Below are 144,179 nucleotides of genomic sequence, written 5' to 3'. Positions count from 1 at the left end.
TTTCTAATAGATTCCAGCATTTTGCCTGCTGTTGATGTGAGGCTAACGGTCTGTAGTTCCCTGTTTTCTCTCTCCCATCTTTCTGAAATAGTGGGGTTACATTTGCCACCTTCCAATCTCAGGAACCATTCCACAACCTATAGAATTTTGGAAGATTACCACCAGTGCATCTACTAATTCTACAGTCACCTCTTTCAACACCCTGGGCTGTAGCTCATCAGGTCCAGGGGATTTGTCACCTTTCAGCCCCATTAATTTCTCCGGAACTACTTTTTTTAATCTAATACTAATTTCTTTCACTTCCTCATTCTCGTTGGCCTCTTGCTTTTCTAGTATTCCTGGGAGGTTTTTTGTATCTTCCTCTGTGACGACAGACACAAGTTTCTCTGCTATTTATTATTCCCTGTTTATAAATTCTCCTGTCTCAGACTAAATGTCCCTTTAAAACCCAAAACTCATTCAGGTCTCTTGACATCAGCATCAGACAGAGGTGTGGAGCTGTCAGCAAGGATTTTGTTTAGGGAGAATGAAGACACCTCTCATGATATCACAACATTCCAGTGTGTTTTACAGCCAATTAAGTGTTTTTTGAAGAGTTGAAGCGTTGTCACTGTTGTAATGTAGGAGATGCAGCTCCCAATTTTTGCACAGCAAGATCCCACAACTATAAGCTAAAAAACCAAATAATCTGTTTTAAGTGTTATTTGGGTGATAAGTAGTGACCTCAGGACACTGAGGAGAGCTCAGTTTCATATGGTGGTGGGTGTGGCATCTTTTTTGTCCACCTGATAGGAAAGATTGGGTCTCTATGACACTTCTGAAAAAGACACCTCCACCAGTGCAGCACTCCCTCAGTACTGACCCTCTGACAGTGCAGCACTCCCTCAGTACTGACCCTCCGACAGTGCAGCACTCCCTCAGTACTGACCCTCCGACAGTGCAGCACTCCCTCAGTACTGACCCTCCGACAGTGCAGCACTCCCTCAGTACTGACCCTCCGACAGTGCAGCATTCCCTCGGTACTGACCCTCCAACAGTGCAGCACTTCCTCAGTACTGACCCTCCGACAGTGCAACACTCCCTCAGCACTGACCCTCCAACAGTGCAGCACTCCCTCAGCACTGACCCTCCAACAGTGCAGCACTCCCTCAGTACTGACCCTCCAACAGTGCAGCACTCCCCAGTACTGACTCTCCAACAGTGCAGCATTCCCTCAGTACTGACCCTCCAACAGTGCAGCACTCCCTCAGTACTGACCCTCCAACAGTGCAGCACTCCCTCAGTACTGACTCTCCAACAGTGCAGCACTCCCTCAGTACTGACCCTCTAACAGTGCAGCACTCCCTCAGTACTGACCCTCCAACAGTGCAGCACTTATTCAGTACTGACCCTCCAACAGTGCAGCACTCCCTCAGTACTGACCCTCCGACAGTGCAGCACTCCCTCAGTACTGACTTTCTGACTGTGCAGCACTCCCTCAGTACTGACCCTCCGACAGTGCAGCACTCCTTCAGTACTGGCCCTCCGACAGTGCAGCACTCCCTCAGTACTGACCCTCCGACAGTGCAGCACTCCCTCAGTACTGACCCTCCGACAGTGCAGCACTCCTTCAGTACTGACCCTCCGACAGTGCAGCACTCCCTCAGTACTGACTTTCTGACTGTGCAGCACTCCCTCAGTACTGACCCTCCGACAGGGTAGTGCCCCCTCATCACTGCCTCACCAACAATGCAGCGATGCCTCATTACTGCCCCTCCAACAGTGTCCCTTCCAATAGTGCAGCACCCCCTCAGTACTGCCCCTCTGCAGTGCAGCATTGCCTCAGGACTGCGTTGTGACCATTAGTCTGGATTATAGACTCAACTATCTGGAACCACAGGAGAAAGTTCTGTATCAACTTCCGATACATTTCGTTAACAAGTGAATGGAAGGGAAGGACATAACTTGGTCTCATCACTAAAGATATGAGTTGTTACCTTTGTAACACTAGACTCTTAATAATGGGTGAAAATATCTTGAGGTTGTGCATTTACTTGCAAAGCGAATGGTGCTTCAGTCATTTCACAATGGGCAGAGAGAATGAGAAGAATGGGGAAAGTGCTGTCGGCAGCAAAGCAAACAGATTTAATTATAAATTGTCCTAATGTTATTCGAGTCTGTGCTAATGCAGTTTGGATCTTTTTCCATCCTTGCACAGGGTTGCGATTTGTAATGGCTTCACCACCACCCCCCATATGAAATTTTAAATGTACCTGGACCATTTCATTTGGAGATTAGCTTCTCATCAATTAGTCCAGATTTCATCACCAACTCACATTGATTATTAGTCATTCATTCTCTCAAAAGGCACATCGATATTTCAGTATTGGCTATCTGTCATTTTTGCCTCTCACGCTGCTGAATTAGTTGGGCTACATTGTTTTTATTTAAAGAAATGTGTTCAGTGTTGTGATCTTTCACAGCCAGCAATGAGCTACTTTACTCCTCTCAAAGTGCTGACTCACACTGGAGTATGGTTCCATGTATAATTGCTACTCTCAGTGTAATGGCCTGAGGAGTGTGAGTCCAGACAGCAGGTATTTATGGGAGTCTCGCAGCTCAATCCTGACCTTACCCGACCTGAGAGAGGCAGCTGCCTGCTTTCCGGGAGATCTCAGTCCTCACCCGTGCCCGCGATGATGTCATCGCCCGCCCACTTCCCGCTCTCCCACCCCGGCAGCGTGAGCTTTTCAGCGTGAGTTTCACACTGGTAGAGGCCATTAATTGGCCAGCCAGTGTGAAATCGCAGAGTTAGTTGATCGTGGCGAGCGGTCCATTTCCCAGCCAAACGCGGGCCCGCCAAAGGTAAAACTCAGGCCAATGATTGCGCCTTCACAGGGAACCTGTTGACTCTTTACAACAATCTTCATGGTCACTGTTAATCACCACATTTTATTAAAACTAAATTCAAAACCTCAAATTATCACGGTGGGATTTAAACCGGACAATTCAAAACCAGGACTTTTCCTTTGTTTTGTTGAATGCAGCCCAACTAATTCAACAGCCTGAGAGGCAAGAATGACAGGTAGCCAGTATTGAAATATCGATGTGCCATTACCTGCAAAGTGTTGCACAGCAGGAACACTGTCTGATTATTCCCCGGCTCCCGAATTCCCAAGCAGCGATCAGCAAACCGGATAAACAAGGAAAAGTCCTGGTCTTGAATTGTCCGGTTTAAATCCCACCGTGATAATTTGAGGTTTTGAATTTAGTTTTAATAAAATGTGGTGATTAACAGTGACCATGAAGATTGTTGTAAAGAGTTAACAGGTTCCCTGTGAAGGTGCAATCATTGGTCTGAGTTTTACCTTTGGCGGGCACGCGTTTGGCTGGGAAATGGACCGCCCGCCACGATCAGCCCCCACTCTGCGATTTCACACTGGCTGTCTGGCCAATGAATGGCCTCTACCGGCGTGAAACACACGCTGAAACGCTCACGCTGCCTGGGTGAGAGAGCGGGAAGAGGGCGGGCGATGATATCATCGCGGGCAGGGTGAGCACTGCGAGAGAGAGAGCTCCCGGAAAGCAGGCAGCTGCCTCTCTCCCAGAGAGCTGCAAACCTTCAAATGATTAAATAAAGGTTTAAAAATCTACAAAAAAATGCCCATGCATCACAATCAAGCAACTGAAAATATATCTCATAAAAAATGCCGTCCACAGATATTTATTTTTATTTTATTTCATCCCGCCCTTGGATGAGGTTTGATGAAAAATGTAAAGGCCGCCTGGCCGATTCGCCCGTCCGCCAACTGTAAGGTTAGACAGGCCATGAAAAATCAGAGACCATTGTACCATTAATGGGTATGTTCAAATCAGAAATCGATAGGTTTCTAGGCAGTGAAGACATCAAGCGGTTCAGAGATAGTATGGGAAAATGGCATTGGGGTAGAAGATCAGCCTTGATCTAGTTGAATGGCAGAGCAGGCTCGAGGAGCCGAATGGCCTACTCCTGCTCCTATTTCCCAAATTATTAATGTCCTTTAAGGAAGGAAAGATGCTTTCCTTAACCTAGTCTGGCCTATCAGTGACTCCAGTGCTGCACCAGCATGGTTGATTCTTAACTGCCCTCTGCAGTGGCCCAGCACACCACTCAGTTTTGTAACTGGGGAGTAACAAGGGATGGACAGGAAGTGTCAGAGTGAATGAAGAATATACTGGCTGATGGGGAAAGGAGTAAATGATGGGGAAAAAGTCAGGGCAATTGTCTGAAGAGTTATGTATAAAATCTCTCCTGTGACTGGAAAATGAAAAAACCCAAATACCGTGTTATGTTTTACTATGGGTCACGTTCTTGCGAACGGGTTGTACACTTATCTGTCAGCAGGCGAGTCGATTACAATGTAGTACAGACGCAGAGACCAATATGAAATGAAGCACATCCTATTTATTTACACAAACAACAGAGCACGCACATGATGTGCTCCTCCAGCCAGACTCTACTCGAGACTAACATTAACATGGTAGCTCGTGCTGCACAGCTATTGGGTCTTGCAGTCACGTGTCAATCTGCTCACCTCTTAAAGGTGTATTACACCTCAGATTACCACATCCCACAAACCTGTTTTGCAGTTTGCGCCAGCCAGTAGCACCCGCAGAGTCAACATCTCCCATTATGCATTGATCAACAGTCAGTGATGAGACCTCACAGCTATCGGAGTCACATGGCTTCTCACAAAATACTATCTGACAGAATTGTTTTATTTCCCATGGAGGATTTTAAATCAATCCCTCAAATGCAGAAAGCTACTGTTGCAAAGAAACTACAGGAACTGGCTGCAATGGGTTTCGCTTCTGAAGGACATGATATATTTAAGGGGAAGCTGGATAAACGTGTGAAGGAGAAAGGATTAGAAGGATATGCTGATAGTGTGAGATGAAGAGGGGATGGGTGGATGCTCATGTGGAGCATAAACACCAGCACAGACCAATTTGGCTGAATGGCCTGTGTCTGTACTGTAAATTCTATGTAAAACATGATCACTTGTGAAAGGGATTCGTGTGTGAAATGAGTTATCATGCTTATTCCCCATCACTCACACTCTGTTAGATAGATAACTTATTTACAGCTCTAATCACCTGCAGTTCACCTCCAGTAAAATGGAGATTAGGAATCTCTACAGTGTAGGACAGACCGTTCTCAGTGTAATGACGGCACATAGCATTTTGGAGAATCAATGACTGTTTTAGTTGACAAATCCAGTTGCTTCTAGTTTGGATAAAAGCAAAATACTGCGAATGCTGGAAATCTGAAACAGAAATAAAAGTTGCTGGAAAAACTCAGCAGGTCTGACAGCATCTGTGGAGAGAAAGACAGAGTTAACGTTTCGAGTCCGTATGACTCTTCATCAGAGCTAAAGAGAAGTAAAAATGTGGTGAAATATATACTGTTTAAGGTGGGGAGGGTGGGACAGGTGAAGCTGGATAGAAGGCCAGTGATAGGTGAGGACAAAGGAGAGATTGACAAAGACGTCATAAACAAAAGGTGGAAGGGGTATTGATGGTGGTGATACTGGCTAAAGGAGGTGTTAATGGTGACATTAAGAGTAGAAAGCAGGATGAGCAATTAACAGATGGGCCTAGTGGGGGTGGGGGTTGGGGGGAGGGGACGGTGTGGGAAAAAAGATTGAAATAGGCTAAAAGATGGGGATAAAACAATGAATGGAAATAAATTTTAAAAATAATAATTATAATAAAAATAGGTGGGAAAAAATATATATAAAAATTAAAAAATAAATATTTGAATAAAGGGGATCAAAAATGGGGTGGGGATGGAGGAGGGAGTTCAAGATCTAAAATTGTTGAACTCAATGTTAAGTCCGGAAGCTGTAAAGTGCCTAGTCGGAAGATGAGGTGCTGTTCCTCCAGTTTGCGTTGAGCTTCACTGGAACAATGCAGCAGGCCAAGGACGGACATGTGGGCACGAGAGCAGGATGGAGTGTTGAAATGGCAAATGACAGGGAGGTCTGGATAATGCTTGCGGACAGACCGAAGGTGTTCCACAAAGCGGTCACCCAGTCTGCGTTTGGTCTCTCCAATGTAGAGGAAACTGCATTGGGAGCAGCGAATGCAGTAGACTAAATTGAGGGAAGCGCAAGTGAAATGCTGCTTCACCTGAAAGGAGTATCTGGGCCCTTGGACGGTGAGGAGAGGGGATGTAAAGGGGCAGGTGTTGCACCTTCTGCGGTTGCATGGGAAGGTGCAGTGGGAGGGGGTTGAGGTGTTGGGAGTGATGGAGGAGTGGACCAGGGTGTCTACTCTACATTGGAGAGACCAAATGAAGACTGGGTGACCGCTTTGCAGAACACCTGCAGTCTGTCCGCAATCATGACCCAGACCTCCCTGTCGCTTGCCATTTCAACACTCCACCCTGCTCTCATGCCCACATGTCCGTCCTTGGCCTGCTGCATTGTTCCAGTGAAGCCCAACACAAACTGGAGAAACAGCACCTCATCTTCCGATTAGGCACTTTACAGCCTTCCAGACTGAACATCGAGTTCAACAACTTCAGATCATGAACTCTCTGCTCCATTCTCACCCCCTTTTTCATCTCCCTTTATTCAAATATTTATTTTTAAATTTTTATACATTTTTTTCCCACCTATTTTTATTATTATTATTTTAAAAATTTATTTCCATTCATTGTTTTATCCCCATCTTTTAGCCTATTTCGATCTTTTTCCCCACACTTTCCCCACCCCACCCCCACTAGGGCCTCTGTTACTTGCTCATCCTGCTTTCTACTCTTAATGTCACCATTAACACCTCCTTTAGCCAGTATCACCACCATCAACACCCCTTCGACCTTTTGTTTATGACATCTTTGTCAATCTCTCCTTTGACCCCACCTATCACTGGTCTTCTATCCAGCTCCACCTGTCCCACCCCCCCTTAAACAGTATATATTTCACCACATCTTTACTTCTCTTTAGTTCTGAAGAAGAGTCATACGGACTCAAAACCTTAATTCTGTCTTTCTCTCCACAGATTCTAGTTTGGATTTGGATTGAGGGAGATAGGAATTGCACAGATTTGGTGTTGGTGAAGGATAAGACATGTGAGCCTTTATTTCAACAGTGAGGGTGCTGGGAGGAGCAAGAGTGTTTGGTGTTTGGTAGAAGCAAGAGAAAAGAATGAGAACAAGAAGGTACACAACGGTAAAGTAGATTAAAGAAGCAACTCTCCTCTGAGATTGGGGGAGCTGAGGGATATTTAATTTACACAGTGGAAGTTACCTACTACCCACTGTAACACTGCTCTGTGTCTGACTGCAGCAGAAAGAATTGAATTCACTCTTGTTTCGTTTAATCTGATGGTTTGGATTAGACAGATAGAGAAGCATCAGAAAGCAGTTGTGGAAGAGCTCAGGATCAACACAATGAGCACAACGTTCCTCTCTCAACCTTGACTAGTCTGATCTTCTTGACCTATAGAATTTCCTCCTCTCTCATTAATTACCTTGATCTATGGCATTTCATTAGCACGGGAGAAAGTTATAGTCATGCACACCGTATTCAAGACAAATAAATGCTTTGCTTAATTAACCTCCTAAATGTTTTATCCCTGTTGAGTTTCAGGAATTGCATAGAATTTTTTTTAAATTTTAATTTTAGTTCTGCTTTTCAAAGAAGCTCCAACTCATTGTCTCTTTAATCAAGAGAGAGTGTCTTGAACAATCTGTCTTGAATTGCTCGTCAAGGTAACAAGCTCCATCCTGAAGAAATTCCCAATAATTATCCCTCCCCTCCTGAAGTTAACAACTTATGTCCAGGCTTGGGTTCCATATGTGTTGGATGCCCTTTAAACCATGGCCCACTCTCTGCACCTGACTGCCAACAGAGAATTCTTCCAGGAGATGCATCCCAATTGAGTCCGATCCTTTCTCACTTGATACCCACACTGCACATTCTAGCAGGAATCATGAGAATAGGAATCAGGAACAGGATCCTAGGCTCCTCATAACTTAGGGGACAATGAGGTCAATTGTAGTCCCTCTAATCACTGTTTGAAATGGACTAACTGAGCATGAACTGGGGATTGATTTGACTTTCCTTATCTATGTACATTCCTCATCCCTGATTTTAATCATTCCACCATTGGCGGCCATGCGTTCAGCTGCCAGGAGCCCTAAGCTCTGGAATTCCCTCCCTAAACCTCTCTGTCTCTCTACCTCTCTCTCCTCCTTTAAGATGCTTCAAAGAACCTACCTCTTTGACCAAGTTTTTTAACATCTGTCCTATTACCTCCTGTGTGTCTCAGTATCAAATTTTGTTTTCCACTGCTCCTGTGAAGCACCTTAGAATCTTTTTACTATGTTAAAGATGCTATACAAATGCAAGTTGTTGACGTTGTTGTAAGCTTCTGGGTGGTGGCATCAAGGAGTGAGACATTATGCAGTGATGTTCTTAATATTGATTTCAGTTCTGCTGTCACATAAAAATCTCTTGATAATGAAACAAAAAGCAATCTTCTCCGTGTTAAATTATTCTCAAGATGGCGACTGTCCCATTCCTCAGCTCAGCCTTTGTTAAATCAAAGCAGAGGGAGAGTTTTGAATAGGTGCATCAAATCCCCAAATAACTTTTCAATACTTTCCAATGATAGCTTGTCAGTACAAGGAATATTGCACATCTCAGTGGCGAGCATGAAGGAACTGTCGCATATCATGAGCAGAGTGAGATACATAAAGACTGACTGCTCATCAAAGTGGGCTTTAAACTAAATATTGGGGCTGAGAGATTACAGAAGATGTAGTAAATTAATGGGAAAGGGCAAGGCAAAAGACCAAGATAGCAATAAGGGGAAAGATAATCAGAGTGTGGCAGGAAGAGATAGACAAACTTAAGAGTGCAACGGCATATAAGGCCAGAGGTTGCAAAAACAGTAAACAGACGGAATTAAAGGCTCTTTATCTGAACGCCCATATCATTTTTAACAAAACAGATGAATTGTTAGCTCAAATAGAAATAAATATTCATGACCTGGTAGCCATTATAGAGATGTGGCTGGAAAGTGAATGAGGCTGGAACCTGAAGATTTAGGGGTCCTTGACATTTCTGAAGGACAGGAAGCTAGGAAAAGGTATTGGGGTTGCTCTGTAAATTAAGGATCACATGAATACAATAGTGAGAGATGACCTTAGTGGTAAAGATGAAGATGTACAATCAGTTTGAGCTTAAGACATCAGTTGTGGAAGTAGTTTATAAGCCCCCTAACATTAACTAGACTGTAGGACAGGGTTCACAGGAGAAAATAATGGGGACTTATAAGAAAGGTACAGCAATAATCATGGATGATTTTAAGTTACATATAGGCCGGGATTTTTCGGTCCTGCCAATGGTGGGAATTGGCGTAGGCGGGACTGGAAAATTTGGAGATCAGCCAAAAGTCTGTTGACCTTAAGCAGGAATTTCTGGGTCTGCTGCTGGCGGGACCGAAAAATCCTGCCCATAGATCAGACGAATCAGATTGGCAAAGATAGTCTGGAAGATGAGTTGATAGAATGTTTCCTGGACAATTTCTTAGAGCAGCACGTCTGGACCCAACCAGAAAGCAAGCTATTCTAGACACGGTAATGTGCAATGAGGCAGGATTAATTAATGACCTCATAGCAAAGGAACATACAGGTGGTAGTGATGATAACATGATTGAATTTTGCATTCAGTTTGAGGGAGAGAAGTGTGTGTCTAACACTCGTGTTTTTAACCAAAATAAAGGCAATTACAAGGGCATGAAGATAGAGCTGGCTAAAATGAGCTGGGAATTCAGGTTAAGGGGTAGGTGTCAGACATTTAAGGAGATATTTCACAAGACTCAGCAATGATGCATCCCAGTGAGAAAAAAGACTCTAGGCGAAGGATGCGCTACATGTTGGTAACTGAGGAAGTTAAAGATAGTATCAAATTGAAAGAAAAAGCGTGCAAATTCTGTGAGATTAGTCGTAGGCCAGAAGGTTGGGCAGCATTTAAAAACCAGCAAAGAATGACTAAAAAAGTAATGGGGAAGAAATTAGAGTATGAGAGAAAGCTAGCTAGAAATATAGAAACAAATAGTACGAGTTTCTACACGTATTTAAAAAGGAAAAGATAACTAAAGTGAATGTGGGTCCTGTAGAGAGTGAGTCTGGGGAATTAATACCGGGAAATAAGGAAATGGCGGAAGCATTGAACAGATATTTTGTGACTGTCGTCACTGTAGAAGACACAAATAACAAATCAGAAATAGTTGTAAATAAGGAGGTGAAAGAGAAGGAGAAACTTAATTGCAATCACTAGGGAAAACATGCTGGTCTATTGGACCTAAAGGCTGACAAATCCCCAGGACCTGATGGCCTGCATCCTGGGGTTTTAAAGGAATTGGCTGCAGAGATAATAGATGGGAGGCATCGGTTGCAATTATCCAAAATTCCCAAGATTCTGGAAAGGTCCCATCAGATTAGAAAATAGTGAATGTGACTTGTCTTTGGAAGAAAGGAGGGAGGCAGAAAGCAGGAAACTAAAGAGCTGTTAGCCTAACATCTGTCAAAGGGAAAATGTCAGAATTTATTATTCAGGAGGCTATAGCAGGGCACTTAGAAAATCATAATACAATCAGGCAGAGTCAACATGGTTTAGTGAAAGGGAAATCATGTTTGACTACTTTATGAGAGATTTTGAGGAGGTAGCAAGTAATGTGGATAAAGGGGAACCTGTAGATATGAACGGTGCAATTGTCGGTGATTTTTCACAGCCCGTCCAATCTCACAGTTGGTGGATGGGCCAATTGGCCGGGTGGTCTTTACATTTTTGATAAAACTTCATCCAAGGGCAGGATGTAATCTCCGTTAGGAAATAAAATAAGAAGAAATATCTGAGGACAACATTTTGATGATGTACGCTCTCAGGTGCTTGACTGTGCAGCACGGACATTTTTTGCAGCTTTTTGTGCTTTCTTACATTATTTGCAGGTCAGCAGCTCCGTGAGGCAGCTCCGTGTCTGCCTTCAGGGAGCTTGGTGGAAGCCCTCACCCGTGCCTGAGGTGACGTTGTCGCCCACTCTCTTCCCACCCCCACCCGGCAGCGCTGAGCTTTTCAGCGCACATTTCATGCTGGCTGACTGTTAATTGGCCAGCCAGTGTGAAATCGCGGTCGGGAGCCTGTTTCCCAGCTGCTCCCAGGTCCGCCGATCGCGTGTGCCCAGCGAGGGAAACATTCAGGCCATGGTATACCCGGACTTCCAAAAGTCGAATGATAAGTTGCCACATCAATGAGTGCTACACAATATAAGAGCTCATGGTGTAGGGAGTAACATATTACCAAGGATAGAGGATTGGTTAGCTAACAGGAAGCAGAAAGTAGGGATGAATGGGTCATTTATGGGTTAGCAAGTTGTAGAGTAGCACAGGGATCAATGCTGGGACCTCAACTATTTACAATCTCTATAAATGGTTTGGACAAAGGGACTGAATGTATGGTTGCTAAATTTGCTAATGACACAAAGATAGTTCGGAAAGTAAGGTTTGAGGAGGACATAGAGGGTGGAATCGTCCCAGATTTGCACTAAGTGGTAGCAGACAGGAAAAAGGACATTTTACCCGCTGGTCGCAGTGGAGGGTTTTCACGCTGTATTGTCCCAATCCCACCTCATTGGTCATGCATTCCTGGGAAGCACACAGTTTCACTGGCAGGCAGCCTCCGCTTCCCTTCTCAATTCCTCCAGCCCAGGACTGCTGCACAGAAGACAGGGCCCCAAAAGGCAAGAAGACTGCAGCCCTCCGATTCAGTGATGCATCCCTGGGACGCCCTCTGGACCCCGCTGGAGCCCGCCACAATATCCTCTCTCCCCGCTCTGGCTGCAGGAGGCCCATCAGTGTCAGCATTCGGCTTAGGTGGCAGTGGCGGTCAGTGCCAATGTTGCACAGAAGATTTGTCCATCCAGTGCAGAAAGAGGATGAATGATCTCACCTGTGCTGCCAGGGTAAGGCAACCATCTCATCGCTCTAAACTCACACACTCACAAGCCCATCACACATTCACTGGCATCTCACTCACTGCCAGCTCAAGGGACATCACCACTCACTCTCTCACACACACCCTCACATCTCCATCTGGCCTCATCTCCTCTGGAGACTGCCTCCTCAGCCCTCACCATCTTGAGGCCACTTGCACAGATTAACATGTGCCCCCCACACACTCTGGGATACCCCCCTTCCCCAGTACAGCCCTTGTCCTGCAGCCTCTTCCCTTGCCTGAGGCCACTTCTCCCCCTTCCCCAAGCAAGCACTACCACTGCAGACATTGAAAAGCCACCCCCGCCTTACAGCTGGTCTGGTAGGTAGAGACCTGCCCGTGAGCCCCCTTAAAAGTGATGTGGTGCTGTCTGTGAAGCCTGGCGCTGAGACTGTGAGAGCTGCCCGAAGCGAGGTAGACAAACAAACCTTGAAGTCCTGAGTGAAGTGCAGCTCACCAGGTGCATGTTGCTTATGCTCAGTTGTGAAACGCGTCAGTGTGCAATGATGCTGATGTGCCTGGATGATCCAGTGTGGGGGCTGATTCTGGCGAGCTGGACTTATAATGATTTATTACAATGAAGTTCCTGATATGAGGCAGAAGGGAATGCAGCCTGCCATTGACGGGCAGAGCTGATTATTGCAAACTGGTTTCATGACACCATGAAACCGATTTTTGACCTTCCTGTCATATTGTCCACTCACGTCCACCATGGAACGCTCGATGCCAGTGGGCATGGAAAATCCCGCCCAATGCAATATAGATAGGTTCAGTTAGTTGGAAAAATGTTGGGAGATGGAGTATAGTGTGGACAGATGTGAACTTGTCACTTTGACAGGAAGAATAGAAAAGCAGCATACTATTTAAATGGAGAGAGACTGCAGAACTCTGAGGTACAGAGGGATCTGGGTGTCCTGGTACATGAATCACAAAAAGTTAGTATGCAGGTACAACAGGCGATGAGGAAGGCAAATGGCATGTTGTCGTTTATTGCAAGGGGAATGGAATATAAAAGTAGGGATGTTTGCTACAGTTGCACAGGGTATTGGTGAGACCACATCTGGAGTACTGTGTACAATTTTGGTCTCCCTACTTAAGAAAGGATATAATTGCATTAGAAGTAGTTCAGAGAAGATTCACTCAACTGATTCCTGGGATGAAGAGGTTATCTTATGAGGAAAGGTTGGACATGCTTGGCCTGTATCCATTGGAGTTTAGAAAATTGAGATGTGATCTTATTGAAACAAATAAGATCCTGAGGGGGCTTGACAGGGTGGTGCAGAGAGGATGTTTCCCCCTTTGTGGGGGAGTCTAGAACTAGGGGACACAGTTTAAACATACGGAGTCTCCCATTTACAATGGAGATGAGGAGAATTTTTTTCTCTTAGAGGGTTGAAAGCCTGTGGAATTTTCCTCTCCAGAAAACAGTGGAGGCTGGTTAATTGAATATTTTTAAGACTGAGTTAGATAGATTCTTGACTGGCAAAGGAGTCAAAGGTTATAGGGGGTAGACAGGAAAGTAGAGGTCATAATCAGATCAGCCGTGATCTTATCAAATGGCAGAGCTGGCTCGAGGGGCTGAATTGGCTCCCCCTGCTTGCTTCTAATGCAATTTGTATGTTTATATGTAGCCCAAAGAAACCTGAGGCAAGCATGAGACAAACTATCTTTCTATTGTCACCCTGCCCCTGCTGACTTATCTCCCTTCCTTTCCTGACAGCTCTGTCTTGCCTTGGGTACAGATCCAGCAGGTAACTACAGCACTGCCCTGCCCCTCCCAATTAGTATCTCATCATCAACGACCACTCCTCTTGGCCAGGGACCTTGAGCTGGTTGTTTGACTCAGTCATTGGAGCTCCACACTTCATAACCTTCCTTTAGCCTTCCAGTTAAGTGGTACAGTTAGTGAAAGGGGTAGAATCTGGGCAAAACTCAACCCAGGACTTGGAAGATCAGGAACTGTGCCACCTACACTTGTATTTCAACCCTCCTCCTTACCTTTCACTCCTTTCTCACCTCCTTTCCTGAATAAATCCGGAGCTCTCTGCTGCTTCATGGTGGGTGGATTCATTCAGTGACTGTCATTGTGAAGGATTTGGGATGGAACTGATGAATGTGCCCCTTCAGCTAGTTTGTTGCTGTTTAATTGCAGTCCAGAAAACATGTTACTGTTAAACAATTGTTACAATTCCTTCTGCTGGCTTACCATCCCTCACCTTAATGAGCATAATGGACTTAACACAATTTGTGAACAGGCAGTCCTGCCTTTTATTGGCTAGCAGAGCCAATGAATGATAAGCTAATTTTAGGTGTCCTCTGTACATATTAGTACAGCCGCCAGGAGATCGTGGGCAGGCTTCTGTGATGTGAAAATAATCATGTTACTTTCAGAAGGAACTGGAAATCATTTCAGGGCAAAAAAAAAGGTCTGGTAGAGGCGAGAAGGACTGTATTGAGAGCCCAGCTGCAGCAGTGACACTGTGAGGAGCATTGAGGCACCTCTGACTGGGAAATTCCTCAGAGCTGGTGTTAACCCTGCTGGAGGATGGTGGAAATCACGCTGGGAAATTCTAGTGTTCTGTCTCTCTGTGGAGGCTACTAGAAGGGGGGGGGCCTGGAAACTTCAGCAGATCACTTGTCAATGGTTTTTAACTCAGCCACAGGATTGGCATCTGACTTTCCGTGTTTCCTGGTCAGTTGGAGCAGGCTGGCACGATGATGGTCTACAGCAATCTGCTTCAACTCCAATGTTTAAATGGAGAATGCATTCCCGAAAGGTCAGAATTAAGCTAGCAGCTGGACAAATAGAGGGTCAAAGGCTGCCCCTCAAATTTGTCTCTGAACATTTTGCTACGTGTTGTCAGAGTGCGTTCCACATGGACAGGAGGGGAACAAGCAGGTATGGCTGGTAGTGGCTGAGAGGGTCAGCAGCAGGTGTCATACCTGGAGACAGAGCTGCAAGGGCTTTAATGACTTGATCAGTGAGTGGCATGGCACATTCACACTCTCGCTCTAATTTCCCCAGCCTTATCCTGCACAGCACTCCTCACGCCAACAAACTTTACAGGTGAACCCATTTCTGTCTTTCAAGGCACCTCCTCACATCCCCCTCTGATCAGCCACCACTGACACTCACTATCATCGCATTGTAATGTCACACCCACCCCTCACAGTGACCCTCCGCAAATGTCGATCATCTCAGAACAATCCATAGTTCACACTCTTACAGGAGAACAGAACACAAAACACCAGGGAGAGACAGATGACTCTCCAGTTATGGTCAGCCTGAGACAGCACTTCATCTGCTTGGCCATTGGTGATGGGGACATGGGGCCTCCCAACAACCTGGTGACAGAATTAAATATCAGACAGACACATAGCATACATCACTCACTCATGTTGACTTGATGTCAGCAGCCACTGATAATGTGATGATCTGCACGATAATGATTGGAATGCCTCACCCTATCACTCATATCTCTCATTTCCCTCAGGTCAGAATCAGAATCACAGAATCTCACAGTGCAGAAGAGGCCCTTTGGCCCATCGAGTCTGCACCGACACGTGAGAAACACCTGACCTACCTACCTAATCCCATTTACCAGCACTTGGCCCATAGCCTTAAATGTTATGACGTGCCAAGTGCTCATCCAGGTACTTTTTAAAGGATGTGAGGCAACCCGCCTCCAAGCATCCCACAGGAAGTGGTGTCCAAAGAGGATGAAGATCCCTCAGAGGTGGTCACTCACTGTGTGGAAACACTGGCACATGACTAATGCTCACCCTCTCATCACCAGCTTGGGTACACCCACCATGGTGGGTCCTGCAAGTTAGGTGGTTGTGTTGTCACATGGTGAAGAACACACCACAAATGAGCAGGAGGAGTAGGTGGTGGAGACAGGAAAAGCTGTGGAGAGTCCCTGTCAGAGGGTGCAGGGCCCTCTAAGCTTGGCTAAGCCATGCTGCATCGGAGTAGTAGGAAAAGGAAGAGAGAGGATTTGTAGTTGCACAAAGATAATCTCCTGGGTGTTTAAAATAGTGCAAGTTGTTAGATTTCAATATTTATCAACCATAAGCTTTATTTCAAAACTCCATTGTCCCACCTTCCTTATTGCTATTCCCTGCCACCTGCCAAGTGCCCTGTGCCTTGTGAAAAATAATATAACAAGAGTGAGAGACAAGCGATGGGCGTCAGTGAGAGAGATGAATTATTGACTGTGGGATCACTTTGTGCTGGGGACTGGCTGGGGTGGGGCACACAGGATACAGAATTTACTTTTTATTCTTTGATGGTATTTGGACATCGCTGGCATGGCCCAGCATTTGTTGCCCACTCTTAATTGCTCTTGAACTGAGTGGCTTGCTTGAGAACAGTTAGGAATCAACCACATTGCTGTGGGTCTGGAGTCACATGTAGGCCAGACTGGGTAAGGGTGGCAGATTTCCTTCCCTAAAGGACATTAGTGACCCAGATGGGTTTTAACAACAATCGATGATAGTTTCATGGTCACCACATAAACATAAATTATTACATTTCACAATATTTATGAACCATAAACTTTATAACTCAGACTAGCTTTCAATTCCAGATTTTATTAATTGAATTTAAGCTCCACCAGCTCCTGTGGTGGGATTTGAATCCATGTCCTCAGATCATAGGGACAGGAGTAGGTTATTCAGCCCATTGAGCCCACTTCACCATTCAGTTAGATCATGGCATCAATCTCAAGTAGTAGCAGTAGTAGCCTGCTGTCTGGATTACTAGCCCAGGGACATTACCACCACACCATCAGTTTACCAGGTAGCTACACTGCCTCAGATTAGCTGCATCTTGCCTGAATCAGTTCTGTGTGCAAACGCCTTTCACTTAGGCAAGGAAACAGCTGTCATATCTCATTTTTTAAAAGGCTTTCTTAACTCTCCATTGTTCAACCCACTGTCCTCTCACCTGGTTGTACTTTGTGAGTTTTAGAAAGCTAAGGAAACCCATTTGCTAAGAGTTAAAGACAGAACATCCAGAACAACAAAACTTCATTCCATTGCCCTTTAACATATTGAAATGTCAGAGCCACAAGGCTTTGCTGCATATATATATATAAATATAAATGCTCACAAACAGGCTCGAGCTAAATGCTAAGGTTGGAGGGCTCTTCTCAGCTTCTCGATGCACAGACAGTTTCTGCCCATTTAACCTGCTGCCCATACAATTCTGCCATCCTAGCAGATTACAAACTCACGCCATAAATACACGTGAGGGGAGTTTCTGCCTAACCTCCCTCCAGGTAATTCTGCAACAGTGGAAAGCATTTAAGGGAAGACAGTGGTAATGTCACCAGAGCAGTAATCTGGAGGCCCAGGCTAATGCTCTGGGGACATGGGTTCCAATGGCAGCTGGTGGAATTTAAATTCAATTAATAAGATCTGCAATTGTAAAGGCTTTGCTGTGAAGCTACCATCAATTGTCATTAAAAGCCCATCTGATTAGCAAGTAAAGTTAAAGATAACCCAAATACATTAATGCTAAAAGGTTAGTTAAGGAAAAAGTGGGACCTATCATAGATGAAGATGGAAACTTGTGTTTAGATGCAGAGGCTGTGGGAAGGGTTTTGAATGGATATTTTGTCTCCGTGTTTACAAAGGAAAGGGAGGATGTAGATATAGTAGTCCAGGAGGAACACTGCGAGATATTGGATGGGATAGTCATAAAGAGAGAGGAAGAACTCGAAGGGTTGAAATCCTTGAAAGTTGATAAGTCGCCAGGGCCAGATGGATTGTTCCCGAGGCTCCTGAAGGAAGTCAGGGAGGAGATAGCAGATGCTCTGAGGATGATTTTCCAATCTTCACTAGATACAGGGGAGGTACCGGAGGACTGGAGAAATGCAAACGTAGTTCCATTGTTTAAAAAGGGATCAAAGGAAATGCCAAACAATTATAGGCCAGTTAGTCTTACATCGGTGGTGAGCAAATTAGTAGAATCAATCCTGAGAAATAGGATTAACTGTCATGTGGAAAGGCATTGCCTAGTCAGGGATGGTCAGCATGGATTTGTTAAAGGAAGGTCTTGCCTCACAAATTTGATTGAATTCTTTGAGGAATTGACACGAAGGGTTGACGAAGGTAGTGCAGTGGATGTTGTGTACATGGATTTTAGCAAGGCATTTGACAAGGTCCCACATGGCAGATTGGTCAGGAAAGTAAAAGCCAATGGGATTCAGGGTAATGTGGCAAACTGGATAAAAGGTTGGCTTTGTAACAGGAAACAAAGGGTAATGGTCGATGGACGTCCTTGCGAATGGAAAGTTGTCTCAAGTGGTGTTCCACAGGGCACGGTGTTGAGACCCTTGCTGTTTGTGTTATATATTAACGATTTGGACGTGAACGTGGGGGGCATGATTGGGAAATTTGCAGATGATACAAAGATTGGCTGAGTAGTGGATAGTGTAGAGGATAGCCATAATCTCCAAAATGATATAGATGGGTTGGTGGAGTGGGCGGTAAAGTGGCATTTTAACATAGAGAAGTGTGAGGTCATACACTTAGGAAGGTCAAACAGTTACAGGGATTACACAATAAATGGGAATATACTAAGTGTAGATGAAGTGAGAGATCTTGGTGTACAAGTACACAGGTCCCTGAAGGCAGCAGTTCAAGTAGACAAGGTTGTAAAGAAGGCATATGGAATGCTCTCCTTCACTGGCAGAGGTATAGAATATAAAAGTAAGGATATATTGTTGGAATTGCATAAAACACTGGTGAGGCCACAACTGGAGTATTATGTGCAGTTCTGGTCACTACATTACAGGAACGACATAATAGCTCTGGAGAGTGTGCAGAGGAGGTTTACAAGAATGTTGCCAGGGTTAGAAAAGTGTAGCTACGAGGAGAGATTGGATAGGTTGGGGTTATTTTCCTTAGAACAAAGAAGGCTGAGAGGTGACTTGATTGAGGTGTACAAAATTATGAGGGGAATAGATAGAGTGGACGGGATAAAATTGTTTCCCTTGGTGGAGAATTATAGAACCAGGGGACATAGATTCAAGATAAGTGGCAGAAGGTGTAGGGGGTACATGAGGAAGAATTTTTTTACGCAGAGGGTAGTGGGTGTTTGGAATTCACTGCCCAAGTTGGTGGTAGAGGCAGAAACTCTAAACTCTTTTTAAAATTACCTGGATCTGCACCTTAAGTGCTGTAAGATGCAGGGCTATGGGCCGCGTGCAGGAAGGTGGGATTAGAAAGGGCACCTGGGTGTCCTGGGGCTGGCATGGACAAGATGGGCCGAATAGCCTCCTTCTGTGCTGTAACCTTTCTATGGTTCTATGGTTCACTAATGCCCTTTAGGGAAGGAAATCTGCCATCCTTACCTGGTCTGGCCTACATGTGACTCCAGACCCACAGCAATGTGGTTAACTCTTTACTGCTCTCAAGGACAATTAGGGATGGGCAACACAGGATGGCCTTGCCAGTGATGCCCACATCCCATGGATAAATTTTTTAAAAAAGAATCCAAGATGTTTCCTGGCTGATTAAACTAGGTAGATTGTGGGTGGGACAAAAAGGCAGAGAATTAAGTCCCAGACAATACCAGTCTATATCATGCACATACTCAGATATCCCAATGTGTTTTCCAGCCAATGAATTACTACTGAATTGCAGTTACTTGACAGGCAATACACAAACATAGCAAAATCCCACAAACAGCAACTGAGAATAATAAAGGCCAGATATTTTCTGCTCGAGGATAAGGTAGAGCGTGATGACGTTGAGCGAGTGTCACCGTGCACTTGCGCAATATTTCAGTCGGCAGGCACACGCTAAACTCGGAAGCGCGCCCACCAACAATTAAGAGGGTGACTAAGCCCATTGACGGCGCAATTAACCGGGGCTTTTCACTGCCCGTCCAACGTCACGGTTAGCGGCCGGGTGAAGCGGCCAGGTGGCATTTGCACATTTCAGGAAACCTCATCCAAGGGCGGGATGAGGTTTCCATTATTAATTAAATAAAATTAAAACCTATGCACAGAATTTTTATAATGTCTATGCTCAGGTGACTGCTTGTGTTTCGCAGACACATTTTTCCGGATTTAAAAATCTTTATTTGATACTTTTGAGCTCTTCAGCTCCCTGAGGCAACTCTCTGCGTTCAGGGATCTTTCTGTGAGCGCTCCCCCAAACCCGCACTGACTCCAGCTCTCGCCCCCCACCCACCCCTCAACCCAGGCAGCGCTGATCATATCAGCTCGCGCTTCACGCTAGCTGGCCGTTAATTGGTCAGCCAATGTGAGATCGCGGTTGGGGGGCCGATCGCAGATGGTGGGCCTTCCCTGGCTGCTCCCGGGCCCGACAATTGGGCCTGCACACTGACCTAAAAATCCTGCCCGCAGAGTAGAAATATCAAACAAGGCTACGGGGAAGAGGCAGGCCAATGGCACTCGGTCATAATGCTTTTTTGGAGAGCTGGCGCAGACAAGGATTAGCAATGAAATCCTAAAGCGTTTGTATTAAATTCCTTTTCTTGCTGTGTTTAAAAGAAGCAGCAACCATTTTTTATGAGTTCAGTTTAAATAGCAGATTAAGGAATTGAACACAAAGTATTTTAAGGGCAGGGTTTTTCAGTCGGCCGGCCTGACGTGCTGATGTGTAAAATGACGCGCGGTGTTTTGTACAGCAGGCGTGTGCCGGAGTTGACTGCGTACCCGCCGATATGTAAAGAGCCTATTAAGGCCATTAATGAAGTGATTAAGATAATTGTTAACGCTGCCTGACAGGTCACCTGAGGGGACATACTTGAATACATTTTTAATCCATTTATTCATTAATTACAATAGCTATTCAATCTCCCTGAGGCAGCTCTGAGTGAAAGAGCGCTGGCCCCAACTCTTCCTCCTCCCCCCCAACCCGCACAGGTAGCGCTGAGCACTACAGCTCGCGTCTTACTCTGGGTGAGCTTTAATTGGCCCGCCCGTGTAAAATGGTGGCGTGGGCAATCGTGGGCAGTGATCAGCTCCGTGACCACCTCTACCCGCTCCAACCAAGCCCGCCCGCCACCTGAAACACTCAGGCCTAAGTTCTGTAACAGTTCGCTTTGCACAGGGTCATTTCAAGGTCTTTCTATCCATGGCTGTGTTGGAAAAAGTTTTCTTCTGACTCTTTCCTCAGGCTCATTGATATTAAACTTGCCTGTTCCTCTCTACACTCTAGGCTTGTATGAGGAAGTCTGTCAAACTCATCTCTGCCTCTCACTGATATCGGGTATTGCTCCTCCAGTGTCCTGTGCATCAGGGAGTGATTCTTGCTTCATTGACTACTCGAAAGCGTCTGCCCTTCTTCTGATCATGAGCCTCTCAGCTTGGTCACTTTACCTGCTCCCATCCTGCACACCTCCCACTCTCTCTTCAGCTGTCGAATGCTCGCTGCTGTTGACTGGCTCCTACTCTCTTCCTACTCTTCTTCCCTTCCCAGGTGCCTCCCACTCACACCCACTGGGCACCTCCCATTCCTGAGTCACCTCCCCAGTATGGATTTTCTACCAGATTAGTGGTTTGGATTTCCAATACCTTCTGTGTAATTAGTTTCATGGCAGCAGTTTGATTTCAGAACACTGGCTGGAAATCATATTGTGTTGCCAGGATGCTGTTGTGTTTGGATTGTTACTGAATACATTTGATGCCAATAAGAGTCAGTTTAGCTCAGTTAGTTAATCTCTTGCCTCAAAGGATGTGTATCAATCCTCACTCCAGAGACTTGAGCACATCATCTGGGGCTAATAACTCTGGGAATCAGGCTGTCATCTCTAAAGAATGAGATTACATCCTTTGTCAGTCAGTGACAATTGCCATACAAAATCCTGCCAGTATGAAAATTGGAAAGCATTTTTTAGAATTTGGTGAAACCTGGGCCTGAATGTTGTACCTGCCAAGTGGACCGGAGCAGAAGCGGACATGGAATCTGCTGCCGGCCACAGTTTTGTTGCAAACGCGATTTCACGCTAGCTGGCTGACCGATGAAGGTCTGCCCAGTGTGAGATGCATCTTCTCCACGGTTGGGAAGGGCCGGGCGGGGGGGCGGGGGCCTGTCAGGTGCCAGATCTAATGGTGACCTAGTGGGCACTTTAAAACTGGCAGAGGCAGCTCACTGGAGGCTGCCTGGGGAGAATCTTTGGAGTCTGTCCTGGACACCATTTCACTCGAACAATGGCCTCAGCAAAGGCTGGAGACGTCAGGCAGGGGGGCAAGTCGGATAGGCACTTGGCTCCCTGTTTCTTGGACGAGTGCCTTGTGGTCCTTGTGGAGGAGGTCGGTGCCCAGCGGGACACTCTAGGACCCAGGGATGGCAGGAGGAGCTCACCGCACATAACTGAAAGCGCCTGGGAGGAGGTGGCAGCTGAGGTCAGCAGCCACAACGTTGTGTGGCACACGTGGGTGCAGTGCCACAAAAGGTTCAAAAATCTGCTACACTCGGCAGGGGTGAGTACCGAGTTGGCATGGATCAGTGTGGGGAAGTGTTAAGGGCTGGGCCTCCCTCCATGGAGCTCAGGGGTGTTAGAGCCTGAGTGCCAAATGTCACTGACATCAGAGTCGGCCAAGGGGGTGAGCCCTCCCTGCTTGGCCTGAGTGCCCTGCGGGTCGAGGGCCACAACTCGGATGTGCCCTGCGAGGTGCCCCGGAGGGTGGGGGGCTGCAATGGCGCTGCAGGTAGAGAGTGGACTAATCAATGCTCCTCTGTCCTTTCAGGAGCAGAGAAGCTTTAACTCCAACGAAAGAACTAAGACAGGCTGAGGCCCCCCAAACCTCCTCATTCTGACCAGGTACAAAATGGATGCCTGGGAACTGGAGAGATGGCACACACCTCGGTCAGCCGGTCGTGGAGAGGCTGGGATGTCAGACGGAGGTCAGAGTGCAGAGCACAGAGGTGAGAGTTTCGGCTGTGCAACCAGTCTAGTGTAGTCTCATCATTGATGGGAGCCTCAAACCTGGAGTCCCCATTGATCATTGAAAGACGATGGCACCATGATGCAGATCTCCATTGTCTCACCAGGGTGCCTGGCACACACAGTGACAGTGTGATGACTAATGACATGTCCTTCTTCTCCCCTAGAATCGCCAGCTCGCTCATGAATGCAGGAACCTGAAGAGCTGCCCTTGATACAGAGGACCACTGGGCTTCAGATGCACCTGTGTCCCACCCCCTCTCTGAACCAGGCACCAGCGCAGATACCAGCACCTCAGGGGCATTAGATCACTGGCTAGAATGTCGGTGCACAGCGGTGAGGGCACTTCACACTCGCTTGAGGTGCAGGTGGAGGCAGAGAGTGCCCAGGACTCCGGCAGTCGGAGGACTGATAGAGACCAGGACAATGCTCAGTCGAAGGCTGATGATGAGCCTCTGGACTCGTCCATTAGGTGACAGATGCTGGATGTCCAGTGGGATGTGTGGAAGGATCTGGCAGAGATCCCTGAGAGTGTGCATGCCATGGTCTCTGTTGTGGAGGAGTCCATGCGGAGCATCAGCACTGCATTGACCCTCCCTCCCAGGCAGAGCCAGCACAGGCTTCACTAGCCAGAGGACGACCGCCAAGATCATCAAGGCCAACAGGACAGCAGAGTGAGCGGCTGCCTCCAATGCAGCTGCCAGTGAGGGGGGGTGGGGGTCAGCAACAAGATGTAGCACTCGCAAACTACGTATAAGGCACCATGAGCACAAGAGGGACTGTTTTGTTTACTTGTGTGACCGTTAACACCAGATATTGTTATGTTCATTTGATGGGAGTGCCAACGTGATATAAATTTTGCTTTTGCCTTAATGGCAAAATCTGCTTCACTTGTTTTGTAGGTGCAGGGAACGCCGGTCTGTAATGCTGGATGTGAGTGGCTCGATACTTTATTGCACAGGCACTGAGTGGCCGCCCGATGCAAATGAAAGGCTCATTTCAGAATCTGGGATGGAGGCAGCAGCCCCGGTGTGAGGTAGAAGCTGATCTTTGGCAGCCTGGCTGAAGGAGCGTTGGATCAAGGTGTCCCTGGTGTCCCTGCCTCCCTGGAGGTTACCGAGGTCTGCCTCAACACCCTCAGCATTCTCCTCACCGTGCTCCTCTTCTCACTCACTACTGGGTTCATCGTCTGTAGGTTGTGGAGTTGCCTCAAGATCCTCTCCCTCCAGTGGGTCCCCCCTTGCCAGTGCCAGGTTGTGGAGAGTGCAGCATGCAACCACTATCAGTGACACCCGCTCTGGGGGGTATTGGAGTCCTCGTCCTGAACGGTCCAGGGATCAGAAGCGCATCTTCAGAAGACCTATGCTCCTCTCTACTATCGCCCTTGTGGAGGCATGACTCATTTTGTAACGCTGCTCTGCCTCTGTTCTTGGGTGGCGGAGAGGCATCATAAGCCACCTTTTCAAAGGATAGTCCTTGTCACCCAGCAGCCATCCATCCAGCCGGGCTGGAGCACTGAAGAGCTCCGGCACCTGTGACAGTCTCAGGATGTAAGCGTCGTGGGAGCTGCCTGGGTACCTTGCACAGACTTGTAGAATCAGCATCCTGTGATCACACACTATCTACACGTTCATGGAGTGGGAGCCCTTCCTGTTGACGAAGGCACCCGGCTGACCCGCTGGCACCTTGATGGCCACATGTATACAGTCTATAGCACCCTGGACACGGGGGAAGCCAGCAATTCCTGCAAAGCCTCTGGCTCACTCAGCCTGGCTGGCCTCGTCCATGGAAATCAATAAAGGTCAGTACCCGCCTGAACAGAGCTTCTGTCACCAGCTTGTCACAACTGTGGACAGCTGATTGGGAGACTCCACACAGATCCCTCACTGACCCCTGGAACGAGCTGGAGGCATAGGAGTTGAGGGCCACTGTGACCTTCAGAGCCACTGGCATGGGGTGTCCACCTACATGGTCAGAGCTGATCTCAGGGCCAATCATCTGACAAATGGAGGTCACTGTCTCCCTGGAGAGACGGAGCCTCCTTCAGCATTGAATGGAGGACATATTGAGGTAGCTGCATTGCTGCCTGTAAACCCTGGCAGCAGGATAGTGGCGTCTTCTGCGCCCCTTCCGCCTTGAACTACCTGCTGACCCTGTGCCCCTTGTGCCTGCGCCTCTCCTCCCACAGGTCCCTCCCCTGGAAGCTGCATTGGGACACCCGGCCTCCTCTCCCTTCTGCCCCTCTCTCCCTCCTCAGAGGAGGTGCCACCAGTGGAGACACAATCCCCATTCCCAGGGTAACAGGAGGCTGTCTGATACCTGGAAGGGTCCACGCGGTCAATATCCTCTGGGGACCTTGGAGACACCAATGAGTCCTGGAATGAAGCCTGGAAATGCTAAGAACGAAGCTCAGAACAGAGATGAAGCTGCCAAGTTCAAATAAGCAACCAGCAGCAAACCATCTCCTAAACTCCTCACTATTCACACTGGCAATGCTGCTGACCCTTTTTATCCTGCCCTTGGATGAGGTTTTGTTAAAAGTGGGCTGCCCGCCTGCCTGTTTTGCCCGTGCGGCGAGCGCGAAATCACACGGGAAATGTAAAATCGGGATCAATTGCCTTTTTAATGGCCTTAAATGGCCTTTTAATTGTTGGTGGGCACGGCTCCAACACCCACGTGCACCCATCGACCTGAAGGTTGCTCGCGTGTGGGATGACATCGGGACGCTGGCCTGACATCATCTTGCACTATTTCATGTCCGTTCGTGTTGGGTTTGCGTCTGCCAGCGAGACATAAAATTCTGGCCCTGAACTTTCTAAGGATAAAGGTTAAGAGTGAGCTAGTGAGCAACACTTAAAGTTAATGGGTTGGGCCATATGTTCTGAGAGGCAGGGAACCTAACGATAGCAGGACAGGAGCTTACACTTGCCCTTAACAAGTTTAGTCACTGCTTTTATGCAGGAAAACAGTGTTACTTCTCTCGATATCCTCCCCATTCCAAGCTTGCCCCTGAAGCCTCCTCCAGCAGTGCTATGTTATTGGTTTCCTACCCATTTGTTGACATTTCAATTTTAAATTCATTTGAATGATGACATTCATTCAAGTGGAGATCCAGTGACTCCATTCAAACCAGTGATGGAATGGAGGATCTCATGGGACAACATTGATTAACAGACGAGACATTTCTGCTGAGTTATTGTGAGAGCTGCCTTGGCGCTGATTAAACTTCCCATTCCCCAGTATTTTCTGCAGAATGTCCAAAGCCATAACAGGTCCTTATCACCGATGACAGGATGTCAATCCAACTTAATGTCTTCCTTATCCAAATAGTGTAGTCCTGTAGCACCAGTGCTTATCCTGGGTTCTAATATTCTTCATCTAATTGTCCATTAATTCAATGCTTTGTCTTTGCCTATTGTGAACTTTAACTCCCCATTATTGCTCACTCAGTCTAACAGTATAACCCTCCCCCTGAGTTTTAAAGCACTCCTTAATTATGAACAAATGTTAATTTGAATTAAAACCCAATATCTAACTGCTCGGTAAAGACACTTCCTTTTACCAGATGACCTTTCGAGGGATGGTTCTCCTTCTATCGTTTTTACAATCTCTGACTCAGAAACTCAGATCACCAACGATTATTCCTATCTGAGGTTTTGCTGAAGCAGGAGGCTCCTTAGTTACCTTTTATTGAGAAAACAAGGAGAAGAATCAAAGTTCAAATGCCAGATACCACCAAAAAGATTGGAGGAAGGATGAGGTAAATTATCTAGTAGATTTCAACTTGGTTTTTAATAGCCTGTCGGTTACAGGGGGCGGGGAGGCTGAGGGAAGGGAGGCTAAGGGAGGGGAGGCTGAGGGAGGGGAGGCTGAGGGAGGGGTAGCTGAGGGAGGGGAGGATGGTTTTGAGGCTCTGAGAATGAATGGTTTTGAGTACTTTGAGCAGCTCTGGGCACCACATATTAGGAAGGGTATATTAGCCTTAGAGGAAATACAGTGAAGATTTATTAGAATGATACCTAGGGAGCAATGTTCCGGTCCCACCACCCAGCGGGAATCACTGTCCCGCCCGCCACCAGACTAAGACTCCAGAATGGAAGATTCCGCCTCTAGAATCCAAGGGTTAAGCTGTGAGGAGAGTTGAAACAACTAGGGTTGTGTTCCTGGGATTTAGAAGATTAAGGAGTGGTTTGATCAAAGTTTTCAAGATATTAAGGGGAATGGTTGAGAAGGATAGAGAGAAATTATTTCCACTGGTTAGGAGTCTAGGACTAGTGAGCATATTCTAAAAATTAGAACCTTTCAAGAGTGAAGTTAGAAAACGCTTCTACACACAAAGTGCGGTTGAGGTTCTGAACACTTTTCTGCAAAGGGCAAAGATGTTCATTCAATAGTTTTTCTGTTAGCCAAAGGTGGGGCAAGGTACACACACACATACATACATACAAACATATGAACTATGAATTAGGAGTAGGAGTAGGCCATTCAGCCCCTCGAGCCTCCTTGGCCATTTGATAAGATTATGGCTAATCTGATTGTGGTCTCAACTCTACTTTCCTGTCTACCCCCATACCCTTTGACTCCTTTGTTAGTCAAGAATCTATCTAACTCAGCCTTAACGATATTCAATGACCCAGCCTCCACATCTTTATCGGGGCAAGAGAACAAGCTAACGACCCCCAGAGAAAAAAAATGTCCTCATCTCCATCTTAAGTGGGAGATCCCTAATTTTTAAACTGTCCCCTGGTTCTCCTCCCAGCATCCACCCTGTCAAGTCCCCTCAGAATCTTATATGTTTCAATAAGATCACCTCTCATTCTAAACTCCAACTTGTCCAACCTTTCCTTATAAGGTAATTGCTTAATCCCAGGTATCAGTTGAGTGAACCTTCTCTGAACTCTTCTAATGCAATTATATCCTTTCTTAACTAAGGAGACCAAAACTGTACACAGTATTCCAGATGTGGTCTCACGAACACCCTTTACAACTGTAGCAAAACATCCCTACTTTTATATTCCATTCCCCTCGCAATAAACGACAACATTCCATTTGCCTTCCTCATCACTTGCTGCACCTACACACGAACACTTTGTGATTCATGTACCAGGCCACCCGGATCCCTCTGTACAACTGAATTCTGCAACCTTTTTCCATTTAAATGGTATACTGCTTTTCTATTCTTCCTGCCAAATTAGACAAGTTCACATTTTCGTAGATTATCTCACGTTATATGGAGTTGGGTCGCAGATCAACCATGATCTCAATGACTAGGGGAACAGGCTCAAGGGGCTGAATGGCCTCCTTCTGTTCCTACATTAGTGCGAGTAGGGGTCTATGTATTGAGTCTAAACATTGACATTAGTGAGTTTGAAGGCAGAAGGAGGAAGAACGTGAAGGCTGATGTATCTACAGCTCAGAGAGGAGAATTTAGATTATCAATGACTATAACCAGAATCAAGACAATGTTGTTCAGCCAATTTATTACCTATGGATTGTTATAAGAAGATGGGGAATCTGCAGGAGCAGCTGATACAAGAAAAGCCAAATGGCAAATACCAGTGATGGAACCTGGAACCTTGACAACTGATAATTTTCAATCTCTTGGTCACAGCATTTGCCTTGTTCTTTCCCCCATGTCTAGGGTCAGCGATCTTCCTGCCTCACTTTCTCCCCTTGTTTACAGTTAGCTAGAGTCTTTGTGAGGCTCCACCTTAGACCTTGGTACAGCCAGTTTCTGAATCAAAGGCAATGTAAGGAAATATTTCCTCTGTTTATTCTTGTGAAGTGAGTTCCCTTAAACCCACACCACGTTCACTGACTCATAACTTAGTTGCTGTACAAACTGTGGATTTCCCCATGTTCTAAAGAGTATTTAAAGAGAGAGCCAGTAATTTTATGCTGGCTTTTTTTTCTTGCCTGTATCTATCAGTTGACAGATTCTCACCAATCTGCACAGTTCCCTCACCAAGAACAATAATCTCCAATACAGCCCAGAATGCTACAGCAGTTAGATGTTATGCCCTTAAAGGAAAGGGCTAGATTAAACATGGTTCAATCTAAACAGCAGAATAATACACCATGTGTTCCATAGTATAACATATCTGTCACTGACATCCCAAGGACGATCAGTTAGTGAAAATAAACAAGCTTGCAAAGATGCTAAAATATCCATAACTCACCTCAAGTATGTTAACTAAATCAATGTAGCTAGCTTGATATTAAAACAAGTGTTTTCATGTATTACAGCAATGGCTTTGATGGGTCAATTAGTATTTTCACATTCTTGACTGTTCTTGTGCTGTTATGATGCCCAGTTATTTTGATCTCTGCTGAATTGGCTGATCACAGGTGGCAGCAGTGTAGACAGCTCGATGCCAAAAAGGCATAAGTTCCTGCTCCGGATGTGTTTCTGCTCCGGACGAGTTCCTGCTCCGGATGAGCTCCTGCTCCAGACGTGTTCCTGCTCCGGACGAGTTCCTGCTCCGGACGAGTTCCTGCTCTGGACGAGTTCCTGCTCCGGACGCGTTTCTGCTCCGGATGAGTTCCTGCTCCGGATGAGTTCCTGCTCCGGATGAGTTCCTGCTCCGGACACGTTCCTGCTCCGGATGCGTTCGTGCTCCGGATACGTTCCTGCTCCAGATGAGTTCCTGCTCCGGATACGTTCATGCTCCGGATGCGTTCGTGCTCCGGATACGTTCCTGCTCCAGATGAGTTCCTGCTCCGGATACGTTCATGCTCCGGATACGTTCCTGCTCCAGATGAGTTCCTGTTTCGGATGAGTTCCTGCTCCGGATGATTTCCTGCTCCGGACGCGTTCCTGCTCCGGATGCGTTCGTGCTCCGGATACGTTCCTGCTCCGGATGAGTTCCTGTTTCGGATGAGTTCCTGCTCCGGATGCGTTCCTGCTCCGGATGAGTTCCTGCTTCTGATGAGATCCTGCTCCGGACGCGTTCCTGCTCCGGACGCGTTCCTGCTCCGGATGAGTTCTTGCTCCGGATACATTCCTGCTCCGGACGCGTTCCTGCTCCGGATGCGTTCCTGCTCCGGATGAGTTCCTGCTCTGGATGAGTTCCTGCTCCGGATGCGTTCTTGCTCCGGATGCGTTTCTGCTCCGGATGCGTTCCTGCTCCGGATGCGTTTCTGCTCCGGATGCGTTCCTGCTCTGGATGCGTTCCTGCTCCGGATGAGTTCCTGCTCCGGATGAGTTCCTGCTCCGGATGAGTTCCTGCTCCGGATTACTATCTTTTTAGCCCAAACAGAAGATGAAGTGAGGAGGCGAAGAATAGAAGAATATCTTCTGTTCACAAAGGTCCTCTGCCTTTTCTGACTATTAGCTCCATTTTTAAAAGTATCATTAACTCTAGATTCTGCCAAGGCCCATCCTGAGTTACCCCAAGAAGATGGTGATGGGTCTCCTTCTGAGAGGGCTTGCTAGGCCACTTCAGAGGGTAGTTAAGATTTAAGCACATTGATGTAAGACTGGAATCACACATGGTCCTGGCCGGATAAGGACAGCAGATTTCCTTCATGAAAGGACATCAGTGAACCACATGGGTTTTAGCATCAATCTGATAGTTTCACGGTGACCATTACTGATACCAGGGTTTTATTCCAGATGTATTTAATTAGCTGAATTCAAACTGTCAAACTATTCAAATGCTATGATACAAACCTATGGACTAGGAACAGGAGGAGGCCACTCAGCCCTTCAAGCCTGCTCCGTCATTCAATAAGATCATGGCTGATCTGATTGTAACCTCCCGCCTATCCCCGATAACCTTTCATCCCCTTGTTTATCAAGAGTCTATCTAGTTTTGCCTTAAAAATATTCAAAATCTCTGCTTCCACTGCCTTTTGAGGAAGAGAGTTCCAAAGACTCACGACCCTCTGAGAGAGAACATTTCTCCTCATCGCTGTCTTAAATAAGCGACCCTATATTTTTAAACTGTGACCCCTGGTTCTAGGCCCTCCCAGAAGAGGAAACATCCTCTCCACATCCACCCTGTCAAGACCCCTCAGGACCTTAAAGGCTTCAATCAAGTCACCTCTTACTCTTCTAAACTCCAGTAGATACAAGCCTAGCCTGAGCAACCTTTCCTCATAAAACTCAGATTCTCTTGATTAATAGTCCAGTGACATAACCATAACTATCCCATACCCTCTGATGCTAACATTCGATGCCTGAGATTGGAGAGATTTACTGAATGCAAAATTCACCCAGAACATTTAAAACAATGAAAACAAGGATTCGGAAGCATTCTCAGGCTCTTCTTTCATGTCAGCAATATGGCCCAGACTAACGATTGGATATTGTTACTTTCCAAGACTATCTTCGGGCAAAAGTGGCCCTTTGTCTTAAACACAGAAAACTCTGGAAATACTCAGCAGGTCAGGCAGCGCCTGTGGAGAGAGAAGCAGAGTTAATGTTTCAGGTCAATGACCTTTCATCAGAACGGAGGAAAGTTTGAAGGTAATGGATTTTGAGCTAAAGGGAAGGTCTATGTTAGGATGAAGGGCAGGAGAGATTAAATGAGGAAAGGTTTTCATGGTTCAAAAGCCAATGGGAGTGATAATAGAAAAAGAAACAAAAGATATGTTTGGATGAGGTGTCAATGGCTGCTATCCAAATGCAAAATCAAGAAATAAAGAAAAACCAAACCTGCAAAAAGACACGAATCAAGATGGGGCTAGAAGTTGTGGTCTAAAATTGTTGAATTAAATGCTGAATCCAGAAGGCTGTAGAGGGTCAAGTCGAAAGATGAGAAGCTGTTCCTTGTGCTTGCATTGAGCGTCATAAAATCTTTAAAGTTATCATTTATTTCAGATTTCCAGCATCTGCAGTATTTTACTTTTGCTGACTATTACAACCCCACTTCAGGTTCTGATTCTGGGGTTTGTCTCTATTGAAATAGAACCAACGAACCACACAGGGTGTGTTTATGGTGGTTCAGTTGGTGGCACTTTCACCTCTAAGTCAGAGGTTGTGGGTTCAAGTCTCACTCCAGAGACTTGGGCTAAAATATTTAGCCTGATTCTCCAGTACAGTACTGAGGAAGTGCAGCGCTGTCAGAGGTGCCATTAAACTTGAGGCTGTCTCAAGTGGATTTTACCTGCTTTACAAAAGTGACTACACTTCAAAAGCACTTAATTGGCTTTAAAGTACTTTGGGATGTCCTGAGGTTGTGGAAAATGCTATAGAAATGCAATTTTTGCTTTTCAAATACACTCTTCCTCCAATTCAACGTAACCAGTGAGAATCTGAACCACATGTGACAATCAAAGCTTTCTGTTCAATCCTCAGCCTGCACTAAGTTATCAGGGTTCAGGTGGAGCTGTAGAAAGGGCTGCGATTCACCTCATTAGAATGAATTATCAACCTGGATTCCTGGGCATGATTGCTGCCAGTCGACAGTTGGTCATGTACAATGCTGTTTGGATAAGGGCAGTGTTGGGTTTGGCTGGAGCTTTCTCCCCCACCTCTCCCATGTGGTGACTGGCCTGTTTACTCTCCATCATTCAATACTAGCTACATGGATAATGTACTGAGGGGAAACCAGTGCAGATAAATGAGAGAGTCAAAGAAAAATCCATTAAACTCAACAGAATCCCTGTCAATAATTTCCTGGTAAATGCACCAGCCACTGCTGCATTGAACTGAATTGGGAGGTCACCCGGGTTAACTGATTTCAGTCAAGTAAAGCTATTTTAAATTGCCTAAGTGTCCCTGGTCTAAGCAGGCTTGTCTTTAAATGCCCTATTGCAGTTGAATTTCCTCAGCGCTGACACACGAGTCCCTAATTGCAGGAGTGACTGGATGGTGAGAGGGGAACCCTGGCTGATGTTACCTTGCCTTAACTCAAGGACATTGAGGTTACCTGTTTAAATCAGCTCACTTAGCACTGAGCTAAAACTGGAGCTGAAGCTTCCCAGGTAACAGTGCACAGTGTGCCAAGACACATACAACGTCAGCCCTGGGGTAAAGAATCCACATTAAACTCAGTGCCGACTCAGTACACTAACAATTCTTTTGTACACATGGATAAATATTGCGCACACAAGTATAAATGTTTCTGGAAGATTTTGAGAGCATCCTTGAAGCTAGTTTCATTGTCTGCCGAGATGATAGAATATATTTTCTTTTGATGGTTATTATGTGTAGGTGGCATTAGCTGTAAAATATTCTCTGGAATCTGGGTCAGGCTGTGTTCTATCTCCCACTGAGGCCTTGCTCTCTATCAAGCTCCTTTATTGATCCAACAGTTAATTAAAATTCCTAGCTCAATGTTTCTCAGCAATGTTCTGCCTCTCATCAATCAGGGAGCACAAATGAAGCTACAAAAACGTCTTTTTTCTGGACAGGAGGCAACTCAAATTTAGCCCTCACTCACCAGCAGCCACTTTAGCAAAAGCACCTGCATCTTTGAGGAATCTCTCATTCTTTCTCTGAATGAGACTCCGTGGGCCAGATTTTCAAAAAGCGTCTCCGTGAGTGAGGATAAGTATGGGTCAGGATTAAGGGACCTGTGTGTTCACGAGTGCAATTTGGAGTCTTCGGCGAACACGAACAATATGGTGCATGTTAATGCTCAGCTGCTGGGTACGTCAGAAACTTCCTTTCCATGTAATTTAAACCGACCTTCCCCGGACTGACCTGTGCTCATTCCAGCGTTCTGCCATCTGCCAGCAGGTCTCCTTTCACCCATGTTGACACTGGCCTGTCCTCTGGGGAGCCGCCTGCTCTCTTCAGCACATCAGCAGCAGACCTTATCATGGCTGCTGCCTGCGTTTTCCACTGGTGCTGGGCAGGCATCTCCCATCTCCTGGAGTGCTTAACGCCTCCAGGTTGGAAACTGAGCTCACCTCCTGCCCATTAAGGCCACTTACATTTAAAAATAACGTGAGAGTGACACAGCTGAGGCAAATGGTTGGGACCTGGAATTCATTGGTGTTTTGACCCTGCATTGATACTTTGGTCCTATGTGTTCCAGCCTCCTTTTTACATCCCCCGCACCCCCCATACTACACTTCAGTGCCCGAACTGTCAGCCCAGTGTATTGGTGCATTATTTAGCCATGCGGGCCAGAGGCATATGAAGGATTGGAGCCTATTGCAACTTAGGGGATGATCCCTGAAGCCTGCATCATCTGCAAATGTGTGTGGGATGATGGAGGGATTTCATCTCTGGCTTTACTCTCTCTCTCTCTCTCTTTCTCTCTCTCTCTCTTCTCTCTTTATTTCTCTCTGAGGACACACCGGCACTTAACCAGATGAGCCACAGTTCTAATAACTCCCACCTTCCCCAAAGGCAGTGTCCACCTCCTAGTGTGTGGGAGATAAGATGCACAATGAAAGGGCTTCTGAGATTCCAAGTAAAGCAGGATAGGAGAGCAAGAAAAATCATCTTAGAGAATCTAATAAAGAATAACATGAGCAGGAGGAAGAAGATTAAAAAAACAATATATTTCAACAATTTAATCACAAGCAGAGCTCTTTGTCAGTAAAACCAGCAACATAGAGACATGTAGCTCAGAAACGCAGCTTTGAAAATTTAAACTGTTTTACCTCCAGGCTGTGCCATGCCTCATATCTCCTGTCTGCCTTTGAGGAAGGGGAGAACTTGAAAGGTGAGGATTATCACATCTCCTGTGGCTGAGGAGAGTCAAGAGAGCCCCAGGGAGGGAGGAGTGTGAGACATGCTCAGTGGGTAATTGAGAACCATAGAAAACTTACAGCACAGAAGGAGGCCATTCGGTCCATCTTGTCCGTGCCAGCCTGAGGATACCCAGGGGCCCTTTCTAATCCCACCTCCCTGCACCCGGCCCATAGCCCTGCAGCTTACCGCACTTAAGGTGCAGATCCAGGTACTTTTTAAAACAGCAAGGGTCCCAACACCAAGCCCTGTGGAACACCACTTGAGACAACTTTCCATTCGCAAGGGCATCCATCGACCATTACCCTTTATTTCATGTTACAAAGCCAACCTTTTATCCAGTTTGCCACATTACCCTGAATCCCATGGGCTTTTACTTTCCTGACCAATCTGCCATGTGAGACCTTGTCAAATGCCTTGCTAAAATCCATGTACACAACATCCACTGCACTACCTTCATCAACCTTTCTTGTCACTTCCTCAAAGAATTCAATCAAATTTGTGAGGCAAGACCTTCCTTTAACAAATCCATGCTGACCATCCCTGACTAGTCCATGCCTTTCCACATGACAGTTAATCCTATCTCTCAGGATTGATTCTACTAATTTGCTCACCACCGATGTAAGACTAACTGGCCCATAATTGTTTGGCATTTCCTTTGATCCCTTTTAAAACAACGGAACTACGTTTGCATTTCTCCAGTCCTCCGGTACTTCCAAAGAAGCACTTTGGGACATCCTGAAATGCTGAAAAGATGCTGTATAAATGAAACTATTTCTTTCCTCAGTGCAGCGCTGGAACAAAATCAAGAACCCATTTCTAAAGAACCACGTTACAATTTCCTTACACAATGTGAAACCCCCCTCACCCAGTGATACTGAATTAAACAATCACAAAATGCTCCCAGGCTTTCTCCAAGAGTGAGTGTTCACACACTATTGCTGCCCTCTGGACCCTGAATTAAGGGTAATAAATACACTAGTGTTATGGCACAGCCGATGGTAAATACTGAGTTGTTCAAATCCCAAAGGGAAACTTGAAACAACTGTCACAACTTGCTTTGTAATTTGCATAAATTTTGAGATGCGCACTCTGAATTCAGTAGTAATAAGACCATCAAGTCTTATAGGTTTTTACAAAACTAGATTAAACATTTATTAATAGAAAAATTGACTTTAAATACATACATAAATCTACAAATTACTATTATGATAACTTCTAAATCCCCTAACCAATCTAACTCCCAGTTCTATTTTCGTTAAGGTAGTAAGATACATAGATTTTAAAAGACCCAGCCAAAAAAACATGATACCCTGAATAAGTCGACTTCCAAGTGAGTTTTCTTAACTTCAGTCCTTTGAAGAGAGCAGCTTAAGGCATAGATGCTGAAAGTTTTTTCACACACTTGTAAGATCTTAAAAATGCCTTTCCTTACACATAGCACTTGCTCCTTCTTTATACACATCTTTCTCTTTGAATGCAAATACCCATTGTTTCATTATGTCTTTGGACTTTATCTCCCTGATAATAAAACCGTCTCCTAGCACTAAGTTTTACCAGTAATCTTTGGGAAAAATAAACACACTGTTTCTAAACTTCACCTGGCTAGGTGACACATTTCACCCCTCCTTTGAAAACAATTCAGTCTGGTTTATTTGCAAATGAATTTAGTTGAATTAGACACCCATGTTTCTAAACTTCCCCATGTTTATCTAATCAACATTTCAAACCTAACCTCTCTTCTTAGATCAAAACACCCAGATTAGTTGCCTCTAATTCAATTAAATCTCTTGTGCACACACACACACAAACACAGACACATAGACACATCCCACTATTACTCTATTTTACAATAAATTCCAATAACATTATGAAAATTATATCTTCTTGACACTAGCTCTGCAGTAACATTTTTCAAGGTTTTATGTGACTCAACAGGATACTGAGTAAAGCTCCCTCTACACTGTCCCCAATTCCCATCTACAAATTCCTCTCTGGCTTTCCTTCTCAGCCAAACATCCTAGCTTCCATCCTCTGCTATGGTTGCCCATGTGCATTCTGTTCCCTCACCCAACCCACATCAACACCTTTAACCTCTGTCTTGTTATTTGTTTCTCCAAACCCATCTAAATGGACAGTAAATGATCAGAGATGGACAGAACAAATTGCCCTGGTCTACACTCTTTCCAGCTCTCTGCAAGCATTGGCTTCCTTAGCATCTTGTTAACTCAAGAAAAGACTAGCTTCTGACAACGACTCATTGTGAGGACATACACTTAATGTTTCAAGACATTCTCAGCTGGTCTTTGACATTGACCAGGGAGAAAACAAATGGATCCATTAGTAACAACAAATGACTGGAGAAACAATCCCTAAATTGTGTAGCATGGGCCAGTTTGGAATTACACAGACAGACAGCCCTAATGCTTTTGATTGAGGCACTCCATCAACTTTATCAGATCTGGGACTCATGAGTTTACTGTTATTGTAAAATTGCCTGGAGCACAAACATTGCAAAGTTTTACTGAGATTTTCACAAGAAATTCTATGCTGCAGACTTTAAAATTCCCTGGCAATATGATCACAGGGAACAGGCCGAATCAAACATCGGATTTGGGGTATGTCCATCTGAGGGTTCCATCAGTCCGGCTTTGGGGGACGGTCCAATTGTCAGGTGGTCTTTCTGGAAGTTTCTAACAGGGAAATGGAATCAAAAGTCAAGAACCTGCTTTTTTTCAATTTCTGTGTCATGATCTGGTGGTGGTAGTTCTTATGGATACTAAATATTTGTTATTAAAATTACTGATTATAGTTAGTAGGGTTAAATATTAATAAGTAATCATAGTAACCCTAAGATTACAATGGCTAATTAAGGCTATTAAGGTTAGTTTATAAAGTTACTTAATTAAGCAAACTTTGAAATTGTCCCCTGCCCACCAAGAGCTAGATCGTTTATATATATCAGGAAAAGCAAAGGTCCCAATACCGACCCCCTGACCCAATACCGACCCCCTGACCCAATACTGACCCCCTGACCCAATACCGACCCCCTGACCCAATACCGACCCCCTGACCCAATACCGACCCCTGGGGAATTCCACTGCAAACCTTCCTCCAACCTGAAAAATATCCATTTATCATTACTTTCTGCTTCCTATTTTTCAGTCAATATTGTATCCACATTGCTGCTGTCCCTTTTATTCCATGAGCTATAACTTTGCTCACAATTCTGTTGCGTGGCTCTGTATCAAACGCCTTTTGAAAGTCCATGTACACCACATCAACAGCATTACCCTCATCAACCCTCTCTGTTACCTCTTCAAAAAACTCCAGCAAGTTAGTTAAACACGATTTCCCCTTTAGAAATCCATGCTGGCTCTTCCTAATCAACCCATATTTTTCCATGTGACTACAAATTCTATCCCAAGTAATTATTTCTAGAAGCTTCCCCACCACTGAAGTTAAACTGACTAGTTTGTAATTGCTGGGCTCATCCTTACAACCTTTTTTGAACAAGAGTATAATGTTTGCAATTATTCCGTCCTCTGGCACCTCCCCTGAGTCTGGGGAAGACTGAAAGATTATGGCCAGTGCCCCTGCAATTTCCACTCTTACTTCCTTCAAGATCCTGGGATGTACATCATCCGGTCCCGGTGCCTTGTCAACTTTAAGTACCAACAGTTTATCCAACACTTTCTCCTTATCAATTTTGAACCCTTCTGGTGACAGAGTTTTGCCCTCTGTCACCGTGGCCTGGGTAGCACCTGCTTCCTTGGTAAAGACAGATGCAAAGTATTTATTTAATACCTCAGCCATGGCCCCTGCCTCCATATGTAAATCCCCTTTTTGGTCCCTAATTGGCCCTATTCCTCCTTTTACCACCCTCTTATTATTTATGTGCTGATATAAGACTTTCGGAGTCCCCCTTATGTTGGCTACCAGTCTTTTCTCATAATCCCTCTTTGCTTCTCTTATTTGCTTTTTCACTTCCCCCTGAACTTTCTGTATTCCATTTGGTTCTCGTTGTATTTTCTACCTGACACCTGTCATAAGCACATTTTTTCTTCTTTATCTTAATTTCTATTTCCTTTCTCATCCAGGGAGCCCTGGATTTGTTTGCCCTACCTTTCCCTTTTGAGGAAATATACCTGGACTGTGCCCGAAGTCTTTGGCCACAACGTGGCCAATCAGGTTGATTATTAACCTGTAAATCCTTCCAAATCACCTATGGCAGGTGGGAAGAGCATGAGAGTTTCCTGGTCAGCCAGAACCGTGTGGTAGCTGCAGTGCAACAGCCTCCCCACATTCAAAGACTCCAAGCGCAAGCTCTTTCCAAGGCCTGTACTCCATGGCAAGCCTCCTTCCTGCTTTGACAGACTGCTGGAGAGAGAGAATATCCACAGTCTGAAAAATGCACCTCCCCTTTAAGAGATGTTGGAATTTCTGCCTCTTCCACCCCCCGCCCTGCCCAAATGGGTGGCCTCATGACTGGGGTGCACGGTTATCCTAACAGCTCACCACGAAAGTGATACTGAGACCCGACCACCACAATGGACCGGGTCTCTGCCGGTGCTGTTGGGGCTCAGAGTGGCAGCAAGCTCAGTTCACGGGTCAGAGAGAGGATGGGTTAATGGGTTGGCCATCATGGGGACCTTTGGTTGTTTCCTCTTTGAACCCAGCGTCAGAGCTTGACAACACCTCAGTATTAAAAGAGACAGGGTCTGGCAGGGTCAGAGAAACAGGGGCACAGAGAGACAGAGAGTGAAGACATTCCTGCTCTCCAAGTGTCAGAGAGCTGATGGAGATGAGGAGAATTTCTTTCCTCTCAGAGGGTCGTTCCTCTGGAATTCTCTTCCCACAGACAACGTTGGAGGCTGGGTCATTGAATATTACTAAGTCTGAGTTAAATAAATTCGTGATCAATAAGGGAGTCAAAGGTTATGGGGGTAGACAGGAAAATGGAACTGAGGCCACAATCAGATCAGCCGCGATCTTATCAAATGGTGGAGCAGGCTCGAGGGGCTGAATGGCCTACTCCTGCTCCTAATTCATATGGTTGTATGTTCATATAACCTGGCTGTTCTGTGACTCTCATATACATCATTAAAGTCTTATCCCAAACATTTTCATTGGTCTGTAAATCAGCCAATGAGATAATGGAGCTAGTACTCAGATAGGAGAGTGATGACTGAGTGACTGAAGAAGCTTTGAAAGAAAGAGAGAGAAAGTAAGAGACAGAGAAGAAGAGAGAGGTGGAGGAACATAGGGGGGTGCTGGTACTGCACCCAGCCAAGGCTCAGGATTGCCAAGGGCCCCAGGACAGGTGAGAGGCAGGTGGGGTTGCAGGGAGAGGGAGGAGGGAGTTGACAGCAAGGCCAGGGGCACTGGCCCTCAGCAGGCACACCCCTTCACAATGCCAGGCACAGAGTGCCTTGGAAAGACATACCCCACCCCACCCCACCGCCCCCCCACTCCAGCTATCCTTCAGAGGCTTCAAGCAACCCAAGCTCCCACATGGCAAGTCCCCCCCACCCCCCGCCACCCTACCCCACCATTGCTGGGTGAACACCAGTGGTGGTGGTATGAGACCCTTAAGTGGGCAATAATTGCCATGCATGGACCTTCCTACCATGGACTTAATTGGGGAGCCCACCCACCACCCTCCCACCTGATTAAATGCCCCCTCCACTACCAAACTTGACATGGGGGAGAGCATTAAATTCCACCCATTATGACAGAGTTACAGCAAGAATCAAAGCGAGAGAGAGAAAGACTCAGAGAGTGACAGGGGTCAAGAGACACAGAGCAAGAGAGGTAGACAGACAATGAGAACGAAAGGCAGAGATAGAATAGGCAGAAAGAGTCAGAGAAAGTGATAGAGACAGAGAGAAAGAGAGAAAGTGGTAGGCATTAAGAGAAAGTGATAGAGACAGAGAGAAAGAGAGAGAGAAAGTGGTAGGCATTGAGAGAAAGTGATAGAGACAGAGAGAGAAAATGATAGAGAAACCGAGAGTGTGAGATAGAGGGCTAGAGAGAGAGAAAGTAATAGAGTGGTAGAGAGAAAGAGATAGAGAGGCAGGGAGGGAGAGGGAGAGAGTGAAAGTGATAGAGAGGCAGAGAGAGAGAAAGTGACAGAGGCAGAGAGGGAGAGAATGTGATAGAGTGGCAGAGGGTGAGAGAGAGAGATGGAGAGGCAGAGACAGAGAAAGTGATAGAGAGGCAGAGGGAGAAAGAAAGATGATAGAGAGGCAGAGGGAGAGAGAGAATGTGAAAGGGAGAGAGAAAATTTGATACACTGAAAGAGAGTGAAAGTGATAGAGAGGCAAAAGGAGAGAGAGAGAGAGAGACGGACAAAGTGGTAGAGAGGCAAAGGGAGAGAGAGAGACAGAGAAAGTGATAGACAGGCAGAGGGAGAGAGAGAATGTGAGAGAGTGAGAGAATTTGATAGAGAGACTGAGAGAGAGTGAAAGTGGTGGAGAGGCAAAAGGAGAGAGAGAGACAGACAGACAAAGTGATAGAGAGGCAAAGGGAGAGAGAGAGAGAGACAGACAGGCAAAGGGAGAGAGAGAGAGACAGAGAAAGTGATGGACAGGCAGAGTGAGAGAGAGAGAGAGAGAGTGATAGAGAGGCTGAGAGAACGAGACAGAGAGATAAAGTGATAGAGGGGCAAAGGGAGAGAGAGATGATAGAGGCTGAGTGACAGAATCAGAGAGACTGATTGAGCGGCTGAGAGAGAGAGACAGAGAGTAATAGAAAGGCTGAGAGAGAGAGTGATAGAGAAACAGTGACAGGGAGGCTGAGAGAGGGAGAGACAGGGAGAGTGATTGAGAGGCTGAGAGAGAGAGAGACAGAGAGAGTGATAGACTGAGAGAGGGTGAGTGATAGTAAGGCTGAGAGAGAGAGAGTGATAGAGAGACAGAGTGATAGAGAGGCTGGGAGACAAAGACAGAGAGAGTGATTGAGAGGCTGAGAGAGAGAGAGACAGAGAGAGTGATTGAGAGGTTGAGACAGAGAGACTGATTGAGAGGCTGAGGGAGAGAGACAGAGAGAGTGATTGAGAGGCTGAATGAGAGTGATAGGCTGAGAGAGAGAGAGAGTGATCAAGATGCTGAGAGAGTGATAGAGAGGCTGAGAGAGAGAGTGATTGAGAGGCTAAGAGAGAGAGAGAGAGTGATAGAGAGACAGAGAGAGAGTGATAGAGAGGCTGAGAGAAAGAGAAAGAGAGTGATAGAGAGGCTGAGAGAAAGAGAGAGAGAGTGATAGGCTGAGAGAAAGAGAGTGATAGAGAGACAGAGAGAGAGAACGATAGAGAGGCTGAGAGAGAGAGAGAAAGTGATAGAGAGGCTGAGAGAGAGAGAGAGAGAGTGATTGATAGAGAGGCTGAGAGAGAGAGAGTGTGTGATAGAGAGGCTGAGAGAGAGAGAGAGAGAGTGATAGAGAGGCTGAGAGAGAGAGAGAGAGAGAGTGATAGAGAGGCTGAGAGAGAGTGTGTGTGTGATAGAGAGGCTGAGAGAGTTCTTTTGTATGTTTCTCAGAGAAGCACAGGATGGCAGAATGGCATAGCTATTCCTCAGGTACAGGGCAAAGGAATGTTCCTGAGGTTAACTAGCTTCATTGCACATTAGCTGCCTCCCAGATGTAACTTTCTAAGTTAATGGGAAATAAAATTGTATTTCGGAGGGAAAAAATAGAGCAGAAAGAAATTAAAAATTAATTATCTACCTCTAGCCGAAATGTGACAATCAAAGGTCCATTTTGCTGATTGTAATTAGATGGCGCAGCTCATTCCTGTTGTTAGGGAAACCACAACAAGATATGTTTCTTATTCTTTGCTGGCAGTATTTAATGAGGCATCAATTCAATTTGGAAAACACTTAAATATGTTTATAAGTGTATACACCACCTCTCCCCCTTGATGATAACCCCCTTCCTCCCTCAAAACCTGCTCTTAGTGAGTTTATCAAGTGAGGCTGAAATCGTGAAGAAATGTGAAGCAGCCAAATGTTCCCAGATCCCAGGATGTATCAAACCCATGCGGCCTAGTCAGGGGCTCAGCAGATTTCTATTAATGGCTTCATTAAGAACACATTGAAGAAAATCAGCAGCTTAGCTTTCATTTTGGATTCCAATGGGAAAGTGAGAGACTCTAAGTGTATTTTTGGCACATTGGATCATACAGGAAGTCATCAGCCATACAGCGTTTAAATACAAGAAAATAAAAGATTATAATTTTCACAAATGCCTGATTCTGGATGCAGATCCATAATTGGTTATAAATTAGTTGAAAAAAAAAGCACGTTTTTTGAAGCACAGATGAGTTTCAAGTAAACTAAACTTAATTGAGGGTAAAAAATGATCATTACCCATCCTTTTTTAATCCTGCTGTTTTTCAAATTATGCCTCTTGCATTCACTTGCCCTTTCTGGAGTTGTTTCCACAGGTTCTCCAGCTCTCCCATCTGCAAGCTCAGAGGATGAGGGCTCTGGACTAGGGAAGTAAGGCACTCTCCTCGACCCTGCTTCTGACCACTGTCCAAAGTCCACATGTGCTGACGTTGTCTGAGACCAGGGTCCTCATTTCAGATGGCTGCCTGATGAGCAGGTGATCAGCCTTAGCTGTGATGCCCCTCGCAGTCAAACAGCCCACCAAGGATCCCAGTCTAGGCTCATATGGAGAGCAGGTTGTTATGATCTGGAATGTGCTGCCTGAAATGGCTGTGGAAGCAGATTCAATAGTAAATTTCAAAAAGGAATTGGTAAAGACTTGAAGGAAAAAAAGTATAGGCTATAGGGGAAGAGCAGGGGAATGGGACTGATTAGATAGCTCTTTCAAAGAGCCAGCACAGGCACAATAGGCCAAATGGCCTCCTTCTTTGTTGTTAAGATTTTATGATTCTTCTAATGTGAGATTAATGAACTCAGCTTTGATTGGAGTTTGAACCTGACCTTCTGCTTTAAAGATTCAAACACTAACAGCTTGTTCCTTATTGGACCAGGCGGCTCTGTATGAACAATGGAATCTTGGGGATTAAGCCAAAATTTAAAGATGCACTCCCATTAATTCTCACATAGCTCAACTTGCAGATATGAAATAATGTTTGTGATTTGATTTAGGATTCATTCACCGGTGAAATGACTGCACTATAAATTGCCCTTTCCAAACCTCCAACCGCATGAAATTCATACAAGGCAAACTAGTCAGAATGATAAAAGTATATCAAGCTGAGCTGCCTAGACTATGGCCAAATTTTCTGGGCTGGGGGAACCCCATGTGACCCATTAATCTTAGTTTCAATATCCAGCACCAGGCCATTGAGGCAAGAAACGGACTGGGTTCTATCTTACAGCTTTAATGTGATTATAACTCTCAACAGTTGAAAACTCATGAAAAATAGTGGAATGGATCAAATATAAGTGCTGTGCTAGCGGGGCTACTATCGCACTCCATAAATGTGTAATAAACACTAAAACTACTGGAGCTGAACCTTTCCATGGATTAGATGTGTCAAGTGATTTATAGAAACATCAGAAAGCTCACAGTTCCGTACTGAAGATTTTTGAAATGTTTGCATGGACCTTGCTAATTTTACAGGTATCAAAAAGACAAAATGGAACAGACTCTGCCTTGGTAAATGAGGAGCTTCATGCTGTCATGTTAATGAGAAGTTAGAAAGCTGATCCATCAGTTTATGGCTTCAAGTTTCAGTTATTATCTGTTGACGGAAAAACAGACTGATTGGAGGACCCAGCTCCTTTAAGAAGACATGTTTGCGAGAATGGGTTGCAATCCCTTGCCAGTGCCTCTCCACCATTTAGTGTAACTTAAGTTGCAACATTAACAACTTCTCCTGTATTTCAGTGAATTCGTTATGCCAGCCTCACCCATGGGAAACCAAGGAATACAGTCAGGAATTCTACTTACACTGAGATCATTTATTTTTCATCATTTCACTTTTCGTGATCCATGGCTCAAATGATTTTGGGGATGGGTGGGAAACTGATTCATGTTAATTTTTCATTTGCTAAAAGCAATTGAAAGGCTTTGACCATATAGGGGAACACCATCTAATTTGAGGGAGGAGAGATATATTCAGCAGAGCTAGAGACAGGCTATTCTGACCCCTGCTCTGGCTGCTCAGATCTTCTTTGCCAACATCCCCTGGATTTTGGAGCCAAAGACTGTCCCATCTGTACCTGTGCCTTGTCCATCAGGACAGGAGACAGCATGTGTCGAGCAGTCGTGAGTTTTCATCTGGAAAGTCTCTGGCTCTTTCATGACATGTCTACAATGCTTCAATTCTGACCCTTTAAATGTCGGAGGGTTAGCAAACAAAATTTGACACCAAGTCACATAAGGAGACATTAGAACAGATGACCAAAAGAATTGATCAAAGAGGTAGGATTTAAGGAGCATCTTAAAGTAGGAGAGATAGAGATGGAGAAGTTTAGGGAGGCAATTTCAGAGCTTCAGGGCAGTTGAAGGCATGGCCGCCAATGATGGAGTGAAAATAATCAGGGATGCTCAAGTGGCCAGAATTAGAAGAGTGCAGATATCTCGGACGTGGGACAGGAGGAGTTACAGAGATAGGTAGTAGCAGGGTCTTGGAAGGATTACAGAGATCAGTAGTAGCAGGGCCATGGAAGGATTTGAAGAGAAGGATGAGAATTTAAAAATTGATGTGCTGTTTAACTGGGAGCCAGTGTAGGTCAGCGAGTACAGAAGTGATGGGTGAACAGGACATGGGTAAAGACATATGTTAAATATTCATGATTTAATGCACTGCAGGTAAAATTATACCAGAAGTTAACTGATAGATGTGTTGCAATGTAGGAATCATAATGTATGCCTCTGTATTCACGATACAGTGTAGCATCTGTGACATTACTAGAGGGACACAGAGATAAAGTAACAGTAAAATAAATGATGACCCAGTCTGGTGAATTAAGTTGTTCTGAAGCAGACCTCAATACCATTTGGTCAGTTAGGAGGAACATATCAGCTGTGGTTCCTGTTCCTGATCACCACCCAGCAACTCCCATTGAAGAGTGTGGGATGTGTGACCATCAATGTGAGGACAGAATCAGAGCTGAACCTCTTCAAATAACTTAAATAGACAATCAGATCACAGGAAGAGTGACCCCCCTGGCCAAGCTAAGAGAGACCAGCCAGTATTCAAAGGTCTATACCCAGCCGAAGATGTGGATAAATTGTGAGTAGGAGAATTTCTGAAAATAAAGACGTGTTATGACAACTTTACCATGACATTTATTAACTGTAACAGAACAATGGGTGATCTTTAGGGAGGAGATGATTCAGGTCCAGGTGAACTACATTCCAATAGCATGGAAAGACAGTGAACCAAAGCCAAGGCTTTTTGAATGACAGGCTGAGCACAGTTTTGGTCCAATTATGTACAGTTTTAGTTTATTGTGTACAGTTTTGGTCTAATTATTTACACTTTTGGTCTCCTTACCTAAGGAAGGATATACTTGCCATAGAGGGAGTGCAATGAAGGTTCACCGGACTGATTCCTGGGATGATGGGATTGTCCTATGAGTAGAGATTGAGGAGACTGGGCCTGTATTCTCTAACGTTTTGAAGAATGAGAGGTGATTTCATTAAAACTTACAAAATTCTTACAGGACATGACGGAGTAGATGTAGGAAGGATGTTCCCTCTGGCTGGGAGCGTCTAGAACCAGGGGACACAGTGTCAGAATAAGGGGAAGGCCATTTAGGACTGAAATGAGGAGGAATTTCTTCACTCAGAGGGTTGTGAATCTTTGGAATTTTCTACCTCAGAGGGCTGTGAAGGTTCAATCATTTAGTATACTCAAGACAGAGATCGATAGATTTCTAGATTTTAAAGGTATCAAAGGATACTGGGATAGTGTGGGAAAATGGCAGTGAAGAAGAAGATCAGCCATGATCTAGTTGAATGGTGGAGCAGGCTCGAGGGGCTGAATGGCCTACTCCTGCTCCTATTTCCAATGTTCCTATAAGTGATCGACATGCCGGCTTGCCAAATTTCAATGTGCTGAATAAAAAATGATGGATAACGGGAAAATAATTCCTGCTTCAACTAGGATGTTGTGTCTAACTGTCCTTCTTTAAGGAGATATTTTGTATAATTAGAAATAAAAGAGCAAGTTTCATCCATTAGTGAGTAGGAATAGAAAGTAGTTTGGTCAGTTGGAATTCTATAAACTCAGGACTAATGAGAAGTGGAAAATGGAAATAACTGAGAAGAAATTTAAGGAAATATTTTCTCCCTCTAAAACCAGTAAAAAGATCAAAACTTTCGTTATACAAAAAGGATTTATGGTGTCATGAAACATTGTAATTCTACATAATGTTAACACAGGATATGAAGCAAAGGCGGGAAAGTGGAGTTAAGGAGCAGATCGGCCATTCTCTAATATCAGAGCAGGCTAGAGGGACTGAGTGACCAGCTCCTGTTCCTGTGGTATCACTACACAAACTTGCTGATCCACTGGGCAGCCCCATGAATATACATTTAACAAAGAACAAAAGTGTTATGAAAGTATTTTAGTTTAGGTTGAAAGTAACAAATATAATGTCAGAAATTTATTGGCTTTTTTAAAAAAACATCCTTCAGGTGCTGCTAATTGTCTATTACTCTCTTTTTCAGGCTTGTTAGTCTGATTGACGATGGAGAGGCTCCTCTTCTCTCTGCTCCTGCTCAGCATGGCTGTCAAGGCTCAGATTTGCCCAAAGCGCTGCATCTGCCAAAACCTGTCCCCTTCCCTCGCCATCCTCTGTGCCAAAACTGGGCTTCTCTTTGTGCCTCCATTTATTGACAGGAAGACCGTGGAGCTGCGTCTGACCGACAACTTCATTACCACGGTCAGGAAGAAAGACTTTGCCAACATGACAAAGCTTGTCCACCTCACGTTATCGAGGAATACAATCAGCCAGATCATGCCTCACACATTTGCTGATCTGAGAGGTCTTCGTGCTTTACACCTGGACAGTAATAGACTCACCATAGTCAGCCATGAGCAATTCAACGGTCTAATGAATCTCCGACACCTGATCCTTAGCAACAATCAGCTACATTACATTGCTGCCAGCTCTTTTGATGACTTTATAACATCTCTTGAAGATCTGGATCTCTCTTATAACAACCTAGAGAATCTGCCTTGGGAAACTATTGGCAAAATGACAAATGTCAACTCTCTCAGTCTGGACCATAACTTGATTGACTTTGTTCCAAAAGGGACGTTTTCCAACCTTCACAAGCTGGTTCGATTGGACATGACATCCAATAAACTTCATAAGTTGCCCCCTGATCCCTTGTTTCAAAGAGACAAAGTGTATGCAAAGACAAAAGGAACCCCACCATCGTCTCTTGTGCTTAGCTTTGGTGGGAACCCATTGCACTGCAACTGTGAACTACTCTGGTTGAGACGCCTTACAAGGGAAGATGACCTGGAGACTTGTGCCTCACCACCTCATTTAATGGGTAAATATTTCTGGTTCATATCTGAGGAGGACTTCACCTGTGATCCGCCACTCATCACACGACACACCTCCAAGACTTTTATCATGGAAGGTCAAAGAGCGACTTTGAAATGCAAAGCAGTTGGGGACCCAGATCCATCCATTCATTGGACTTCACCAGAAGGACGACTGATCTCTAATTCAACCAGGGCCATCACCAATGAAAATGGTACACTGCACATCCTAATCGCCACCCCTAAAGACAGCGGGACTTTCACTTGCTTTGCCTCTAATGCTGCTGGGGATGCCATGGTGGAAGTGGAGTTGATTGTCAACCCTCTCCCCCATTTTGCTAATGGTACAAATAACATCAAAGAACCAGATCCTGGTTCGTCCGACATCACCACTTCTGCCAAGTCTGGTTCTCCACCTGTTGCCAATGACACAAAAACTGTGCAGGATAAGAAGGTCATAGCGACTGACCTCACATCGTCTTCAGTACAGATCCATTGGCCCTCACAGCGAAACATCCCTGGAATCCGCATGTATCAAGTCCAGTATAACAGCTCCTCTGATGATGTGCTTGTTTACAGGTAAATAGATTACTTTTTATTTGCCCAGAAAGAAAATGTAACAAAACACCTAACAGAATTCAAGACAAACTTACAAAGGGACTATCTGGAGGCTGTAATCTGAAAAACTGTGCCAAATACTTGGAGAAAATGACCAACTACATAGTTGGAAATTGCGGATTTTTCATTAAAAGTTTTTTAATTGCACAGATTTAATGAAAGTGTTTTATAATTTAATAATTCACTCATACAGCTGCTACAGGCCAACATGAGGCAGTTTCATACATCCAACGTTGGTGATGTAAGTATTATTTCTTAATGTTAGCTCTTTTTTAGCAATGAAGTTTAACTAGCTTTTGATGCTTGTGCAAAATTCCATTGTTGCTAAACAGAGTATGAGGTGCAGTGAGCAGTATAGCTCTTGTCATTTGGACATCAGTGTGAGACTGATTCCAGCTGTATAGTGAGCCTCAAGGCATTTTACTTTAGAGTTTTGCAATGCAATGAACCAGACAACATTGTGATTTGTGGATTTGGTTCAATGACATGTGGCACCAGGTTCTGCCCTTAGTCATGAGGCTGGAGGGACATATGGAACACAGTCTCACTGCTTTCCCTGGGAGCTGAAGAAAAAACGACCATCAACAACGACTTGGATTGATATAGTGCCTTTTACGTAATAAAATGTTGCAAGGTGTTTCCCAAGAGAATTATAAAGCTACCTGAGGTAATATTAAGGCAGGTGACCAAAATCTTGGCCAAAGAGCCAGGTTTTAAGGAGTGTCTTAAAGGAAGAGAGAGAGAGGCAGAGAGGTTTAGAGAGAGAATTCCAAAGCTTGGGGCCGAGGCAACTGAAGACACGACTGCCAATGGTAGACCGATTAAAATCAAGGATGCCAAAGTGGCCAGAATTAGAGGAATGCAGGGATCTCGGAGGGTGGTGGAGCTGAAGGAGATTACGGAAATGGGGAGGGGTGAGATGATGGAGGGATTTGAAAACAAGGATGAGAATTTTAAAATTGAGGCTCTGCTTAGCCAGGAGCCAATATAGGTCATTGAGCCTGGGATTGAGGGGAATGGGACCTGGAGCAGAGTTTTAGATGGCATCAAGATTATAGAGGGTAAAACGTGGGGGGCCAGTGAGGGGTGCATTGGAACATTATGTCTGGAGGTAATAAAGACTTGGACAAGGGTTTCAGTAGCAGATGAGCTGAGGCAGAGTTGGGAAATGTTACAGAAGTGGAAACAGGTGGTCTTAGAAATGGTGCAGATATGTGGTTAGAAACTCATGTTGGGGTCAAACATGACATCAAGGTGATGGGAAATGGAAAGTATCATTACTGGGATACCATCACATATATCTTCAAGTCAAATTGGTAGGACCGAGAAGCAGGATGTCTAGAGTGCACAGCCCATTCTCCAAGGGAACTCCAACAGGATTAGCCGAGATCATTCACTACCATTGCATTGCATTGAGCAGGAGTCAGAAAGCACAAAAGGGCTACTAAGCATTGTAACCACAGATTCAGTAAATAATTCAATTCTGTTCTCCATGCAAGGTCATCATCTGGAGTGCAGTCTCTCAATGACTAATTCTTTGGTAACACAGTCATCTTATAAAAAAGCATTTCTATACTGTGCCACTCATGAACACTTTCTAACTGAAGCCGGTTTTAGCGAAGTGGTTTTCACCCCTCTTTGTGAGTGCTTTACGGAGGACATATTAAGGAAAGTGGAAAATCCTGAATAAACATTTGTAGGAAGAATGAATCCCAGCATCTATGTAAGATAGACACTCCCGAATCTACATGCTGTATCATTTCGCCCCAGGAGCAGGAAGTGTACATTTATCAGTTAGATGCTGTTTCTTAAGATCTCAAGGTACTTCTCAATATAACAGACAGCGGCCTGAATTTCACACTCGCACATTGGTGGGTTTTTTGGCAGGAGGGAGCATGAAATTGAAGGAAAGTGATTTCCTCTGGGTTCCCACCCACCCAGACCTCGCAGCAATTTTATGCTGGGGTGGACAAGGCCTCAGGCATGAAGTGGGAGGGGTGCCTCCATCAGAAGCCCCCTTTTGCCTTTGAGCTTCCCTCCCTTAGGGTCTGGTGGCCGCTGGACCTCCCTCCCCCCATCCCCTGGCCTCTCCCCCAGCACCTCAAACGCTCACTTTGCAACCCCCAGGCCTTTCCCTACCCTCCCTGTCCTAAGACCCCTTGAACTTACCTTGCTGTCCGATCCTAGGACTTAGGCTAAGGCATCTTCCTGGACATCCTCTTCAGTCTACTGCAGCTTTTGTTGCAGGGACTGGAGAGCTGCCAGCCAATCAGATTGGCCAACAGCTTTCTAAGGCGGAATTTCCTCCCAAGTGAGGGGCAGAAGTCCTGCCTGCAGCCAATTGACGCTCATTCGAATGTGAAATGCCTGAGGAGCGCTCAAATCTTAGGATGGCAGAAAGATAAACACCCACCTTCCAAAAATTCAGGCCAGTATTTACTTTTGAGACCATGTAAGAGTTTGACTTCAGCCTAGAATGTTCTTGGGTCATGGAAACTCTTTCAAGTTACCAACAGTCACAGATTGCAACTCGTTCGAGTACAATCACAGTTCTTGGTTTCCAGGAGTGGGACATGAACCCACAACCCTCTGATTCAAAGGCAAGGGTGCTATGAACTGAGCCACAGCTGACACCTCGGGGTCATGGAATCTTGCGACAACTTTGAGTGTCAAAACCTAATGACTGAGACACAAAACATCTGTGTCAGGGGCTGAGTTCAAGCAAGTCTCCCGGCTAAAACACAGCTCATTGCATCAGTGGAGATATTTACCTCGGCAGATTGAACATATTCACTAGAGTGTCCTTTAAATAAGAACTGAAGCCTTATTATAACTGTGAAAAAAGTGAAAGTTCAGCATTCTCTTTAAATGGGAAGCTCTGCAAGATTAGTTTTCATTTATTGCCTTTGTCGGATTTGAAGTAATGAGCTGTGATGTATTTGTCTGCAAAGGATCAAAGGAAAGGGAGTTGTTAATTGGTCGGCTGCTGCCTCACTAAGTGGCTCCTTCCAGTCCGAAGGAGAGGGATTGCTTGTTGGGAAAGAAAGAAGAATGGATATTCCACTTTTGAAAAATATTGGTGTGACGTGGAGCTTTGTTTGTACATTACAGAACTCCTGAGAAATGGGAACGGGCACTGAAATGGGATGAGGACAGATCAGTACTTTGAGGTAGTAATCACACAAACATAATCAGCTGGGAAGACCTCCCCCGCCCCAGTGTGATTCCAATGATTCTGATTCGTGTGCACGCTGCATTACCCACCAGTCTTTTGTCCCTCTGCCAGCGTTGGATTCCAATATGTGAACGATTGCTTAGTGGAGAAACGGAATCTCCAATAGCAGTCTGCTGGACAGCAGGAACAGTTAGTGTAGAACAGAACACCTGAGGATCTGAGACTGTTCAAAGGTCCTGAGGAGCTTCAACAACACATCCAAAAGGGAAAAGTTTGTCCAAACTTCCACATAAACAGATTAATCATCATTCTAGTGGTATTAATGGTGATACATCAGGTTAGTCAGTCAGAATCATGCTACATATATCAGTGTTAGTTGTCAGTTACCAATAGTAATTGTACCACAGTCATTTGTGGTAATTGTGTGACAAGTGTCAGTGTTAATTGGCTGTTGCATTTGTTCATAAATAGACAAAGAATGCATATTTGAATTTTTTTACGTTAAACCCAACCTATATGATCCTTTTCTGACCCTTATACCTGCCTTCTCCTCCTCCATAGTATCACCTGCATTGGTTCCTGTTACTGCTGAAATCCACACTTCATTCTCCATTTGGCTTCCTCCATCACTAAGGACGGATCTTTCAGTCAGTACTCCCTCTGAACTCTGCAATACTCTCCTCTCCCTGTATTCACAAGCCTCCTCAAAACCTATCCCTTTGACCTTGCCTTCAGTCACTTCCCTTGTCACCTGTATTTTAATGTCAACTTTCTTCCCTTGTAAGGCACCTAATTAAAGTCTGTATGAAGTTGAAAGTTGCTGCTGTTCACACCTGAAATCCATCCATTATCAGCACGAGTCAATGACCAATATTCAAACATCGGACCAGAGACACCAACAGAAACATTGAGAGAAGCAACAAGCCTGAGTTCACTACAGGGTGCCTAGCCTTTGAATTCAGCTCTGTTGCACTGCTGGTGCTGGTGTTACAGAAGTTTGGAGCTCCAAAAATAGCAGCTGGACCACCTCCAGTCACTTCTGGCATAGCACACCATGTTTGTAAGGGTTCTAGTGCAAGGGTGCCATGCATGCATACAAGAAGTAGGCAAAATAGATAGATCAACAGCATCTAACGCTGATTTGACACACAATCTGTCACTTTGGACATTGCAGGTTAACATTAATATCACCTTTCAAACACTCACCATGGAACATGTGATCAGATGCTTGAGGACCCAAACCCCCCACACCCCCTCCCCTCATCTCCACTGCACATTCCTGGTCCCTCACTGATGCAATTTCTTGGTACCATCAACAGTTTTTTAACTGAGGTGCTGAAACATGGGAATGCTTTGGAATAAAGGCAGCAGAGGTGGAGGGAGGGGGAGGAAGAGGGCTGTCAATTTAAGACCATATCTATCAAAGGTATTTCCATCTCTGCCTGAGTGAGGACCAGTGTCTGAGGTGCCTGTGTTTCATTAAGGAGGTGGTCACTGAACTGTACCACCTCCTGTAAATGGACCTACAGCTGCACAGCAGGATGAGGTTGGCAATGCCAGTGGCTGTGAAGATCTTTATCACAAGACAAAAGCAAAATACTGCAGGTGCTGGAAATCTGAAATAAAAACAGAAACTGCTGGAAATGCTCAGCAGGTCTGGCAGCGTCTGAGGAGAGAGAGAGAAATAGAGTTAACGAGCTGGCTTTTCATCTGCGCGGCAGGTAGCGGGAGTCATAAAATCTCCCTGCTTGACCCATCCACCTCAGGAGAAAGTGCCAGGAAAAATGGAATTTTCATTCTGGGATGGGGGGCTGGGGGGCAGGTGTGCAGGCTGCATTTGGGCCCGCTGACCTGGGACAGCCACAGGGGCTTCCGGGTGCTGAGCTGGGCTGTTTAAAAGGTCCTGTGGCACTTCATCCCCATTATAATGAAAAACTAAGACCTCTCACACCCCCTACACACTCTCCATGCCAAGGCATGGCACTTGCATGCCTATTCACCCATGAGATATTGCCTGGAACCAATGAATCCTAAAATGACAATAAAATTTGTTTTAAAAAAAGCTTTAAAATGTACAGTTATTCATTGATAACATTCCACTTCCTTAAAATAAAGCTAATTTTTACTACAGGCCAGTGAAAGTAACAGTCCTCCAGACCCATTGTGCTTTCTTGGCTGACAGCCCAGAAATCCATTAGTCTATTGAAACACCTGAGCTCCAGGGGAAACATTGCTTGATTGACAGCTCTGGCGGTTGTTACACAAGATAAAGAGGTTTCAAGTGCTTGTAGTTTCTGCTATAGATAATTTAAAGGGGCTGGATAATGGAACTTTTATTTATCTTTCAAAAGGTTCCCTCATGCGGATTAGAGTTCACGGCACCTCCAAGGGGCCATGAACCATGACTCTTTGTCAAGCAGGCCCAACTCCATGAAAATTGTGGAGGACTAAGAGATGCCTATGGAGCCAGCCAGGTCGGGATTGCAGGGTGAGGGCTTTACTGAAAATCAGAACCAGTGGGAATGTGGTCAGGAATCCCGGAATCGGGTCCCAGCTGCCATTTTCATCTCTCCACAGTGTCTGCCCAACTCCATGAAAATCCAACCCAACATTTCACGTTGGTGACATTTCATTAGAACTGAGGAAAGATAGAAATGAACTGACAAGTGGAAGGAGGGAGGAAGAACAGAAGGGAAGGGCTGTGGTAGGGTGGAGGGCAGGGGAGATTAAATAACAACGGTTTCATGGTGCAAAAACCAAAGAGAGTAGTAATGAGTATAGTAAAGAAACAAAAGATGTGTCCAGATGAGGCGTGAATGGCTACACAGCAGCTGTCTGAATGTAACATGAAGAGATAAAGAGAGAAACAAGAAAAAAAAACAGCAAAAAAAGAAACAAAATGGAGGCAGAGGTTATAATCTCAAATTGCTGAACTCAGCATTGAGCTCAGGAGGCTGTAGAGTGACAAGTTAAAAGATAAGATGATCTTCCTCGAGCTTGCGCTGAGCTTCACTGGAACACCGTAGCAGGCCAAGGACAGAGAGGTCAGAGTGGGAGCCTGGAGATTGTAAAAGGAAAGGAAAACTGAGGAAGGGAGTGATGCTGGGAATGAATGAGTGAGTGCAGCCGACAGTGGAATGAGTTCAAATGTCAGGACTGTGATGGAGCAAGGAGAATGATGAAGATGTGAAACAGTGAGCTGGTTTCTCAGTCTCCTCTGGGGCTGGGATTGGGGGCTGATGGGAACTAAACATAGCCTAGTTAGCCTGTGTGTTAGTCCCCCAACTCCATCCCACCTCCAGGCCAATTTTTACAGTGGAGGAATCGGAGTGGTGGTGGGGGTGTGGGGGGTAGAGGGTGGTAGCAGCAGGGCTGTTGGCCTGCAGGTGGTGGGGTGGCCTATTAGGCCTTTAAAGGCTTGTTAATGGAGGTTGACTGGGATTTTCTAGTTGGTCTCCAGTTTCCTTCAAGCAGCCTGTCTGTCGCTCCCTGCCGGTCTGGGTACAAGAGCAGCCACAGGCCGTCCTGTAGAGGGGCTCCCCCTTCCCCATCACCCCTCTCAATGGTGATCTGGTTGCAAGATACATATTTAATTTAAATTCAAAAATGTTATAAAGAGAACGCCACCATCTTGAAGCGCCCTCTCCCTTACTTACCCTCTATTGCAGCTGGCTGACCTTTTCAAGCTGAAAGGTCTCTGATTGGCCCTCCAGTATTGAGAGCCCACCCACCTTCCTCAATTGGACAGCTCACCTTTCTCCAGGCCAATGGGGCGCTCCCATGAAAATCACAAAAAGTGACTTTGCACCTGGGGTTGGATTTGTGACCAATCCAGACCTCTGTTTCCCATTCCCAGAGGGAAAGTCTTTGCCAGTGTATTTCGAGTTTAGGAAGAATATTCAGAGCAGTGTTAAATTGATCAAAAAGAGAAGACAACAAGTTTCTAGGGGTGTTTCAGCTTTTAGGATTGGAGCGGTCGGCTCGATAATCAGCAGAGGACTGAACTGGGAGTGTGGGGCCATTGAAATAGCTACAATGCATCACAGACATTTTCAACAGACAGGTACTTTCTGGTAACGCAAGTACTTAATTGACAGCTCCTAATGTAGTAATTAATTATTTTTATGATGTTTTGAAAACACCAACTTGTATTTATATAGCACCTTGGAATGTATTAAAGTGTCCCAAGGCACTTGATAGAAGCATTATCAGACAAAAATTGACACTAAATTAAATCAGGAGTAGACGGATTTTCCCATTGCTTTGATGGATAACTGCTCAGCAAACAAGACTGGTTTACAGTCTTGATGGATGCCATCTCATGTGTGACATTAGGCTAAGTCTCAACTTGCATAACCGATTGCAAATACTGCATATGAAGTCAGCATTGGCGGGATGGAAAGAGGCATTCGCTTTGTGCCGTGCTCACTTGTCCTGAAGGCTCTTGGCTCTGTTCTCCTCAAATGTCAGAATCACTTAATTATGAAGGCTTTCCCACTTGAGACTGTCCAAGGTTGTTTTTTCTCAGGTATTGGGATCCAGCTTACAAGCCCTGATTGCCTTTATACCTGATTTTGGGACATTGGGTGATATGGGTTCCTGTGTTCAGCTGGCTGTGGTGTACTGCCTTTGGTATGCAGGAATCGTCCAAGTGAAGCACACGACTGACCCAACGAAGCTGAGCTCTGATGAGCATGTTCTCGGTGCCAGGTATGCAGCAAGACCTCAGTGTTGGGGATTTTGTCCTGTGACCCAATGTTGCAAATAAATCTCAGTCAGCGAAGATGGAATGCTTCTAGTTATTGTAGGTTCTCCCAGACTTTGCAAAGAGCATGGAGTTATTTGTCTCAGAATAAAGATCAAAGGCAGTGGTTCTTACATCACTCGTTATCGGTGTGAGACTTGGACAAATAAGGAGATACCATTGCAAATAATGGATAGCTTGTTCAAGGAGGTAGATTTTAAGGAATGTCTCAAAGGAAAATAGGTAAAGAGGTGGATTGGTTTAGGGAAGCAATTTCTGAGATTAGGGCCCAGTCAGCTGAAGACAAGGCGGCTAATGGTTGGGAAGAAAAAAGAGAAACTGCTGGAAAAACTCAGCAGGTCGAGCAGCATCTGTGAAGAGAGAAACAGAGTTAACGTGTCAGGTCCGTACGATTCTTCTTCAGAACTGTAATAACTGAAGGTATCGCCTTCCCTACTGTCTATCGGGGGTCACGTAATGCTCCTGGAGGCTCTGAACAATGATCCCTAAGCGTGGGCAATCCGGGGGCTCGGGGCTTTCTGAAGTGAGTCCTGATCGAGCATGTAGCATCTGAAGCTGCCCAAAAAACAGAGTTAAGTTGTCAAGATGGAATCTGGTTGTGGGGATCAAGAGTTGTTGTCCCTTCACGAGGAAGAGAACCGCTCTTGACAGAGCTTCACAGTGCACATCCAGGCATATCGAAGATGAAGATACTTGCGTGGAGCTATGTTTGGCGGCCAGGCATTGACAGTGACATTGAAAGCATGGTCAAGCACTGTCCCCATTGTCAGCAACAACAGAAGTTGCCTGTTTCAGCTCCACTGCATCCGTGGGAGCGTCCTGGTCAACCCTGGGTTAGACTACGTATCGATTATGTCGGACCATTCTTAGGTGCCATGTTTTTGTTGATCGTAGATGCACATTCTAAATCGATACGAAGTCAAATCACCAACATCGAGTATAACTATAGAGAAGCTGCATCATTGTTTTAGCCTATATGGCCCACTGGAAATTGTCGTTTCTGCTCAGGGTACAGAGTTTCAGAGATGGGATCAGATTAAATACTAAAACAGCCCCATACCATCCCTCATCAAATGGTTTCGCTGAGAGGGCTGTGCAAACTTTCAATCCTGGTATAAAGAGGTTATCAGAAGGTACTCTAGAAACTCGACTTTCCCGCTTTCTTCTCAGTATTCATACAGCGTCTCATTTAACTACGAGTTCAACACCGTTTGAATTATTGTTGAAACGCTGCCTATGTACAAGGTTCAGTCTGGTGTTTCCAAGTTTAGAGGGGAAGGTAGAGAGGAATCGGAGTAATCAAAAATTGAATCATGATATTCACAGCAAAGCTCACACATTCATTGTAAGAGACACAGTATTCGTGCGGAATTTTGGGAGTGGACCCTGCTGGATTCCTGGAACCATTGTCTCAGACACTAGTCCCTTATCATTCCAGGTGGAAGTGGAAGACAGAATTTTTGGAAAACACGTGGATCATATTTGTGACACAGAGACTTTCCAACAACCTACTATTCTGCCTGTGCCTAACGTCAAACAATAAATCCCTGAGGTGATAGATCAACATAGAATAGACGTGCCCGATGTCTCTGTAGAGTTGCCAAACCCCGAACTGCCACTTTCTAATGATGTGTCTCGTGCTGCAGTTCCTGATCATGTTGATCCTGTGGAGGAACCTCAAGTGGTAGAGCTATGTCGCTCTAACCGAATAAGGAAAGCACTTCAGGGACTTAATCTTTAATCACCTGAAGTTGTGTGTATGTATATGCTGTTGGATATTTAGATGTCCATAAATGTAAATAGGAACTGTAAAAAACTAAAGGGAGAGGAAATGTAGTAACTGAAATATAGCCTTTCCTGCTGGCTATCAGGGGTCATGTGATGTCCTTGGAGGCTCCGACCAATGACCCCAAAGCGTTGGGAAACTGGGGGGGTTGTGGGGCTACCTGATACAAGTCCTAATTGAGCATGTAGTATCGGAAGAGCTCTTGGTAATAAAGTTCATCTGTTTCTTGTTAACACTTGTCCACTCTGTCAAGTCATCACAAAAACCCTGACTTGAAATGTTAACTCTGTCTCTGTCTCCACGATGCTACCAGGCCTGCTGAGTTTTCCCAGCATTTTCTGTTTTTATTTCAGATTTCCAGCATCTGCAGTATTCTGCTTTTAAATTATCACGGGGAAAAAGAAATTGGGAATGCACAAGAGGCCAGAATTAAAGGAACACAGAGTTCTTGGAGGATTGTAGTGCTGGAGGAAGTTACAGAAATGTGCAGCACCTGATGTGATATCTTTGGATAATGTTGACAAGGGGCTGCATATAGATCAGGAAGAGGAAGGGCCAAGAGTGCTGTACAACCGGTTTGTGAGAAAAATTATAGTTCCTGGAATATAAGGGCCAGTAGCAACATGGATATGAAATTGGCTGAGTGACAGGAAACAGAGAGTAGTGGTTAATGGATGTTTTTTAGGTTGGAGGAAGGTTTTTAGTAGAGTTTCCCAGGGGTCAATTTTGGGATCCTTGCTTTTCTTGATATATATTAATGATCTAGACCTTAGTGTACAGGGAACAATTCCAAAATTTGTGAATGATATGAAACTTGGAAGCAGTGTAAACTGTGAGGAGGATAGTGTAGAACTTCAAAAGGACATCACAAGTCAGTGGAGTGGGTGGACAGGTGGCAGATGAAGTTCAATGCTGAAAAATGTGAAGTGATTCACTTTGGCAGAAAGAACATGGAGAGCCAATGTAAAATAAAGGGTCCAACTCTAAAGGGGGTGCATAAATGCACATAAGTCATTGAAGGTGGCAGGACAGGTTGAATGCGTGGTTGATAAAGCATACAGCATTAGAAATGTGGTTGACTCTTAATTGGCCTCTGAAATGGCCCAGCATGCCACTCAGTTTCAGGGCAATTAGGGATGGGCAACAAATGCTGGTCTTGCCAGTGACACCCACACCCCATAAAAGTATAAAGTATCCTAGGCTTTATTAATAGGGGCATACAGTACAAGAGCAAGGAGTTTATGTTGAACTTATTTAAGACACTAGTTCAGCCTCAGCTGGAGTATTGCACTCAGCCTGGGCACTGCACTTTAGGAAGGATGTGAAGGCATTGGAGAGAGTGCATTCATGAGAATGTTCCAAGGATAGGAAACTTCAGTTATGAAAATAGATTGGAGAAGTTAGAGAAAGAAGACTGAAAGGAGATTTGATAGAGTTATTCAAAAATCATGAGGAGCCCAGACAGAGTAGAGAGGGAGAAACTGTTCCCACTTGGGAAAGGATCGAGAACAAAAGGGCACAGATCTAAAATAATTGACAAAAGGAGGAAAAGTGATATGAGAAAAAACACTTTCATGTAGTGAGTGGTTAAGGTCTGGAATGCACTGCCTGAGAGTGTGGTGGAGACAGGGTCAATCGAGGCATTTAAAAGGGAATTAGACTGTTATCTGGACAAGGAAGGGTTATGGGGAGAATGGCATAAGGTCAATTGCTCATTTGGTGAGCCATTGCAGACACAAAGGGCTGAATGGCCTCTTCTACACTGTAACAATTCTGTTATTCTGTGAATGTACCTTTGGCAGGCTCCAGAGGCACTGGGAGTGGGGAGGGGTGCGAGCGGGTGGAGGGGGGGGTCAATGTGTGGAGGTTCAGATGGAGGAGGAGGAGGGGAGAAGTAGGGGCAGTGGGAGAAGAGTGATCTTTGCTCCCAAGACAATCAAACTGAAAATTATTCTAACGTATGAGAAACTTCATTTATAAAAGATAAGATACTGCTTGTATTTATTTCCATATCTCACTTTTAAAAAATTAGTGACTGAATCCGGACGCTATTATAAATCGTACTTCATGAAATATACAAGATTCATTTATAAATCATTCAATGCTTCAATATATTTCTTCTTTCATCCATTCCTGTACATTTGACAGAAACTAGTTCCTCAAGTTACCAGGCTGCACTTAGTCCATTCAGCAGTTAATGTGAACAGGCTGTTAGAGTAATGAGGGGTTCACACTCCCCAAGTTGTTTGGTTTTGGGAAGTGCACTAATGAACAGGTTACATCTCTTTGCTGTGTGATATTAGACCAGCTCCAGAGGGTGATCAGAAAGCGCGTGGCAAATTCACCCACCTGCTCTCCATCAGGTGACTGCTTCTGACGGGTGCCTGTATGGGGATTGGATGAGGAGGAATGGAGGTTTGTTTCTGAAGCGTCCGCCATCAAATTTCCTCCTGATACTCACTGACAAGGTTCACAGACGAAGAGTGACCCTGTGAGAGAACTGGTGCATGGTGAGTGCTGGCCAGATCAATCTAGCGAGAGGCTGTGAAGTAGGAACTCACCTTTGGCAGTAACACAAAATGGCTGCTAAGGAATTGCTGGCTACTTACAGCCTTTCATTCACATTATGGAAAAGATAATTGGCTGGAGAGAAAAAACAACTTTCAATTCACTAACCCCTCTGGATGGAGATGAGAAAACTGGAGGGAAGCTTCTTAGAATGTTTCTTTTTGCAGCCACCTCTGGATTTACAGAAAGGATAGAATATCTGTACACTGGCTTAATCAGCAATGTTTGAAAATTGAAGAAGGAGGTTCCAAGTTCAGTGAATGACACATTGAGAAAGTTAAATAGGAGGGCCCTTTCGAGAACTCAGGACAAAATACATTTGAGATTACAGGTTGTCATATAAATAGCCCACATGGCCATCATACAGGCTGTCAGAATGCCAAACTCCCGTCACATGTAGTCATGAATGGTGGTGGATAATTAAACTGACAGCAAGAGGAAGCTTCATGAACACCCCCATCTTCAGTGATGGTGGAGGCCAGCATTTCAGTGTAAAAGACAAGGCTGAAGCATTTGCAACCATATTCAGCCAGAAGTGCTGAGCAGATGATCCATCTCAGCCTCCATCTGAGGACTCCACCATCACAGATGCCGGTCTTCAGCCAACTCAATTCATCCCATGTGATATCAAGAAATGACTGAACACATTGAATACAGCAAAGCATATAGGCCCTGAAAGCATTCTGGCTGTAGTACTGAAGACCTGTGCTCTGGAACTAGCCATGCACCTAGCCAAGCTGTTCCAGTACAGCTACAATAGTGGCACCTACCCGGCAATGTGGGAAACTGCCCAGGTATGTCCTGTCCACAAAAATCAGAAAACATCCAACCCAGCCAGTTACTGCCCCATCAGTCTACTCTCGATCAGCAGCAAAGTGATGGAGGGTATCATTGACAGTGCAATTAAATAGCACTTACCCAGCAATAACCTGCTCAGTTTGGGTTCCACCAGGGTCACGAGGCTCCAGATTTTGTAACAGCCTCGGCCCAAACATAGATGAAAGACTTGAATTCCAGAGTAAGGTGAGTATGACTGTCTTTGACCAAGTAGGATATCAAAGAGCTCTGAAGAAGAGTCATATTTGACTTGAAATGTTAACTCTGTTTGGCCCTCCACAGATGCTGCTAGACCTGCTCAGATTTTCCGGAATTTTCTGTTTTTATTTCAGTTCTCCAGCATCCAGGCTTTTGCTTTTATTTTATGACTTCAAGAAGCCCCATTAAAATCAGGCCAATGGGAATCAGCGGGTAAACCCTCCATTGGTCAGAGTCATACCGAGCACAAAATAAAATGCTTACAGTTGTTGGAGAGCAATCATCTGTCAATCAATCACCAGAACTAAACTGGACGAGCATATAAAAACTGTGGTTAAAATAACAGATCAGAGGTTGGGAATCCGGCAGAGAGTAACTTTACCTTCTGTCTCTCAAAAACCTTTCAACCATCTACAAGGCACAAGTCAGGTTGTGATGAACCTACTTACCTCAAACATTTCATCTCCAACAACAATCAAAAACCACGACGCCCATCTCAGATGAAGCAGCTCAAATACATCTCTAACATCGTAACTCTGGGACTCTGTCTCTAACACGGTAACTCTGGGTCTCTGTCTCTAACATAGTAACTCTGGGTCTCTGTCTCTAACATAGTAACTCTGTGACTCTGTCTCTAACATAGTAACTCTGGGACTCTGTCTCTAACATAGTAACTCTGGGACTCTGTCTCTAACATAGTAACTCTGGGACTCTGTCTCTAACATAGTAACTCTGGGACTCTGTCTCTAACATAGTAACTCTGGGTCTCTGTCTCTAACATAGTAACTCTGGGATTCTGTCTCTAACATAGTAACTCTGGGACTCTGTCTCTAACATAGTAACTCTGGCACTCTGTCTCTAACATAGTAACTCTGGGTCTCTGTCTCTAACATGGTAACTCTGGGACTCTGTCTCTAACATAGTAACTCTGGGTCTCTGTCTCTAACATAGTAACTCTGGGACTCTGTCTCTAACATAGTAACTCTGGGACTCTGTCTCTAACATGGTAACTCTGGGACTCTGTCTCTAACATAGTAACTCTGGCACTCTGTCTCTAACATAGTAACTCTGAGTCTCTGTCTCTAACATGGTAACTCTGGGAGTCTGTCTCTAACATAGTAACTCTGGGTCTCTGTCTCTAACATAGTAACTCTGGGACTCTGTCTCTAACATAGTAACTCTGGGACTCTGTCTCTAACATGGTAACTCTGGGTCTCTGTCTCTAACATAGTAACTCTGGGTCTCTGTCTCTAACACGGTAACTCTGGGTCTCTGTCTCTAACATGGTAACTCTGGGACTCTGTCTCTAACACGGTAACTCTGGGTCTCTGTCTCTAACATGGTAACTCTGGGACTCTGTCTCTAACATAGTAACTCTGGGTCTCTGTCTCTAACATAGTAACTCTGGGACTCTGTCTCTAACATAGTAACTCTGGGTCTCTGTCTCTAACATAGTAACTCTGGGACTCTGTCTCTAACATAGTAACTCTGGGTCTCTGTCTCTAACATAGTAACTCTGGGTCTCTGTCTCTAACATAGTAACTCTGGGACTCTGTCTCTAACATAGTAACTCTGGGACTCTGTCTCTAACATAGTAACTCTGGGTCTCTGTCTCTAACATAGTAACTCTGGGTCTCTGTCTCTAACATAGTAACTCTGGGTCTCTGTCTCTAACATAGTAACTCTGGGTCTCTGTCTCTAACATAGTAACTCTGGGTCTCTGTCTCTAACATAGTAACTCTGGGACTCTGTCTCTAACATAGTAACTCTGGGTCTCTGTCTCTAACATAGTAACTCTGGGACTCTGTCTCTAACATAGTAACTCTGGGCCTCTGTCTCTAACATAGTAACTCTGGGATTCTGTCTCTAACATAGTAACTCTGGGACTCTGTCTCTAACATAGTAACTCTGGCACTCTGTCTCTAACATAGTAACTCTGGGTCTCTGTCTCTAACATAGTAACTCTGGGTCTCTGTCTCTAACATAGTAACTCTGGGATTCTGTCTCTAACATAGTAACTCTGGGACTCTGTCTCTAACATAGTAACTCTGGGACTCTGTCTCTAACATAGTAACTCTGGGTCTCTGTCTCTAACATAGTAACTCTGGGGGTCTCTCTCTAACATAGTAACTCTGGGTCTCTGTCTCTAACATAGTAACTCTGGGTCTCTGTCTCTAACACGGTAGATCTGGGACCTTGACTCTAACGCGGTAACTCTGGGATTTTGCTCTTGCTGCAGTTATTTTGAAAATTATGCCCACGTTTATGATGCTCTTTGTAACGGGACCTAGAACAGCTTTTTCAGCTTCTATCAGCTGTATTAGTTCAGCTCTGGATTAGCTTCATCTTGAACTGATCCATTGGCCATCCTCAGAATCACTACTAACTCAACTCGATCAGATTGCTGGCTGAGATTGCCCAGAAATACTTTTCACATCTTCTCAATTTCCTGATACCCTTCACTATCAGAAACCTGCTTTTGAAGGGTAGTTACTGCTGTAATGTAGGAAACACAGAGGCCAAATTGTGCACAGCAAGCTCCCACATATAGCAATGAGGTCGATGAGCTTCTAAACAGTTTTAATGATGTTGAAGTACATATAAACATTGGCCTGGTCACCTGAGATCTTCAAATCCAAATTGGGGTGTTTCTCATGCACCTGGGTTGACAAACGGGACCTTAGTTTAATGTTTCATCTGAAAGCAATCAAAGGATACACATTCTGTAATAATGATCTGTTCTGATTTTCAGTACATGGTTCTTGCACCAAATTAATAATTGGCTGGCACAGACGGTTATTATCCCCTCCCTCTCAAAGCACAAATGAGATTAACTGATCTCTGCTGTGTCTATGTAAGCATGCTAATTAAAGGAAAACAAGCAATTAAAGGCTGTCGACGTTGCTGTAATTTCAGTTGACAAGATTCTTCTGTTTTTTTTCAAAGTCAGAAAGTCTCCCCGCCTTGTCAGCAGCAATTGAAATCTCTGAGTGACTGAACAGCTTCAAGGTAAAAATGGGCAACAAGGAGTGAGCAGGAAAAACAGTGGTTTCGAAGGGTGAAAGGCCAATCAAAGAGAGCAGGAAGGAGCGAGTTAATTAACTGGAGCTGTTTAGAAAGTGACTTCTACAAGACATGGGTACCCTGAGTGAATTAATGGCCTTAAAGTTTTAATAGGTCCATTGTGATGAACCAAATCCACCGTTTTGTTTAGGTTCTTCCCGAGTCCACACTCCAGCCTTCGTTGACAGAATGGTCTTGAGGGATCAGGAGTGGTCAACCCGCTCCCCAACCTGCCTCCCCCCAGTATCGTCCCTGCATAATCTCTCTTTATTGCTGGACACGGGATCTGTTTCATCACACTTCCACCAATCAAATGACTCGATGAGTTTCTGTCACAAACACTTTTACTGAGAATGTAGCTGGTGCAAAGCCTTTACTAGAGACAAGCTGATGAGAATCTTTCACTTTCTACTGAGTTAGGAACCTGAGCAGAATCTTCCTCACCCCGAGTTTGCCTATTACGGTGCACTTATTACCAGCATGGCAGAGATCAGCTAACTCATTATAGACCAGGTTTCAAACCTCTGACTATCCTGTTTTATAAAGTATAACCACTCACTGCAATGACTAGCAGAGCCACAAGAGCAGTATGATCAATATTAGTGATTCAGCTCCTGAACTCAATGCAGCACAGTGCTGCACTGTTGCTCTGATGACAGCTTGCAAATGAATTGAGCAGCTTCTTACCTCTATCTGGGGAGGGGGCTCAGGCTCTTGCAGATAATTAGGAACTTCAACTGTTGCTCAGTGTGATTGGAACACAGAAAACAAACCAGATGTTCAGCAGCTTTCTTCACCTACCCTCGCAAATGGGTTAGAATAAACTCACAGAACAGGACATGCATTCCAGAACAAATATCAGTGACATGGATGGTTTGAGGAGTGACAGTGGAACAGTCTCCCATCATCATTGACTTTTGTACTTGGAAAACAAATTCAACATCAACCACAGAAATGATACCCATTCGTTTTCACTCAATAAACTCACTCCCAGTGGAAACTCTACCAAAGGGATCAGGAGTTCTGGAATCAGGTTTACAGTGTTGTACTCTAACTCCATCCACTTTCCCTGCTGGGACAGTAGAACACTGAATTAAACTGGATGTACCATCCCAACCGCACCCCCCACCCCCACCCCCTCCCCTTCACATGCTCGGTGCCAGGATTGTGGTCTCACTAAATTCTCCCCTCCCCAACCCCATCCCAGATATTAGACTATTCTCCCCCACCCCAACCACCCCCCTCCCCACCCCAGAACCCAGAACTCAACGAGCTGAGTCGGGGGCAGGAATTCCTGAAGGATTCCAGGCCTGCCATTGGCTGATCTACCTGTCTGTCACCAAAATTAGGACATCTAATAAATTTGACACTATTCTGTAGTAGGATCGCTGAATACAGGATCCCAGTGGATTTTCCTTCCCCCCCCTCTGGAAACATACGAAATAGGAGCTGAAGTAGGCCATTCAGCCCCTCAAGCCTGCTCCGCCATTCAATAAGATCATGGCTGATCTTCTTGTGTTTCAATTTCCACATTCCCATTTAACCCCGATAACCTTTGATTCCCTTGCCTAACAAGAATCTATCTACCTCTGCCTTAAAAATATTCAGTGACCCCCCCATCTCCACTGCTTTCTGAGGCAGAGAGTTCCAAAGTCACACAGCCCTCAGAGAGAAAAAAATTCTCCTCATCTCTGCCTTAAAAGGGCGACCCCTAATTTTAAAACAGTGCCCCCTAGTTCTGGACTCACCCACAAGAGGAAACATCCTTTCCACGTCCACCTTGTCAAGGCCATTCAAGATCTTGTATACTTCAATCAATTCACCCCTCACTCTTCTAAACTCCAATGGAAACAAGCCCAGTCTGTCCAACCTTTCCTCATAAGACAACCCACTCATTCCAGGTATCAATCTAGTAAACCTCCTCTGAACTATCTCCAACACATTTACATCCTCTTTAAATAAGGAGACCAAAACTGCACACAGTATTCAAGATGTGGTCTCACCAATGCCCTGTATAACTGAAGCATAACATCCTTACTTTTATGTTCAATTCCTCTTGTAATAAAGAATAGCATTCCATTAGCCTTCTCGATTACTGCTGTACCTGCATACTAGCTTTTTGTGACTCATGCATGAGAACACCTAGATCCCTCTGCACCTCGGAATTCTGCAGTCATTCTCCACTTGAGTAATACTCTGCTTTTTTATCCTTCCTGCCAAAGTGAACAACTTCACATTGTCCCACATTATATTCCATCTGCCAGATTTTTGCCCACTCACTCAGCTTATCTCTATCTGTCTGCAAACTCCTTCACAACATACTTCCCTACCTATCTTTGTGTCGTCTGCAAATTTAGCTATCATGCCTTCACGTCCCTCATCTAAAACATTGATGTAAATTGTAAAAAGTTGAGGCCCCAGCACAGACCCCTGTGGGACTCCACTCGTCACATCCTGTCAATCAGACAAAAACCCATTTATGCATACTCTCTGCTTTCTGCTAACCAGCCAATCTTCTATCCATGTAAATAGGTTACCCCCTACTCCATGAGCTTTTATTTTCCGCAATAACCTTTGATGTGGCACCTTATCAAATGCCTTCTGGAAATGCAGGCTCCCCTCCTTCCATTGCACATATTACTCCTTCAAAAAACTCTAATAAATTGCTTAAACATGATTTCCCTTTCATAAAACCATGCTGACTCTTTCTGAGCTTTTCTAACTGCCCAGCTATAACCTCTTTAATGATCGACTCAAACACCTTCTCCACGACAGAGGTCAAGCTAACTGGTCTATAGTTTCCTGTTTTCTGCCTCCCTCCCTTCTTGAATAGAGGGCTTATATTTGCTACTTTACAGTCTGATGGAATGTTTCCACCTCTTTTAAGACCTTAGGATGAAGTCCATCTGGGCCGGGACACTTGAAGCACACTGTGGACTCCTCCTCTAGATCAAATCAACAAACTCAACGCAGATCAGGATGACACCAAGTCCCGGATTTCCTGACTCATCAGAGAAAGGTCTCCACATGTCACATTTACGCTCTAGGGGCATGGGTACAAGAGTCGTACCTGCCAACCACAGGAGCAGAGCATAGGTGGCCGTGGGGACAGCCAAGTGCTGAGGCTGGTTGTTTAGAAGGCCCAACATGGTTCCCTGGGACTTAACCCCAGTTGTATTAAAGGCTGTTAGGCCATCTAGATCTCACCGCTCACACACTCTCACCCCCTACCCACTCTCCATGCCAACTCATGGCCCTTCAATGCCCATGGAAGAGTCATGCCCATTCACCCGGTATAGATTATGTACAGACCCAATGAGCCATATGGTAACAGTGGTGTGTGTAGAACTGCTCAGAAAAGAAACGCTCATTCACAAATCGTCTTCTGAAAAAAAGCTGCTGTTCCTACAACCCTATAAGAGACAGGGGATGGGGAGACAGAGATGGTGGTGTAGTAGCAATGTCATTGGACTAGTAATCCAGAGGCCCAGGCTAATACTCTGGGGACGTGGGTTCAGATCCCACCATGGCAACTGGTGGAATGAATAAATCTGGAATATAAAGCTTGTCTGAGTAATGTGACCATGACCCTATCATCGATTGTTGTAAAAGTCCATCTGGTTCACTGATGACCTTTTGGGAAGAAAATCTGCTGTCCTTACCTGGTCTGGCCTACATGTGACTCCAGACCCACAGCAATGCCGTCCTTACAAGGTCTGGCAAGCCACTCAGTTCAAGGGCAATTAGGGATCGGCAACAAATGCTGACCAGTGACAGCCACATCCCATGAAAGAATAATGGAAAAAAAATGTCAATCAGACAGATCATCAAAGTGTCAACACCAGAGGCTTCAAACCCTTCACACCTCTTAGTCTTGTCTAAATAAACAAAGACCACCAAAATAACAACTTACTTTTTCCACTTCAAGCAAACTTAGCCATTCTCTCCAGTTGTCAAAATAGAGCCCCCGATTGAGACAATCATTTAATGAGTCTGGGCTCTCAGTGAAGCAGACATTATGAGTCCATCCAGAAAGAGTTCTTATACCTGTCCTCAGTGTGCATACTTGGCTGAGAGCCTAGACTCATAAACTGATTATCTCAGTAGGGGGTTCTGTTTCAACAACTGGAGAGAACTGTGGCCTTTGCTTGATTAACATCTTTAAGTGATTATAAGAAGTTATTTCTGTACTCTCTTCTATCAATGTCTCAGTGTTTATTTGGACAAGATTGAGAAGTGTGGAGTGTTTGAAGCTTCTGTGATTGATACTTTAATGGTCTGCTTCATTGTCACCTTTATAGGGTTATAGGAATAGCAGGTTGTTTTTTCAAAGAAAGATTTGTGAATAGGTGTTTTTTTCTGAGCAGTTGCACACATGCCATTGTTACTATATGGCTCGTTGTACATAGTGTATACTGTGAATGGGCATGGAATGCCATGAGTTGGCATGGGGGAGCATAAAGGGCCATGGAGGACATGGATAAGACCTTTTGAAATTACCTTTCAAAAGTTTCCCGAATCCAGACTATGGTTCATGAATCCTCCGAGTGGTTGTGAACTACAAGTCATGGAAAAGCTGGTCCAACCCCATGAAAATTGAAGAGGCCTAGGAGATGCCTATCCCCGCCATGGAACCAGCCAGGTCGGCAGCGCAGGGTTCAGGCTCACTATCTGCACCCTTATCCCATGCTGGACACCAGGAATGGGGGTGGGAACCCCAAAATTAGGTCCCAGCCACCATTTTTAAATGGCTCTGGAATAATTTGAACTCTGTGAGAATCCCGGCCAAGGACTTTAGTTTGCCATCTTCTCACACAGTTTTTTTTTTCCCTTTGGGAATTGTAAGGAGGATTAGCAGACTGATTATCAATCTGTTTGAACTGTATCATGAACCCTCCTTCTGAGCCCAACAGGTCGTGGTGTGGGACTTGAACCCAGAGCTCCTGGTTCAGAGGCCGAGGTGGGGGGTGGGGCATTACATACGAGATTACCAAGACTTCAGTATCTCAGTACTACATGATGTGGTGAATGTGTCCACTGAACAAATGGACAAAGTCCACAGTTATTCAGGTGAACATGACTATCCTAGTCAGAAATCACCAGTTTCCTCCAAGTGTATCAGCAGGATTTATTTTTAGCCAAATAAAGTACTTGGCAGAAAAGAGAACCAATCAATGCTTAAGCTTTCAAAATGCTTTGATTTCTCTGTAGTTTTAGTTTTCATTATCTAAGTCTAGAAATCATTACTCGAGCATTGAACTTATTCTTCCTGGGGTCCAGCAGGATCTGATTGTATACCTCGTTATTATGGCAACATCAAACCTGAATGTGAACACCCACAATCCCAAAAACATCATTACAAATGTGAGCTGTTAAGTGCTAGCTATTTAAAAACAAATCTAAAACCTAAAATGATCAGAACATAACCCTACTATTGAGACCTACACACCTCTAATCATTGTTCTGACAATTAAACTGGTTGGCAGTGCGGGTCTACACCTGATAATCCACTGGGCCCTCACTGTGACACATTTAGAAAACAGACCCTCTCCTCCAAGGAGGATTATTGAAATCCACCTACACTGAGGATTGCAATTGGTGGTTTTATCTTGTTGGCTTTGAGTTTGCCATCAAAAGGGCCAATCATCACCCTCAATCTTCCAGAATTCAATATATGGTTACAATCTTATTGTATTGTTCTGACTCCCTCCACCATGTGAGGTTCCCCAAAGCTGTTGATCCAGACAAGACCCCTCAATTTCTCACCGTCTGGCTGGGACACCCCCAAATTGTTATGCCACAGGTGAGGAGGGATGAGCTGGTTCCCTGTCTTTATTCAGCAACCCCCCACCCCCTGCCTCCTCTGTTGGCCACAACAAGATTTAATCTAAAAAGGATCCCTTTCACAGATAGCTTTTCCTCAGGCCCAATCGCTCTGGTTTTGAATGAACCAGTTTGATCAGACTTTCTTGAGTTAAAGGTACGAGTAAGTTTATTAACTACTAAAGACAAGAAAGGATAAAACACATGCATTTACAGTCTTACAGGTTAAAAGTAAGAATTTAGCTTGGAGTAAGTGGATATATATCCATTTATTTTATATATGTATATATAAATTGTAAACAGAACAGTCCTTGACTCGTGGGGACTGGGTGATTGAGGTTGTGGCCATTGCGATTTGAGATTCCAGTAGAATTGACTTCGGTCAGCGAATAGCTGGTTTCGAGGTTCCAGTAGAGTTGACTTCAGTAAATGAATAGCCGGTTTTGAGGTTCCAGTAGAGTTGACTTCAGTAGATGAATAGCCGGTTTTGAGGTTCCAGTAGAGTTGACTTCAGTAGATGAATAGCCGGTTTTGAGGTTCCAGTAGAGTTGACTTCAGTAGATGAATAGCCGGTTTTGAGGTTCCAGTAGAGTTGACTTCAGTAGATGAATAGCCGGTTTTGAGGTTCCAGTAGAGTTGACTTCAGTAGATGAATAGTCGGTTTCGAGGTTCCAGTAGAGTTGACTTCAGTAGCTGAATAGCCGATTTCGAGGTTCCAGTAGCATTGACTTCGGTAGACGGAAAGTCAATTTCGAGGTTCTAATAGTGTTGACTTCGGTAGAAAGAGAGATCAGGATACCTGCAAAATGACGATTTGCAGGGTACTGTGTGTGGCTGTTCCTCCTGAGACAAACCTCCAGCACTTTCTCTCTCAGAACACCCACCAACAGACAGACACCTGGACAGCTTCTCAGCTCACTTTTAACCCTTTCATTGTATATTCCAAGTGGGAAGCGAATTCACAAACTTGTCTGGGTGTTGCTCGTAGGATTTAATGATGAGATGATACTCGTCTCCCATTATGTCCTATTGTCTGTCATGGAGGGAGCAATTCTTTCTGGATGTCTTTAGAAGTACTTTGTCTGGTAACAGGGTGGGGTTTCATTACCTCTTAGGGAGTCTCTCTGCAGCATTCTAGCCAGTGGCTTGTGTGCATTTTTAGAAACTCTGGTCTTATTTTTAAAGTCCAATATTTCCGCACGTAATTCTGTGTTTTTCCTTCATTAGCATGACAGTATCTACTCTTACACAAGTTTGTTACATTTACATATTATAAACTCTGATAAATAGTTCTTCAACTGATTTGTTCTCATCCTTTAGAGTACAAATCCTACCATTCTCCTATTAGATAGGAGGCTAAAACACCTTTGGTTTAATGTCTCATCCAAAGGCAGCCTGTGAGAATGCAGCACCCCCTCGGTGCTCCACTGGAACATCCATTTAAATGTCTAACTCAGTGCACCACCCAATTCCTTAGACAACGTTACTGGGGGTTGACCTAAAGTAAGTTGGGGAATTCGAGGGGAAGTATTAGCTAGTTGAGTTCCAGAACAGAAGACACATTCACATTCAGGCCATGGCAAAATGATGATTGAGTAGAGACCTCTAAAAACTTTCAGTGCATCATTGCAAGCTCAGTCCCCACTGGACAACCAATGAAAACAGTCACCCATTGCCATGTTTCTGATCTCCTTTCTTGGGCCTTCCTTCCCTGAGTTGCTGAGGCTGCCTAAACCCAACAATTTATTTTGTATTGTGTTTATTGCCAATGACACAGAGTTAGTGTAAAAGTGTCTACATGAATTTCTAGCCAGTTTATCACAACAGTGTGAGAGTGAACTTGGTCCATGGAAAGGAAACTAACTAATCAAGAATTGTTCAGTGACTGTGACATTCCAAACCAGTGTATCAATTCAGCATCTTCGCACTACTGAGTTCAGTAATACATCAACCAATTCTCCCAATACTATCACCAGTATTCAATGCTTAAACAGGAATATCTTTCTACGAATTCGGAGATGTGCAAATTGATTTGTCACATTTGTTAAAAAATGAGTATGATTTTACAAAGCCAGTTTAACTTCTAACTGACCCAGAAAAGCAATGCAATTACACTTTGTGATGGAGTGATGGAATGCCCAGTATCATCCATAGGCCTGGAGTTTTCATATGATTTCCATCAATTAACAGGATGGTTCCTGTAGATTGGGAGGTAGCAAATGTAACCCCAGTATTTAGGAAAGGAGGGAGAGAGAAAACAGGGAATGACAGGCCCATTAGCCTGACATCAGTAGTAGGGAAAATTCTGGAATGTATTATAAAGGATGTGATAACTGGACACTTAGAAAATAATAGTAGGATTGGGCTGAGTCAATGTGGATTTATGAAAGGGCAATCATGTTTGATAAACTTGTTTGAGTTTTTTGAGGTGGTAACTGGCAGAATAGATAAGGGAGAACCAGTGGATGTGGTGTATTTGGATTTTCAGAAGGCTTTCAATAATGTTCCACACAAGAGGTTAATAAGCAAAATGAGAGCACATGGATTGAGGGCCGGTACAGAAAACAGGGAGTAGGAATAAATGGGTCATTCTCAGGTTGGCAGGATCAGGCTTTAGCCCCATCTATTCACAATCTATAGCAATGATTCGGACGTGGAAAGCAACATAATAATACCAAATTTGCTGATGACAGAAAGCAGTCCATGTCCAAATACAGCAAAACTTGGACAATATCCAGGCTTGGGCTGACAAATGACAAGTAACATTTGCGCCACACAAGTGCTAGGCAATGACCATCTCCAACAAGAGAGAATCTAACTATCGCCCCTTGACATTCAATGACATTACCATCACTGAATCCCCCACTATCAACATCCTGGGGCTAACATTGACCAGAAACTGAACTGGACTAGCCATATAAATACTGTGGCTACAAGAGCAGGTCAGAGGCTAGGAATCGTGTGACAAATAACTCATCTCCTGACTCCCCAAAGCCTGTCCACCATCTACAAGGCACAAGTCAGGAGTGTGAAGAAATATCCCCCATTTGCCTGGATGAGTGCAGCTCCCACAACACTCAAGAAGCTTGACACCATCCAGGACAAAGCAGCCCACTTGATTGGCACCACATCCACAGACATTCGTTCCCTCCACCACCGACGCACAGTAGCAGCAGTGTGTACCATCTACAAGATGCACTGCAGGAATTCATCAAGGCTCCTTCAACAGCACCTTCCAAACTCACAACCACTACCACCTAGAAGGACAAGGGCAGCAGATAGATGGGAACACCACCACCTGGAAGATCCCCTCCAAGTCACTCACCATCCTGACTTGGGAATATATCGTCGTTCCTTCACTGTCGCTGGGTCAAAATCCCAGAACTCCCTCCCTAACAGCCTGTGGGTGTACCTACACCACATGGACTGCAGTGGTTCAAGAAGGCAGCTCACCACCACCTTCTCAAGGGTAATTAGGGATGGGCAATAAATGCTGACCCAGCCAGTGAAGCCCGCATCCCGTGAATGAATGAAAAATAACTTAGCATCCTCCGCACAACTCACACTCTGCTAAGAGGCTTCAAGAGGATTTGGACAGGCTAACTGAGGGGGCAAGGACATGGCAGATGGAATATAATGTGGAAAAATGTAAAGTTACCCACTTTGCTAGGAAAAACAGAAACGCGGCGTATTTTTTAAATGGGGTGAGTTTGGAAAGTTCTGATGTCCAAAGAGAGCTGGGCAGCTTTTCACAAGTCACTGAAAGCTAACATGCAACAAGAAATTAGGAAGGCCAGGAATAAAGAAGTCTTGCTGCAGTCGTACAGAGCCTTGGTGAGATCGCACCTGGGGTATTGTGTGCAGATTTGGTCTCCTTATCTAAGGGAAGATATACATGCCATAGAGGGAGTGCAATGAAGGTTCACCAGATGGATGGTGGGATTGTCCTATGAGGAGAGATTGGGGTAACTGGGCCTGTATTCTCTAGAGTTTAGAAGATTGAGAGGTGATCTTATTGAAACTTACAAAATCCTTACAGAGCTTGACAGGGTAGATTGGCTTGATTAGCACCCATCCACCACCTTCAACATTCACTCCCTCCACCACCGACGCACAGTAGCAGCAGTGTGTACCATCTACAAGATGCACTGCAGCAACTCAGCAAAGGTCCTTCAGCAGCACTTTCCAAAGTTCGGTGGGTGCCCGCAATCGGCAGGCCCGGGAGTGGCCAGGGAACAGACCCCCGACTGAGATCAGCCCCCGGCCGCGATTTCACGCAGGCTGGGCCAATTAACGGCCACCCAGCGTGAAAGGCGCGCTGAAAGGCTCAGCGCTGCTGGGGTGGGGAGGACAGGAGGAGGGTGAGCGCTGAGGTTAGAGCAGGTGTTGGGGGAGTGCTCACGGGAAGCTCCCTGAAGGCAGAGAGGTGCCTCAGGAAGTTGAAGAATTTAAATGCCAGAAATAAAGTTTGCAAAAACCGGGAAAAAATGTCCACGCATCCGAATCAATCACCAGAACGTATACCAGGTGAAAACTCTGTGCAAACATTTTTATTTCTTTAAAATTAATATTGGAAACCTCATTCCGCGCTTGGATGAGGTTTCCTCAAAAAGGCAAAGGCCGCCTGGCAGATTCGCCCGCCAAATGTAACGTTGGACGGGCAGCGAAAAATCACAGGGATTAATACGTGAAAGGCCCTAACAGGCTCTTGCGCTCATCCACCAACCGAAATATCGAGTGCGAGTGCGCGATGACGTCAGGATGCTCGTCCGAGGTCATCATGCTCTATTTCACACTCGAGCGTGTTGGGCGCGTGCCCGCCCGCCCGCTGAGCGAAAAATGATGCCCATGGAACCACCACCTGGAAGTTCCCCTTCAAGCCTCACACCACCCCGACATCCTGAAATATATCGCCGTTCCTTCACTGTCACTGGGTCAAAATCCTGGAACTCCCTAACAGCACGGTGGGTGTACCTACACCATGTGGACTGCAGCGGTTCAAGAAGGCAGCTCACCGCCACCATCTCAAGGGGCAATTAGGGATGGGCAATAAATGCTGGCCCAGCTGGAAATGCGCACATCCCATGAAAATACATTAAAGAAATATGTAGGAAGGATGTTTCTCCTGGCTGAGGAGTCTAGAACCAGGGGACCCAGTCTCAGAATAAGGGGAAGGCCATTTAGGACTTAGATGAGGAGAATTTCTTCACTCAGAGGTTGGTGAACTTTTGGAATTCTCTACCCGACAGGGCAGTGGAGGCTCAGTCATTGAGTACGTTCATGACAGAGATGGCTCCAATTCTAGTTATTAAAAATATCGAGTTATGGGGATAGTGTGGGGAAATGGCATTGAGGTAGAAGATCATCCATGATCTAGTTGAATGGTGGAGCAGGCTCGAGGGGCTGAATGGCCTACTCCTGCTCCTATTTCCAATGCTCCTTTAACACTAAAGATCTGAGACGTTTAAGCATGAGTTGCGCCCATAATCACTTTATACCCATGTGTCCACATATTTTACACTGGTTCAAAAGTCCCTTTACCTAAAATAGCCACCCACAAAACTGGCTATACCACCAGCTCAACATGGTCAGTTAATGCCAATTGCACTTGTTCAGCAGGGAGTGGGTGAGGGGTCCATCACATTGTGCCCCAAACCCTGGGCACACAGGCACCCACAGTCAGATGATCACATGACCAGCACCCAATTGAAGCCAATGTCCAGGTCCTATTGCTCTAGCTGCTGTAATTAAGTTTACATTCCTTTTAAACCAGTCATTGGACCTGCCCTTCTGGTAAATAAGATCTTTGAAGAGTCACACACGCCTCCTGCCCTGCTGTACAAATATCGGTCACTAATGGCTGACAGCAGCAGCCTCACCCAGCATCTGAAGTCCCATTCGCCCTGTTCCATTCCCAATTGATTCCAGCTCTTGATTGCAGCAGTTAATCGATGGGAGGTTTTACCTTCAGGCTTATTCTAATGAGTGTAGGTTTTCCCTGGCAAAGCTGGTGCGGTGCCCAGCACATCTGGCCGTATTTTGCCGTCTGCATTGCCAGTGTAAATGTTACATGGAACTATAGTCTAGTCCTGACAACATAACCTGTGTCCCAAAACTGTGACCAGACTGGGGACCTGCCCCGTCTTAAATAAACTGAAAATCACAACACTTAAAGCTGATTGGATAATTTTGTTTAAACGGATTTGTTTGTTTGTTTCTTTGTTTAAACGGATCCTGATGGTGAATCTCTCTAATTATCCCAGTAATTAAATCCTCTGTTTCAGTTTGAAGTGAAATATTGCCAGGTCCTTCAATGGTCTTTCTGGAGGATAGTGATCAGTGATTCTCTTGGACCAGCAGTACCTCCGTGATTAGACTTTTCCACCTTGGAATTAAGTCACTTTGGCAGTTCATCCAGGAGCTCAATCAATAATAATTTCTCTCTGGTCTGTAGATAACATGTGCACATTTAACAAAATGCACGTGTAGCATTAAACTATATTTAGATTTGCAGCACAGTTCATCAGTTCATTTATGTTCGATCAATAACCCTTCAGGAAAGTGCAGCCCTGGAATGAAGTAACAGCTGCAGCTCAATAAAGACCCTAACAAGATTTTGTTTTTTTATTTGTAAATGACATAGAGTCATGACACCTGACAGGACCTATAAAAATGGAACTGTTTTATGGAAAAATCTATGGCTGTTAATTCTCTCTCAGAGTTGGGTAATTACTTTACAGGCACAGGCTTGTCATGTCTCAGTTTTATTGTACCTAGTGTTGGGAGACCATGTCAGACAGACTGAAATAAGTGTGCCTCCACTTTGAATGTTGCCAATCACAGGATGCCTTTAACAGGAGGCAGAGTGAGAGGGAATAGCAGAGTTTGAAGATTGGTTTACACTAGGTTGGGTGAGCTGGAGGACTAGTGGGATCAATTCTGAGAGACGGTGTGGATTTTTCATCATCCTTGAATTCATCTTGTGTTGATTGGCAGTACCTTCTTCAAGGTCTTGAGAGTTCACCAGTTTCGCCATTGAGACTGGAAATGAAATCCGCGTACCTTTATGTGAAATGAGAATCTCAATACCAGAACTCAAGCCAAGATTGAAAAGAATGGAGCAAAAAGCTGTGTTTTTTTTGGTAACTCAGGACATCTGAAAGCCATCACAATCAATGAAATATTTTTGAAGTGCGATTGCTGTTGATACATCAGCAACTGTGGCAGCCAGACTGTGTACAGCAAGATCCCACCAATAGCAGGTCAGGTGAATGACCGACCGGTGCATCTGTTTTTGTTGGTTATGTTGGGCAGGTAGAAGTGGAACCATGTGATATCAGAGATAGATGGGGGAGGATGTTGTGGTTATCAGTGTTGAACGTAGGGGAGGAGCTGAGGTGGGTAAGGAGAGAGAATAAGCCATGATCTAAGTTGGAAATGAATGTCATTTGTGGCTTCAGCCAGGACTATCTCTCCACTGTGAGCTGATCAGAAGGTGGGACTGAAGGATGTCTACCAGGGGATTTCAAGAGAGATGGGCATGAGCTTTGGAGTGAAAACATCTTTAAGGGCTTTAGAGAGGATAGGGACCAGAGGATCAGAGGCTGGGACAGGGAAGATGGCAGCTGCACGGGACTGTGCCCAGAAAAATACCAACATCATCAGCAGAGAAATAGACAGAGGGAAAAATAAATAAATCCAGCTCAAACTGACAAACAAATGAGTGAAGCAGAAAGAGAGCAATCTGCTAGAGGGACTTTGCAGAACTAACACCCAAAATTGATCAATTACCCTCATTTAAAACAGCAGAAATAAGAGATTTCTACACACATGCTAAAACAGATTTATTTAAGTATATATATATAAAGTGTTGTTTTATAAAGGGTAGTGTGATTTTACAATCTTGCAGCTCAGGAAATGACTTCTAGCCAACACTGCAGTGAGAAACAAGACCTCAGAAGAGTCAGGGATGAGAAAGGCCAATTGGTTTAATTTGGCTCATTCATCTAAAACGAACTGACTGCTCCTCCTACCCCAGTGTCCAGCTGTACACTTAATGGTCTTTGCTTGTTTCAAGTGTCGCTTGTAATACACAAGCAGGAAACTGTTCTTTACCAGTTACACATGGACAGGACTCATGTGGGATTCCGTGTACTGTTGTAACTTAGGGGCAGTTACTGATTAACAGGAGAATGCAGCCAATGCAAAAATGTTAGTGTTCTGTTCATGGATGAGAGAGGGACAGGACTATCCAACACTGGTTCTCAGGCTAGCTGGTTTTGGCAGATGGGCACCAGCTGTCCATAGGATTTATGGGTATCAAATGCCAGTTCTGCCCCCAGTTGGCTCTGGAATCGATCTGTTGATAGCTTTGCATCTTGCCCTCATTTCTAATCAGCTGCATTTTTAAAATATACCTGCACTTGTTCCATTTACCGTATTTTGGCCAATAGATAAATGAACAGATAAAACCACCCTTGGATCTCCAGAAACTTTGGCCGTGTCCTCTACATCTGGCACGTGGCTGAAACCTCACTCTCATAAAACCTTCCCCAGTTGAAAAATCCAGTGAACTACCTCTGGAGGCCAACACAATAGTGAGGAAATAGAAACCTACATCATGGAATTATCTGCTCTGGGCACACGAGATAGTGGGAGAGTGAGCAAGGACAATCAAATGCCAAAAATAGAATTATTAAGAAATGGTTACATGGCTCTTTTCCCTCCCTGCCATTTCCCAAATCATTACCCCCAGACATAAAGGAAGAGTTCAGAGAGCTTGGTTCTATTCTGCAAATGGCAGATCAGAGTTTTCACTTGGACTTACTAGACTGTGTGACTAGTCAGGGTTTAGACTTCTCATGTTTTGGCTGTGAAAGACTGGTCCGTGTCTAGACTTACTAGGCCTAGTCTGTGAAGGACATGTCAGTTAAGACTCAATGAGATGAGATCCCTTGTGACACTGCGCAGAATGCAGCTAAGCCAGTCAGACCAGGAAGGTACAAATGAGATCTTTGAGCTGTGCTGAATTACCTGTTCCCAACCCAAGGAGTAGCAACAGGATTCCTGAGATGAGGAGGAGGAAATGAAGCAAGGTTCCTGCTCCTGATTCCTGATCCAGTAGAAAAGATTTTTTGTGTGGATATTACATAGAGTTACTTAAATATAAAGCACAGGAACAGGGCATTCAACCTGTACCAGCATTCATATTCCACATGAGACCTTGCTCATCTGAAACTATCAGCACAACCCTGTACCCAATTCTGCTCATGTGTTTATCTAGCTTCCTCTTAAATGCACCTACACTATTCACCCAAACCACTCCCTGTGTTCACCAGTTCTACACACTCACCACTTTCTGTGTAAGGAAGTTTCTCCTGAATTCCCTATTGGATTTCTTCTTGGCTATCTTATATTGATGGTCTCTAGTTTTGTTCTTCCTCAGGCTCTCTAATCCTTTCATAATTTTAAAGACTTCTATTAGGTTCCCCCCCAACCTTCTCTTTGTGAGAAAAAAAGAGACCCATAGCTTCCTGATGGGTTTACACTCATATCTTTGTGCATTTTATTGCAACTTTGCCAATGCCTTCACCTCCTTTTGATAATATTGGACATGGACAGTGTTGAACATGACAGTGGGTAGCCCTCATGATAAGATAACCTGATGACTTGGGCTGCACTCATGAATCATGGACAGTTGGGTGAGGTCCAGGAAGGTCCTGTGCATTGTTAACAGAATCCAAGCCAGTTGGTGAAGTCAAAACCAAGACACAGAGCTCTTCAGTACTGAGTTTACTGACACTCTTCAGTCACATACCTCTCCTTATAACCCCCTGTGTCCCAGCTGTGCCCCACTTATGTTCTTTTGCGTATGCCAATTAAAAAACTAATTAACAAATTAACCAATTAACAACCCCTTAAAGGAGCACTTTAACAAAAAGACAAAGCTCTAAAGGAAACTTAGCAAATCAAGCTAAAATGTCACTCCCAGGGCAGTTGGTGCACTCCAGCGCCCATGGCGACCATCGGCTGCAGAAGGTCTCAAGCATACCGGCAGACACAGCGCGCTCCCTCTCCAGGGACACCCGCCTGTAAACATAGCTGTGGTAGAGGGGCAGACAGTCGGGTCAGACAACCCCCTCGACCACCCACTGCATGGACATGATGATGGCCATGATGATGATGATGATGATGAGCGGCAGCAGCAGGAGGAGGAGGAGGATGATGATGAGGATGGGGAGGAGGAGGAGGAGGAAGATGATGAGGATGAGGAGGAGGAGGAGGAAGATGATGAGGATGAGGAGGAGGAGGAAGATGATGACGATGAGGAGGAAGATGATGAGGATGAGGAGGAGGAGGAAGATGATGACGATGAGGAGGAGGAGGAAGATGATGATGATGAGGAGGAGGAGGAAGATGATGAGGATGACGATAAGGAGGAGGAGGAAGATGATGAGGATGATGATGAGGAGGAGGAGGAGGAAGATGATGAGGATGACGATGAGGAGGAGGAGGAAGATAATGACGTGATGATGAGGAGGAAGAGGAAGATGATGACGATGAGGAGGAGGAGGAAGATGATGATGATGATGATGACGATGAGGGGGAAGAGGAAGATGATGACGTGACGGTGAGGGGGAGGATGCTGCACCGATTGGTCCCCTATTTATATGTGCTGGAAGTAGTTAATTTAGCAATGCGCTTCATCTGTGTATCTCATTAATATAAACAATATAATGAACATAAATTTGCAGATGTACCTCAGCCTGAGTCCCTACCCCAGTGAGGGGAAAATGACATTCCGGGGATGATCCCGGAGAAATAACTGTACTTGTGCAGGACAAAAGAGCTTGTGGGGCACAAGTGGGGAAACCACCGGGAAAGTGAAAACAGTTATGTCCATATACCTGGTGCTGTAATGTCACAGTGGGTCAGATATTTTTTAAAAAGTAACGTGTTTTTGTGATGTTGGCATATTTACCAAACATTAATAGGAAATACAAATGCCTCTGGCCTCAAGAAAGACATCATGGCGAATTTGGCCAATGTGTTATAAAAACAGAAAATGCCAGTAAAGCTCAGCTGGTCTGGCAACATCTGTGGAGAGAGATACAGAGTTAACATTTCAAGTCTAATATGACTCTTTTTCAGTCTTTCAAGTCATATTAGACTCAAAACTTTAACTCTGTTTCTGTCCCCACAGAGGCTGTCAGAGCTGCCGAGTTTTTCCAGCATCCGCAGTATTTTGCTTGAATTTTTAACCAATGTGTGGTCAGGCGAGTGAGGCTCACGTGGCCAATAAGCATTCTCAGTAATTACCGTGTGCCTGCCGATACCACACTTTATATGGAACTTCGATGAGCTCATGATGATGTGAGGGAGATTGATACTGAAAACTCCAATAAGAAAAATACAATTGGAAATCAATGCCTTTCATTCCTGTGTGTTTTGACAAGATAATTTGTTAATATTGAACTATAATAGACACGCATGATTTTGCTCTCAGTCTCTGAGGATTTAGCACAGTGCAAACTGAAGTATTATCCAGCACAGATACCATTATAAATCTATCTCGACTTCCTATGGGAACTTCATCCAGAAAGCCAGCCGTTTTATTTGTCAGCTCTGGATGACAGGCGCTGGAATAATGGGATTGCCTTAATCTCTGCCGACGTTAGCATAAGAATTTAAGGAATAGGAATAGGAGTTGGCTATTTCCCCCCCTTGAGCCATTCAATAAGATGATGACTGATTGGATTGTGGCCTTAACTCCACTTTCCTCTCTGTCCCCCACAACCCTTGACTCCCTTGTCTATCAAAAATCTGTCTAACTCCGCCTTGCATAAATTCAATGACTCAGCCTCCACTGCTTTCTAGGGAAGAGAATTCCAAAAAGCGAGATCCTTTGAGGGAAGAAATTCCTCCTCATCTCCATCTAAAATGGGAGAACCCTTACTTTGAAACTGTGCCCCTGAGTTCTAGACTCCCCCACAAGGGGAAACATTCTTTCAGCATCTGCCCAGCTGTTAACACCCCTCAGAATCTTAAATATTCCAATAAGATGGCCTCTCTTTCTTCTAACCTTCAATGAGAACGACTTTGATCTTTCCATGTACAGAATTCAATGGGCCTGAATTTGCTGTGGCAGGACAGCTGACAGTATCTGCTGTTAGTTAGACTGGCCCTTGCGCATTTAAGTTTTTATTCCTTTGCAGAAAGTGCAAGCGGATGACGTCACAGTGTGTGGAGAGACATAAAACATGAGACCTGAATGAAGTTGTGGTCGATTTATATCAGGAGCAGTGCTGCATAATGCTCTAATTTGCATTACTTAACCAATCAGATTGAAGGATTGTGAATTGAAAAATTTAAGTTTGACATTTTTAAAATCTCTAATAATAATTAATACCTGAAGGAATGAATCTCCACATTCTTAATAGTTCATTTTCAATGGTAGCGAGGTCAATTGGAAGCAATCAACACCAATCACATTGTTAAAAGAGTACTTGCACTTGTATTGACAACACTGAACTTTCTGTGGTGAGTTTAGTCTGTTTTTACCAGGTAAATACAGCATCCTAACACTTAAACCTGAATTTAAGTTCAAGAAAAAGAAAATCTGGAATTGAAAGCTAACCTCAGTAATGGTGACCATGAAACTGTCATTGGTTGTCATAGAAACCCATCTGGTTCACTAATGCACTTTAGGGAAGGAAACCTGGCGTCCTTACCTGGTCTGGCCTACAGGTGACTCCAAACCCACAGCAATGTGGTTGGCTCTTAACTGTACTCTGAAAAATAACCTAGTAAGCCAAATAGTTCAAAGGCAATTAGGGATGGACAACAAATGCTGGCCTTGTCAGTGACACCCACATCCCATCAAAGAATAAAGAGAAAAAAAATTCTATACATTTCATTGGTGAGGGAATCAGCAAGATGCTGTCTTCACAAAGCTAATGGGGGAACAGTGCATCTCAGACCGATTTTTGGATTACCCACACATCTGCCCATTGCCTAATGTACTGCACCACTTGTGCCTAAATAACATTGAGTACCATTAGTCACTGTTATTTTGACAGCAAATTCTGAGTCAGTGCATTGCCTTGTGCTTCTCTTTGACGGGGGAATGGCGCTCTTTTGAGTATCAATGCATTCCAGACGGGGTATTTAGGTTCAGAGCTGTCTTTGCTTTAACCACACTCCAACTGCAGAGTGCTCCTTACTGCTGTAATATGGCATTTGAGTCTCTCACACTAACCATCCTGTGCCTCCTCTGGGTGAGGCTGTTCATTTGAGGGGCAATTTTGCAGACTTTGAACAGCGTTGCACCACCCAAACTCATTTCACACAAAACTATTAATCAACAGACGACCTTTATACCATCAACCAATTGGTATCAAGTTTTCAGGCATTCATTCCACTGTATCTTGACAAGTCAATTTATCAATACAAAACCATAATACAGCTGCACGATTAGATATTTGTAGCTCTTTCTCTGTGCTACTAGTACAATGTAATATGGTATATTCTCTGACACTGCCACAGTGCTGCTGTGATATCAAAATCAAGTCTTATTCCACTAAATACGTTTCTAAGGGAAGATAACAAAGCAGTAAGTACAACTGAGATTTACCATGAAGGAGATGGACATGTTGGGCCTAATCATTAACTCAAGTCAGCCGAAGGGACAGGGCAGTGATTAGAGAGGGCTTGGCCCAAGAAGAGGTTTAGCTTCAATGGATTCCAGGTTGTGCATCCTATTGAATATTAATTTCAAGCCCTTTTCAAATTTTTCTCAGCGTTACCTGCTAACTAACTCATCTTTCCTCAAGCCTTTTTCACCCGGAGCTAGGCCCTGGTTTCAGTTTTTCATCAAAAACATAATTAAAATTCAGATTGGAATGTTTCTCATCAATGCACTCGACATGTTTTAACCTGCAGGACCATGGACCAAGATCTGGAAGGTGACATTAGATGGGATAGTTTCTTTTTGATGGTACAGACTTGATGGGCTAAATGGTCTCCTTCTGAACCATCAATCTTTGTTTCCATCTTTCTACTTTTTTTCTATTCCTACAGATTGATTGAATATTTTCTTTAATAATATGAAATAACTAAAGTAAACTCCTTGGAGGAAGTTATTGGGTATGTGGGTGTGGTCAGCAGCATTAATATTAAAACAATAGACTGCTTAGATTTGTGTGTGTATTGCTGCAGATGTGTGGGTGTGAGGTTATATATGGGTGTGGACAGGTCAGGTAGCAGTGGTTAGATTGGTTTCAATGGGGTCCCAATGTTGATCTGTGTTTGGGACTCTGTTTACGAGTCTGTGGAGCTAAAATTCAACTTCATCGGGAAGACAGAACGGGCTTAGAGGATTGACCCTAGTTACACAGCCACCTGAACAATCTCTGTATTCAGCTCCAGCATGGAACTGTGCTCAGTAAGTCCTCTGAATTTCATTGCAACAATTCTTCACCACCTCTCCTTTCCTAAATGTGTCGACCAATATCAGATCCTGCCAGCATTGGCTGGCAATGCCCCCAGTGTTAGCGCTCAGGGGCAATTCGATTCAAGGCCCATGGAATGGAAAATGCTGCAGTATAAAGGTGTTTGCCTGAGATTGGGACTAAAGTGGATTCTTGGAGCAGTGTAGAGAGAGATCTATTCTGCAACTGCCTAATCTCATTTGGTGCTGTTACTAATATCCTGAAGGGGAGTGTTTTATCTCAGAAATTAACATCCCTCACATTGATGAACATTTTAAACATGAGGTGTATTTGTGAACTATAAGTGTATATATTGGGTTCTAGATATTGCCAATCTAGGTTAGCAGATGAACACTAACATTTGTGTTCATACACAGTATTAGTTTTAATGAGTAAAAGGAGCCTTACTCAATAGACAGCTAACTATATATATATCTTTTTTAAAAAAGATAATCTCTGGTATTTGTTGCAATCTATTTCGAATTCTGATAAATCTCCTTCAACAATGTGGCCCTCCCTCAGTACTGCCTCTGTGACAGTGCAGCACTCCCTCAGTACTGACACTCAAGAATGCAATACTCCCTCAATACTGACCCTCTGACAGTGCAGCGCCCCCTCAGTACTGACCCTCTGACAGTGCAGCACTCCTTCAGTACTGACCTCCTGACAGTGCAGCACTCCCTCAGTACTAGCCCTCTGACAGTGCAGACTCCTGACCCTCTGACAGTGCAGCCCTCCCGCAGTACTGACCCTCTGACAGTGCAGCGCTCCCGCAGTACTGACCCTCTGACAGTGCAGCGCTCCCGCAGTACTGACCCTCTGACAGTGCAGCGCTCCCGCAGTACTGACCCTCTGACAGTGCAGCGCTCCCGCAGTACTGACCCTCTGACAGTGCAGCGCTCCCGCAGTACTGACCCTCTGACAGTGCAGCGCTCCCGCAGTACTGACCCTCTGACAGTGCAGCGCTCCCGCAGTACTGACCCTCTGACAGTGCAGCGCTCCCTCAGTACTGACCCTCTGACAGTGCAGCGCTCCCTCAGTACTGACGCTCTGACAGTGCAGCACTCCCTCAGTACTGACCCTCTGACAGTGCAGCACTCCCTCAGTACTGACCGTCTGACAGTGCAGCACTCCCCCAGTACTGACCCTCTGACAGTGCAGCACTCCCTCAGTACTGACCCTCTGACAGTGCAGCACTGTGCTGCATGAATTGGTAGCCTAGGTTACGGGGTCAAGTCCTGCCTTGGGATCTTGAACCCATAGCCATGAGAATGCTTCCAACTGAGCCAAGCTGACATTTCTGGATGCTGGGAACATTTCTATTTTGGTAAAAAAAAATACTATCCAGCTTTTTTGTCACAATGTAATCATGATGTCATCATGATTCCTTATTAACTTCCCAGTGTAAAGTGATAGCTTGCAGTTACTTCCTCACTAACTAAATCCATTGCACTTGAACTACTAAAGGAACTTTGGAACAACCAAAACCATTCACCCAATCATGCCCCCTCCTCCCACTGTCCACAGGTAACTGAAGAATTGTCATATTGGACTCAAAACATTAGCTCTGTTTCTCTCTCCACAGATACTGCCAGATCTGCTGGGGTTTCCCAGCACTTTCTGTTCTTATTACCACAGATAACTACCTCAATCATTGACAATGAATTATTGACTTCTTCAATCATTAACAATCTCAATCAACAATGATGTTAAGATCTGATGAGGCAATGGCTTTTGTCAATGAATGTGAGAAAATACCTTCACTTGTCAAGAAAGCCTGTTTAATTGCTCCAACATTGGTGGCTGTACCTTCAGCTGCCTCGGCCCTAAGCTCTGGAATTCTCCCCCTAAACATCTCCACCTTTCTACCTCTCTCCCTCCCTTAAGACACTCCTCAAAACCTACCTCTTTGACCAAACTTTGGGTAGGTTGCCTTAATATTTTGTCACGGACAAATGTATTTATTCTTTTACTGTCTGTGATTGGTGTGTTTTGTATGTGAAGGGTGTGTGCATTTTCTTACCCTCAGAGCGTTTGTCCAATTTAAACAATTCCAGCAGCAAGCTTTTTGTGACTTCTAAAATAAAAAAGGTTATTTATTATCCCACACTTGCCCTGGAGATTGAAAAATGCAATGTCTCACTCACTCAACTCACCCGCACTATCACTCACACAAAGTTTAGAGACAGGTGAAGGTAAAAAAAGACAATATGTTTACAAAATATAATTTGTCTCAGTCTCTCTTTCATGACAGGCCTGTAGCTTCTTAGATGAGGTGATGCTATTAGCTGAAGTGTAGCTCTTGTAAGCAGTAGATGTTCAATAAGCTATGAGGCATTTTGTAGTTGAATTTCCAGGAGGTTGGTTCTCAGGTGAATTTGAAGTCAGAACAGGTTGGAGGGAGTCTTTCTCCCACTTTCAAGGTGTCGCTTTTTATTCCCTTGGCTGCTTAGTTGACTACAGCTGGTTGAATAGTTTTCTGATGGTCTTTCTGCCTCTGCAAAGCTTATTTTTGCTGTTTTAAAAGCAGGCAACAAACATAGCTTACTCACTCAGATGACCTGTTACTAGTCCAAAGTCCTTTTCCAAATAAGGTGAGTGGTCAGATCAATTAACATCCTGGAAATTTACCCAGTCTGAGTTCAGATGAGGGACCGTCATAATACAGTGGGAGGTTAAAAATAAAAATATAATGATAAAAACAAAAAACTGCGGATGCTGGAAATCCAAAACAAAAACAGAAACAGAAATACCTGGAAAAACTCAGCAGGTCTGGCAGCATCGGCGGAGGAGAGCACAGTTAACGTTTCGAGTCCTCATGACCCTTCAACAGAACTGAGATGGGAGGTCGATGGGGACCCATTCAAATTCGTCTAACACACATTCAGTTTTGACGTGTCTTTGTCCAGGGTGAACCAGAAAGACAAGTTAGCTGGAACGCTAAAGCTCTTTTGTTGACACAAAAAACAGAAAATGCTGGAAAAACTCAATGGGTCTGACAGCATTCGTGGAGAGAGAAAAACAAAGTTAATGTTTCGAGTCCGTATGACGCTTCTTCAGAGTGGTTGTTTTGAGAAAAAACTTTGTTTTTCTCTCTCCACAGAGGCTGTCAGACCTGCTGGGTTTTTCCAGCATTTTCTGTTTTTGTTTCAGATTTCCAGCATCTGCAGTATTTTGCATTTTCCTTTTGTTGATGTTCCATCCTTAACCAAAGGCTGTGTGAGTTTCCAGGCTGGCTGTGGAGGCCCATATTTAATTAGGAATTCTCTTGAGTCTCAGGACTGTCTGACAGCTTAAAATATACTGCAACATGACAATTTCCTAATGTGACTCGGTATCACAATTCATTTGTTAGCATTTCTGTGATGCACCAAGGGACATTTTGTTATGTTACAGGTGCTGTATTGATGCAAGTTGCTGCAATTGTGTTACTTGTACGCTGCAACATTTCATGGCCATGTTTGCTAATACATATTAAATTGTCTTACAGAATGATTCCATCTTCTAGCAAAACGTTCCTTGTGAAAGACTTAATTGCTGGCCGAGACTATGACCTGTGTGTCCTGGCCGTCTATGATGATGGGATGACCACCCTGACTGCTACCCGGGCTGTAGGCTGCGTACAGTTCACCACAGAGAGGGAATATACACATTGCCAATCCATGCAAACCCAGTTCCTTGGTGGGACCATGATCATCATCATTGGTGGGATCATTGTGGCCTCTGTGTTGGTCTTTATCATCATCCTTATGATCAGGTATAAAGTCTACAACAACACTGGAGAACACAAGACTAAGGTCAGTAATGTCTACTCACAGACCAATGGAAGTCAAAATGGGGCCATGCCACCATCGACCTCAAAACTGATAGAAAGCCGAGAGGAACATGTCCAGGAAACGTTGACAGATACCCCCAAAGGAACTTTGGTTGTGGCTTTAACTACAGACTACGAGAAAGTCTCTGTCACTCAAAGTCTGTCTTTTCCCACAGAGGATATGGCCCCCCATAAACGAAGGAAAACTCGGACAGGCACAGAGCTACAGAAAGAAGCCCCACTCTCTTTTAAGGAGAGCCAACGGGGAGACCAAGGTAGCACATCAACAAAACCCTCAAATTCCAAACTTGAAGATTATCTGTAAAGGAAAGATTTGATCTGTTCTACAAATTAGTGTAACTCTAGATGACCATACACAGGTAGTCGGGAAGCCTGGATGCTGGAAGTACTCAGCAGGTCAGGCAGCATGTACAGAGGGAGAAACAGAGTTAAAGTTTCAGGCAGCATATATAGAGAGAGAAACAGAGTTAGTTTCAGGCAGCATGTATAGAGAGAGAAACAGAGTTAGTTTCAGGCAGCATGTATAGAGAGAAAAACACAGTTAAAATTTTATGTCGATGATGACCTTTCAATAATGTTGCAGACTGGGGTTTGATTTACAGCTGTGAATATAACTGACCTTGGAGAAATGTCAGGTCGTTGATATCAGAAGGACCTGAAGTTCCTGCATTTTCCCATTTTTACAGATATATATTTTTGATAACTTGAAGTATGACATTTGAAAACTGTTTCATGTTCTAGATACAAACCTTTTGTAGAAATATAAAGATATATATAGAAATAATGAGGGAGAGGGAGATTTCTTTTAGCAAAATCATTTGTGTTGTGCATGAAATAAAGAACTGCAAATCTGAAATACAGCCAGAAAATTCTGGAACACTGAGTCCCATCTCAGCTACTCACCCTGTCTCTATGCCTCATAAATGTTTTAATTCCTTTCATTAAGCTTTTATCATCTTACTTTAATTTTACTTCATCCATTTAACCACCTCCAGTTTTTCATTTCAACACATTACAAGACATTGTGCCCCCTCCTGTGTATATCTGTGTGTGTATCATCGTGTGTGCATGTATGTGTATATCTGTGTGGATATGAGCGTGTATGCACATGTGTATATCTATGTGTATGAGCATGTGTTCATGTGTGTGTATATCTGCATGTGTATGAGCGTGTGTGCATGTGTGTGTATATCTGTGTGTATCAGCATGTGCATGTATATCTGTGTGCATATCTGCGTGTGTGCATATGTGTGTTTATCTGTGTGCATATCAGCATGTTTACATGTGCGTGTATATCTGTGTGCGTATGAGCGTGTGTGCATGTGTGTGTATATCTATGTGTATCAGCATGTGTGTGTATATCTGTGTGCGTATCAGCATGTGTACATGTGCGTGTATATCTGTGTGCGTATGAGTGTGTGTGCATGTGTGTGTATATCTGTGTGTGTATCAGCATGTGTGTGTATATCTGTGTGCGTATGAGCATGTGTGCATGTGTGTGTATGTCCATATCAGCATGTGTGCATATGTGTTTCTATCTGTGTGCATGAGTGTTGAGCATGTGTTTCTATCTATGTGCATGAGTGTGTGTGCATGTGTGTGTATATCTGTATGCATATGAGCATGTGCATGTGTGTATATCTGTGTGCCTATGAGCATATGTGCTTGTGTGTGTATATCTATGTGTATATCAGAGTGTGTGCATATGTGAGTATATCTGTGTGTATCAGCATGTGAGCGTGCGTGTATACATCTGTTTGTGTGTCAGTGTGTGTTCATGTGTATGTATATGGGCAGGATTCTTCGCTGCGTGGGCAGGCGTGCACCTGACCCGCTTGAAGTAAATGATGTGCAATGACGTTGGACGAGCATCCCAATGCCACCATGCATTCACACGATTTGCACATATCAGCATGTGTGTGTATATCTGTGTGTATGAGCATGTGTGCATGTGTGTGTATATCTTTGTGCATATCAGTGTGTGCGCATGTGTGTATATATATGTGTACATATCAGCATGTGTGCATGTGTGTGTTTATCTGTGTGTGTATCAGCGTGTGTACATGTGTGTGTATACCTCTGTTGTTACAACCACAGCCGATGTTATTTGCTGAGCAAGTCAAATCCCAGAGGGGAACTTGCCTTACTGTTCATAGCCTTTTTTTGTATTTGAAAACAGGGGAAAGAACTACTGATCCCAGAAGCATAGAATCCCAGTAACATCTTAAGGATTTTAAAATTAAAATATTTATTAACAAGAAAAAAAGCTTAAACACACAAGATTAAAGTTTCACAGTTAAAATAGTCTAACAAAAACATTCCCCCAAAAAACCCACGGTCAGAAAACACAAGTAAACTGCTTGGCAACAGCTCCCTTATTGATTTTTAACCATAAAATCCAGTAATATTACCCAAGGCAAAACCTGCTGTTACTTTAGTAAATGTACACCACATGACTTCTCACTCTCTTACACTCTGCTGTGGGAATCCAAAAGACAGGTTCTGAAACAGACTGCTTTCTAAAAACCAAAACTTCTCTGGCTTGAAAACTCAATGGCTGCTTCAAATGCACACCTTTCACACCTTCTCCCAACACAGATCTGTCCTCAGGATATTTCCCCAACACAGCCACACAACTCAGCTCAACTTCTTTCCATAAATATCCTTTTCCCCTTTCATCATAGATTCTATTGTCCTAAGTACCTCTTTGAACTCAACTTTTCCAATATATAAAAATCTTCCATGTTTCCCTATTACCCTCACTTTTGGCTCAAACAAAATGTAATAACCTTCCATTGTTTACTTATGAAACCTTTGTAAGTTGCAAAAGTCCCTTGTCACTTCTAAACTCCCCCTTGGAATTTAACAGCTGAAAAGTCAAGTCCTTACTTATCTCGCAATGCAAATTTCAAACCCAATCTATTTACTTGTAAATCCAACTCCACCGTAGCCCCTCATTGCAAATGCATGCGTCTTGCTCTTTATCTTTCATCACTCAGCTTCCACAGGCAAGCTGTCTTTACTAACCTCCTGTCATGAAGATATAATAATTTTCATAATGCTATTGTGATTTATTGTAAAGGTAGGTTAATAGTAGGCTAATTTCTCTGTGTGGGTGTGTGTGTGTGTGGGTGATTTAATTGAATTGAATTCAGCTGGTCTGGAACTTTTAAGTTATCAAAAGGGAAGCTAGGTTTGAAATGCTAAATACGTAAACATGACTGAAATTTTAGAATGTGAGGTGTGAGGAAAATTTGCATTTTTAGATAAATTAGAGTAGTTTGAATTTCAAAGAGGTGGTAAGATGTTACACCTAGCTAAAAGAAGCTAAACCAAACAGTGTGTTTATTTTTCCCAAAGGTTACTGATAATATGAGTACTATGAAAGATTTATATTATGAGAAAAGTAAAGTTGCAAAGATATATTGGGACTATGGAATTTACATTAAAAATGGAGAAACATGTGTAAAGGAGATAAAGTTATGTTTAAGGAGGAAGGCATTCTAAGATCTGAAACAAGTTTGAAAAGCCTCCAGCCTCTATGCATCAAGTTGCTGTCTACAGGAAATGAAGCTAAGAAAAGTCACTGTGAATATCACTGTCCAGAGTATTGTGTGCTTTGCCTGAATCTGTTTAAACTTATATTTTGTTTTATTGTTGCCTTAACGGAGGTGTAACTGGGAGCCAGATTAATTAGGGGATTTAGGAGTTATTATAGTAGTAATTTGTAGACCTATGTATGGGTTTAAAAGCTTTTCTTTCATTAATAAATGTTTAATTTAGCTTTGTAAAAAACCTCTAAGTCTCGGTGGGCTTATTAGTACTAAATTTAAGGCATGAATCTCAAAATAAAATACAAATTGCAGAACAGTTGTGGCAGCTGTTTCAAGTTTCCCTCTGGGATTTGAACAGCTCGGCATTTACCACCCACTGTGCCCTAACAAAATTGGAGGCTCGTCCAGGAATATATTTGAAATTCCTTGATTAGCTTGGGATTGGTGAATAGATAATTTTTCCCACCTTTACAAACAAGGGCCAATTAAGGTTACGAGTATGAGAGATGAGAGGCTCTTTGAATTCAGGAGTTGGGGTGAGGTTTCCCTTTAAGAGGCGAGATTGCAATATGGTTTGGCAGTTGCTAAGACTTGTCTGGGGGTTGAAGTTATAACTTTAGTTGGTTTACAAAAGGTAAATAAAGCTAAGTTAATGGAATTGGCAGAAAAGTTACAGTTAGGATTACCTGCAGGGGTGAGGAAATCAGATATAATTGAAGGTATAGAACAGCATTTGAAATCGGAAGGAATACCCGAGGTGTTTTCATTGTAATAAAGTTGGGCACATGGGCCTGGATTTTTCCTATGGCGGGTGGGCTAGGCGAGACCGAGTGGGGGTGGGCGCAGAGCTGATCGCTGCCCACGATCGGCTGCGCGCCGCCATTTTACGCGGGTGGGCCAATTAAGGCCTGCTCAGCATAACGCGCGGCCGGTATTGCTTAGCGCTACCTGTGCAGGCGGGGGAGGGGGGGGGAGGGAGAGTCGGGGCCTGCCCTCTTTCACGCGTGCACGCAAAAGAGCGCAGCAATCTCCCTGAGACATGGAGCTGCCTCGCAGAGATTGAATGTTCAATAAATGATGTGAAAATTTGCTTGAACAAGTCCGTTCATGTGACAGTGTCACACGAGTTGGGACATGTTTGTAAAGGTGGGAAAAATAATTTATTTATTTTATTAAAGCTTTAGGAAAACTCATCCCGCCCGTGGATGAGGTTTCCTGAAGAACGCAATTAATTAATTTTTTAACAGCCTTAATAGGCCCTTAGCATTTCGGCAAGTGGGCAGCCAACTCCGGCGCACGCCCACCGAATGAAATATCAAGATGACACACGATGGCATCGGGACGCACGCCTGACATCATCGAGCATCATTTTACGCATTGGCATGTCAGACCCGCCCCTGCTTGCCAACTGGAAGATTCTGCTGATGAAACCGGTGTGTTGGAGATTACAGGGAAAATCTGGTGGGATTATTGGGGTGCAGAAAAGTTCCGGAAGTAAAGTATTGAGGGTTCTGAGGTTCAGACACAAGAAAAGCCAGAGGTTTGTATACAGGTAAAACAGGAAGAATCACTGATAGGTAAAGAAGTGGGAATGTGCTCACAATCTACCTAAGGGTGTTCTGAGGAGCAGGTTGCAGAAATGTTTTAAGATTTTGTATGTGATGGAAAAGTCTTTCCATGTGTACAGGGTGGAGTAGGTAAAGATTTTAAAATTTTAAGAAACACAGGAGCTAGTCAATCCTTAATTGTTTGGGATAGTGATATTTGTTGTTCAGAGGAAGTATTACAGGAACAGGTGGTAATGAGTGGGGCTCATGGAGATGCGAAACCTATTCCCATGAGGAAGGTAAATTTAAAGAGTAAGTGGAAAACAGGTGAGGTGATTGTTGGAGTAGTGGAAAAATTGCCCATTGCAGGGGTTCAATTTATTTTAGGTAATGATATAGCTGGGTCACAGATATGGGTGATGCCTATGTTAGTTGAGCAGCCTGTAAAGGTGTTTTGCACAGAAGTATTGCAGAGAGAGAGCATCCTGGATTGTTGCCAGATTGTGTGATAACAAGACTCACAGGTTGAAACAAGAAGAACAGGAAGTTAAAAGGCAGAGAGAAAGTGTGGAAGTCCAATTAGCTGACACTGTTTTTGATAATATTGTTCAGGAGGAAGGAATGGAGGATAAAGCTGCTGGGGTATTTCGTTTTGGCAGCTATTTCAAGTTTCCCTATCGTTCCATAACACCTTCCCCCAGTTTAATTAATCATGGACACACACACGCACACACGCACATACAAACAACACAGCCTTCTTTACAGAATACCACCATATTAAAAATAACATCCATCTTAACACTGTATTAGTATGAGTGAATATGAACATATGTGCATGTGTTTGTATATCTGTGTGCATATCAGCATGTGTCCATGTGTGTGTATATCCGTGTGTGTATCAGCATGTGTCCATGTGTGTGTATCTGTGTGCATATCAGCATGTGTGTTTATATCTGTATGCGTATCAGAATCTGTGCATGTGTGTGTCTATCTGTGTGTGTATCAGTGTATGTGCATGTGTGTTTATATCTGTGTGCATATCAGCATGTGTGTTTCTGCTTGTGTGTGAGCACATATATGTGCGTGTTTTTTCCCCTCCTCTTTCCTTTTCTGTGGTGCAGATGAATGTGTCTCCTCTACAATTTATTCCTGTTCTGACAGAGACTGTGACCCATTTCTTGCTCTCTGCAAAGAAGCAATTCCCCCACTCACTCCTCCCGGCATTTCCTGGTGTTTCATTCAACATGAGTTTTCATTCCAGGGGATAGTTAACTGAAACATTCTCAGTTTCTTACCTTATTTGAAGAAGTGGCAGACTGGATGCTGGCTGACGATTTCAGTAAATGATTCTCTGTACCGGGGAAGTCTGTGTCTGTCTTGTGGGTCCAGGTGCAGGGATCTACACTGCGGCACCTATTGGAAGACTGGGATTTTCACTTTGAATGCCAACACATCAAATCATGTTTATTTAGTTTAAATTCAAAGAAAACATTTAGAATAGGAAACAGATGCCTGACTCAGAAGAGAAGAGGAGGCCTGGATTGGCTAATGAAAGAGGATAGATGAAAACAAAACTAAATATAATGGGAAACAGTTAGAAAACATTCAGGCTACCAGCTGGCAATCTTTAATCACTAGGCTGAGTTTTTAAGGTGTCAGCTCAAACAGCACATAAATTGATAAATTACCTCACATTACTGTCAGAATGTTACTAGATCACAGAGGGGTAGTTTTATTACTGTATTGGGTAACATAGTAATAAAATATAGACTTTAAAAATGAAAACAGAATGAAGTTTTAAAATGTAACTTCTGTCATTTCTGTTTTCCTTGATTCGCTTTTCCAATACTTTTCAGTTTTGACTTTAATTACTTAAAATCTCACCCATGTTTCCTTCACTCTATCCTTCTGCTGTTCATGACATAAGTGAAGTTAAGTCCGTGATTGGCTGAAAACCAATTCCAAAAGCCATTTTCTCTCTCTAATCAGGAAGCTGAACATTGAAGTTTGTCCAGGTTTTAGTGTTGACAATGCTCATGATTTGCTCGCTTGCCCCACTTCTTTCTTGGAATTGCTTTAATGGTTGCAATTCATGTGGGAGATTTCAACATGTAGACAACTACATGTTAGTTACCCACACAAATCACGAGCTTTAAAAAGCCCTTCAGTTGGTAAGCCTTGTGAATGAATCATGATTGCATTTGCCTGAGCCCACAGCATTCGGTGTGAATAAAGTGATTTACATCATAAATAGCAGCTCAAGTTGTTAACACTTTCACTGTCAACAGACTCAAATAAAAGTCCAATCCGCTGGTTACGTCAGCTTCTCCAACGTTCAGCTCATGCAGAAGGAGGCCATTTGGCCCATTGATCCTGGGCTGCCCTTTGAAAAAGCTACCTGTTGTAAGCTGTTGGGCGTAGTTCAGTAGGTCTTATTAAGTGTTTCATAGTCTTAGGTAGTTCAACAGTAAGTATTTATTAACTGCTAGAAACTATATATATTGGTACAGTAAAGGTCCAAGTTTGGAGCTGTCTTCATGCTTGCTTCTACACACGGCTCTGTCCCACACTACACTGACCGCAAGGTGGGGGTCATATATTCTCTTACATCACTGTATGGTGGTATTGTACTCAGTCCCATGTTAACCTTTAATGTGCCAGGTCCTTATACTACACCTCCCCCAAATCTTTATTCAACATATTTACAAGTTATCCCAGTTTACCCCATGATGTAATAATGTAATGATGTAATAACATCATTACTACTACCCCATCTCCCCCCTTCAAGTGTCTGAGTTTATAGATTCAGGTAATCTGGAGGCCTTATAATCCTTCCAAATCTTGTTCTCACTACTGTAGGAGGAGTGGTAGGCTGTGTCGCTGCAGGTAAACTTTGTTGAATTGGAGATTGTTCTGGCATCTGGGCGTCTTTTCATCCCCTTTTTGCGTCCTTTGGCATTGATTCGCTCTTTGTCAATCCACCAACTGCAGTGATAGATGGTGGTCGGTTTATCCTTTTCTCCTTTGGGGTGGATGAACTCTGGGTTCATCTTTATAGTGTTTTTCTCTCTGCTTCCTTCATGCAGCTCGCTGAGATGGAAGATGGCTCTTCTCGTTGTGGGTGTGACTTGGTAGTGAGCCCACCTTTGTGTTTAGTTGTGTGGTGTGCTGTCATCAATGGATGGCTGCACTCCAGTTCCAGCATTGCTTGTGGCACAGTCCTGCTGCCTGGGGATCACAGTGTCTGCTCTGTGGTCTCAGAGTTTATCTCTCCAACTGGTTCCTCTCTTGAATGTCACCCACTTGAGGTGTCACCATAACCATTTTAGTGGGTGGCTGGTCTGACCAATGAGGGGCTTTTGGCACTTGTAACGAAAGTGGACAAACCTGCTCAGCAAAGAGAGAAGACAATTCAGAGCTGAATCCCCAGTTGAGAGAATCTTTCTTGCTGGCGAACTCAGGAACTTGCGGTTCTGTATAATTTACGACAGTGATTGGTTTTAAATCTTCTACTGTTTTGAGGAGATTCAGGGCTACACAGACATTCTGTTCAAGAGAGAAAAAGATTGGTTACAGATAACGTACATCAGCTCAAAGGTTTGTTTGCTGCCATACCTTAGTGGTTCCAGAATCATGCCCATGACCAGAAGCCAGATTCCTCCGGGCCCATGGAGTGGTGAGTCTGTTGTTTGTAGCTAGAGGCCTCTCAGTCATGGTCCTTTGTCCAATAGGACCATAACACTGGCTTCCTTGCCTAACTTACACTTTGTGAGATGGCCATTAACCGAGGTGTCCGCATTCCAGAACAGAAGTCCAGGATCTTTGCCTTCACCCAAGAAACATGGTTATGTGTCCTCTTGGTGTGCAGTCTTCACCTCGCGAATCCTCTTGGGATCTTCTGTGTGTTTGATGCTTTGGCTTTGCACAGCTTCCCTAAGTGTCCTATTTGGTTACATTGAAAGCATTGGGCTGAAAGTGCTGGACATTGATCTCGCCTGTGGGTGCACTTTGCTCCGGTCAGTTAGAGTATTCTTCCCTCGGCCTGGAGTGTACCTGTTTCTGTGCTGTTTCACTAGCTGGACAGTGGGATTTACTTTGTACCATGGTTTGCTTTCTCCCCTTAATATTGATGTGTGCTGCAAAGGGATTTCAGATAGCGTGACAATCTGGATGGCTTTCTCAAGGGTTAGATCTTCCTTCGCTTGAAGCACGTCTGACAGTGTATCGTCTGCCACTCCTACAACCATTCTATCCCTGATCAGCTCAGAGTTCAGCTCACTATAATCACAGCCGACAGCCATTCTGCACAGCTCGATAATGAAGGAGTTGACAGGTTCTCCTGGCTGCCTGGCACGATTATTAAGTTTAGCCCTTTCAAAGATTTTGTTACTTCTGAAGTTAAAGTAAACATCGAATAATTTTAAAACTCCATCAAATTTTGCAGATGTTTCGGTGATTCCTTGTCTAATGATTATATCATTGGCTATTGGGCCTACCAAATAAGGCAGTGTGTTAATTTGTTCAGCTTCTGTCTGTTCATCCAGATCTGAAGCAATCATGTACCTGAGGAATCCCTTTTTCCAAAGTCCCCAATTCTGTGATTGATCTGGACTTTGGATAAGTCCAAATTGATCTGGAAGAGCAGATTCCTGATCCATGGTTAAAATTTTTAAATTGCAGACTTGGCTTTAAGAGGCTTCTGAAAATCCAAGCTGGTGCCTGAGTACCCTTCTTCACAAAGGATTCTCCTCTACTTGCCAGTTTTGGAAGGTTCCTGCAGTAATGGTGTTTGCGATCTCAACATTTGTATTTTTTCAACAATGGCTGCCTGGACCAACTGGATAGAGTCTGACCCGCTTGAACGTAACATTCGTGGATCTTGGAAGCATCGAATCCCGGCTTTTGCTGGGGTTTTAAAGTTGCCTGCTCAAGGCACGATTAATTTTTAATTCATTTTTTCCTTTTTTTGGAGCGAGCTTGGCCGCCAGGTGTTCTGGTGTCGGCTCGGGAATCGGGTTTCTTGGACTGCGATTTAAATGGCAATTTCTGATCAATGCAGTATTTAACTTTTTTTCAGGTCTTTTGTTGTCCAGTATTTTAAATTTTTAGTTCATCCCTGCTATGCCTGCTGGCTCTGCACACTCTAGGTATTGAAGTTGGACTTCCTTGGGATTCAATGGAGTCTTCTGCTACAATGAGGAATTTAATTTCTGCCTTCAGCTTCCAAGCCTTTCTTTGGCACTTTTCTCTGGTTATTTCCTTCTGCGCCTTCGCATCTTGAGCTTTTCTTCCTTCCGATTTCCAGGATTTTAATTTTCTTCTGCAGTCTCTGTGAGGTTTAAGACCATAAGACCATAAGACATAGGAGCAGAAATTAGGCCATTCGGCCCATCGAGTCCGCTCCGCCATTCAATCATGGCTGATAAGTTTCTCAACCCCATTCTCCCGCCTTCTCCCCGTAACCTTTGATCCCCTGACCAATCAAGAACCTATCTATCTCAGTCTTAAATACACTCAATGACCTGGCCTCCACAGCCTTCTGTGGCAATGAATTCCATAGATTCACCACTCTCTGGCTAAAGAAGTTTCTCCTCATCTCTGTTCTAAAAGGTTTTCCCTTTACTCTGAGGCTGTGCCCTCGGGTCCTAGTCTCTCCTACTAATGGAAACATCTTCCCCACGTCCACTCTATCCAGGCCTTTCAGTATTCTGTAAGTTTCAATCAGATCCCCCCTCATCCTTCTAAACTCCATCGAGTATAGACCCAGAGTCCTCTAACGTTCCTCATATGTTAAGCCTTTCATTCGTGGGATCGTTCCAGTTGAGATTTCAGATTCCATTCCAGATTTGAGTTGTTCCATTTGCAGCCACATGTTGTAAGATGTTGGGTGTAGCTCTGTAGGCCTTATTAAGGTATTTGTAGTCTTAGGTAGCTCAGTAGTAAATATTTATTAACCACTAGAAACTATATACATAGGTCCAACACTACACTGACCCCCTAGGGCCTGAGTTTCACCCCTGCTGGGTGCCCGCGATCAGCGAGCCCAGGAGCAAACGGGAAATGAGAGCCTGACCACGATCAGCTGCCATCCGCGATTTCACACTGGACAGCCAGCATGAAACACCTCTTCTGAATGGTCGGGAAGGGCCGAGCGGGGGTGGGGCATGTCAGGCCCAAGGTCTAATGCCGACCCGGCAGGTGTTTTAAAACCGGCAGAGGCAGCTCCCTGAAGACCGCCAGGGCAGAATCTTTGGAGTCAATCCAGAGACTGGAACAATGGCCTCAGCAGCGGCAGGTGGGGTGGGCACTCGGTCCCCCGTTTCTCAGTCGAGTGCCTTGCAGTCTTCGTAGAGGAGGTGGGTGTCAGGCAGGACGCTCTGGTACCCAGGGATGGCAGGAGGAGGCCATCGCACCTGGCCAAAAAAGCTTGGGAGGAGGTGGCAGCTGAGGTCAGCGGCCACGACATTGTGAGGTGCACATGGGTGCAGTGCCGCAAAACGTTCAATCTCCTGCCGCGCTGGGGAAGGGCGAGTACCGTGTTGGCGTGGATCAGTGTGGTGAAGGGTTAAGGGCTGGTCATTCCCGCATGGAGCTCAGGGGTGTTAGAGCCTGAGTGCCAGATCTGGCCAAGGTGGGGGCACACCGGACTGCTTGGACTGAGTGCCTTGCGGGTCGAGGGCCATGATTTGGATGTGCTCTGCCGGGTGTTCCTCAGCTGGGGTTGGCCAGGCTGCAATGGTGCTGCGGGTAGAGAGTGGACTCATCAATGCTCCTCTGTCCTTTCAGGATAAGAGGAGCCATAACCAAGCGGAGGCCTCGCTAATCATGACCAGGTTTGAAATAGACAATTTAGAGCTGGAGAGCCACCAGCCACCTTGTTCAGCCGGTCGTGGAGAGGCAGGGTCTCTGACGAAGGTCAGAGTGCAGGGCACAGAGGTGAGATTGTCACTTTGTGCAACGCTCCAGTGTAGTTTCCTCATTGATGGGAGCCTCAAACCTGGAGTCCCCATTGATCATTGAAAGACAAGGGCACCATGATGCAGATCTCCACTGTCTCACCAGGGTGCCTGGCACACACAGGGACAGTGTGATGACTTTAATTAATGACATGTCCTTGTTCTCCCTTAGATTCCCCAGCTTGCACTTGAATGCAGGACTCTGAAGAGCCACTCAGGACCACCAGGCTTCAGATGCACCTGCGTCCCACCCGCTCTCTGAACTAGGCACCAGCGCGGATACCAGCACCTCAGTAGCCATTAGATCGTGGGCTAGAATGTCAGTGCACAGTGGTGAGGGCATTTCACACTCGTTTGAGGAGCAGGCGGAGGCCCAGGATGCTGGCAGTCAGAGGACTGATGGAGACCAGGACAATGCTCGGATGAAGGCTGATGATGAGCCTCTGGAGTCGTCCATTAGGTGGCAAATGCTGGATGTCCAGCGGGATGTGTGGGAGGGTCTGGAAGAGATCCATGAGGGTCTGGGTGCCATGGTCTCCATTCTGGAGGTGTCCATGCGGAGCATGAGGACTGCTTTGACCCTCATGGCCGAGCACACTGCCTCCTCCATTGAGAGAGTGGTGACTCTCATGGAGAGGCAGCTCCAGGGACAGAATCAGGGCTTCCTGGGGTTGCGCTCGGACCTGCAGCCCTCACACAGTTACTGACCTCAGCTGGTCAGTGTCAGTGTGGGAGATGGATTGGGCACCCAGTATCCCAGCTCGGTGCCCGTCCATCAATGGTGAGCAGGGAGGTCCAGAGAGACCTCACGTTGGCGCACGAGCAGCTTGTCGCCTCCCAGGGTGATACAGATGATGGCAGCAGCTCCTCCGCTCCTCTGCCAGTGGCCGTGGCATCTGATGAGGCTGCAGTGACTGGGGAGATGCCAGGCATGGCGGCTGCTCCCAGGCGGGGCCAGCACAGGCTCCACTGGCCAGAGGACGCCCGCCAAGGTCATCAAGGCCAACAGGACAGCAGAGTCAGCGGGCTGGCTCCAATGCCGGTGCCAGCGAGGGGGTAGGGGGAGGGAGCACCAAGACGTAGCACTCAAAAGCATAAATTTAAGGCACCTTAAGCACAAAATGGTCTTTTTACGGTTGATCTTCTGTTCTGCCATGTTTTGCTAATATGTTTACTGGTGTGGACATTAACACCAGATATAGTCCTGTTCATTTGTTGTGTCAAAATGATATAAGTTTTGCTTTTGTCGTAATGGCCTGAGTCTGCTTCACCTTTATATTTTTTGGTGCAGGGTACGTCAGGAGGTGATGCTGGATGTGACTGTCCTAAACTTTATTGCACAGGCACTGAGTGGACTTTGGGTTCACAGGAAAGGGCCATTTCAGAATCTGGGATGGAGGCGGTATGAGGCGGAAGCAGATCGTTGGCAGCCTGGCTGAAGGAGCGTTGGATCAAGGCGTCCCTGGTGTCCCTGCCTCCCTGAAGGATCCAGAGGTCTGCTTCAACACCCTCAGTGTTCTCCTCACCAGCTCCTCTTCTGACTCACTACTGGATCCATCCTCTGTGGCCTGTGGAGCTGTCTCAAGATCCTCTCCCTCCAGTGGGTCTCCCCTTGCCAGTGTCAGATTGTGGAGAGTGCAGCATGCAACCACTATCAGTGACACCCGCTCTGGGAGATATGGTAGTGTTCCCCTTGGATAGTCCAGACATTGGAAGCGCATCTTCAGAAGACCTATGATCCTCTCTATCATCGCTTTTGTGGAGGTGTGGCTCTTATTATACCGCTGCTCTGCCTGTTCTTGGGTGGTTGGAGAGGTGCCATGAGCCACCTTTTCAAGGGATAGCCCTTGTCACCCAGCAGCCATCCATCCAGTCGGGCTGGAGCACTGAATAGCCTCGGCACCTGGGAGTGTCTGAGGATGTAAGCGTCATGGGAGCTGCCTGGGTACCTTGCACAGACTTGTAGAATCAGCATCCTGTGATCACACACTATCTGCACGTTCATGGAGTGGGAGCCCTTCCTGTTGACGAAGGCACCCGGCTGACCCGCTGACACCTTGATGGCCACATGTGTACAGTCTATAGCACCCTGGACACGGGGGAATCCAGCAATCGCTGCAAAGCCTCTGGCTCACTGTGTCTGACTGGCCTCATCCATACGGAAATGAATGAATGTCAGTACCCGCCTGAACAGAGCATCTGTCATCAGTTTGGCGCAACTCTGGACAGCTGATTGGGAGACTCCACACGGATCCCCAACCGAGCCCTAGAAGGAGCCGGAGGCATAGAAGTTGAGGGCCACTGTGACCTTCAGAGCCACTGGCATGGGGTGTCCACCCCCACAGTCGGAGCTGATCTCAGGACCAATCATCTGACAGATGGAGGTCACTGTCTCCCTGGAGGGACGGAGCCTCCTTCAGCATTGAATGGCGGACATATTGAGGTAGCTGCATTGCCGCCTGTAAACCCTGGCAGCAGGATAGTGGTGTTTTCTGTGGCCCCTTCCACCTTGGACTACCTGTTGGCCCTACACCCCTTGTGCCTGCGCCTCTCCTCCCACAGGTCCCTCCCCTGGAAGCTGCATTGGGACACCCGGCCTCCTCTCCCTTCTGCCCCTCTCTCCCTCCTCAGAGGAGGTGCCACCAGCGGAGACCACAATCCCCATTCCCAGGGTAATAGGAGGCTGTCTGATACCTGGAAGGGTCCACACGGTCTGAATCCTCCAGGGACCTTGGAGACACCAATGAATCCTGGAATGAAGCCTGGAAATGCTAAGAATGAAGCTCAGAACAGAGATGAAGCTGTCAAATACCAATAAGCAACCAGCAGCAAACTATCCCCTAAACTCCTCACTATTCACACTGGCAATGCTGCTGACCCTTTTTATCCTGCCCTTGGATGAGGTTTTGTTAAAAGTGGGCTGCCCGCCTGCCCATTTTGCCCATGTGACGAGTGCGAAATTGCACAGGAAATGTAAAATTGCGAAGAATTACCTTTTTAATGGCCTTAAGTGGCCTTTTAATTGTTGGTGGGCGTGGTTCCGACACTCACGTGCACCTAGTGACCTGAAGATTGCTCGCGTGTGGGATGACATTGGGACGCTCGCCCGACTTCATCTTACGCTATTTGACGTCCGTTTGGGCCAGGTGCGCGTCTGCCCGCGAGGCATAAAATTCTGCCCGCGGTGTAGGTTATGTGTTCTCTTCCGTCACTGTGTGGACGGCACTGTACTCAGTCCCACGTTAACCCTTTATGTGCCAAACCCTTATACTGCACCATCCAAATAGTCCCACTTCAATGCTTTCATCATATCCCTGCAAAACTTTCCTTTCAAACATTTATCCCATTGTTTTTCGAAAGTTACTATTGAATCTGCTTCCATCATCCTTTCAGAATTACAACTCACAAGGATTCTTTGGCCTGACATGTTCTTTTGCCAATTAACTTCAATCAGTGTCCTTTTTAGCTGCTGATCCTCAGGAAACGGTTTCTCATTGTTTACTCTAACAAAATATCTCATCATTTCAAACACCTCTGTCAAATCTCCCTTTACCCTTCTCTGCTCTAAGGAGAACAATCCCAGCTTCTCCAGTCCCTCCATCTGATTATAGTCCCTCATTCCTGGTACCATCTGCACCAACCTCCTCTGCACCACCTCCAAGCCATTAACAACCTTCCTAAAGTTTGGGACTCCAGATCGAATACACTACTCTAACTGAGGCCTAACCAGTGATTCATAAATGTTTACCTTGACTTTCCATTTGTACTTGACAAAGCCAAGTACCCTGCATGCTTTATTTTAAACAGGTTTATCAACTTGTCCTGCTACTTTCAAAGATTTGCATATATGAACCCCCAGGTAGCTCTACTCCTGAATCCCCTTCAAAAATAAACAATTTTATTTATATTGTCTCTTCTCATTCTTTCTTCCAAAATGTATCACTTCACAAATCTGATACTTTATGCCTACCATGTGTCTGTACATTTCACTAGTCTCTACGAGTCCTCCTAAAATCAATTGCTTTCCTCCTCATTATTTACAACTTTTCGGACTTTCATTTCATCTGCAAACTTTGAAATTATGCCTTGTATACCCAAGTCCAGGTCATTAGTAGGTATCAAAAAGGGCTGAAATCCTAATATTGACCTCTGGGGAACACCACCACACATTTCCCCCGGTATGAAAAACAGCTGTACATTACTACTCTCTGCTTTCTGTCCTTGAGCCAATTTTGCATCCAAACTGCTCCTTAAATTCTATAGGCTTCAATTTTGCTAACAAGTCTATTATGTGGCATTTGGTCAAATAGTTTTGAAAGTTGAAATGCATAAGAGTTTCCAAGTGAGCTGATGGTAGATGAGGTGATTGTGGAATTATTACAGAAGGGCAGATTCAGCCAGGATTCCAGCTTCATTGTTCTGCATGTCTGAGCTTGCACTGAGAGTGCCAGTTGTGTTTCTCTGCTGAGTTAGTTGACCTGACTACCCGTGGCAGTAATTGGCCTCATTGGCCTTGGCATGGGGTGGTGGGGGAGAGCATCCAGCTAAACGTCCTGTTGCTGATGACTGAGTCTCGCTGGGTATTGTAAATGTGTGGACGCTGGAGGAGGTCAGACTCGAACTCTGCAGTGACGTCAGCTGTCCACTCCTCTGATTAGTTGTAGTTAGTTGACACACTCGTCATGCATTCTCAGGCATGAGGATTGGCCACTTGGGTGAGAACAAGTCAGGAGAGCAAATGAGAGTATTGGAGATGGGAAAAAGCAGAATCCCATTAGTTCTTATAAGCCCCGAGGAACTGACCTAATTCTTTCTTTTTGAAGGAATTCACAGTGCTGCTAAATATATTCTTTTCTTAAAATGTTTTTTTGTGTGAGTCGGAACAATTATGCCCTGAAGCTTTGGTGTAGAGTCAATCCACGTGCCTGATGAAAAGGTGAGAACTATTAAGAATTAGATGGATTGAGTTTGGAAAACTCAATCTGAAACTCAAATGTCAAAACTCATACTTGAGTTCTGAACCAATTCCGCGATTCATTGGAAAGCTGTTTCCAGAGGGGGTTTAAATAAGAGTTCAGGAATAGGTTGTTTCTGTGGTTTTGAGCTAGGATTTTGAGAGGGCAGTGTAAAAATGTCTCAAATGTAAACCAGAAACTTTTTCCAAATTTTCCAATGATGTTCCAATTTCTGTCAGGGTAGTGTGAGTATATGAGGACATCACATATGAATGGAATTTACCCCTCAAAATTCATCTCTAGACATCCACCTCTCTCTGTAACACAATAATCCTTCTCTCTATTTTATAATAAAGTCACTGAAATGATTGGAAATGAAACTGTGGGTTTTTTCAAACAGAGGGGAAACCTGTAACACCCATTCTATACTTCAGCGGAAGGTTGAAAATCCACTCCAGCTTTCCAATCAAGGTCTCGTCCAATGCTTCCACTCACCTCCATGGCAACAGGAAAAGGCCATTCAGCCCTTTGAGCTGTTCTACCCTTCAGTTAGATCATGGCTGATCTTACACCCCCAAACCCAACATGCTTCTTTCATTACTTTTCCATCCCTGTTGTTGCAAGATAGAAAGCGATGACTCTTCACTCTGTCCCACACCTGCAAGACGTAACTTCAGGCCAACCTATGCCGATAATGGTTATCTCACATACCTCAACCTCTCAGCCTCGGTGTTGCCCTGCTCTCCAAACCTTTGCTGTTATTTGGGTATTTGAGTAAAAGTGGCCTCATGATGTGGAGGGACTAACTCCTAAAAGATAATAGCTAAAAGTTAATAAGGTTTTCCATGAATTTGCATTGTCAACAAAACTAGCAGCCCAATTTGGGCCATGAGTTAACCTCCTACCCTGCCCAGATCACTCCCCCTGTCCTGTCACTAATCCCACTCCAGCCCTTAGCCCCATTCCACATCCATCCCAGGTCCCATTCCACCTCTTCCTCCTTCTTCATTCACACCTTTCCCTGATATTTGTGTTTGAAGATGGTAACTGTAGTTATTAATCTGGCATTTAGGTTGGAATACGATGGCTGTGATCTGATGAGTGACAATGTAACCCTGACCCAGTAATGGTTAGAACTCTGTGGATAAAGCAATAAAAACAGAAAATGCTGGAAGTGCACAACAACAACTTGAATATCTATAGCACCTTCCAGGGACGTTGGACCCAACTCCAGTTAGCACCCGCACTCCCCGGAACAAAAATCCTGTCTTTGCTGGCACTTTCTCTTGAGGCAGGTGTGGTGAGCTGGGAAATTTCCCAACTCTTGCTACCTGCCTCTCAGATGAAAATCCAGCCTGTAGATTGCAGGCGTTTGGGGAGGGAATTTCAGAGCTTAGAACCCAGGCAGCTGAAGGCCTGGACGCCAATGTTGGGATGAAGGAAATCATGGATGCATCAAGAAGCTGGAGTTAGAGGAGTGCAGATATCTTAGAGGGTGTGGAGATGGAGGAGAGCATAGAGAAAGGGCAAGGCGTAGCTATAGATGAATTTGAAAACAAGGATGAGAATTCTAAATCAAGCTTTTGCAGAAACAAGGTCGAACGTAGGTTAGAGTGCACAGGATGATTGGTGAACAAAACTTGGTGCAAGCTAGGGTACAGGCAACAGTGTTTTGGATAAGCTGAAGCTAATGGAGAATGGAAGATGGGAGGCCAAGCAAGTGAGCATTGGAATAGTCAAGTCTGGAGGATGGTGTGATCGACTATAGCAAAGGCTGCAGAAAGGTTGAGAAGAATGGGGAGGGAATGGGCAAAGAGAGTGTTATGCCAACTATCTGAAGGAGAGAATAAAGGTCAGTATTGGATTGGAGTCTGTCAGAGGACCACATCCAAAGGTTAACCTGTCTTTCCAGCATTTATGGTTTTTAATTCTGTGCCTTTGTTCTTATTGGGTGAAAGTTGATTCAAAGTTCCGCCAACTCAGTCAACAGGAAGACAGAAATGATTTGAATTTCACCTAATTCTTGTCCGCCTAGCCTGGTATCTGCTCCTTGATATGAGCTGTTATCTGTATTTGATCAGTAGAGGGCAAATGACATCCAATTTTCAGATATCGGATTTACAATGGCAGAAAATAAACGATCTCGGATTTTACACAAGTCTTTGATAAGTCTGCTGTCTGGACAGATCACTCACAGCTTGTAATGTGACCTTATCCTTTTCTTCCACTAAATGGTTTGTCTTTATCAAATAATAACCTTGTGGGAGATTCACTTCACAGTCTAAATACAGCTTCAGAAATTTCAAGTTCAAATTTATCTCAATTCCTCTTAGTAAGAGACCCAGAGTGAGAAAGCTGCTGTTGTTGTCTCTCTGTCTCTACCTCTCGCTCTTTTTTCTCAGTTAGCCTCCTCCCTCTGTCTGAGGTTAAGCTTTCACGTGGATTCTCAGCACCACCTTCTCAAGGGCACCTAGGGATGGGCAATAAATACAGGCTCAGCCAACGATGCCCACATCCCCTGAATGAATAAAAACAAAATTAGTTGGCAAAACACCAGCCAAGATGTGCAGGAACCCAGAAAAATGGCATGTCCCATTTCAATGCGATTTCGGTAGATCTTTTTCCCTCAGATTACCGGGGATAATCAGAAAAATCATTGGCAGAAATGTAATTCCCTGGCCTTTGACCATTTTTCCTGCTCCCACTCCTCTCCTGGCACAGACACGATAGACTGACAATCTCTGTCTACCCTACAAACATCTTCGCTCCATCAATTCTGTCTCTTAGCACTCCCTTATCCTGTTTCTCACTTCTCTCACTCTCTCTCTTATTGAAACATAGAAACTAGGAGCAGGAGTAGGTCATTCGGCCCTTCGAGCCTGCTCCGCCATTCAATATGATCATGGCTGATACTCTATCTCAACGCCATATTCCCGCTTTCTCTCCATACCCCTTGATGCCCCTAATATCCAAAAAATTATCAATTTCTTTCTTGAATATACTCAGAGCCCCGGCCTCCACAGCTTCTATGCTAGAGAATTCTACAGGTTGACCACCCTCTGAGTGAAGAAATGTTTCCTTATCTCAGTCCTAAATGGCCTACCCTGTATCCTGAGACTGTGGCCCCTGGTTCTAGACTCCCCAACCGGGGGAAACATCCTCCCTGCATCCAGTCTGTCTAGCCCTGTTAGAATTTTATACATTTCAATCAGATCCCCTCTCATTCTTCTAAACTCTAGTGAATACAGGCCCAGTCGAACCAATCTCTCCTCATACGACAGTCCTACCATCCCGGGTAACAGCCTAATGAACCTTCACTGCACTCCCTCTATGGCAAGTATATCCTTTCTTAGGTAGGGAGACCAAGACTGCACACAATACTCCAGGTGTGGTCTCACCAAGACCTTGTATAACTGCAGTAAGACATTCCTACTTTTGAACTCAAATCCTCTTGCAATAAAGGCCAACATACCATCTGCCTTCCTAATTGCTTAGCTGCACCTGCCTGTTTACTTTCATTGACTGGTGTACAAGGACACCCAGTTCCCTTTGTACATCCACATTTCCCAATATATCACCATTTAAATAATACTCTGCCTTTCTGTTTTTCACACTGATGTGTATAACTTCACATTTATCCATGTTATACTGCATCTGCCATGTGTTTGCCCCCACACACAACTTGTCTAAATCGCCCTGAAGCCTCCTTGCATCCTCCTCACAACCCCGCCCAGTTTTGCTTTTCTCCTTCTGTTTGTCTTACCTCTGTCTCCCTCATAATGACCCCAATGACCTTACATTACCAGTGCAGATTTCAGAACTTACAGTGCAGTAAAACACACTGGGATAGATTTTCACCTTTACTAACTGCACAGACACAGGACTCCTGCTTAGATTCCTATCCAATGAATCCTCTTTGAAAGTGGCTGCTTGTACCATTGGGATGTGGATTGGCCCAAACCTGCTGTGATGCTCCTACAGTTGAACAACCTGCGAAGGATCATGAAGAAAGGCAGGTATCAGAGAGTTACAAATACCTGCCGAGCTTGTACCACAGTGAGAGCTACCGCTGGGAGGGGAGAAATCGCGATGAAGTAAATCCCAGCAGGAATTTTCTCTTTTTTAACCTTATTCAACTGACAAAGTGGCTGTTTTGTTCTTCCAATTGAAATTCACAGGGCAAACATCAGGGGCAGAATTTTTGCTTGGCGTGCGGGCACATGCCCGGCACACTCGTGTGTAAAATAGCGTGCGACATTTCAGTTGACGGGCATGAGCAGGTGCCGGAGCCACACCCGCCATTAATTTAGTGGCTACTTAAGGCCATTAAGAAGCCAATTGATGGCGATTTTTCGTTGCCCATGTGATTTCGCGCTCGTCGCACGGGCAAAACAGGCAGGCGGACAGCCGACAATTTCAAAAACCTCATCCATGGGCGGGATAAAAAGGGTCAGCAGCATTGCCAGTGTCAGTAGTGAGGAGTTGGTAGATAGTTTACTGCTGGTGACTTATTGGTAATTGGCAGCTTCATCTCTTCATTGTTAGCATTTCCAGGCTTCATTTCAGGACTCCTCGGTGTCTCCAGGGTCCCTGGAGGATTCAGACTGTGTGGACCCTTCCAGGTATCAGGCAGCCTTCCCTTACCCTGGGAATGGGAATTGTGGTCTCTGCTGGGGCACCTCCTCTGAGGAGGGAGAGAGGGGCAGAAGGGAGAGGAGGCCGGGTGGCCCAATGCAGCTTCCAGGGGAGGGTCCTGTGGGAGGAGAGGCGCAGGCACAAGGGGCACAGGGTCAGCAGGTAGTCCAAGGCGGAAGACACCACTATCCTGCTGCCAGGGTTTACAGGCGGCGATGCAGCTACCTCAATATGTCTGAGGTACAATGCCGAGGGAGGCTCTGTCTCTCCAGGGTGACAGTGACCATCTGTCAGAGGATCGGCCCTGAGATCAGCTCCGACTGTGTGCGTGGACACCCCATGCCAGTGGCTCTGAAGGTCACAGTGGCCCTCAACTCCTATGCCTCCGGCTCTTTCCAGGGGTCAGTGGGGGATCTGTGTGGAGTCTCCCAATCAGCTGTCCACAGTTGCGTCAAACTGGTGACAGAAGCTCTGTTCAAGCGGGTACTGACATTTATTGATTTCCATACAGACGAGGCCAGCCAGGCTGAGGGAGCCAGAGGCTTCGCGGCCATTGCTGGCTTCCCCCGTGTCCAGGGTACTATAGACTGTACACATGTGGCCATCAAGGCGCCAGCGGGTCAGCCCGGTGCCTTCGTCAACAGGAAGGGCTCCCACTCCATGAACGTGTAGATAGTGTGTGATCACAGGATGCTGATTCTACAAGTCTGTGCAAGGTACCCTGGCAGCTCCCACGACGCTTACATCCTCAGACACTCCCAGGTGCTGAGACTCTTCAGTGCTCCAGCCCGGCTGGATGGATGGCTGCTGGGTGACAAGGACTATCTGTTGAAGAGGTGGCTTATGAAGCCTCTCCGCTACCCAAGAACAGAGGCAGAGCAGCGTTACAGTATGAGTCATGCCTCCACAAGGGTGATGGTAGAGAGGAGCATAGGTCTTTTAAAGATGTGCTTCTGATCCATGGACCGTTCAGGATGAGGACACCAATACCCCCCAGAGCGGGTGTCACTGATAGTGGTTACATGCTGCACTCTCCACAACCTGGCACTGGCAAGGGGGGGACCCACTGGAGGGAGAGGATCTTGAGGCAGCTCCACAGGCCACAGAGGATGAATCCAGTAGTGGGTCAGAAGAGGAGCTGGTGAGGAGAACACTGAGGGTGTGGAGTCAGACCTCGGTAACCTCCAGGGAGGCAGGGACACCTTGATCCAACGCTCCTTCAGCCAGGCTGCCAAAGATCAGCTTCTACCTCACACCGGGGCTGCTGCCTCCATCCCAGATTCTGAAATGACCCTTTCATTTGCATCGGGAGGCCACTCAGTGCCTGTGCAATAAAGTATCGAGCCACTCACATCCAGCATTACAGACCGGCGTTCCCTGCACCAGAAAGATAAAAGGTGAAGAGCACTCAGGTTATCAGAACTAAAGCAAAGTTAATGTCATCATCACATTGAAATCATTATGACATCGCAATCACTGGTGTTGATGTCTACACCAGCAGACATATAAACCAAACATAAATGAACAGAAAATCATCCGTGAACTGTCCCTCTTGTGCTCATGGTGCCTTAAACTTATATTGGTGTGTGTTATGTCTAAGTGCTTCCCCTCGCTGGCACCGGCATTGGAGCCTGCCCGCTCACTCTGCTGTCCTGTTGGCCTTGATCACCTTGGCGGGCGTCCTCTGGCCAGTGGAGCCTGTGCTGGCCCCGCCTGGGAGGGAGTGGCCAGTGCCATGGCTGGCATCTCCCCAGTCACTGCAGCCTCATCAGATGCCATGGTCACTGGCAGAGGGGCAGACGAGCTGCTGTCATCATCCGGAGCGCCCTGAGAGGAGCCCGCAGAGATGACAAGCAGCTCGTGCGCCAATGTGAGGTCGCTGTGAGCCTCCCTGCTCACCATTGATGGATGGGCACCTCGCTGGGATACTCGGTGCCTGGTCCATCTCCCAAACTGGCACTGACCAGCTGAGGCCATTGCCTGTGAGACGGCTTGTACATCTAAACACGTCGCCAGGAACCCCTGATTCTGTCCCTGGAGCTGCCTCTCCATGACAGTCTCCACTCTCTCCATGGAGGAAGCATTAATCTCGGCCATGAGGGTCATTGCATTGCTCACGCTCCACATGGACTCCTCCACAATGGGGACTATGGCACACAGACCCTCATGGATCTCCGCCAGATCCTCCCGCACATCTCGCTGGACATCCAGCATCTGTCACCTAATGGACGACTCCAGAGGCTCATCATCAGCCTTTGACTCAGCATCGTCCTGGTCTCCAGCAGTCCTCCAACTGCCGACGCCCTGGGTACCTTCTGCCACTGTCTGCACCTCAAGCGAGTTCAAAGTGCACCAACATTCTAGCTGCCAATCTAATGCCCACCGAGGTGCTGGCATCTGCGTTGGTGTCTGGTTCAGAGAGCGGGTGTGATGCAGGTGCAAATGTAGCCTGGTGATCCTCCAGTGTCAGGAGTTCCCCTTCGGGGTCCGGAGAGCGAGTGCGTACTGGGGAATCTAAAAGGGAGAATAGGACATGTCATTAGTTAAAGTCATCACACTGTCCCTGTGTGTGCCAGGCACCCTGGTGAGACAGTGGAGATCTGCATCATGGTGCCCTTGTCTCTCAATGATCAATGGGGACTCCAGGTTTGAGGCTCCCATCAATGGAGAGACTACACTGGAGCGTTGCACAGTCCGAAACTCTCACCTCTGTGCCCTGCACTCTGACCTTCGCCTGGTACCCCCGCCTCTCCATGCCCGGCTGCACGGGGAGGGGGCCAGTTCTCCAGCTCCAGGGCGCTCTGCTCCAATCGGCTGAGCAGCAGCAGGGTGGGTGGGGCTTCCACCCGTCTGTGACCCTCTCTGATTGGTTATGGCTCATCTTCTCCTGAAAGGACAGAGGAGCATTGATGAGTTCACTCTCTACCTGCAGCCCCATTGCAGCCTGGCCAACCCCAGCTGAGGAACACCTCGCAGGGCACATCCGAGTCGTGGCCCTCGACCCGCCAGACACTCAGTTCAAGCAGCCAGGGCTCACCCCCTTGGCCAGCTCCAGTGTCAGTGACAGTTGGCACACAGACTGTAACAGGCCTGAGCTCCACGGGGTGGACAGCTACACCTTAACACTTCAACACACTGACCCATACCACAGGGTCCTCACCCTTCCCGAGCAACAGCAGGTCATTGAACCTCTTCCAGCACTGCACCCATGTGCACTGCACCACCTCATGGCTGCTAACCTGTGCTGCCACCTCCTCCTGTGCCCTCTTGGTGAGGTGTGGTGGTCACCTCCTCCCAACTCCGGGACAAGCGTGTCCCACCTGGCAGCCACCTCCTCCAGCAGGACCGCGAGGCACTCAGCCGAAAACCTGGGGGGTGCTGAGTGCCCACTTGGCCTGCCCTCCTGCCTGGTGTCTCCAGCCGCACTGGACTCGCAGAACAGACGTCCTTCCATGGCAGGCCTTCTGGGGCTGCCTGGGCCGATTTTAAACCAGCCGCCAGGTCGCAATTGGACCCGGCTGCCAGCAGGACCCCTCCCCTTGCCCTTCCTGACCAGTGCGGAGCCATGTTTCATGTTGGACGGGCCTTAATTGACCCGCCAGTGTGAAATCGCGGCCGGGGGCTGTTTCCCCGCCACTCCCGGTCCCACCGACCACACCCACCTGCTGACCTCTAAATTCTGCCCCAGGCTTTCTTTCTCTGACTGAAAACTTTGATCTTTTTCAGAGCGACAGGCAAGGCAGACCGGGGAGGATATAAAGGAACCAATCGAGCAGAGCGATGTTAAGCTTTGATGCCATCCATTTTCACAGCTGAGATCAACACCATCAGAATTTTACTGAGGTAACAGAGCTGGTGTTAGACTAACCTGTACTGAGCCAAGCTTCTCTCCTCATTCTTGTTCAGTTATTTCTCCTTCTCTACCTGCCCTCACTTTTCCTCTTTCATGGCAATTGGCAGAATGTCAGCAAAACAAAACCATAATTTTTTGTCTTCCACTATAAGTTTCAGATTCCACCCCACTCCTTCCCCTCCTGACTTCTGTCCCCTCACTGTCGCTGGGTCAACATCCTGGAATTCCCTCGAGCACTGTGGGTGTACCTACACCACATGGACTGTGTCATGTTGTTCTAATGATATAATACCTTGGGCTTATTTACACAAGGCACCAATCTCTCATAGGGGATTGGGCAAACACATTGTGGGTTCAGTTACTAAGACGAGGCAGATGAGAACAGTTATACATGGATATTGAGCTTGAAGACATCAGAGCTGTGTGTATGTGCTCTGCTCAAAGCAAAAGTGAAACTAAGTTTGGATCACCTGACACATTCTAGCGATGTAATGCTGATAGCCCTGAAAGGCATATTGCAACATCGATCTTCTTAAAGATACTTTCCCCCTTCCAAAGAAGTGTAACCATTTACAATACATGTTTGTGTTTAGTTATCATTACATACCTGTAGAGAACTGATGAATCTATGAGTCTCTAAAGCGTAGAGCTAATCTACTGGTCTGCCCAGATCTTGTCATAGTAACCTCCTCGTCTGGAAGTTTCTTTAATTGCTCTCAGTGAGCTGTGAGATTGTCATTCTTGGATGTTGCTCCTGGTTTCATTTGGGATCTTGTCCTCAATGCAATAGGACTGTACGGTGGTTGAGGATCTGGAATGGATCTGATTTGTCCTCAGTTACACCTCACTGTTGCGCCTTTGTGTGTAATGGATTCATGGCACCTTGGTTCTGAACAAATCCCTGTCACCTCGGCTGGTTGCCATGAACCTTCTGTGGGATCCTGGATGAGAACTTGTTGTCCCAACTGTAAACTTGACAATTCTGTACCTGCATTTTTATTGTGCACAATGCTCATCTTCTCTTGCAGTTTTAAAATTTGCTATCTAGTTTCTAAGGGAGTGTAATGGGTCAATGTAGGTAAAATGGAACGCACTGGTCTGCCAAACATGAGCTCTGCTGGTGATGGAATAGTTGCACTTAAAGGCTCTGCTCCCAGAGTTAGTATTGCAACGTGTAGATGTAGCTTGGTCTGTCTACATTGAGAAACAGGGATTTCACTGTGCATATCATTCATTTAATTAGGTTGTTTGATCAAGGATAATGAGGAGAAAAGGTAGTGTGATCGATGTTCCACTTCTCACACATATCCTGAAATGGTTCACCAATAACTTGCAGACCGTTATCTGTAATGATCTCTGCAGGAACACCAAATAAACTGAAAATAGCGCTTAGAGTGTGCGCGACAGTTGTGCTTGAAGTATTGTTGAATAATGGGGCACTTGGTAAAGTGGTGGACGATGATGATGAAGTCAGTGCCATGGACATGAAAGAGGTTGGCTGCAGCTTTGGACCAAGAATGGGTAGGAACTTCATGTGGAATCAATGGTTCTTTGTACTCACTTGGCAAATGCTCTTGACATGCCTCTCAATTCTTGATGGTGACTCCAATGTCATTGTTCATACCCGGCCAATAGACTGTCTCTCTTGCAAGTCTTCTTGTCTGATCTATGTCCATGTGTGAATGAAGAAGTTGTTGAAGAATATGAATCTGCAAAGATTCCTTTCAAAATGACTCCCTGGGAGATGCCTAGCTTGTCCTGATAAGGCCAAAATGGTCTCACATGTTTGTGGACATGCTGAATTGAGTCAGGCCAGATTCCAATGATGGTTTTCCACAGTTTCTGTAGAGTTGAATCTTTCACTGTTTCTTTTTGCAGCCACTGGCATTTGCATTGTGCAAAATGTACCAGATCAATTTGGAGAACATCTTCAAGTTCAATGTCAACAAATTCAACTTGTAGATCTAAGGATAAACCTTCTGTGTTTGCTGGGTTAGGCAATCTGCTAAGTGTATCCAGTGTGACCATCAAGTTACCTGGCTTGTCCCTGATCTCACGGTCATAACCTTGAATCTTTACCAAGAAGCGTTGCAGTCTTGGTGGTGCACTGGTCAATGACTTTCACCAAACCATCTCCAGAGGCTTGTGGTCAGTCACAAATCTTTTGCCAAATAGTTAAGTATGAAAATGCATGATTCCAAACACTAAATCTAATGTTTCCTGCTCGATGTTGCAGTAGTTGGATTGCGTTATGGACAGAGATTTCGAAGCAAATGCAATCAGTTTGCCTTTTTGTAGTCTGCATGCTCCCAGACCTTTCTGTGAAGCATCGACCTTCAGAGTAGTTGTCTCCCTAGGATCATAAAATTGCAATGTCAGTGTTTCTGATGATGACTGTTCAGAGTTTCAAAGAGGTATCAGTGATCTTCGTGCCACAGGGAATGCACGTCCTTTCTTAACAATTCCCTTCATTAAGATTTTTGAGCGAAATTGGGAATATATGGTGACAAGAAATTAAAGAGACCTAGACATCTTCGAAGGTCGTCCTTATCTTAAGGAGCTGGCATGGCCCTGATATCCTCTACTTCACTTGGGTGGGGAGGTATGTCAGCGCTGGAATAAACAGAACTGAAGAAATTGATCTGCTGCATGTTGATATCGCCTGACTGACGAGCTCCGATCCTTCATGACGTGTCACTTGCATCAGTAAATGCAGATTATGGTCATGTTCTTGCTTTGTTTTTCCCACAACAGCGATATCATCTGTGACACAGATGCATCCTGGCACAGTGCATGTAATGCGGTCCATGTAAGCTTGTAAGAGATCCTGGCTAACAGCCCGAAAGGAAGTTGTTGAAAACAGTATTGTCCGAATGGGGTATGAAATGTTGTAAGCTCTTGGGACTTCTCTGTGAGTTGTACTGACCAGTAGCCGGGTTTGGCATCAAACTTCAAGAAGAATTTTGCACTGGCAAATCTTGGATTTAACTCTTCTGATGTGGGTATTTGGTAAGGACAATGTTTCAATGTTTCAAAGTTGTATTTAACCATCATGGATCGAGGCAGACTCGCAATGACCCGTCTATCTTTAATACACGTGACTGAGCTGCACCAGTACGCGTGCTCTTGCACTCTTCGAATGATTCTGTTTTTCTCAATTTTGGCTAGTTCGACCTTCAATTTGTCTTGTATATGGATGCTGCACTTACATGATGGATCAATTGACAGATTTGCATTCTCCTACAAGTGTGTAATGTTGCAGCTCCGTTGAAACTGCCAATTTTGTCGAAACATTCTGGATATTTTGATATTAGGTCGTGAACTGAGGCGATAGTAGTTTCTGAGATTGATCTACCTTGTGATGCCTGACAGATTCCATGGATTATTACGGGTCTGAGGTTACAACATGCCGGTAGACCTGCAATCACTGGGCCTTTAGTTTCCTGATGTAGAACATCTGTGACATTGAGGAGGGTTGATTGTACCTGCACTCCAGGACTATGGATCCACATGGAATGAGTGAACTGTTCTATGCTGACAGCCACACAGCAGTAGGTTTCACCAATGCCCTCCATGTCTGTGGATACGTCTTTTAGAATCCTCAGGGGTAGTATGTTGGAACCTGCCCCTGGGTCAACCTTGGCCAAGAACAAATAGTTACCAACTTTCACTGAACAGATAATTTGAATCTTGGCAAACACTTTGGATGGTGTGATGGTGTCTATGTTTTCTATGAGATTGATGGCGTGAAACCTGTGTTTATTGCTCTTCACCTCTCCATGAACATCATCGACATTTCCTGGTTTGTCCATCACCTCATGTACATGTTCCTGACAGGATACCGGGTGGTCACGCTTATTGCTTGAAGGTACCTGTTGTGCACGGTCTGTTTGGATCAGTGTGTGGCTCTTTGTAGCTGCATCAGCCTTTGCTCCAGTCACTGCCGCTGCCAATGGCCCTTTCTGACACAGGCTTTGCAGAATTGCTGGAAAACTGGGCATTTCCTTTGTCCGAGTAGAAGGCCACACCTTCCACATGTCTCGCTAGGTCTGGGTGTTCTAGTGAGTGTGTCAACAACTGGGATTGTAGTTAGGGCCTGTGAGCTTTGTCGACCTGCGAGGATCTCTTCGTACTTACGCCCATCCTTGAGTAGCTCCTCGATGCTATACATTTTGGGCTTGTCTAGAAGATCTTTCTGGAATGCTTCCATGGGAGTGCACGTGTTCGTCAACTCAACAATTCTGTCTGCTAAAAGCAAAAAACTGCAGATGCTGGAAATCCAAAACAAAAACAAAAATACCTGGAAAAACTCAGCAGGTCTGACAGCATCTGCGGAGAGGAACACAGTTAACGTTTCGAGTCCGAATGGGTCTTCGTTAGAACTGAACGTTTCGGACTCGAAAGGTTAACTGTATTTCTCTCTGCAGATTCTGTCAGACCTGCTGAGTTTTTCCAGGTATTTTTGTTTTTGTTTTAATTCTGTCTGCTAGCTCTGTGTTTGAGAAATCACAGTACGTACCCTTTTCTCTGCATCTGCTGACGAAATGTTCTATGGATTCTGTTGGCTGTTGTCGAAATGACATGAACTCTAGTCGAGGAATACCGAAGTTTAACCTGATTCTGAACTGGTTGTCCAATGTAGCCCATATCTTTTGGGGATCCTTTAGCTCTTCTGCTGTTAATCCTGATGTGTTCAGCCTGTGTAGACCTTCACTCCCAATTGCTGGGAGAATTTTTATGTCTTGCTTGTCTGGTTCAGACACACCTGAATCAAGAAACCATAGCTCTGTACGCTGTTTAAATATTTTGAATTCAGAAAGTAGGTCAGCTGCAACCCAGTTCAAACTGGGGAATTTTGGGGACATTCTGACAATATCCCTTTGACCTTCCTCCTTCTGCAGTATCTGGGACGAATGTCGCTGTAGTTGCTTTCACGCACTTTTCCAAAGCTCCGCCCATGAAGACGAGTTGTGGTGGAAACGCACTACGGAATAATGGCATCTTTGTTTTTTATTCAATTTATTGTTCATCAACCTCCGAAGCTGATTGTTATAATCGCAAACTTCTCTGGCCCGATTTTTATGCTGGTTTTAAAATTTTTTTTGTTTGACTCTCCCTTGCTCACTATCGATACTGATCCGCTCTCTGATCTCTCACCTTTCCTGACAGAGCTAACCTGGTTCTGGTCCTCTCGATACACCGTCCCACTCACGGCACTGACTGGCTATGCGCTGCAATCTCACCACGAGGGATTCATCTGCTCTTTACCAGCTCTTTACCTGAGCATTAGCTTGGTGCTGTGTCTCCAAAGCTTTTCTTTGCAGTCACCACACTGAGTTTTCAGCACTCCCCAATACTGTAACTTTACTGCAGTCTGACCAAAACATCGAGGATCACCTTAGGGCAAGTAGCACGATCTAAGGCTGTTCTCCATGTTGTCCCTATACATAATCTTACAGCCAGGCTGCTTGATCACTGCTGAGCACCATGTCATGTTATTCTAATGATATAATACCTTGAACTTATTTACTGTACAAGACACAAGGCACCAATCTCTCATAGGGGATTGGGTAAACATGTTGTGGGTTCATTTATCAAGACAAGGCAGATGAGAACAGCTATACATAGATATAAAGCTTGAAGACATCAGAGCTGTGTGTGTGTGCTCTACTCAAAGCAAAAGTGAAACTAAGACTGGATCACATGACACATTTCCCTTTTAATGATGTCATGCTGATATCCCTTAAAGGCATATTACAATAGACTGCAGCTGTTCAAGAAGGCGGCTCACCATCACCTTCTCAAAGGGCATTAGGTATGAACAATAATGCTGACCTTGCCAGTGACACTCATGTCCCCTGAATGAATTACAAAAAATTCCACTCTGGACTCTGGTGCATTGGCAAGTTGGACATCTGTTCTATACCACACTCAATTCCACAGGCGATGGGTGGAAAACTGCCAATGTACTGACTCCTGGTTTGTACAATTTCTCAAAGTCAATTTCATCCCCAATATATCTTAATCCCAACCTTAAACCACATCCACATTGACCACTCCATCTGACCTTTCAGTGAATCAGATTGCCACTTAAAGCTAATGGATGTGAAATAAATACCAGATCAATGGCCAGGTCCATATACACTAATTACCTGGTCTGAGATTAACCAAACTCATTTGATGCATGATCCTTTTGGAGATGGAAAACTTGTGTTTAATTTTGAGCAGAACTCAGATGCAGGTCCCAGAGGTGAAGGAAGATTGTGATAACCAATCACATCATCTCTCGGGAATCTGGATTGTGATGATTGGGTGAAATAAACCCATCACAGCAATAAAAACAGGAAAGCTGGTGCTCACCAGGGAAGCTGATTCTATAAACAAATCTCAAATGAAGGGCAGTAAGTTTGCTGGCAGCAGTGGACAGTGAGTTAAAACCAGCCAGTAGCTCCTAATTAACTTTAATACAATACTGACGCCTCCTTTGAAACAGCATTGGAAATAGTTTTATGACCATTTAATACATGAGTTTCACTTGAGTAAGCAGTTATTCTTCATGCAACTTTGCTTTAGATTTTACCATTAATTGATTCATTAAATCATGCTTTCTCTAACCTGACATAAGTTATGACACCCCCTTTTACAAAGCAAAATCATTTCTATCTTTTCTCATTAGTGCATGTTCCTCTCACTGGCTCTACTCAAAGTTAACAGATCACAGGCTTCCATACACAGCATAGAAAGAGGGTAGAATGTCTCCTGGTAAATGGTAAATTAGCTTCCCAATTGATGCCAGTGGATTTATCCATGAGGCCACGGAGCTAACACAACCTGGCGTTGTACTGAACCTGACCACATGTAGCTCTTCCAGTTCGAGCTGAATTAATAATCTCAGCTGGAGATGGTGTATTTGTCCACAACTCACCCACAACAATTCACACCCCCTAATCACTGACCCCCAACACAACCATGGCCCCGTGTCCTGGCCACTGTCCCGTAGCCTTTAGTAGGAAGTGCCCGTGTATGAGAGTAGAATGGCTGGAGGCCTGTTTTGATTGTGTCTGTCCAGTCACTTTCCCTGATAACCCATTCAGAACTCAGAATCACCCACTCCCCTTTCATCTTCCTCATTCTTAGGGTGGAATTGTCCCAGATTTGCACTAAATGCGGTAGCGGGCGGGGAAAAGAACGTTTTACCCTCTGGAGGCAATGGTGGCTTTTCACGCTGTATTGTCCCTGTCCTGCCTCATTAATCATGCAGTCCCTGGAAACACGTGTTCCGATGGTAGGCAGGCTCTCATTTCCCTGCCTCTCCGTCACCTCGCTGCTTCCTCAGGCCGAGTATCATATTTAAAATGCAGCCGTGCACACACCCCTCAGTGCTTTCAGCCCAGGACTTTGGCACAGGAGACATGGCCCTGAAAAGCAAGAAGACTGCAACCCCCGAATTCACTGATGAGTCCCTGTAATGGCTTTTGGACGCCATGGAAGTCCACCATGATGTCCTCTACCTCCGGTCTGCTGCAGGAGGTCCAGCAACTGCACCACTCTGGCTTGGAAGGCAGTGGCAGTGATGATCAGTGCCAATGTTGCACTGAAGAGGTTGACCATCCAATGCAGATAGAGGATGAATGATCTCATCAGTGCTGCCAGGGTAAGGCAACATCTCCTCACTCTAAACTCACACACCCAAACCCATCACACATTCACTGGCATCTCACTCACTGCCAGCTCAAGTTACATCATCACTCACTCTCTCACACACCCTCACATCTCCCACTGGCCTTATCTCTTCTGGAGACTGCCTCCTCAGCCCTCACCATCTTGAGGCCACTTGCACAGATCAATGTGTGCCCCCACACACACCCTGGGATACCCTCCTTCCCCAGTACAGCCCTCGCCCTGTAGCCTCTTCCCTTGCCTGAGGCCACTTCTCCCCCTTCCCCAAGCAAGCACTAGCACTGCAGACATTGAAAAGCTACCCGCGCTTTACAGCTGGCCTGGTAGGTAGAGACCTGCCCGTGAGCCCCCTGAAAAGTGCTGTGGTGCTGTCTGTGAAGCCTGGCGCTGATGACTGTGAGAGGTGCCCAAAGCGAGGTGGGCAAACAAACCTCGACATTCCAGACAAAGTGCAGCTCACCAGGTGCATGTTGCTTATGTTCAGTTGTGAAACACGTCAGTGTGCAATGATGCTGATGTGCCTGGATGATCCAGGTTGGGGGCTGATTCCGGCAAGCTGGAGTTATAATGATTTATTACAATGAAGTTCCTGATGTCCGATGGCAGGAAATGCAGCCTGCCATTGACGGACAGAGTGGACGATCGCAAACTGATTTTACGACGTCGTGAAACAGATTTTTGGCCTTCTTGCCATATTGTCTGCTCCAGCCACCAAACAGGTCCGACGCCAACAAGCACGGAGAGTTCTACCCTTAGTTTGTTTCCCCCAGTATTTGAGTTGTCATTTATCATGTGTGCCAGCAAACTATTGAACAGTGGACAGCAACAAAAACTGATTCTAGCCTCACCTAATCACCATTTCTGTGATCATGAGTAGCAACTGAGGATGATTTATTTTTGCTTTCTTAAGCTCAGTGTACTGAATCCAGGTATATCTCACAAACTGGTCTTCACAGAATCACAGAATTTTAATGGCGCAGAAGGAGGCCATTCAGCCCATCGTATGTGCACCAGCTCTCCAAATGAGCATTATGACCTAGTGCCATTGCCCTGCCTTTTCCCCGTACCCTTACACATTGTTTCTATTCAAATAATCATCTAATGTCCTCTTGAATGTCTCGATTGAACCTGCCTCCACTACACTTCCAGGCCGTGCATTCCAGACCCGAACCACTCGCTGTGCAAAAAGATTCTTTCTCACCTCACATTTGCTTCTTTTGCAATCACTTTAAATCTGTGCCCTCTCATTCTCAATCCTTTTGTGAGCGGGAACAGTTTCTCCCTATCTACTCTGTCCAGCCCCCTCATGACTCTGAACATCCCTATCAAATCTCCTCTTAACCTTCTTCTCTCCAACCTCTCCAGTCTTCATAACTGAAGTTTCTCATCCCTGGAAAAATTCTTGTAAACCTCTTCTGCACTCTCTCCAATGTGTTCACATCCTTCCTATAGTGTGGTGCCCAGAACTGTACACAATACTCCAGCTGAGGTCTAACCAGTGTCTTGTATAAATTCAGCATAGTCTCCCTGCTCTTGTACTCTATGCCCCTATTAATAAAGCCCAGGATACTATATTCTTTATTAACTGCTCTCTCCACCTGTCCTGCCACTTTCAATGATCTATGCACATATACACCCAGGTCCCTCTGCTCTCCTGAAGATCAATGAACTCAGCACAGCTGGGGAACCTGTCCCACCCAGCCAGTACAGCATTGAGCAATACCTACCCTCTCCTAGGGTTGCCAACCTTCCAGGATTGCCCTGGGGTTTCGAGAAATTAAAGATTAATCTCATGGACATTGCTGTAAGCAACACCTGAGAGATAACTAATTGGGGCATTAAATAATTGTAATATTTTCCCATTTTCTTTGATATTTCTGATTCTTTCAGTATTGAAGGCAGGGAAAAGGGTGTTTGACTGGTTGGCAGTTGGAGGTGGCGGGTCATGTGATAATACCTCCAGGAATACGTCCAGTTTGAGTTGGCAACCCAATACTCATAAAGCCTGGGTATCAAGTGTTTTTTTTGTTAATTTTGTTAATCTCTGGTCTGTGGGTGTGACCCATTAACTCTCAGCAACCATGTGAAAAGTTTCAAGTCCTGATCTTGTTCATTACCAGATATTACAAGTTGCTCATTTTGACACACCTCAGTCTCCATTCACCAGTGAGACATCAACACCATGAAACAACCCTCCTGAAGCTTTAGGATCACACAGTCCAAAAAAGGGACAGAGCAGCAGAGAGCAAATAAGTCTGAATTGCTGGGGCTTTGAGACCTTCAGTCCCAGGTTCAGGGCCCCACAGGTTGGGAGGCTCAGTGTGAAGCCACTGACAGAGTCCATGGTGATAATTACTGAAGATTGTATTTACATGATCTACAAACAAGGTTATTTTTGCAACAGGTTAAAGGCAGTACACACATTGAAAATGAATACTGATTATGATGATATGACCAAGTAATTAAAATGCAACGATCACCCAGACTGAAAGGGCAAAGACCCCCAGTCACTAAGATTGTTTCTCACAAGCAGGTTTTTTTTTGCAGATCATAAATGTCACCAGGACTAAACTAATCGGGATTAAAGCAAGATAGATGGTGCAGTTGAAGATGTATTGACATTGGATGTTGATGCAGCTCAGTTTTTATGCCAACAAAATATTCTCTTCTCTAGGATTCAGCAATAAAAACCAAACACTTGTCAGCCTCCACAGAATCACAGCTTCTTCAAATGGTTAAGTTAATGAATTCACTGTCCAGTTGCTCACACATATCGAGATAATCCATGTTCAGTCTGCTGTGTGCTGAACTAAACCCTGGTTTATGACCAGTGTTAAAGACTCCAATATCTCCAGGTTGAAGAGGAGAAAATCAGTCTGAGTTCCTGCTCCTGAATAGTGATTGAAAAGTGAGTGTGGGTGGATGCTGAATGAGAGCAGGGTTGGATGAAATTATAAGAACATGAGAAATATGAGCAGGAGAAGGCCATACGGCTCCTCCAGCCTGTTTCACTATCTAGTGAGATCATGGTTAATCCCCTCTCAACTCCACTTTCCCATCCAATGCCCACATCCATTGATTTCCTTAAAGTCAAAAATCTGTTGATCGCAGCCTTGAATATACTCAATGACTGAACATTCACTGCCCCCTGGGCTAGAGATATCCAAAGATTCACAACCCTCTGAGTGAAGGCGCTTCTCCCTGTATCAGTTTGAAATGGTCAAACCCATGTTCTGAGACTAGTTTGGGATTTTCCATCCAGGGGAAACAGCCCCCAGTGTCGACCCTGTCAACCCTCTCAGAATCTTACAACTTCAGTGAGGTTACCTACCATTCTTCTAAATTCCAGAGAGGATAGGTCCTTTCTCCTCAATCTCTGTTAATAGGACAACTCTCTCATTCCAGGAATCAACTCCTGAACCTTCATTGCACCCCTTCTAAGGCAAGAATATTCTTCCTCAGGTACAGAGTCTGTCTCTGTATACAGCCTTAACTGTGCACATTAAATTGCTCTTCACAGCGACCGAGACAATTTATGATGCCTAGGCTCACAGATGACAAATGGACACCTGACTGAAGACACCCATAAGATTATATCCAATGTGATTATTTCACAAAATGCCTCAACATACCCACAAAAGACTATTTCTTATTTTACCGGAGATAACCTTCCACCCCCCATACAGGACGTCTCTGTGGCCTCGAGGAAACTTCCAAATGATGTGCAATTTGAGTCATAGACGAACAACCATTAGGAACTAGGTTGGCGCTATCCAGACTCAATTCACAAAATCTGTACAGCCAATACAGGGAAAGATTTCATCCTACCAGACTGAGGTAGATTCAAACACAGGGTGAAAGGCCAGGGCTAGCCCTGAACTTAGTCAATCTGTTGACATGGCCCAAAGTACCGTTCTACAACTGATATACAGTGGAGATCCAATTTAAGTCATTTCTATTGTATGAATTAAATATTTATTCTTACACTGTCCAGAGCTGAGGATTCACACTAACTCTCCCATTTTCTCTCTTCCAGAAGCTTTCAAGTCATGTTGTACAACTGGATTGGACAAACTGACTTCTAATCAAGATTACTGAGCAACCACTTCCCCTTCCTGACCACCTCCCCCTATTCCCTCCTCAAATATTCAACTTATTTCATCCCATCCCAGTTTGATGTGCACTTCTTAAAGGATTTGGACCCTTCACATACAAGTACTTTTGAGCAGAACCATACTTAATTGGATTAGTGCTTTAAACCATTGCAATGTATGCCTGTATCAGCACAAACAATGTCTAAAGGGGATCCTTAACTATATTTCTTATTATGGAAATCATCTTTTACATTAAGACATTAATGGACTGGGCAGAAATGGTAAGTGTGTTTTTCTAAACAATAATACATTGTGGTTTGGTTTCTCTTATAGAGTCACCTTTTGTTTTCTATTCTTCTCCATTTTCGGTCAGTGTTCTCTCCCTCTGTAGACTTCTGGATATTATGCCCCATCATTGGACAAGAACCTGGGCAAGTGATTAGCTCAGAAGGCCTCAGACAATGTCTGTCTAGAGCTGGAACTTGGGGTGTGCCTGGGAGCAGTGTCCAGGCAACTAACCCTATGAATTCCCCTCTCCCAATTGGGAAAACATTGAGTGCATCAAGAACTCATTTGAGGAACTCACCATGTGATGAATGGCAACCCATCCTGTGTTGTACCAATTCGAAGAGGTTTGAAGATATTCTCTTCATCATCCTACCTCTGCCACTGTCGTTCTCCAATAATTTGACTGGATGAGTGCAATGGCAGATGTTTCTATAGCTGTTGACACATTCACAGAAGAAAAAGAAAAAAAAAATTAATCAACAGTAAATCGAATATGACACAATCTATCAGCCTGTTTAGGCTCAAAGGGCATTAGCCATCTGAAGAAGGCGAGAAAGAACAATCAAAACAAGATCCCAATTGCAAAATGGTGGCCTTAGTAATGTTAGTGAGACAGCAGCCAAATGAAGGAAAATGTCCATAGAGGGTTTGCATGCCATGAAATACACCTAGAACAGCCTCCCACCCACACATATCCATGTATACTGACAGTAGTAGCCACAATAGTGTAGGGTTCCTCTGGTACCTCACATAAGTGTCCACCATCATGTTTGACCATCAGTAGGCTGTTCCACCTCTGGTGCCCAATATACCTGTAACCTTTCAAAAGATTGGCTGGATAGAGTTGAGGAGTAGGATTACTGGCTGTTTTATTGTCTCCTTTGAAACATTCAGGCTGGTACCTTCAACTATCTGATTGAGATCAGCACGCACAGTATCCACAGAACACAGGATATTTTCCCTCTGAGTCAGTGCAACATCCCTGGATAAAATACACTTTTAACTATGGCCTTCAGCCCTCACTTAACACCGTTACAATAATCATATAATGATTGAAGAACACTTTCACCTCTGAGTTCTGATCCAGCCCAAACTGATGGGGTGGCAATTCCTTCTATCGAGTGGCTGTGAGGTCTCAATTATTGGGAAGTCTCCAACCACTTCTCAAAGGACGAGGACTCACAGATCAGCACTCCTCCTCTTTCAGAACAAACTGCCACTAATTTAGCAACAACACAAACAGTAACGACATTGATTGAATTAAGAAATGGGACAGTGCCACAGAGTGCAATGGAGGGTGTCTGAGGCATGTGTATAAACAGCGTAAAGGGAGCTTTACTCTGTATCTAACCCTGTGCTGTACCTGTCCTGGGAGTGTTTGATGGGGACAGTGTAGAGGGAGCTTTACTCTCTATCTAACCCTGTATTGTACCTGTCCTGGGAGTGTTTAATGGGGACAGTGTAGAGGGAGCTTTACTCTGTATCTACCTCTGTGCTGTACCTGTCCTGGGAGTGTTTGATGGGGACAGTGTAGAGGGAGATTTACTCTCTATCTAACCCTGTGCTGTACCTGTCCTGGGAGCGTTTGATGGGGACTGTGTAGAGGGAGCTTTACTCTGTATCTAGCCCCATGCTGTACCTGCCCTGGTAGTGTTTGGTGGGGACAGTGTAGAGGGAGCTTTACTCCGTATCTAGCCCCGTGCTGTAACTGTCCTGGGAGTGTTTGATGGGAACAGTGTAGAAGGAGCTTTACTCTGTATCTAACCTCGTGCTGTACCTGTCCTGGGAGTGTTTGATGGGGACAGTGTAGAGGGAGCTTTACTCTGTATCTAAACCCGTGCTGTCCTGTCCTGGGAGTGTTTGATGAGGACAGTGTAGAGGGAGCTTTACTCTCTATCTAACCCCATGCTGAATCTGCCCTGGGAGTGTTTGATGGGGACAGTGTAGAGGGAGCTGTACTCCGTATCTAACCCCAGGTACCTGCCCTGAGAGTGTTTGACGGGGACAGTGTAGAGGGAGCTTTTATCTGTAAATAACCCTTTGCTGTACCTGTCTGGGGGTGTTTGCTAGGGACAGTGTAGAGGGAGCTTTACTCTGTATCTGAACCCCATGCTTTACCTGTAGACGAGTGTGCGAGAGGAGGACCCTGAGCCAGGCAGTCAGCAGCACCTAGAGGAGAGTGCGAGAGGAGGAACCTGGGACAGGCAGTCAGCAGCACCTAGAGGAGAGTGTGAGAGGAGGTCCCTGGGACAGGCAGTCAGCAGCAACTAGAGGAGAATGTGAGAGGAGGTCCCTGGGACAGGCAGTCAGCAGCACCTAGAGGAGAGTGTGAGAGGAGGAACCTGAGCCAGGCAGTCAGCAGCACCTAGAGGAGAGTGTGAGAGGAGCAGCCTGGGACAGGCAGTCAGCAGCACCTAGAGGAGAGTGTGAGAGGAGGACCCTGGGACAGGCAGTCAGCAGCACCTAGAGGAGAGTGTGAGAGGAGGTCCCTGGGACAGGCAGTCAGCAGCACCTAGAGGAGAGTGTGAGAGGAGGTCCCTGGGACAGGCAGTCAGCAGCACCTGGAAGAGAGTGTGAGAGGAGGGCCCTGGGACAGGCATTCAGCAGCACCTAGGGGAGAGTGTGAGAGGAGGACGTGTTTCTACCTGTCAGAGCCGAAGTGTGACATCAAAGGAAAACAGGTAGGTGATTGGTGGGTATCGCTTCTGTGTTACTTTTGATTGGCCAAGTGGTTTAAATCAGGAGACGTTATTACAGCTGGAGAGTATATTTAAGAAATTCACTTTTAAAATATTTAATGTCCAAATGAATTAATTAAATGGAATAGAGATGGCTGGGCAGGTGATGTGTTGCAGCTGTAGTATGTGGGCGCTGGTGGATGCCGGTGTGATCCACGGTGACCACATCTACAGCAAGTGTTGGCTGCTCGAGGAACTTCAGCTCCGAGTTGATGAGCTGGAGTCTGAGCTGCAGACACTGCGAAACATCAGGGAGGGGGAGAGTTACCTGGACCCATTAATTACATCAAATTTGGACCATGGTCAGGGTCAGGAGGGTGTGACTGCAAGTGAGGCAGGTATGGGGATCCAATATTTAGATTTGGAGGTGCCTCGGCCAGTGGCCTTGTCCAGTAGGTACGGGATTCTTGCTCCCAGTGTGGAGGAGAGCACAGACAGCAGGGAGGATGAGTGAACTGACCACAGCACCATGGTACAGAGCGCCATTCGAGTAGGGGGGGAGGAGAGAAATGTTGTAGTAATTGGGGATAGCATAGTTAGGGGAATAGATGCTGTTCTTTGTAGCCAAGAGAGTGAGTCCCGAAGGCTGTGTTGCCTACCTGGTACCAAGGTTAGTGACATCCCTTCTGCATTGGAGGGGAACTTGGAGTGGGAGAGGAAGAATGCAGTTGTCATCGTCCACATAGGTATCAATAACTAGGACTAGGAAAGAGGTTCTGCTGAGGGACAACAAACAGCTCGGGGCTAAATTAAAAAGCAGAACCACAAAGGTAATAATCTCCGGATCACTACCTGAGCCATGTGCAAATTGGCGTAGGGTAAATAAGATTAGAGAGGTAAATAAAGTTTGGTGTGGGAGAAATGGGTTCCGATTCATGGGGCACTGGCACCAGGACTGAGGAAGGAGAGAGCTATTCCGTTGGGACGGGCTTCTTTTGAACGATGCTGAGACCAGTGTCCTGGTGAATCGTATAACTAGGGTTGTAGATAGAACTTTGAACTAATTAGTTGGGGGGAGGGTTCAATTGAAGGAAAGTTTAAAAAATCAAAAAGAAACAAGAGAGCAGAGGTGCAGGGTAGTGAAGAGGTGAACGATAATCAAAGTGTGACAGGAAAGGGGCAGAAAATATAGGCAGAGGAGTGCAGCAGAAATTAGAACCAGAATGAACAATAATGGTAAAAAGTCAAAGCTTAAGGCTCTTTATCTGAATGCACACAGCATTTATAACAAGATAGATGAGTTGGCGGCATAAATAGAAATAAATGAATATGACTTGATAGCTGTTACAGAGACGTGGTTGCAGGGTGACCAAGACTGGGAACTCAATGTTCAAGGGAATTTGATGTTCCAGAAAAGTAGACAAAAAGGTAAAGGAGGTGGGGTAGCTTTGTGAATAAAGGAAGGTATCAGTGCGGCAGTGACTAGTGATATAGGTGCAATAGATCGTGATGTGGAATCAGTTTGGGTGAAATAAGGAATAGCAAGGGGAAGAAGTCATGGGTGGGAGTCATCTACAGGCCCCTGAAGAGTTGCCTCACTGTATGAAAAAATATAAATCGGGAAATAATGGAGGCGTATAAGAAGGGCACTACAATTGTCATGGGTGATTTTAATCTGCATATTGACTGGACAAATCAGATTGACAAGGGTAACATGGAAGACAAATTTGTGAATACATCAGGGACTGTTTCTTAGAGCAATACATTGCAGAACCTACCTGGGATTGGAAAACAGCGAATGTTCAAGAAGGGAGGGAGACAAAAAGCAGAAAACTCTAGGCCAGTCATTGGGAAAATGCTAGAGTCCATTATAAAGGAAGAAATTGCAGGATATTTAGAAAAGCTTAACTCAATCAAACTAAGTCAACATGGCTTTGTGAAAGGGAAATCATGATTGAAAAAAATTGCTAGAGTTCTTTGAGGATATAACAAGCAGATTTGATAAAGTGGAACGGGTAGATTTAGTCTATTTGGATTTCCAGAAGGCATTCGATAAGGTGCCACATAAAAGGTTTTTGCACAAGATAGGAGTCACAGTATTGGGGGTAATGTATTAGCATGGATTGAGGATTGGTTAACACACAGAAGACAGAGAGTCGGGATTAATGGGTCTTTTTCAGGTTGGAAAGATGTAACTAGTGGAGTGCCACAAGGATCAGTCCTAGAGCCTCAATTATTTACTATCTATATTAATGACTTGGTGGAGGGGGCAGAGTGTAATGTATCCAAATTTGCTGATAATACAAAAATAGGTAGGAGGGCATGTTGTGATGAGGGCATGACGAATCTGCAAGGGGATATAGATGAGGTTGAGTGAGTGGGTAAAAACTTGACAGATGGAGTTTATTGTAGGAAAGTGTGAGGTCATGCACTTTGGTAGGAAGAATCAAAATGCAGACTATTATTTAAATGGAGAGGGGCTCCAAAAAAGTGCAGCACAGAGTGATCTGGGTGTTCTTGTGCATGAAACACAAAAGGTTAGCATGCAGGTGCAGCAAGTAATTCAGAAGGTAAATGGAATTTTGACCTGTATTGCTAGGAGGTTGGAGTTTAAAAATAGGTAAGTCTTGATACAACTATACAGGGTGTTGGTGAGACAGCACCTAGAGTACTGAGTACAGTTTTGGTCCCCATATTCAACGAAGGATATACTGGCATTGGAGGCAGTTCAAAAGAGATTCACTAGGCTGATTCCTAGGATGAAGGGTTTGACTTATCAAGAACAGCTAAACAGGTTAGGCCTTTATTCATTCGAGTTTAGAAGAATGAAGGGTGATCTTATTGAAACGTACAAGATTCTGAGGGGGCTTGACAGGGTAGATGTTGAGAAGATGTTTCCACTAGTGGAGGAATCTTAAACTAGGGGACATAGTTACAGAATAAGGGGACACTCATTTAAAACTGAGATGCGAAGGAATTTCTTCTCTTAGAGGGCAGTGATTGTCTGGAATTCTTTATCCCAGAGAATTGTGGATCACAAAGTATTTAAAGAGGAGGTAGATAGAGTTTTGAAATATCGGGGAGTTGAGGCCTATGAGGAGCTGGCACGAAGGAGGAGTTGAGGCCTGGGCCAGATCAACCATGATCTCATTGAATGGCGGGGCAAGCTTGAGGGGCCGAATGGCCTACTCCTGCTTCTATTTCTTATGTTCTTACGCCTGGGAATGTTTAATGGGACAATGTAGAGGGTGCATTACTCTATATCTAACCCCGTGCTGTACCTGTCCTGGGAGTGTTTGATGGGGACAGTGTAGAGGGAGCTTTACTCTGTATCTAACCCCGTGCTGTACCTGTCCTGGGAGTGTTTGATGGGGACAGTGTAGAGGGAGCTTTACTCTGTATCTAACCCCGTGCTGTACCTGTCCTGGGAGTGTTTGATGGTGACAGTGTAGAGGGAGCTTTACTCTGTATCTAACCCCGTGCTGTACCTGTCCTGGGAGTGTTTGATGGGGACAGTGTAGAGGGAGCTTTACTCTGTATCTAACCCTGTGCTGTACCTGTCCTGGGAGTGTTTGATGGGGACAGTGTAGAGGGAGCTTTACTCTGTATCTAACCCACTGCTGTAACTGCCCTGGGAGACCTCCATACTGACATAGAACGATTGGCGATCCTTACCTTGCTGTTTACCAAACACAAGCAGTGATAAAAAATAAATAAGATAACTTGGTAGCAGGGTTCATTTTTGAAGAAAGAAAGGAAATCACCCATAAATGTCCTGTTGTTTTACAAATCTGAAGTTTCTCCTTGTTAAATCTTTGTCAAGCACAATGTGCATTTTATAGATGCTGTGGGAAATAATTGGTGTAAGAGAAGCATCAATCAGAAATGGTTTATGATGGTCATTTTCAGCTTTACTGCCTTAAGATCAGATGAGTGAAAATCGAAACTGGAGGTTCACAGGTTTGAATGATTGCTCCAGATGGAAGTGCAGTGTTTTGTGATTGTCCCTCGTAACTCATTTACATCAAATGTTTCCCTGACTTGTTGGATGTTCATAGCCACCAAGGAGCCTTTAGTGACTCACCATCAGCAGACTGTTATCTGCAATGTAAAGGATTGTGAGCAACTTCAGGTCTAATTGGGATTAATTTTTGTCAGCTATAAATTCTCACACAATACAGCAGGAATCCCTCATGGCAATTACCAGGGAATCTTAGAACTTGGTGGAATTGTGCAGCTGTGAGAACGCAATGACCTTTGGATGGGAGGGGTGAATGAATTTGTCTAGAATGTTCTATTCATTAAATTGACACCTGCACAGTAACTGTGCATCACATAAGATGAAAACTTGGGTAGGGGGTTGTGGGGGAGAGCGGTTGGGTCGGGGGCGGGGTGGGGTGTGCCTGAGGAGGAAAGGCAGAAAAGTTGGAGATACTTTAGAGGCAATTGGCTATAGATGATGGTTTTAATGTCCTTAAAATACGGATGAGATTAAAGACTCTACAGAGAAGGAGATGTGAGGAATCTCTCGCCGGAGAGACTCTATTGATTTTTTTGCCAGCTATAGCTGAGTGTGAAACAGTTAGTTCGTCATTGTACTCCGTCTCAACCACATGTTCCATTGCACACCCTGACTGTTCTGTTCCCCACATTACCAGCCCAGGGGTATTCTAGGTGCAAATAGTGATTTTGTGTGAGCTCTGGAGCTTGTGCCCTGTGAAGGTGGCTTGACACCTGGCCAAATTCATTCATTAGCGAGGTAATAGAGAGGGAGGAATACTTACTCCAGCAGAATGGACTCGATTTAAACACAGGCCCCACAGCTGGAAAGCCAGTGTCTTGACCTGTTAGAGTAAAGGAAGCTGGTCTGGTGACAACTCTCAGAGGAGGTTCTTGAGGCAAGGATTGGATACCTTTCGAATTGAGATTTCAATAAGAACACCACAGTACAAGAGGAATTTGAAATTGTTGTGACAGGATAGCTTGTAGATTGTGCTTTTTCAGCCCAGCTCCTCGATGATTCTGTCAGTTTAGATTTGCTACAGTGTAATGTAGCTGCAGACAAGGAACTTTTGGTGAAAATGCACCAGTGTCTGTGTGTTGTTTGAAGAATAAAACCCTCTGCGCTGTTTCTGAGGATATGGTTGTGTATCTGTCAGACGCTTATTCAATGTGAGATTGTGGAACCATACTAGTAATCTTCCCAGCCTGTGCAGTGGACTATAAAGAAAAGAGTTAGGAACATAAGAACATAAGAGCCTGCTCCGCCATTCAAAATGATCATGGCTGATCTTCTGCCTCAACCCCACTTCCCCATCCACATCCCATATCCCTGAACTCTTCAGGGTTCTGAAGAAGAGTCATATGGGACTGGAAACATTAACTCTGTTTCTCTCTCCAGACAGGCTGCCAAACCTGCTGAGTTTTTCCAGCACTTTCAGTCTCTAACCCTGATTCCTTAAAGGAAAAACAATGTTTGTCACATTCTTGAGTATACTTACTGATGGAGCATCCACAGCTCTCTGGGATAGAGGAGTCCAAAGATTCACAGCCCCTTTGAGTGAAGAAATTTCTCCTCATCATAGTCCTAAATGATTAACCCTGTTATCCTGAGACAGTGACCCCATGTTCAGGATCGCTGGGAGAAAATATATTGATTTATCTTCTCACCTAAGAAGGAAGCCAACCCATCTGGAGGCAACCTTGGTATCCTGGTTTATCTGCACTGACAGAGGCTTAGTGAGGGAATTCCAGAGCTTAGGGCCCAGGCAGCTGAAGGGGCAGCCGCTAATGGTGGGTGATGAAAATGAAGATGTTCAAGAAGCCAGAATTGGAGGAATGCAGATTTCTTGGAGGGTTGTAGGGCTGGAGGAGGTTACAGAGATTGGGAGGGTTGTAGGACTGGAGGAGGTTACAGAGATTGGGAGGGTTGTAGGGCAGGAGGAGGTTACAGAGATTGGGAGGGTTGTAGGGGCTGGAGGAGGTTACAGAGATTGGGAGGGTTGTAGGGCTGGAGGAGGTTACAGAGATTGGGAGGGTTGTAGGGGCTGGAGGAGGTTACAGAGATTGGGAGGGTTGTAGGGCTGGAGGAGGTTACAGAGATTGGGAGGGTTGTAGGACTAGAGGAGGTTACAGAGATTGGGAGGGTTGTAGGGACTGGAGAAGGTTACAGAGATTGGGAGGGTTGTAGGGACTGGAGAAGGTTACAGAGATTGGGAGGGTTGTAGGGCTGGAGGAGGTTACAGAGATTGGGAGGGTTGTAGGGCTGGAGGAGGTTACAGAGATTGGGAGGGGGCCAGGCCATGGAGGGATTTGAACACAAGGAAGAGAATTTTGAAATCAAACCGTTGCTGGACCATTGCGAGCACAGAATGTAATGGATGGACAGGACATGGCTCATTCCATAATAAGCCCTCACTGCCAGAATGTAATGGGAGTCTTGTTACAGAACTATGGCCATGATGTACTGTGATAGGTATAGCAGGATGTTATAAATGGGTTCGGTAATCTTGGATTAGGGGGTCTGGGGAGAGGTCAGTCCAGGTTCCATCATCTAAGATTTATGCGATGATTGTTTCTCTGATTTGATGTCCCCACAATCAACATCTGTGATCAAAGGCGATATTTTAAATATATTCTTTAATGGGATGTGGGTGTCACTGGCAAGGCCAGCATTTGTTTCTCATCCCTAATTGCCCTTGAACTGAGTGGCCATTTCAGAGGGCAGTTAAGAGTCAACCACGTTGCTGTGGGTCTGGAGTCACATGGAATCCAGACTGGGTAAGGGGCGGCAGATTTCCTTCCCTACAGGGCATTAGTGAACCAGATGGATTTTTATAACAATCGCTGATAGTTTAATGGTCACCATTACTGAGACTAGCTTTCAATTCCAGAATTTATTAATGAATGTTAAATTCCACCAGCTGCTGTGTCCCCTGAGTATTAGTCTGGGCCCCTGGGTTACCAGTACAGTGACTTTACCACTCTGCCATCGTCAGCCTGAGTGCTGCACCAGGTCCCAGAGAGTGACGGGCAGCTGAGATTGGTACCCCAGGGAGGGGCTCAACAGCTTCAGGAGAGATGAGAGGACATAAAAAAAACAACAATTCACATTCTTTAAAATCAATAGGCTGCTGCAAAGACTCGATGGGGCTGTGAAAGGCCAATCTGCCTGGCAGCAACAATAAACAGAGGATGGTCCACTGACATCTTCCTCTGCCTGTCTCACCCATGGCTGCAGATTGAATAAGATAGTCTGCAGTACATTAAAGAACAGTAACACGGTGAGACGTTGAGATCATCAATGAAGCTGCAACTTGTGATGTGCCAGGACTGAGATTGCTTATTCTTCTGTTGATGACATTCCAAGGAGTTGACTGGAGACTACATTTTCCTTTTAATTCACTGCCAAGGACCATCTTCTGTTTCCATGCCAGAATCGTACATTTTTATTTGATTCCCCATATCTTATGTTGCAGTGAAGAAAAAGTGCTATTTATAAAGAAGCACAGGGCAAGAAGTAAAGCTGGTAATCTTCAAAGAAAAGTGGGATTAGATTTACACAGCACCTAACATGGATCTGAGAAACAGCTTGAAGTGTTTCACACTGCGGTTTAATGATCGTTAAGGGCAGTCACTGTTAGCTGTGCAAACACGGCAGCCATTTTGCACACAGGCAATGAAATGGAAGGCCTTGGTTGAGGGTGGAATGTTGGCCAGCACACAGAGAGAACTTTCACATCGCAAATAGAAAAGCACCTAGTGCCTCATCTGAAAGATAACAGGACTCACTAGAGCTGTATCACAGCATCAGCCTCGATTATAGGGGAGAGAGAGAGAGAGATAAACTCCACCAGGGAATGAGAATGATAGAAGCCTTTTCATTTTAAATTGGAACAGGCCAATATGAGCCCACAACCAGGCACTTCTGTGCATTTTTCTTGTGATCAAATCTTTTCAAACCAGCAATTTTTATAACAACAAGCCCATCACTGACGACACATGTGGATTAATGATATCCCTCAGCCTCAACTGGGAAGAAATATTGGAGTAATTTATCACTTAGCATTTATAGAACAGTTTCAATGTTTCCAGGCTTTTTAGTCCTAAACCTTAACACTGAGCCTATCTTCTCATCCTGTAGGTGTTTGAGGACACAGATCAATGAGTTGCCATATGTCAACGGACAATATTTTTTCTCCCAAAAGACTCCTATGTCAGCCCTCTGGCCCTGCTCTCAGCACACTGCCACTGTACGGGACCTTGATGCAATATTAGTGAATCGGTGTCGATGGAACAGAAAACATGTCACCCTCCAGATTCCTTGTTTCCCTATTTTCTTTTTTTCTCTTTTTTTTTAAAGAACAGAAGATTTTTTGTATTCAAAATAAGGGTGTTCTAAATCTTATAGTTTTGTACAATGTAATTTTTTAAAGTGTGTAATTTTAGTAAAGACACTTGATGCACAATTTCCTGGAGTTTTGTTTCAATCGAATAATCTAAATGTTTAGTTACTTATATAAATGCTCTTCGCACATCTTGTCGCGCTCCAAATTTCACTCCAGATGTGTGACACATGGCAGTGTTGGGTTGTGGGAGTAATTATGTTCAGGAAATTTTGAGAGTTGGCTGATGTTGGGGGTTCAGGATGGTTGGGTTTAAGGGTTTTGGGGTTTGGAGATGTTATGGTTCATGGTGATGGGGTTCAGGGTATTGGGATTCAAGTGTGTTAGCATTCACGGATGTTGGGGTTCAGTGGTGATGGTGTTCAGGGATATTTAGATTAGCAGGTGTTGGGATTCAGGGTGTGTTGGGGTTCAGGAAGGCTAAGATTTGGAGGTCTTGGGGCTCAGCGGTGTTGGGAGTTCGAGGGATGTTGGGGCTGGGGAGTGTTGGGGTTCAGTGGTTTTGGGGTTCGTGGATATTCAGCTTTGCAGGTGTTGGGGTTCAGTGATGTTGGGGTCTGGGGGTGTCAGGGTTCAGAGGCCTTGGAGTTTGGGGATTGCTGGAGTTCATAGTGTATTGGAGTTCAGTGCTGATGGTGTTCACTGATATTGGGGTTCGGGAGTATTGGCCTTTATTGTTGGTGAGGTTCAGGGGTATGGAGGTTTCCTGATGGTGGGGTTCAGGGCTACTGAGGTTTACAGGTGGAGTTTCTGTTATCAGGGTTCAGTGGCGTTAGGGTTCAGGGGGTATTGGATCAGTGATGTCAGAGTTCAGTGAGTCAGAGTTCAGTGATGTTGGGATTCAGGGTGTTAGGGTTCTGGGTGTTGGGGTTCTGGGTGTTGGGGTTCTGGGTGTTAGGGTTCTGGGTGTTGGGGTTCTGGGTGTTAGGGTTCTGGGTGTTGGGGTTCTGGGTGTTGGGGTTCTGGGTGTTGGGGTTCTGGGTGTTAGGGTTCTGGGTGTTGGGGTTCTGGGTGTTAGGGTTCTGGGTGTTGGGGTTCTGGGTGTTGGGGTCCTGGGTGTTGGGGTTCTGGGTGTTGGGGTTCTGGGTGTTGGGGTTCTGGGTGTTAGGGTTCTGGGTGTTAGGGTTCTGGGTGTTGGGGTTCTGGGTGTTAGGGTTCTGGGTGTTGGGGTTCTGGGTGTTGGGGGTTCTGGGTGTTGGGGTTCTGGGTGTTTGGGTTCTGGGTGTTGGGGGTTCTGGGTGTTGGGGGTTCTGGGTGTTGGTGTTCTGGGTGTTGGGGTTCTGGGTGTTGGGGTTCTGGGTGTTGGGGTTCTGGGTGTTAGGGGTCTGGGTGTTGGGGTTCTGGGTGTTGGGGTTCTGGGTGTTGGGGTTCTGGGTGTTGGGGTTCTGGGTGTTGGGGTTCTGGGTGTTGTGGTTCTGGGTGTTGGGGTTCTGGGTGTTGGGGTTCTGGGTGTTAGGGTTCTGGGTGTTGGGGTCCTGGGTGTTGGGGTTCTGAGTGTTGGGGTTCTGGGTGTTGGGGTTCTGGGTGTTGGGGTTCTGGGTGTTGGGGTTCTGGGTGTTGGGGTTCTGGGTGTTAGGGTTCTGGGTGTTGGGGTTCTGGGTGTTGGGGTTCTGGGTGTTGGGGTTCTGGGTGTTGGGGTTCTGGGTGTTGGGGTTCTTGGTGTTGGGGTTCTGGGTGTTGGGGTTCTGGGTGTTGGGGTTCTGGGTGTTGGGGTTCTGGGTGTCGGGATTCCGGGTGTTGGGGTTCAGGGCATCAGGGTTCAGAGCGTCGGGATTCAGGGTGTTGGGATTCAGGGTGTTGGGTTCAGGGTGTTGGGGTTGAAGTTTGTTCACGGTTGTTGGTTTCAACGATGTTGGAGTTCATGGGGTGTTGGGATTTGGGGGTGTTGGGATTTGGGGGTGTTAGTGTTCACTGATGTTAGGGCTCAGAATGTCAGCGTTCGTGGGTGTTGGGTTTGGGGATGCTAAAGTTTGGGGGTGTTGGATTTCAGGGGTTGGGTTCAGGGGTTGCCTTTCAAAGATGATAATGTTCAGGTGAGTTGGGGTTTGCTGAGCGCTGGGGTTCAGGGATGGTGCAGTTTGGGGATCATGGTGTTTACTGATGTTGAGGTTCAGTGATATTGTGGTTCAAGTGTGTTGAGGTGTGGGGATGGAGGAGTGTTGGATTGGGGGATGTTGGTGTTCACTGCTGTTGGAGTTCAGGGGAGTTGGGGTTCCAGATGTTGGGGTTCAGTGATGATGGGATTCAGAGAGTCGGTGTAGGTGGGATTTGGGAGATAATGGTGTTTGTTGATGTTGGGGTTCTATGAAGTTGGGATTTAGGGATGTTGGGGTTTGGGGGTGTTGGGGTTCAGAGTTGGTGAGGTAGTTTGGATGTTAGAGTTCAGGTTTCGATGGTGTTGGAGTTTGGGGGTGTCAGGGTTCAGGGCAGTTGGCGTTTGGATTATCTGTTTTTGTGATGTTGGGGGTTTGTGGGTGTTACGATTTGTGGATTTTGGGGTTCAGGGATGTTGGGATTCAGGGTTTGGGTGTGTTGCGGTTTGTGGTTTGGGGGGTTTAGCATTCAGAGTTTAGAGGGTGTTGGGGTAGAGTTTGGGGGGTTTGGAATTCAGGCTTGGGGGACATTGGGCTTCAGGGTTCAGGCCATTCAGTGATATTGGGATTAGAAAGTATTTCCTTAATTGGCTGAAACAACAGTAAAATTGTGAGCAGGTGAAAGGAGAATGAAACCACTAAATTTCATGTTCAAAATTGGATCTAAATATGCTCAAACTAACATGGAGCTTCACCCATTGAAGTTTGCAGTGAAGATATAACGAATGATGCCATAAGAACCTGCTTCAGTGCAATAATCCTGCTTCAACTTTTTCTTTCACAAACTAAAAGGAAACTGCTGAACCCATCTGATTCTCACATTCCTGGGGAATAATAATGGCCATTGAGTAACTGCACCTTTGGAACAGAGGAGTTGTTGCAATAGTTATGCCTCAAAGCTGCTGAAATCAATTGCAGTTCAGGCACGGACTGACACACCGATCGCCTCGTGAAAGTGGGCGTCAGTCAGAAACAGGGCAAAACTCAGCTTGGAACGTGTGACCCTGAATGTAAACTCAGGCTGGTCTTGTTCTATGTGAGCATGGGGAGTGAAATTGGTAATAACGTGCATGTTATTTAACAATTGCATTTGGACCCCAACTTGGCTAGGATTCAAAGTGATAAAGGTGTCATATTTAGGGGGCGGGGGGGCATTGGGTAGGATTCTCTTCTGATCTGGGACGGAGTTGGGTTGGATTTTCATGCTAAAGGTGGGAAATGGGAGTTGGCACATTTTCCAGCTCAACCCAGCCAGCTCGGGAGGAAGTTCCAGCAAAGATGAGACCTTCCTTCTGGGGGATGGGTGCTAACTGGAGTCAAGCCCTCAGAAAGAGTTTGGAGACAGTGAAGGATGAGGCTGCCAAAGTGAGCTATTTCAAAGGCCCGCTTTGATGCTACAGTGAGGCCCTCTAGCCCTCATCCCTCAACACCCCCACACTCCTCATGCCCTATTCATGCCACCTCTCCCCTCATACCCTCCATGCCAAGCTAAGGCACTTCCATGCCCACTCACCCAGTCTACACTCTTTACAGAACTAATGAACCTTACTGTAAAATAGTGTGAAAAAACTTTAAAAACATTCATTCATAACTTTCTATTTTCTTTTAAAACAACTATTTCACTACAGCCCTATAAAAGTGTCAATCATCCAGACCCTTTAAAGTATTAATAACTGAAACTGCAAGCACTTGAAATCTCTTTATCTTGTGTAAATAAACATTGTGCAATTGACAGAATAGATCACAGAGCAAGAACTTTTTCTGGAAGCAACAGCCTCACCCCCAGGAACGAAATTCGGCATTTGTGGGTACTTTCTCTTGAGGTGACGCAGTGAGTCAGGAAATTTCCTGAGGCCTGCTACCCACCTCGAAGAAGAAATTCCAGTCCTATGGCTCATGGCACCTCTGTGGGGGCTGTGAACCACGAGTCCTTTAAAGGTTTGTTTACCTCTATGAAAATTGCAGGGGACTAGGAGATGCCTATCCCTGCCATGGAGACGGCCAGGTCAGAGGTGTAGGGTGTGGTCTCACACACCCACACCAGCCCACATCCTTAACCTGAACTGGTGAAAACTGGGGGTTCCGGGAATGGGGTCCAAAATCCAGGAATCAGGTACCGGACATATTTTCATCTCCATGGAGTCTCCCTGACTCCATGAAAATCTAGCCCAATGTTTTGAAAGTCTTACTGTGTATCTAATCACAATCTCGAATCAAGTAATTTCCAGATAATACTTCATGTCTCTGCCGAATATGAAGAATCAAAATACAATATGTTCAAGACCTTTGCATTTTATTAATTTCAAAGAATGGTGAGCATTAAAAATAGATCCACAATTGTGGGATTTATGAATAGGCCAGCAAAACCTCTGCAGACACATAGAAAACTGCACAATAAAAATGTTCACAGCCATATATCTAGGAAGCCTCATATCCAATAACACCTTTCATATCCCTCTAACTGGACTTGGACCAAGCTGTAATATGTCTCACCCTGATAAGCATAAAAATAAAATGGATAGAATACAGCAAGACTAAATCATGGGGGTGCACTTGGGCTGCACCAATCCTTTCACTGTCAGATCCTCTATGCTCCTCTGGTTTGAGTGATGGCCTCATGAATAACTTACCAGGTCTTTGAACTGTGGAACTGTGAACAGAGTTAAACCAGAATGGCCCTTGCCCAACACTCATTCCCCCAAGTGGCATTAGGCTAGACTTCCTTCTGAAATTCTTTTGACACCAGTTTGTACTCCAGTGGGAATCTTCCCAGTTTAGTGCCTGTTGCTGTCTGTCAGGTCAGGGAATGGTCGCTATGGGAATGGCTCAGTGAGCAGGAGTTTCAGCGATGTCATAAGAACATAAGGTAAAAACAAAAGTAATCGAGCTGGAGTAAACGACTCTGCCCTTTGAACCTTCTCTTCCATTCAACAAGGTCATGACTGATCTTTTACCTCAATTCCACCTTCCCACACTATTCCCACATTCCTTAATTCCCTTAGTGCCCATAAATCTATTGATCACTGCCTTGAATATACTCAATGATCAAGCATCACAGCTCTCTGCGGTAGTGAATTCCAAGGATTCGCAACGCTTTGAAAGAATTTGTCCTCAACTCAGTCCTAAATGGTCAACTCATTAGTCTGAGATTGCAACCCCACGTTCTAGATTCTCCAATCAGGTGAAACTTTTTCTCAGCATCTACCTTGTCAAGCCTCTTCAGAATTATATATTTAAATGAGACCACCTCTCAACCTCCAGAGAATATAGACCCAGTTTACAGCAGCTGGGAGTATTTATATCTGGTGTACGGGCCACATCACTGCACAATCTGGCACTGAGCACCATTCTGCATGGGATGCATTTTGATGGCACCTGCGGACAGATTGCATCAACCCAGGCAGACATTTTGTGGAGGAGGTGTTCATCAATGTGGGGCGATGTTATTACAAGCAGAGGAAACACTTTCCACTTTCACACACACATTATCAAACATTGCCCACAGGTTGCAGAATCTTAAAATGAGGGTGTTTAGCTGCCAAATACCAACAAGCAACCAGCAGCAAACTACCTCCTAAACTCCTCAGTACTGACACTGGCAATGCTGCTGGCCCTTTTTATCCCGCCCTTGGATGAGGTTTTTGAAACTGTCGGCTGCCCGCCTGCCTGTTTTGCCCGTGTGTTGAGTGTGAACTCACACGGGCAATGAAAAATCCAGTCTAATTACCTTTTTAATGGCCTTAAATGGTCTGGAAATTAATGGCGGGCGTGGCTCCAGCACCTGCACATGCTCCAGATCAGCAAAATATCGCTCACGTGGCGATGACGTCAGGAGGCTTGCCCGATGCTATTTTACACTCGAGTATCACGCCCGACAGTGAGGTGTAAAATTTTCCTGCTGAAATGGATAACTTCACACTTATCCACATTACACAGCATCTGCCATGTATTTGCCCACTCACTCAGCCTGTCTAAAAGCAACAATAAACAGGTGTGCACTGCTACATTTGGGAAGTAACAAGAGTCCTGTGATCGTCTCGCTGTGATGCTAGCCTCAAATTAAACGACACTGCTGTTTACAGCTGCCCGGTAAAGCCATGTTACAACTGAAGCAACATGTGGGCAGCACTAACCACAGAAACCTCCCTGGGCCTAGCAACTTTCCCGCTCACCTGCACCTAAGATCAGGATGAAGATGAGACAGACT

The 144,179-nt window shown here is 45.2% G+C and overlaps 1 protein-coding gene across 2 annotated transcripts; it reads left to right on the top strand.

Annotated features, from left to right (window-relative positions):
- The first annotated feature begins 47,262 nt into the window (after positions 1–47,262).
- LOC144671481 (leucine-rich repeat and fibronectin type III domain-containing protein 1-like protein) lies at positions 47,263–137,859 on the top strand. Of its 2 annotated transcripts, XM_078533417.1 has the most exons (5): positions 47,263–48,656; positions 88,890–89,488; positions 114,608–114,724; positions 126,451–126,789; positions 137,618–137,859. In XM_078533417.1, exons 1-3 carry the CDS (start codon positions 47,272–47,274, stop codon positions 114,673–114,675), a joined length of 2,052 nt encoding a protein of 683 aa, XP_078389543.1. In that variant the 5' UTR covers positions 47,263–47,271; the 3' UTR covers positions 114,676–114,724; positions 126,451–126,789; positions 137,618–137,859. The 2 variants fall into 2 exon arrangements, with proteins under 2 accessions (XP_078389543.1, XP_078389542.1); XM_078533416.1 differs by lacking the exon at positions 88,890–89,488 and having other exon boundaries at positions 47,272–48,656.
- Positions 137,860–144,179: the final 6,320 nt, after the last annotated feature.

This window comes from Cetorhinus maximus, chromosome 32, assembly GCF_964194155.1.
Source record: "Cetorhinus maximus chromosome 32, sCetMax3.hap1.1, whole genome shotgun sequence".
Lineage (NCBI taxonomy): Eukaryota > Metazoa > Chordata > Chondrichthyes > Lamniformes > Cetorhinidae > Cetorhinus > Cetorhinus maximus.
This window is presented reverse-complemented; position numbering and strand designations above follow the sequence as displayed.

What these genes read in the sequence shown, in the direction of transcription:
- LOC144671481 (XM_078533417.1), top strand. Translation starts at nt 47,272, where the DNA reads ATGGAGAGGCTCCTCTTCTCTCTGCTCCTGCTCAGCATGGCTGTCAAG. An exon ending in GATGATGTGCTTGTTTACAG is followed by an intron (nt 48,657 to 88,889) that starts GTAAATAGATTA and finishes ATTGTCTTACAG; the next exon opens with AATGATTCCATCTTCTAGCA. An exon ending in GAGCCAACGGGGAGACCAAG is followed by an intron (nt 89,489 to 114,607) that starts GTAGCACATCAA and finishes GATCTTTTTCAG; the next exon opens with AGCGACAGGCAAGGCAGACC.